The sequence below is a fragment of the Notothenia coriiceps genome, unplaced genomic scaffold, assembly GCF_000735185.1.
Source record: "Notothenia coriiceps isolate Sejong01 unplaced genomic scaffold, NC01 NC01_scaffold00030221, whole genome shotgun sequence".
NCBI classification, from domain to species: Eukaryota; Metazoa; Chordata; class Actinopteri; order Perciformes; family Nototheniidae; genus Notothenia; species Notothenia coriiceps.
Genome location: NW_011362922.1, coordinates 1 through 134,822, shown reverse-complemented (window position 1 = coordinate 134,822; position 134,822 = coordinate 1). Strand labels below are relative to the sequence as shown.

Below are 134,822 nucleotides of genomic sequence, written 5' to 3'. Positions count from 1 at the left end.
TTATTGTAAGTCGCTTTGGATAAAAGCGTCAGCTAAATGCAATGTAATGTAATAATGTAATGATGTCGCTATAACTCCTATGAAAATGTTTAAAAAGTGCTCAAACTTCACATTTGTGCTAACAGTCCAGCCGTGAAGACATCTACGGGACAGTTTTGAGATTTCTTCAAATGCTGTTGCCATGGCAACACAATGCTCGCCTTGAAACACGGTTTTCTCATAACTTCAGTGAAAATGCTTCAAATGGCCCAAAACTTCACAGGTTTGGTAACAATGCAGCCATCAACACATCTAATCGTATTATGGGATGTCATCAAATGCCGTTCGCTATGGCGACAGATCATTCGCCATCAAGTTAGTTCAGAAGTTTGCAGTTAAAATATTCTGCTGCTTTTCCAAGCCTTTTTACTTTCTTTTCTTCTCTCATCACACATTCAAGTCCCCAGTGTACATGTATAATTTCAATCTAAATTGAAGAAAAAAAAATCTTCCTTTTCTTCTTACACATTACATTTCAGCATAGCAGTATAGCGTCAGCTTTTCAGCATAAAGCATTCCCACTAGCAATTTCTTCAGGAATTGCATTCTCTAGTTAACAGTTGAAACAACCTTGAAAGCTGCAGACAACAGTGTGTTAGCAGCATTTGCCCCTTACCTCTCTCATCCCCCCTCTATTTCCTGGTGTATTTGCTATGTGCTATGCTACTTAATTCATTTATTTTGCACTTGAACAACTGTTACTTTATAATTTTTTTCTCTCCAGCTGAAATTAGTTTAAAAGTACCTACCCATCAAACGATTCTGTTGAAAATTGGAAAGGCATAAAGGACAGATAAAAGCACTACATGTTGCCCCTGAAAAAAGCATGTCGTTATGAGGGGTAGGAGACGGAGAGAGAGAGGGAGAGAGAGCAAACGCAGGCTCAGAAAAATGCTCATCACTTTCTAGGATGCTCATAACAATTCTGCTTAATGGGATGACTCATTTATTTACTTGTTATTTCTATGTTGGCATGTCTGTTCGTGGTGTTGCTGTAGGAATTTAATGTCTCTGCTTTCGACTTCTGTTTCGCATGAATCAAAAACAGCAAAAAGGATTTACTCAAAGGGGAGACTCATCAAATTCTGTCAGACTTGAACTCTCTTACCACTGAGCCGCAGGGATCGTGTTTGATTTCCTCTTGATTCAGCTAGGCTGCGATTTTTTTCTGAGGGTAGTTTGGCGTGAGTTGCTGCAGGGGGTCAGGGGCCAATTCAACGTTATTGAATAATAAATAAATAGAAATGTGTTCCGACTGTAGTTGATCCCTGTTGTTTCTTCTGCTCTTACTTTCCCGGGCAGACATGCATCAGCTGGGGCCTTGTATTCGCTTTAATGGCCTGTATATATGCAGGTTTCATATTTCAATCACCGCCACGGCAGCAGAAATTGGTGGTTTAAGATGAAGTTGAAATTGGAAAGTGGCTATCGTGTCTGCATGAGGAAACACATTTGAATCCCGGTGGAGAAGGTGCTTGGCAGCTGCATCTGGAGCGCAGACCGACAAGTCCTTAGGAGTGGAGTTAAAGTAAGAGCCACAAGTGCTCCGGTGCCTTTCAAGCCTTAGCCAAATGATTTTCCAGCCGAGGTCGTATTAGGGACATGAGATTTGAGGAAGTATTTCATAATAGCCCTATAATCAATGATTCATCATTGGAAATATTAATGAGCCATAAATGATGTATTGCATTCTGATGAGGTAGATCTACAATCACATTGTTAAATGTCACAGGACTGCTCATTCATGGTAATAAGGTATTTGTAATAATTAATGTTTCGTGTTATTTGGCTGTGAAGTATATGGGAAATGATATGCCAGTGCACATTCATTCATTTTTTTTGTAGTTGTGCAGTAAGGCCGTTGAAAACCGGTCTGAGAGGTTCATATTTTATTCCTCCCTGTCACTTATTACTGTTACTCACACAGTCTCTCTGCTACATTAACTGAATATTCATTATGCAGCTAATAGTGGTGCCTTTGAAGAGGAATGATCATATTTAATTTTCTTGCCTGAAAAGGAAGAAGTCAGCGAAGGGAGGGTGAAAGAAAGGCTTGTATGGGAAAGATAAAGGGGAGGGAGTGAGAAAAATAGATGAAGCGATGAATGGAGCGGCAGAAGGGCATGGAGTTTGTGGAGGGGAGGTGGTGGGGATCGTCCAGATTACAATATGATTATATCAGTCTACCTGCTGATAGCATTGATTGACCTGCACCTGTGACTCCACATCTCTTTCATTTGTCTACGGCAGTCCAGTGTATCCGAGGGCGCATTGTTCTCTCCCCACATGTTGTGCCTCTCCTAGTTGGAAGAAGAGAGTTTTTCTCCCCCCCCCCCCCCCCACACTTTATTCTTGGCAAGAAGAGGGTTCAGATTATGAGAACTCAACCAGCGGCCACAGCGGTATTTCTTCACCCCAGCAGCTGCAGTCCCTGGCTGCGTTTATCGCTTTTATTGATTACCATCACAAGGCAGTAATTTGCCGGGACTTGCAGGGACATGATTAAAGATCCGCAAGCAATGCATGGTGGGTCAAGTCGGTGCCGGGGTGTCATTTTGATGAACACACGCCGACACACATACACACAGACTCTAACGCTCTGATAAGCAGGGAGTGCTCACAGGAGGGGGACGAGGGGTTCAGTCCTGTCATAGACATCAATGGCTCTAAATCTCCTGAGCTAACCTTTTAATGCTTTCAGATCCTTATGGCTGGCTGGATAATTGATTGTGTTTGGTCTAATGGGATTAAGAGGCAGTAGTGGCCTTGGGCTGGACACAGTGCTGGGGATGGCTGCAGTGGTAGTGAATTGGAAAGAGAGGCAGAAAGAAGCAAGTGAATGGAGTGTGGATTGAAACGAGACATAGATTGTGTGCGGGTGTGTGTGTATGAGTGAAAGAAAGAGGCAGAGAGAATGACAGAAAGAGTGACAGAGACAGTGAAAAGCAGCTGATTTGACAGAGTGAGAGGAAGGAGGATACAAAAATGGTGGATAGATAGCTGCAGGTCTGCTTCTCAGTCTGTCCTTAATTAGCTGTATGATAAAAAAACCAGGGAGTTGATGGTATCCCCAAGTGAAAAGCTTGTTAGCGTAAGAGATGTTATCTGCCGGCTATTGGTTTTGGTTGTGTTTTTCTCGCTGGGTGAGTCACTGGGTCTGCAGTGTGCAGTGAGATGAAAGCCGAGGGGAGCGAGGGAAAATGAGAGCCAAGGTGGTGGGGCCCATCCCCCTCTTATCACCTAGTCTAAAGCCTGTCCCATCCCAACTTATTAAGCTTCATCAATTACACCAGAGCTTGTTTGAATCTATCAGTCTGCTAGCCCCCCTTTCTTCTCTGAATTATTTTTAACATCCCTCCACACTTGGGATGAGATAAAAGCACAAGTTTGTGTGGGAGAGTCGTGAGGGATGAGGCTGTGGTTAGTACATTTTTGCTGGAGTGCTTTTACTCCTTGTCGCCCTGTATATGGCAGCCGTGTGTCTGGAATCCCCAGTCTCTTTGTGTGGCTCATGGCTCGATCAGAAGCTACGCAGAGCTGTCATCGTCAGTGCCAGTTTTTTACTTTTTACGTTTATCCCCTCTAGAACCACACACCAAAACCTCCCTCTCCCTCTATGTTGTATACAGCGAGATAGTTAAATGGTTAACAGGGTCTGCCGTTGCTGAATTGCTGGCTCTATTCATAAGTCCAGCCGGCCAGATCATGCCACAGATCCAGGTTTTGTCTCTAATGAATAGAGAGGCTGCTGCAGCCTACTGGCCCTTTATACTGGGCCACGTTTTCACTTGGGCTCAGAATATGCCAGGTCAGGATAACTGTTGCCATTTTGGTGGGCGGCTGAAGCCATTTTGCTCTAAAAAGTAGTAGTGAAGATTAAATCTGTTATTGTGCTTATGTGTCTGTGTGCATCTGCGAGGGATAATAAATCCTATATGTATACGCAGTAGTACTATGTGTGCCTGCTTATTCTCTGTTGGAAATATAAGAGAGTACCGCGTAGCACATGTGTATTTGTGAGTTAGAGGAAATGTGTCACTCTGACCTGGCTGTCTGCCTATTCTTGTCGAGGAGGCGACAGGTGAGGGGTTGCTATGGTTACCTGGAGTAGGGCCTATGAGTAGGGCTAGGGTTTGGATGAGTGTTTGTGTGGCCTTGCAATTTCACAGTTAGGACTTTTTTTTTATGCCTCGCATGTTTTAGTTTTGTTTAGGTGATGGGTGATATTGTAGTGCCATATGGGTGCAGCAGGTGTTACTAGTAGCTGAGTGCCAGTCTGTGCGCGTAGTGGGTGTTAGAAAGAGCTATCAGTCAGCCCCTTTCTCGCTCCGTAGAGACTTCCCAGAGGGCTGTGTTGTCCCTACAAGGGCCAGATGCTGCCTTGGTTTGCTCTGCTGCCCTCTTTCCTCTCTTCCCCTCTCTTCCCTCATTCCCAGGCCCACATCAAACATGCACAGCCCATTTCCCCCATAGCTCTAAATCTCTTTAATTCCATCATCTGTTGCCCATTGAGGGCAGCAATTTAGTCTTTACGCAGCATTTTAGTGTGCCATTAAAAATTCTCTGAGGTTGGTGGCCAGGCCCTGTAGCAGAGAGGTGGCCAGTCTTCAATCTGTGTCTCTGTGTCTAACCTCTGCATTGCTTTCCCCGGGGACACATCCAACCATAAAGATACTGTTTGAACAGCTCGGCCTGGACACATAGAGTATGCATTACATATTCCCTACACACCAAGCTCAACCACTCCATCATGATGATTGTCTACATCATTCATATATTGTGATAACCGCTGAGGCCACACTACGGTGTTGGGGGCAGCCTGAGTAGTTATCAGGTGGTTGTTTCTTTTTGTATCTCTCATCAACATCTAGAGTTTAGTCACTGTTCAATGTCTGGCAACAGTGTGAGCTCTGACCCTAACCAACATCTGGAGAGGGAGTTATAAGTGCTTCTCCATGGATTTTATAGACAGTAGTTTTATGTAATTTCTAGCAATTTCACCGTTACGTTTACAATGATTGGAAACTGGCTGTGCTCAGTTAATGACTTCCCTATCTCCCAGATGGAGAGCAACACCCACACTCAAAACAATGATAGAACAATGACTTGCTAAAATAATTCTGTCCCTGCAGATTTATACCAGTATGAATTGTTTACATCATTATGGCAACAGCACCGACGGCTAACCTGGAGCTGTTCAAGTTTAATAAGCATCCGGTTCTGCCCTGTAGTGAGTCAGGGGCCTCTTGGGGTTGGGTTGCACTGGTTCACTCCTGCTAATGGGGGGTTGGCTGAACCTGTGTTGGCCCTTTTGCCTTGCTACCCAGCTCCTCTTCTCCTCTAAGGTGAGAGAGGAGCTGCACTGTATGTCCTTAGCAGACCTGACATTGACACTGAGAGTGATTGGCCTGTCTTAATCAGTGAAGTGCCCCGCAGCAGCAGGGAGTCGCTATGCTTTGTAAGGACTTGACCTCACCTACTGCCCTGCTATCCAGACCTCCTTCTGACTCTATTAAGTTGGATAAGGAAGATGTCTTTCTCAGCAAGATCTTTTTCAATAAACATTTAACCACAGGAAATACCTAAACAGACTAATCCGATAAAACACAATCAAGAGAAAATTGTTCAGACTTAGACTGGACATAGCTAGAATACTTAATTTCCCTGAGAGACTTCTTTATTTATTTGATGTTCTTTAGCCGTTAAAGACTTCTGAAAATCTGAAAAGCTATAGTTTTCCAGGACTTGCTTTTCAGGATCACAATGACCATTTGAAAGATCAGTGTCAATTGTCCCTGAAACTATCATGTCGGCCCGAGCACACACAGTGGGTGAGTCATTGCAATAGAAATATATGATTCATTGTTTTATCTATAGCACTATGTAAATCACTATCTCTTGTCCATGCCTGTTTATCAAGCTGTATTTACCTGAATAGATGTTGAATATCTATCTTGTTGCTGAGAAAAAAGAACATTTATTCATTTGTTTGGTGAGATTATTATCAGTAAATATTTCCTGTATATTTTCGTCCTTTTTTGCTTTGGTATCTCATTGGCAGCTGTCTGTACCCATCTGGGAATGTTTTTCACCCGGTATCTCACAGACAAAGATAAACAGTGGTGTTGTTTGCTGGTGAGCCGGTGTCAACACCAGTGATGTCACCGATACCCATTGTAACAAACAAAACCACGAAACAATGACACCGGATTAGCTGCCCGCCGATCAGGGACGGCCCAAGGGTAACCGAGGGATACGGGCCTGCACAGTGCTTTGGTTTAGCACATTTTGCTGACAGCTGTCTTTCCACCATAAGCAACACACCTAATCCGAGGCTGCGTGGCACCTTCGACATACAGCAACAGTGACAGTAAGGAGAGCAACAACATGAGCCCCCTCCCTTTTTACCGTGGAAATACTAGGTGCTGGATTATTCCTGGTGTGGCAGATCATCCTCAGCCCTCTCACCCACCCCGTCAGCCTTAGAGGTGGATTAGGAGGCCTGGTAATCTGACTGTGTGGTGACACATGTCAACCATGCGATGTCTAGAGAGAGGAGTTGTGGTGAATTAGAAAAAAGGTTCGGTAATCCAGGCTATACGGCTTCAAGGTTTTTCCCCTTCATCCACAGACTCCCCCATACAGAAACACATACATGTACAGTTCACACGCACACACGTGTTAGGCACTTACTGCACACACACGCAGACGTTCATGTACATGGGCCTGTGGGCTGCGTTGACATTACCTCCCTGACATTACCTCCTCAGCACAAGCCCGGCCTGGGATCCCTGTCACATCCTTCCATGGGCAAGACTTACATTTTCATTACGGTGGAGCCAGTGGCGCTGCACAACCTTTTTCTCCTTTCTTCCTCTCCTCTTCTCCTCTTCCTCACCGTGTCAATCATCACAATGCTGTCACTCTGGATCTGTCTCTGAACTAAGCTGTCTCTGAGCTAAGATCCAGACACACTTGAGAGACGGAGGCAGACAACTCGCCCAGACGCTTCTCTCTTGAAGTTGTCCCAGCATTTCACTTCTTTCTGCCTCTCGACTCTTCCTTAAGTTTTATTTCCCCAGATTTTTTTCTTACTTTTTTTACCGATCTAATTTGCAACATTTCCACATATTAGATGAAGCCTGCACATGCGGAACAGAGTACACATGGCCAGGGAATTGAGAACTGAAAATAATTCCCTCATGTGGAAAGGCTGCAATTAACTGGGGATGTCAGCCTTTGTAAAATATAATTGAGTTCAGGACGAAATGAACGTCTCTAATCCGGCCGACAGAGCACTGTCAATCAGCGTTTCCCGCATCCCCAAAACCAACTGTCATGCTTGTTTATATAGGTCTCTCTACTGAATTTCTGGACACTAATGCTCAGGCAGCTGCCTGTCTTTAATGCGTGGGTGACTGGGTGACTTTGTGAATACCCGGTGGGAGCGGGATGCTGCAGTAAAGGGAGAAACTGGACATCTGTTTTTTTCTGGTCGCGCTGGAGATAACATTGTGCGCTCAGCCATGGTGTCAAACACCTGTGTGACTGAAATAACATTTGCTCCGTCACTGAGCATGGATCGCCTCTTGTGGCGTGCGGAATGATATCAACAAAGAATGTAGCTATTACCATACCTCAGGTCCAATAACACTTGTTTTTTTGAGTGAATAGTCCTCCTGGTCTCACGTAGATACTGTATGTGAATTACCTTTCCCATCATTGTTGGGCTGTGCAAGGCACCTTCAAGACATCCTCCTGGAAATGTCATCCATTTACAACGCTAAAATACCACCTGTCATGGCAGATAGACAAGTGTTGACCTTAAAAGGGCCTGGATGAATGAGTCCTCTGAGAGAGAGCAATCTTTTTTTGGTCCTCTTTATTTCCTTTCCACCTGTGTCTCCCTCAGTGGGGCTCTGATCTATGGCCTTTCTCTAATCAACCCTCTTAGTGAGAGGAAAACGGCTGGGAACACATCAGATAGCTCGGTGTCACTCAAAACAGGTCTATGTGTCTTTGTTTTAGTGTGTCACACAGTTCGGTTTTTGTGTGTCTAATGATTGCCTTCCAAGGGCCTCCTTAGTGATCCCCACAGAGTCCCACCAGGCTCCCATGGAAATGGATTAATTACAGGGCGCCTGACAAATGACTGCCCACATTTGTGGCGGCTTTGTAAACTCTCTTGACTAATCAGCTGAAGACCGAGCCTGGTCACTCAGCACGACCTCATCACAAGCCTGACCCAGACACTGTAGCTGTGGCTGAAGGGCCTCTAGTCAGAGATTAATTGTATTGCACTCTAAATGCCGTTCCCCGCTAACTGTCATCTCAGTGCTGTCAACGAAAGCAGTGGTTCTTCACCCCAGACACCTGTGGACCTGACGTGATTGAGAACAATCTCTCCAAACCATTTTATCTCTGAGAGTTTTGAACTCTTAGAGAAATAGATTTCGGATTGATTGGCTACTCTGCACCCTGTGCTTGGCGGACTATATACCTTTGTTTGTTATGTGTTTTTCTGCTCTCTGTTCTCTGGGATTGTTGAGCACGTGAAGACGTGGTTTGTTTGGCTCCTTCAAAGTGATCAAAATGAAATGTAATTTGATGTTGCTTTTACTGCAGCCCTCTGATGCCTTCTGCCAAATGAATAATATGTAAAATAGCGTGTAAAATGGGTTTATTATAAATAAATGATGTGCAAATATCCAACCTGATTAAAACCCCCAATCAACACAGTTATTTGTCTTTATTCCTAAAACCCATCGTAAAGAATTTCCGTCTGTAACCTGTTTACTCATCCGCTTACCTACCATATGTTGGTTTTGAAGCAAGTTTCTTACCCAGAATTAGAAGCACAAGACAGAACATTTATTTAATATATTCAGTCAACATTTTCTGAAATACAGCGAAATGCCTGCAGCATTGTTTATGCATTTGAATAATCCCTAAAACAATAGAATACAGCAGGAATACAGAGCAATGCCCTGGTGTACCTCTAAGAACAGAAGTGACTAAATGTGTGTGTGTTCATGCCGGTTTGTGTGTGTTTATGTGTGTGAGGGAAGACGTAGTGGATGAAAGAAGGATAGTGGCATGCGTGATCCCCCTTACTGGGATCCAGATCCACAGGTGGAGAGCACTGAGCCCTCAGTCAGCACATCACATAAAAGCACCAGGTTTTGCAGCATTGCAATCGCAGAGTTCATTTTTTCCTCATTTGTTTACCTTTCTCTCGTTGAGGACAGGTTTTCAACTATTGTGAGGTGTACACAAGAGAATCTACCATTATCACAGCTGTAATCAACCATTACAGTTTCTCTATCATCAGAGTGCTCGTTAACTGCAGGACAAAAAGCCTCCAAAACAGACAGTGTCCTGGTGCAAACAACAGGGCTGTTCATGTGCCAGCTTAAACCAACAGCTTGTAAATTGAATCCTGTGGCATACAGTCAAGTTCTCAGTGTTCAGTGGAGCTTTGCCACTATCAACCAGCAAGCAGAGCCCCAAACTGACCCTGAGGCTCAACAACACCTGGCTCTTCCCTTGTTAATTATGGGCAAAGATCCAATCGAAACAAAAGGGTCTGTGTAGCTATTGCATTTTATGTTGGATGTGAACCATGCTTATAGTAGTATTTTTAGACTTTAAAAACAATGCTTTTGTTTCAAGTCTACGGGTTTATAGTTTATGTCAGCTGTTGTGCAGTGCACCTATTTCAGGATTGGTCTAATTCACTGTGCCTCTCAAAGTGTCTGCATCCATTTGCGGGTTTTTGTTCCCTTTGTCAAAGCGTATTATTGACGCTGATGGGCTTAGATGCTTTTCATGATTGGAACTGTCAGCATCTGGATAAAAATAAAGGCCATGCAGTTAAAGATGGTGTGTGTGTGTGTGTGTGTGTGTGTGTGTGTGTGTGTGTGTGTGTGTGTGTGTGTGTGTGTGTGTGTGTGTGTGTGTGTGTGTGTGTGTGTGTGTGTGTGTGTGTGTGTGTGTGTGTGGAAAAACTATTACCTGCATGCAACTTTATGTGGTTCATTCTGGCGTAAAACAAATATCCAGTCGCATCAGAGAAATTATGTGCGACAGCAATCACTTTACATCCACAGAACTGAGCAGATGGAGCATGTGATACAGTGAAATAAACACACTTGTGAACCTAGCACTGGTAGAGTCAAGCCAGCTCTGAGGGGGGGGTAGTCAGGGAGAAAACAACATTTGGCAGGGCTTTGTTCAGAGCTGATCATTGCGTTGATGGACTTAAAGGTAGATGATTAATCTGTTGATCGGAGCAACATTTGTCCTCAACACCATGTCATCCGTTTATTTCCAACACATCTTTCTATCCCTCAATCTGCCCTCTAGTCCTCAGATGTCTTTGACTTTAAGTGTTTTGTGGTCAAATGGGATTATGAGAGACTGGACCACATATGGCCCGTGCTGGTCCCCATCCCTGTCGGGGGATGTAATCCCAACCCCACACCCTTCTGCCCTGCCTTATTATCAGATGGCCAGCATGTGTAGCAGCATTATGCCACATACCAGCACAATCTCTGACCGATAACTTCTTAAAATTGTTTTCAGTCTCTTTCCTCTTCCTCTGTATCCCCGAAGTGTGGTTGACCGTGATGTTTGATATGCTATATTTGGTAGATCGGGGGGTACAGAATGGACTTGCAAGGAGATTATAGTGAGGGAAGTAGAACAACAACAATGTACGGATTACAGGCAGGATTTGTGTGAGGAACACATGATATCCTCTCTCATCCCTTTATCAGATTGGACGTGATAGAGAGGCAGTAGTGGCTGGGACCAGAGAGTAGTAGGTTTGGATTCATTAGGACAGGGCCATATCAGGACAGAGAGTAATGATAGAAGCTCATAATTCAATAGAAAATCATCTCACAGTCAGATGATGTGGCTCACTGCAAAGTCCATTTTCACAAGTAATGTAAAAATCATCTTTTTCTAAAGTGGGAGAAAACATTTGCCAGTTGGATAAGATAATTGCAACAATCTACTGTTCAGTTTTCTTGTGACTCATTCATTTCGATAATTAAGTCCCATCAGGGTTTTTCAGAGACAATGACACTTGTTACTGAACAAAGAGAAAACATTGAGTTTCCATTGTAATCAAACTTGCCTGCTGGTAGAAGAGGATGAAGTCGTTGAAAATGAAAAGATAAATAGACATGGGACTGTGCAATGGGACACCACTGTTCTTTAGTGGTTTCCTAGACGTTTTCTAGTCAGTTAAACATGGCAAGAAACATCCCCTAACTTTAATGAGGTTACAACTTTAACCCAGACCTAAAATATATTCTAACCATTTTCTTCTCATACAGTAGCTTTGATTTGAGCCCAGACTAGGTTCTCGCCCTTATTTCTTATCTTCCAGGTAGATGCTGGTTTCATTTTATTTCTGATTTTCACACAGTATTGGCACTGAATTGAAAATGTCCTGTATTGAAAACTCTAGGTTACTAAAAGCCCTTTTTTTTTAAACTTGTAATTTAAAGCACAGTTTTCTAAAAGTGCCCCATACAACCAGTAAGGTCCTTTAAGAGAAAACGGGCATTATTCTGCTGTGATGTCTGGCACATAGTTAATGGGAGCCATTTTGAATCTCAGCAGTAAGGGAATTGTAATTTAACCTATACAGACAGAAAATCTATTATTCTCCTCCCATGAAGCTGTATGAAACACAAAGCAATCAACAGCATGCCCTCTACCTATAGTTATCTCTACTGACCTAGGGAGGAATGAATACACTTCCATGTTGTATTTACGGTCTGTGTTCTTAAGAACCCCAACTCCGACAGCATCGAACAGACAAGGCTAGATCCATCACTAGTCAAGCTGACACACCTTCTCACAGTGCTGTCCTCCCACACCTTTCTCTCCACTCCCTCTACTTGTCTCCTCTAAATAGCCCCACTACAGGCTGGCTGCTGACAAAAACTTTCTATGGTGGACTTTCTGCTAGTGTAGTTCTACCAGACATAGGGAGTTAGGGAGGGGATGGACAAATGAAATAGCAAAGAAATGAAATAACTAGAGAAGGAGAAGACCGAGTAAGAAAGGCAAAGGGCTGAAGGAATAATAGACTGAGAGGAATGGGAACTGAAACTGATCGAACAAGAGGATGCCATGACAATTATAGGCAACAGAGCCCCTAACGTCAAAGTGGAACCCTATTTCTGGGAGCTGTCTATTCTTCCGCATGTGAGACAGTAAATACCTTGTTTCTATCTTCCCCAGACGTCATTGTGACCACCAGTTCCACAATGGAAACCCTGATGAGGAGCACATGCAATTGCTCTCTCTTAATAAAATCTCACAGTTCCCATTACAGCCCAGCACAATGGGCCTCTCGCCTGACCGCTGATTGAGTTTTTACTCTCCGGGAGCTATAATAGCAGCCGGGACATTCACTCCCACCACCCTCACCCATTTCACCCCGCTTCCCTCCTCTGTCTTCACCAGCCCTTCTCCGACTCCTCCGGCTAGGATTTTGTCACAAGTAAGATATCTTTATCCAATATTAATACCCCCTACATTTCGTCTCGCACAGGAGTAACGTAATATTGATCCGATCAATGAGTGGATACTTTTAGAGTGTTACCCCATCTTACTTTGTGAGGTTCCCCTTTGTTAGGGCGACCTCAGTATCCCTGAAGACAATCTCTCAAAGAGCAGTGCTGATTATGAGGGATTTTGAGGAGGTTTTCTGAAACAGTCACAAGGTGGGTTTTATTCTTTAGCTGGGGAAAAGGGCAAGATAGTTCTCAAAAGTGGGTTAGCTTCTGAGAAAGAGGATTTATTTGGTGTGATTGCACTTTCTTCTCAAACATTACCACAGCCTCGAGCATAAATACACCTTGAAGGAGAATTCAAGCTAAAGTAACACACCAAACAAATGCAGCAGGGAATGTTAAAACGATACATATTTATCAGTTAAACAATTAGCTTCTAGGTTTTTCTAACTCAATTCAAATGCTGACAACCAGTTAAATCTTATGAAGAGTAAGTTGCATTCCCATATTTAAAGAAATGCATAAATAACATGTTATTTTAATCTAACAGAAGAAGATTAGTCAGTGGTGGAAAGACCATGAACTCATCTGCCCAATTTTGGTTACGGTGTGGTTATGGTGCTGAAAAGCTGCAGTGGTTTGATTGGCTGTGTGGTTCCTACAAATGAAAGGATGAGCATGAAACTCAGACTTGATTTATTCAATTATCCCACCCACTTTGAAGGCCTTTGCAGCACAGCCAACATTTTGTAGTGTGTCAAAGAGGTAATTTTATATTCCTTGTTGACTTGTAGTGATATAATCAAAACATTATGAGCATATGTACACACACACACACACACACACACACACACACACACACACACACATGCATCCCCACATACTGGTCCACTACATAAATACACACATAATTAAACAGGCAAACACACACATAGCTCCTCACAGGTGGCAAGCCATTAGAGACCTTTTGATTAGCTGTTTTCAAGATGTGAGCTGGGTAAACCAAGGCCTTCCCTGCTGCTGTGTGATGCTGGTAAAGGTCAGCAGCTGGTGGCTTCGCTCCGGTCTACACAACACTTACTCCCTGGGTAGAGCTCAGACACCCTGGGAGCAACGGGAAAAAATAAAAGGAGCTTGTTTTCACTTGGTGGCCTCATGTGGAGGCCAAACATGTATGCCCCAGAGAAGACATATTTTTAGATATGAGTAGGGCTTCTAGAGATCTTTTTTTGGCAGGGATTTCTAAACTTGGCAGTGTGAAAGTGAGCAGTAGAGATAGGAAAAAGGAGAGATGATAATTCTGACACTGTCCAGTTTCCTGTTTAATTTCAGTAAAGCTTTTTTCTTGGAGGTCAGAGCTCTTGAATCAGGCTTTCTCTCACTGATACTCTCTGGGCTTGGCATCAGCTGCTCATGTCAGACTAATTTCATATGGACTAGTAGATGGGCTGCATCTGATGTACCGTACTTCATATTGATTTTTTGTTTGTTTGATCCAGTTGGCTGACTTGTTTGAGGGAACTGATACCATGAAGATAAGGGTGTCAGATCAGTCGGGTGCCATGCTTTATTCCCCCCTCGACAAAATCCGCCAAAGTTTTCTCATCTCATCCCCGCAACACAGTGACAGCCCGACAGGAGGGGACCAGCCCGACACACTGCAACGATAGACAGCTCACGCTGACAATAATGCCACCGTTGCTCATGCTGACAAGAACCCATCCCTTCTCATTTCATTGAGAAAGGGAGCAAAGAGAGAGAGATAGAGAGAGATAGAGAGAGACAGACAGAATTGGGGGAAATGGAGTGGAGGGAAAAAAAGAGGGAGGATGACTGGCATCTAGTCAAGAAAAAAAGACAATTTTTTGAGTTCCAGACAGTCTGTCACTGCGATGGTAATCCTTCAGTAACATTTCTGCTGCTGTGTAGGTAGACTGTCAAACTGATAAACACATGCACACACATAAACATCATTATATAAACCTGTTCCGGTCATATGCAAGAAAAATGTTTGCCCCTTAGATGTAGAAATCACTTTTCTCGCTTTCAGCAATAGAAAATACATATCAATACAAGTTAACCGCCACACAACTCAAAAATGTCTATAGAGACAACTGATAGAAAGGGGGATCTAAAATATGACTAAATCTAGTGCAAAACTGCAGTAATAATTTGTATTAAATCCCTTCTGCAAATTTTTCTTCAGCAGTCTCTTTGATAATATAATAACTATTAGAAGCAATTTATATCAGCAAATACAGTTAGTTTTCCACCGGACACTGGCTTGTATAAATGGACTATAACGATGCCACAGTCAGTAACATAACCGTAGCCGTCTTCATAAGTCTTCACATTGAAGTATTATTTGAATTATTTGAAGTATTAAAGTAACGTGTTATGGCAGGAAAGCTCAATCTGGTATATTCATTTTAATGTCACCTTATATAGAATGTGTGTTAAACTTGTGATTTCTGCATTGAGTGACTTCTGCCTAGCAGATACCAAGAAGAGGCCCCTAGGGTCTCTCTGTTAATTATCAATAGTCCTTGCAATTAACAGGGGAATTCCCAGATACATTTTCAGATATAAGGCAGTTAAAGTCTTGTAGAATTAATGATTTATCTCCTACAGACCCCAAAAGAGGCCTTGAGACTTGGGTCACCCAGCAGTAAACGAGATAAAGGTCCTTTTGAGCTTATCAATAAAATGTATTCATTCCTAGTAAGTTGACTTCAAGGTGAAAGGAAATTCACAGAAGCCATTAAGCGACAAGAACAATTAACTTCTGTTAAAGATACATGATAGGATGTTTGTGTGTGTTGAAGATGTTTAGGGGGAATGAGTATGTGTCCTGTCAAAGAGTCCTCTGTCATGGCTCCAAATCGTTGATTGGGGGATCTGCCTAAGGGCAGAGGGACAAACACACACACACACGCGCACAGAAGCAACAGATGGAATCAACAAACTGCTGACTCACTACCTGGGGTTCCGCCCAGAAGGGAAACCGACGAATGGAACACTGCCAACTCACTGGCTAGCTCGCTCAGAAGTGAACTCGCCAATAACAAATAGCTAGGGAAGAGCAAGCGACAAAACTCCTCCCCACCTGTGTATAAATGTTGTGATCATTTTGAAGATCGGCGCTCTTGTTTTTGACTTGCCGTTCCTGAGACGTGTCTCACACGGTGGTNGTGTGCCTTGGCAGTCTCAGGCTAGCTCGCTCAGAAGTGAACTCGCCAATAAACAAATAGCTAGGGAAGAGCAAGCGATAAAACTCCTCCCCACCTGTGTATAAATGTTGTGATCATTTTGAAGATCGGCGCTCTTGTTTTTGACTTGCCGTTCCTGAGACGTTTCTCTCACGGTGGTAGAACCTGAGCCCGGAGTACTCTGCAGAGTGCTTCGTGATTAGGTGATTAGGTGATTGGGTGATGTATTGTATGTTTTTGCCATTAAAGCAGATTATTGTTTAACCATTATCCTGGCTGCTTTGACTTTTCCTTCTTTTAAAACAAACTCATAGAGGAACGGCACGAAGCAGAGATTCTGCCTCAACAACATTGGTCAGCGTTGAGCATCTTGGCGCACGTGCTTGTTTTCTCCCACATTGTAAAACCATTAGACATTTCTTCCCCTGTACAATGTGTGCAGAAAATATGTCTACTCCCTCCAGTTAAAACCTGCCATAATCATGAGTGATATTATTCTCCTCTGAAAAGCAACCAGTCATAAGTTGTTTTAAAGTGTGGGTGTCTGGCTCTTTGAGACTAATGTGATTAAGCGCTGCACTTGACTTTTCTTTTTAGGGGTTGAACCTGTTAATCCAATTTTAAATGCGAGCTTACATCAATGATTTCCATACCAGTAACTATGATTACTTTCACCCTGACTATAAGCCATTTTTTAAATATAAAAATGCCAAAGATTGAGTTGGATGTCAGAATTTCAAGAGATTGTGCTAGACCTGCTCTAAATGAAAAGTTCCTTGCGATAACCTCTGTTAGGATTTTGGGACATATTAATAAAGACCTATAGGAACAATGATACAATTAATATTTATCCTTTGATTGGCTATCAACTTGTCGAGCCTGCCCTATAATACAGGGATGTCATTTTAAGAAGAAACAGTCATGCAAGCAGTGGTTTTGCTGATGCACAAAAAGAACCAAGCAAGGAAAGGATTGATATAATTAATAAATACAACAGTAGCTAGTAATGAGTATTACTTTCGCAGGGATTTCTAACAATGTACATATACTGTCAGACAGCACAGCAGAACCAAAGTACTCAATATATAAACATGGCATTCTCTGGCTGATATGCATTGGATTAGATCAGAGAGGATTAGTGGGATGTGGAGGCAGGTTGGTGAGAACAGATCACCTAGATTGAAGAAGGGATTTCTAACACTTCTAAATGAGATATGGGCACGCTTTCCGAGATAAGAAGCCGCATATGAAAATGGGTCAATTGTTCTGCAGGTTTAGCTTGTGATTAAGAAGATTACGTTCCACCAGTGAACAACAATGGTAAAGTCAGACAGCAGCCCAGTTGTTCTTTGCCACTCCGTCAGCTTGGCTGATCCCTATTCTGTCCTTTCACCAGCTTTCAGACTTTCATGTTTTGAGCGATGGGACTTAAGTACAGAGGCAGTGCATGTCAGGCAGCAGATTTTCTGCAGGAACACAACATAACAAAGCACAGTGTAATTTGACTCATTCCCAGACCAAAGGCTCTTTTGATGAAAGTTTGTGCGGGTATGTTTTGGTCCCACCCCATCATACTCCATTTTTTGGAAAAGAGTGATTACAGCAAGAGCACTTAGGCCAGTGCTAGTGGACTATTGATTGATCAAACCTGGTCGTTCATTCCTGGAGATCAGGGAGGGTTTCTATGCTGTCTTCCATCCCTCCCTAATGAAAGGGAGGCAAAGCTTGCTGCCTCCTTTGATCCAGAAGGGATTAAAACACAGTTTCTTATGGAAGTGGAAAGATCAGCACAGTCTGTTTCTCAGTGTCTCTCTGATGCACTGCTGGGAAAGATATACAGCATTGTGCTTTTGGAGTCTGGACCTGGACCAGTTCATGATGGGGCCAGGAAGTCTGATTCACTATATGGTCAACTAACATAACGGCCCAACAATGGTTTGATCAGCAGCATCATCACTTGCTCCTTAGTATTTATTTGCACCCTTTGTTTTCCCTCTTCTGCAGATTTTTGCAAGATATGGGCTGTGCCTTTTTTCTTGCTTCTGTTTGTTTCTCAATTCATTCCACGATATCTGTGTTTAGAGCTGTTATTATATTTACTCTTTGCCTGCAAAACCGTTTTCTTTGTGATGCTTCATAAGCCCTCCACGAAAGGCAACAGAAATGAGTTTTTTGACAGTCTGCAACAAGGAGAGAAGGTTAAAATCAATAAGATCAATTTGATATGTACAGAGGGGCCTTGGACAACTATTTGAAGGAAGCCCTGAAAAACACTAATAAACTTGAAGCCACGCTCTCAATAATTAAAGCTGATTTTCTCGGAGTGAAAATATTTTCTCGGGAGCCGTTGAGGTTGAAGTCTTTGATTCAGCCCAGAAGCCTTCATAAAAGTTTTAAATGTAGAGAGAGTAATTGAAATTTTTCGCAAGTTAGCAGTCAAAACCACATATGCTTTGCCAAGTGGGCCTTCCGGTTTGTGCGGTCAGTCTCTCTTTGTCTCCCTGCCTCTCGCTCTTAAGCATAACCCGGCACACACACACTTTCTGTCCGATGCACTTTCGGTTTGATCTGTTTTATGGATTTCTCTCACTGCACAGTTGAAAAATTCAATTAATTGAGGCGTGCTGTAAAATATCTATCAGATCAGGATACAGTCGTTTCTCAGAGTGTGGACCATGCAGTATTCATATCTGCATGATGCATTGAGTGCAAAACATAAACCACGGTGAAACAGTTGATTTATGAACATATGTCTGATTTATCTTTACTGTAACACACACTCATTGACACAGGCACTTTAGGTGATGAAGCAGTTGACCAGGTACTTGCGTTTTCACGCCATGGGGCAGTGGAATACACTCTGATGCAGTGCAGTTATGGTGACATTTGGCTCTGCTATTAACCGTACACTTGTTGTTTGCCCTTGTGAAGCCACTGTTTGTATAGCCTAAAAGCCATTTAAAATTGTCTATTTAAGCATAAGCTTCCCACTAGAGGGTTGTTGTGTGTCCATTTAACACACACACACACACACACACACACACACACACCAATTTTCCCACATGTATGTTCCCACTGAGGGAAGGTTGAGTTGTTAAAGAGACACTGATAGCCGCTGGCAGAAGTTGTAGCTCCGTCTGATCGTTCTCCCTGGGAGCGCTGTGCATGTGAGAGCGAAAACACAGCAAGTGGCATCAGAGAGAGAGACGGATTCTACTTCATTCATTCTCTCCCTCCAACTATGCTCATTAGGCTGGAGACCGCTGAGCTGCATGAGGCCTGGTAACTGTGTGCCTACCAGAGAAAAGCCTGATATGATCCCCTATTTATCCGAAACTGCTGAACTCGTCATTGCACTATAGTAGGCATCAATGCATCAATAAATCAGCCATCACTCTGGGCGGTCTCAACTTCTATATCTTCCTGACGCCCTGACACCCTTTTTATATACTCCGTTTTATTCACTTTTTATGTGCCGGTTGATGTATTTTATCGAGCTAGTTACTACAGAACATAAACTAGGGATTACAACCTTCTGCATAAAAAAAAAAATCTGCCCCTAGAGAGAAATGGATGCAATCTGTTTTTAATATACTCTACTTCTTATTCTCTGCACCGCTTCCACGCTTTGCTTTTCCATCACTGAGTCTACCTTCCTTGTTGCCTGCGATTGTATGTGAAAAATGAGAAACATTGTTTTTATATCCTATTATCCAGAGAATTTGCCTGGCCCTCTCACCCCTCCATTTCCCCTTCTACTTTACCTTTCTACCTGTTAAGACTTCCAGAAGCAGATGCTGTTATCTCCCAAGCTTTCAACCACCTGTCACATCCACTAGCTTCTGCCTTCTTCAAAAGCTGTCTCCCACTACCTCGCTGGATGCACTCCCTGCGGTTGCCGATACCTGCTAGGAGGCACAGCCAGGGATGTCAAACTTGGACTGCGGGAAAAAAAGAAGTAACCTAAACTAGGGTTAGAATGATGGAAGGAGGAAAGAAAGACTGAACCACGGTTGTTGTTATATTTTTCCCTTTTATTTCCAAAGCTGACATTATTGATTTGTCTAACCTGAAACACAGCCTCAGTAGAACCTTCCATCGTCCTATAGATTGAAATTGATTGCCTTGAGGCTCTCTTGTCCTGTAAATATTTGCAAGACGTTATTGATTCCATTAGTGGCTGGCTGCTATTTGTAACAATGGTATGGATGGCTGCTGTTGGTAAGAGTAACCAAATGGTGGGCGGCCAGTCCTTTTTCACTGCACATTAAGATCTTGTTTCACACGTGTTTTGTTGTATACGACCTGTCCTTGCAGCCATTATGAGGCAAATGGTCACCTTCTTGATTTGTGTGGCATCTTTTGAAAGCAAGCTATTCAGGCGGATGATATACTAGCTCACAGTCATTCTAATTTGTCCTTTTATTCATCTTCAAAGTAAGGCATTGAACATATTTGCTGCCAGATATTTCTTTCTATAAAGCCAGAGTAATGTTAAAGTGTTTTGTTGTAAGTTGTAAAGAGCCTAACCTTATATATGACCTTCACTTCCCCTAGCTAATTTCAGCATGATGGAAAGTTGGGGAGGAGACCACTTCTTTAAAATAACTCTAGCCCCACACTCGTAAAGCCCGGTAACAATGCTCATATGGGGGCCGATGATGTACAGTGTATATGGACTGTGGGTGTTTCATCTAATCTGAGGAAGCGATGGGCCGGGAGAGTGCTGCTTAAGAGCACAGGGGAGAGCGAGGTGGCCCACGCACGGCTGCTCTGTTAACCCGCATCTCTTCAAACTCCCCCCTCCTGCATATTCTACTGTTGTCTCAGGAACACAAAGACTATTTTCCGGCAGCCAATCCACAGAGGAGTGGGAAACTGCAGCCCTGCATGCCCCTAAAAGCCTTCATGACTTTTTAATCGGTGGCTCAGGGCTCTGCGTCCAGCGGTTGGAGAGTGGACCCCACTGCCAGAGCTCCGCTCCACGGAGGGATCAAATCCCCCCCGCCTGAATCTCGGGCCTGTCAAAGCAGTCAGGCATGGAGGCAGTGGATGGGTGGCGTCTGAAGGTGAGAGAGGGAGGAGGAGGGAAAGAGTTGGCAGTGGAAAAGAGCAGTTTGTCATTGAGAAGGGTGTATGGTAGAAGGCAGCCAGAAGGGAATGTTTGTAAAGGAAGAAAGAATTGATATGAAACTGCTGAGAGAAGGAATAGCCCCTGCACCAAAATAGCCATTTCTAACGTGGGAGAGAGAGTTTGTTCAGTGTTGTGAGAGAAGTTATGTGTGTGTGTGTATGGTATATGCATTTGTAAGTGATGGATTGTTACAGCATACCAAACAGAGTAGGAAAGGTGGGAGGTGGATTTTATTGGAGAGCCAGAAAGGTTTTGTGATGAATAATACTCATGAGTGAATTGGTCATTGTCAGAACCCTCCAGCGCCTATTGAATCAGCAAGGCTAGGGTTTTACTATGAGCTTCAGCCAGGAAGATCAGCCTGTTGGGTCGTAATAGATGGAAAGTGAGTTGATGGAGGCAGGAGGTACAATAGATGAGGCTAACTCTCACCACTGGAGCGGCATTTGTCTGCGGGGAAATGGGCCGCAGGAGAGAGCTGTGTTCCTCCCACACACTGTGCAAAGATCAGAGAGCAATACGGATGCATTTGATGAACGCACAGGCATGCGCACCCACACACATGCACAGGTGCGCGCACTCAGAAAATGCGACTCAGGAAGAGTAAACATGCTGCAGGGGTAGCATGCTGGCTAATGATGCCCCGTTGACCCATCACTAATGATCCCCCTCAACTCAGGCAGGAACATGATGGGCTTTGATCTGTCTGTCATTAGAGAATGTGGAGTACATGCACGTCTCTTTAATCTGATGAAGAATTCAAATATACACAGACCCACTAGAGACGCGCACACACACTTGCATGTACCCTCATGAATAGTTATACATGCACACTCAAATGTGAAGACTAAAGTAAATACCTGCTGTACATTCAGAAAAATCTATATAGAGTATATAAATATATATATACTTTATACTGAATAGTATGCAACCACTTGCATTTTTCACAGACAGACATCGAAACACATTAGGCAGAAAAGCACGACAAGCCCTTACAGTAAATCCATGAGATCAAACATGTCATTTTCCTCGCTATGGTAAAACAGAAGTGATAAATAAAACAGATGATTTATTAATATCCCGAGATGTAATCCACTGCATTATATGTGTATTAAAGCACATTACTTGCCATGGCATGCTAAGCGTTACAGTGCTTCTAATACAATTCTTAAGTGCCTACAGGCATTTCAAAGCAGCAGCAGATCTCTGAGCAGTATCTCCTCAGTGTCTCACTAATGGGACTGATGTAAATATGTTCATTTGTGAGTCTTCCCTTCAATTTAGTGTTGCTCATATTGTAGATGAAGATTATCCAGGGATTATGAGGTTTGAAAAAACGCTATTTGATGTGTATTTACGCATGGCTTATAGATGTAGTAATATGGAATTAGGTCTCATCATGGGTGGAAAATATTAACGTGAAGAAAGTGTCACTCCTACGTCCCCCATCTGGCTCTGTGTCAGGGTGTTCATTTAGTGATATTCGTTTCCAAAAGTGGAAATTTAGCGGACGTTTATGATGCAAATCACAGGCCATAACTCTATGTGGTGTGGAGGACCGCATTAAGCCTTCAAATCACTCATCCCGTTGCCTGGGCGCCTGTTACATTATGCCATATCGGCTTGATCGTTCGCATATTTCAATGTGTGATTGCTGCCAACAACAGTCAATGCCTCGCGTTTTAAGTCCTTAGAGGCGGAGAAAGTTCAGAGAATTACCAAACTTATTTTTTTTCACACTGGTTTGTTAAAAGCAGTGATGGGTGCAATTCAGGAACACAGTGGGGGGGGGGGGATGCTCTCTGAATACATTAACCTGGAGATGGTGTTTTTATTTAAATGTATGTTATTTCCAACTATAACCTCCAGGATATATGTGACATTGTGTGAAAATTGCTGTGGTTGTAATTTCCTATTTTATAAAGAGCTCTTGCATATTTATAAGACTGTCACAATAGAGCTAACCTGGGTTTTTTGCTTTCACACATTCAAATCTTCTTTACACCCTTCTATTCTTGTCTTGCAAATGGATGTGTTGTGGTAGAAAGTTGAAGGTTTGATTCCATGGGACAGGGTGGATTTTCTTTTAAGCAAGGCGCTTAATCTTCATCCTAAACCCAAATGGGAGAAAACAAGCCTACCAACATCACTGCAGCAACACTGAAAGCCATGTTAGCTTGAGTGCAAGCTTATGAATATAATTAGAAAAACATCATCGACCTCATATATTAGATAGCATTGTTGGCACAGAGCTCGAAGCTGCAGCTTGCGGCGGTGTTATAACTATCAAGGGCTATGGTTTGGTTTTCTTGTTAGACAGCCTACAATCATCATGCCAAAATCTTTACAAATGGAGATGTGTGCTTGTTAGACTTTTCTTCATTAGGTGAACAGATGTCAGACATTTTAGAAGAAGTGTGATTAAGAACATTTAGAGTTGAATTGCTTGTTTATAACAGCGATATAGTCAAATGTATTGGACAAATAGTTTACTTTGTTATTCGAGGTTGTGTACTTAAATAATGAAAAGGATTATAGAACACATCTTTAATTTCAGAATTATCGTCTAATCATATTCATACATTTTATTCTCATGCATGCATAATCTCAGAGTATTCACATACAATATTTTCAAGTGCACTAGATTTGAACAAGTTGTGTTTCTTGCACTAAACCCTCTTATCATGTAGAGGAAAAGCTCAACAATTACTATCCCTGACTGAGAATCTTTTTCTGCTTTGTTCAATTTACATGCTTCTCACTCAGCTCCCGTTACTGTATCTGATAATTGAGATGAACAATGTGGTGTGAAGTCGTGTAAGAACCAGCCAAACGCCTCCATTAGCGTAATGTCAGGGCGTTCAGATCTGCTGTCTGCCTGCTGGTGTAGTACTTGCTGCCTGTCTTCACACAATGCCACAGAGCTGTGTTCCTACTCGGTCTTCCCTGCTTCTGGCGGCATGTGCACTTCAGAGACAGGAATCATCAAAGAAGACTAAGATGCCTCAGAGGTCACAGATGTGGCCTGGTGAGATGTGGGATTGATGGCGGGCAGCTTTGAGGTTCCACCTGAAGAAAGGGGTTTTAAGTAGTGATGGCGTAGCTCTCACACCATCACAAAGAAGGACTTGGTGCTCTCGCATTGATGGTCGGAGAAAGTAGTAGACAGAGGGCTACAGTAATGTGGTGCAGAGAGGTGGTGATGTGACGAGCTCCATTCTGTCAGCTCTCACACTCCAGAGGTCTCAATTAGAAACAGGGACTCTGTCTTCCCGCAGGCTTAGCTGCTCACAAAGGTATTAATCCTGCTACACGTGACCTCAGACCTCCACCAAAAACACCAATATAAAAAAGGTGGGGAAAAAAATCCAAAATGCTTTCCCAATGTTTTTCGATCTGTGTGTATAATGGAACAAAATAAGGTGTTTTTGTAAGTATAAAGCATTGCCAACACTGATTGCTCTCTGGGCTCATAGGAACGAAGTCATACAGACAGCCTGGTTTTGTAAATGTAATGAAGGGAGATAATAATTATTTTCTCTGTCAGCTGCTCTCTCCCATTAGCATTTACTGCCATCCTCTGCCACTCACTGCTTGGTGCCCATGCACTCTGCCACACTGATAAGAATCACAATCACAAGCCATTCCTAACGCATATATTAGGTAAGCGCCCTGATACCTCGCACCTAGAAAAACATTATTAGCATGCCAGTGGTATCTCTCCAATTCAGAATTTCAAAGAGGGTCTGCTGGGGAGTAAAGCCTGCATGGGACATGGCAGTTTGAGTCTATGCATTTTACCTGATAATATTCTGGTGTCTGTATCTTAAAGAAACACAGTCACAAACACACAAGAATGAGAACATTCACATACATTTTCATGCACAGTCACACACACACACATACAGTGAGAGGGATACAGGAGAACAAGGAGCAGACAGGTTTTCATAATGTCAAGAGCACAGCTGACTCTCTTTCAGAGTACAACCCTATCTATATGTTAATGGTGGGAGGAAAATAGTCTGTCTGTTGCATCAAGCAATTAAATCAAGACCTGTGTGATATCTTCATGGTCCCAGGATGGACAGGCAACACGGCGTTGCAGGTGCATCTGATCATCTCCATCTCAATGTGTGTGAAATAATGTTTCCCCTCACCATACCGTCGACTAATTAGGATCTAATTATCCAGGCTAGTGTAAACAATCACAGCAGATGGCATAGCGTGCAGTATTAACTCTAATGACCCAAGGCCCTGTGGAATTCACATTTCAGCGCGTTTGTTTATTTTCCTCCATTAGTCTTTGCCCTACTTTCTAAATTCACTTAGGCCTATTTCCAACCTTCTCATGCCTTGAGAAAAAGCTGCCCGCCTCCTATTCCCGATGTAGCTCTCGTTGTTCATTTTATTCACCGTTTCTTCCACTTACTGTCGTTTATCTGTTTTGTGTTACTTTCTCTTGGTTTTTTCCTCTTGTTCTTCAAACAATGTCAATTAGCTCTCACAAAGATCAAGTGAAAATGTGTACTTATTTTCTCCCACACCCGCTACCATCCTCCTTCTCCCTAGTGAAAAGAAAAAAGAGGAAAGTTGGATAGAGAATGTGATGAGTTCTGGTGAACAAAAACCTTACTACTTCTTCCAAATCATAGAAACCGTCTGCTTCCCCGGGGAAATATTACTGTGATGTCAGTCACACACGAGCTACAACGAATTGCAAGCCTGAATCATTTCCCATTGTGTTATACCCATAAAGCTAACCTAACTTCCTTAAAAAAAGAGAAACATTTCATATATCTTTTCCTCAGAAAGTAAAGAATTGCCATACCGCCTGGCTTACAAGTTGATACATTTATCTACTGGTTCCAAGAATATGTTCACAGCTCGCAGCCATAACACATACATCTTATTTAAGTGTCACAGTCAGACAACAATCCCTGCTTTATCTTTGACAAAGCTACGACTATCCCATGTTGATTGAAGACTTAACTTTGCTAGATCCAACTACAGTTGTTCATTTGTGGTTTCCCCACTGTTCTTCGGACAAGGCAGAGCTGACTGGAGACTTGATGCTGCAGAGGGCGTGTAATAGTAGCTGTGGGTGTGCGAGGTCTCATTAATTGACGCCAGGCCTTGTGCCTGTGCTCCTCTGCGTGCCGTGTTCTCTGCCAGGAGCTGGACTTGCTAATTAGGCTCCTGGATATCACAGACACGTCCCTCGGTATGCCATACAATATACTGCTCGTAACTCAGAAAGTGCTGAAGAGAGGGAGAGTGCAGGGCGAGCGGATGGTGGAACTAGGGGACCAAGGAGCGATGCAGAGAGACGTGAAAAAACTGTAGAGACATCTCAACAGAGAGCTCAGAAGGAAGGGACATGGAGAGAAAGTAAGAGAGATGACAACTGATGAGAGGGCAAGGAGAGCGAGTATGAAAACGACTGTATTGGGAGAGATCAAGGCCACCACGAAAGAGAAACTGCCACAACACAAAGGGAGGAAACTGATATTGTTGAGAAGAGAACTTAAGATAGGAAAAGAAAAGAGAGGAGGGAATCAAAAAAGAAAAAAGATATCGAGACATGCAGAGCATAGCAGAGAGGTGGAGTGAGGCACTCAGAGGAGCAGTGAGGCAAACGGGGAAGAATTCCAAACAGAAAGGGGTGTTTGTGTGTGTGTGTGTTGGAGTATGTGTGTGACTGTGAATTTGTCTGCGCTGCCGGCTGGATTGTGTGTCCAGATAATTCAATCTGTTGCCCATTGACTGGCCCCACGCTCCTTCTTCGCTCATAATTAAATCTCCACTCGTTGGCTGGATGCTAGTGCTTCTAATTGTGTTGCTGAAGCATCAGATAGACACACAGGCACACCTAGACGCACACACACACACACACACACACACACACACACACAAGCGTGCACACGCACCCACACGCACCCACACAGGCCCGCAGCGAGTGGGATCCCAGACACGTCACTGTCTGCGGTACATTACACCTCAATTAATCACATCAATTACGCATCAATTAACCCGTGGCGATCCACTAAACACAGCTGGGATGCGGGCTGTTTTTCATCTGCGGCGACCTGAGGACTTTTTCTGCAACATCAAAGCAGATGCATCATCAAAAAGAAAAACATTTCAGACAGCTTAACATCATAAAATCCATATTCTAGCTTCATCTCTGTCCTCTGAGCAGTGAGCATGACCCTATGAGCTTATAAAGGCATGTCACTTGGGCCATCAAAAAACCTATTGCTACAACAAAGAGATTGTATACAGTATATTCCAACAGGATGGGGCACTAACATGTTCAAGGGGCTATAAATACAAAGGGGGGAGGAACATGGAGCTGTGATGGACTGGCAGATGCTGATACATGGGCCATTTCTCTAAATGATTGTAGGGTAAGATGGAGGCTCTCCATCTCCTCTCCCTGTCTTTCAGGCCTGGCCTGCTTGTTTGGCTTCGGCTGTAATGGGTCGCTTCACCTTGCTGCCTAGCGTTGGAGGACACCCCCCCTCTCTCTTTCCATTTCTTCTGTTACCCCTCTCAGTCCCTCACCTCATCCTGCCTCTACATAACTCCTCCATCTCTCTCCTATCATTAAGCTGTGCATTTCTCCCACCATCTGTTTCCCGGTCTCTCTTCCTCCTCTCTGTCTTTTCTCGTTGGCTGCCTTTCTTAATTCCACCCCTCCTTGTCCGCCTTTTTTTCTGACTCACCTAAGTGTTGGAGTGTAAACCGGTGGGGTGCCAGTTGTCACGGTGACAGCAGCTGGTGGCAGAGTGACCGATCAGCCTGACCTCCAGGATGGAGATGGTGTTTTTGCTGGGGGCGGAGGTGTGAATATTTTTGGCTGTTTGTGTGTGTGTGGGTTTATTTGATTGTTAAAAGAGCCAAAACATTCTCATCTCAACCTGTGAAGCCACACATCCCAAGTATGTGTGTGTGTGTGTTGTGTATCCATAAAGGAAATGTTTCATCAGCTTTTAAGATGCTTTTAACCCCCCCCCCCTCCACCAACCCCGCAACCCACACCCTTTCACCAAGCCATTACCTAGGCCAAGGTCAGTGCCATGACTGTTGCATAACCCCCATCAGAGAGGCTAACCATGACCCATCTTGCATGTTAAAGTCCAATTGGAGAGGCTAAATGACAGCAATACATTTTCCTGGATGACAAGATGCACCATGAGGAGGACTGGAGATGGTCTATGTAGCAGGGAAGCATGTACATATGTACGAGAGTGTGTCAAGGTAGAGCAAGAGAGGTGGAGAGAAAGAGACAACAAGGTGGAGTGAATGAATCATGTAGAAAAAGTGAGACGATAACTAGACAGTAGACCTCTAAATGTTTTCTACAGGCAGGGCGTTCCACTTTACAGCTCAGTGAGGCCAGGATGTGGTTACATACAAACGTGCCTGAGGATAACACAGAGGGCAGAAGAGCTCCCTGCTGCTGGAGGGGAGCAGGGGTAAAGAGGTGAGCCACAAAATAAGCAACAGAAATAATACAAGACAAAAGATGAATGTGAACACTGTCTGTGTGATTGGATGCCAGCATGGCGCAATGGGGAGCACAATAGGCCTTGGTTTATAAAGCTGCCCCTGTGCCTGTGGTCTTTGTCTCACAGCCATTACAATTCTGTGTATGCAGCAGGGGACCCTGTTGGAGCCATGCCACCATTCAACCTCAGCTGTCAGGTTAGAATAAGGTGTTTTCATATCTTTGGTGAATGGGCTCTGGTGGTGCATTTTAACTGTTGGGGAGCTGCTCTGCACATCAGCCACATTAAAGCCCTCCTGGTCCTCCCAGGTCTTTGGTCTACCCTAGATCTGCTGAGCCATTTTGGTCGGCTTTAATCTTTGTTCATAGTGCTGCAGGAATTCATGGACCAGAAGGACTGCCCTCTAGCTTTGCATCTGGTAGCCTGCAGCACGCACTGCCTTCACCTGCCAAACCAACCCTTCATTCTTTGCTGGAATGGAGGAAGCGACAGTTCTTCATGGAAAATTATTTAATTTTGTATCCTTCCACCCCCGCACCTTCAAGAAAGGATGTCATCTTTACCTTGACACAGTGCAGCACTCAGCCTCTCTCTGATGGACCATTGTCCTCTAATCATTACGTTGAATGTACAGTGTATTGTACATTCCCATGTTTGTCTATACTGGATTGTGTTTCTGTAACCACGAGACATGTTGTATGTATTTGGTATGTACAGCATGCTTTTGTTACATGAAGCCACACAGCTGTAAGACTAGATGACACCTGAGAGGAATTATGGAACAGCTATGCGATGATGATACAACAGTGGAGGTAAAAACAACTGACACATTATTGACAGCAGCACACTCAGCTCCAGTGAGCCATCTCTAGTGAATGAGAGCTTTGTAGCCTACTGTTATTACATGGGAAAGCTTTCATCTGCATGAGCAAAAAAAAACACAGATGTTCCCACGTTGACATGCAGGAGTATTTATCTGCAGTGGCTGACGTAAGAAACAATAAAAATAAGAAAACACATTCTTAAAACAAATGGATTGTCCACCACAGGCACCAACAAGTATCAGCCTTTTTTGACCTCTGTGGTTCACTGCAGAGATCAAAAGCACAGTGATGAAGAGGAAGAGGAGAATGAGGGTCAGTGGAGAGGTTCTCTGTCGGAAACTCATTAGTTGCAAGAGCCCAGTGTGCGAGGGAATTGTTCCCATCTTCCTTCAGCAGTAAGAAATGTTAGCAGTCAGCAGTCATTTAACTTTTCACAGCATCTTAAAGATCCTAAAGATCACTTCAGATGCATTTGCATGGTGAGCAATCTTTGTTGGACGTCGGACCTGAACAGTATTTGATCTTAAATAGTGACCTTTTCTCTGAGGTTGTACCTGAAAATATAGACTTGTCAAATGTAAAAAAAAAAAAAAAATTTAAAATTGGTAATTGGTGCTACGGATAGCGGCAATATAAACACATGAAAGGAATTAAAACAGGTAACTACAATGGTAATAACTGTGCACTCAGTGCCCCTTTGCCCAATTGTACATCAGTAACTTTGTACGCATATTTCTCGCTTCAGACGATCAATGTGTGATTCTGGGTTTGGCATGTTCAGGTCTCTAATGGAGGCTTGTTGATGGAGAAGCATTGCTAAGTGCATGTAGCCACAAAGCCCCAGAACCAGCTAGAAGTGTGTGTGTGTGTGTGTGTGTGTGTGTGTGTGTGTGTGTGTGTGTGTGTGTGTGTGTGTGTGTGTGTGTGTGTGTGTGTGTGTGTGTGTGTGTGTGTGTGTGTGTGTGTGTGTGTGTGTGTGTGTGTGTGTGTGTGTGTGTGTGTGTGTGTGTGTGTGTGTGTGTGTGTGTGTGTGTGTGTGTGTGTGTGTGTGTGGTATGAATGCATTTACTGGTGGATGGAATTACAGTCAAGCCACCACTCCAGCGGTTACTGTCTGGGGAAAAAAAGGAATGGATTCTACATTTGGGCTCGGACAGATCAGTTTCAAGGGCCTGTTAGGTTTGACAGTGTTTGTTTAGGAAAAGTCCATGCTAGGGTAGGAAGAACAGATTATTTCGGTAGTAGGGAATTCTTTTTACAAAACTGGAAAAAATGTAAGGGCTGGTTTTGGAAGCAGAAAGCGTTGACGTGGCTGCTGTTTGTTTGCCTCCTTTTATGAGTGGTGTCTTTTAGGGTAATAGAAGGGGGAGTAGGCTGCAGCTTCCAGGGGTATTGTGTGTGCTGGTGTGTACAGTATATGTGTGTCTTATTATCTGAGTTTGTTAGTGTGTGTTGTGCGCATGGCCACCTGTGTGAGACACAGAGGTGCACAGTCATTCTTTTATTTACACTTTCAATCAGGTTCAATTTTCTACATCCCCTTTCCTGCTTGGTGAGGCTGCCCTCACATTCACCTGGTTCAACCACACTGTCCCTTGCATTCACCGCCATAAATCTTGGAGAGTTAACCTGGATGTGGAAGAAAATGGCAAATACGGCTCCAGCAATCTGCCGTGAGAGTGAGTCAGCTAGTGTGCTAGACCTACGACCAGGCGTGCTTCAGGCCTTGGCAGCTTACTGCAACTATTAATACAGACTTTAATTAGCCCGCCACAAACACTGGCACAATCGGCTCAGTGTCGCCTGTGGCTTGCAAGGCAGACAGATCAATAGGTCTGATCATGCCTTTTTCATCAGCTCAAATGAAAGCACTTTGTCTCCAAGCCCAGCACTGGACTTTGCGTATCACCTTAAAGGCTTTCTGTGACTGCACTGGCTGTGTGCAGTGTTGCGGACGGGGCCTGTATAATCTGGCTGCATTAGGGAACTATAAAGATAAATGAAGGGAAGCACAGAGCATAACTCATCCTGTCACATAAGGGGGTTTAGGGCTGGGAAACTTTGTGTTTTCTAAAGCAGCCCCTACCACCCCCACCTCCTTTGCTCCCTAGTTTTGCACTTGCTCTTCCTTCTACTTGCTTACTATTTTTTTGTGTACAATCTCGGCTGTATTTCTCTCAATCTGCTTTCTGTATTTTCCTCCTCCCCTCCTCTCTCCACCCCCCGCCTTTCTCCCCATCCTCTTTTACTGATCAAGAGGCATGGAAGAGTTCATTTGCACTTCCTCTGCTGTGCAAAATTGCTCTTCTACCTCTTTGCCAAAGCATTTCAGTTTGAAATAAAAGAGTAGCCTGCTTTCGCTGTAAAAACGTGTTTCATGTGCTTTTTGGCAGGCTTTCCCGTTGACCATCAAGTTCCCAATCAGTGCAGCAGAAACATGTAAATAGCTTGTTCTGAGTCCTTATGTCCTGTGAATTGCTGTAATTGTGTTGTTTCTGCTCACAGGGTTTCTGAATCACAGAAATGCTGCCTTTCTTACAAACTACCATTCCTTTCCTTCCTTTTACAATATTTATTTGTACCTCACTCTCACTTTTCCCCTTCCCTTCTTCTATTTCTTTTTTTCAGTAGATGATGTCCCACCTTATTTTAAGATGGAGCCTCCTCAGACCCAGGTTCACCTGGAGGGGAACCGTCTGGTCCTTACCTGCATGGCAGAGGGCAGCTGGCCCCTGGAATTCAAATGGATCTACAATGGGACTGAGCTCACACGTTTCTCCTTGGAATACAGGTGGGGAATGCAAACTTGCTTGCCCAAGCTGATTCTATCATTTATTTAGCATACTATAATTAGCTTACTACATGTAACATTTTAGTGGGCATTTAATTGTAACTAATAGCTTGATTGCTCATTTTCATTCATATTCAAGACTCATTTCTATGGATTTATTCAAGACTGATTTGGCTGCATGTCTCCCCTGGGACATAACATATTGTTCAGGGGATTGTCAGATTTATTCCGATTTGTATCTCAGAGTGTATTCAACATGCAGAGATGGTGTGAGCAGATAACTCTTCTTTTCTCTCTTGCGGCTTGTTGAAACTATCATTGCTGAAACAAAATCTAACAATGCATATTCTTCATCAGATTGTGCAGTGTGGGGGGGCTACTTTGCTCTGTCAGCAGAACAATGCTGTTTCACTGACCGTGGAGTTCTTCTGGGCACTTTTGTATTACCCTTATATTTCAGCCTCTAAACACATGGCTTAAGAATTCTACTAACAGCACAAAGTGTCCAGACAAAGCTATAGCCTGAGCTAACAAGGCCTTTCTTACCCTTTTCCACTGAAATGAGTTTCGTTCAAGTTCAGTGCTGGGGCTAGTTTGGTTTGCAGTTGGTACAACCATTTAAGAACCAGCGCGCAGTTCCTCGGACCAGAGCCACAGAGGAGCCACATCATGACCTCACTGCTTACGTGGCAGCCATAGACTGGTGGCAGCGTGAAGATCCCTCACAACAACAACAACAACAACAACAACAACAACAACAACAGTTGCAGACTACATTGGAGCTGTGCCCATGTTGCTATTAAAGTTCCAAAGTCAGATGGATTGCAAGCACAACCTCCTCGACTGTATACTCTTCTCCAGAGTAACGTGGCCAATAGTGTGCCAATAGGGTTCAGTAGCATTGGCCAACTGCGGAGTGTTAGACCGATACTGCTACACCTTTGATAGCTTGCCAGTTCTTAAAGCTAGTACTGTCCCCTGATGCATATTTCCCTATAAATGTATATTTGACCATGTTTGGCAACATACTGCAGAAAAAAGAAATAGGAAATAGTATGAATTGTGTATGAGGATCTCTCTTACTCATTACATGGATTATGTTAGCCTAGCCACTGAAGCCATTTTGACAAATCATTATAAGATTAAGAGCCAACATACTAATAAGTACTTTTATTTTTATTTTTATTTCTGTTATGTTTAATGGAGGTATCCAAGCACACATTATATAAAACTCCAAGTCGTGGAACAACAACCGGGCAGACATACAGCATATTAATTATGCATCATAAATACTTTGAATAAGTGCTTTGTTGCTACCACAATGATAGCAGGCATGTTTTTTTGCAAAGTATGGTCTGTAATAAATAATACGTCTCGCGCATGCCTGGTTAATGTTCCTCGGCATTTGTGTGTGTGTTTGCGTTCTAGCCACTTTGGGATCTCTGCACTACTGCTTCTGCAACAATTCTCTACTGTTCCCAGAAACCGTTGTTGCTCCACTGTAGCCTCTGACGTGTGGCAGGCTCTTTGTGGCTCTCGGTTCTCAGTGCTGGCCAAGCAAATATGCCCAATGGTGCCCAAGTTGAACCCGTTTTCAGGGCCAAGAGCAGGTGTCTCTGCAGTTAAAACACTATAAACTGTTTCGCAGCCGGGCACTGGCTACAAACCAACCCTGGAAACGCCTTGGTGGTAAATGTGTGTGTACTGTATGTGGGAATACATCAGTGTTCCCATTTGTCCATTTACGGTATGCCTGTGTGCCAGTGTGGCAGCCTGCATGCATGTTCAGAAGTCACAGTTGCAGTCTGAGGTGAAAGTCAGTTTCTTTCTAATTCTAGACTTGTTTCTTTCACGCTCTACTCACAGTCTGTCTAGCCCCCTAGACATGGACAGACTCTCTCAGGTGGCATTGTCTGATTGCTATCACTAGCTACACCACTCCCCAAACCCCACCACTAGCACACACTTTCCCACCCCTGTATGTCTCTCTCCCTCTCTCACATCCTTTCTCCCCTCTTCTCCACCTCCTCTTCTTTCCTTGACTTTCTTCAGTATTTGGCTGTGCTCTCACGTGGCTTAGTCTCAGGGTCTGCTTTGCAGGCCAGCCCTCTGCTTGTTATTCTTCACCAGCCCTGATCAAAGAGGAGAACTGGAATCCATTTAATCAGACTAGACCCATCCACCCCTTCCCCGAATTGCAGTGCAGGGGGAACATGGCAGGGGTGGATTCCTCACTCCTAAGTGGCTGTAGCAAACCAATTAAAGGGGACTCAGCTCTGGGGTTATCTACCTAGCATTTCACACACACCATTTAACATGAATGCACATCAGGGGACAGACACTGTTATGGCCGCACAGGACTAACAGGTGTGAGTTGCTTGTGTGATTTGATTAAACCCACGGAAGATACAGGATAACTAAAATGGCTCTCAGAAAAAACCTCCACCAAGGAAATGCTGCCTTCACGTGCTCCTCGGATGGCCGCATTTCCCCACTTGAGAAGACGTTTTTCAGACTTTGGTTTGTTTAAGACAAAATAAAAGGTGTTGTATTGTATTGCTCAGTGCCTTTTTAAAAACAAGTTGAAAGCTGTTTCCTGGAATTTTAGGGAAATTATTTTTCTGATTATTCCAACACTAAATGAATGCAGCACAAATACTGAAATGCTAACAAATGTAAATGTCAATGCCCCTTGAATGGAATCCGGTTTCAAAAGGTAGGTATCCTTGAACCATGCTAAACCCGTCTACCTAGTTTAATAAACAATCTGGCCAGTAGTTTTTTTCTATAATCCCACTGACAGCCAGAAAAACAAACAGACAGAAAACCTCCTTGACGGAGATAAGAATGTTTTTTCTTTAGTCCTGCCAGCAAGGAACTCTATGCTGTTTTTCTCCACAGCTGGCCTTAAGAAGAAGAATGTTTTTCTTTGGACCTATGTCCGTCTCTACATTATCACTGAATCACACTTCATCTCTGCTCTGTTATATTCCTGAATTTAGAAACATTTATGTCTCATATATAAGTGGGACCTTAAATGCAATTCAAGCTGTGTTTCAGGTGCCCAATGAAACATCTCGATTAATTTAGCATCTTGAGTGTGAGGGATAAAAGCGAAAAGATGACAAATGCTGCTGCCTGTCATTCTGATGATGACTAATGGATCTTTGTGTTGTGTAAACCCATTAGGTACCTGATGCCCTCGCTGGACCGGTCGCATGCTGGCCACTACCGCTGCATTGTGAGGAATCGAGTGGGAGCTATAATGCAGTGCAATACTGAAGTGCAGGTTGCCTGTAAGTGTTGGTTTATTTCCATACATCCAATAGTGTAAGAGGAGGACACCGTTTTTATTAAAGGGTTGTCAGGCACAGTATGTGGATGAGTCACTGAGTAAAGAAGCTTATTTTTTGAGAAGGTACATAATGTGATAATTATGACAATCTTTTTTTTCCCTTCTGCTGGATTCCTTTCTAAAATGTTCTCTTCTTGTTTTAATTCTCCACTTCTTACACTGTATTCTTTATGCCTGCTAGATATTGGTGGTTTTGTGGAAATGGAGAGGTCTCAAACTGTATCTCAGGGTGAGGGCGCTCTCATCCACTCACCGCGAATACACAGCTTCCCCAGGCCACAGATCACGTGGTTCAGAGATGGGCGTAAGATTCCCTCCAGCAGCCGAATGTAAGTCTACTTTGGTTAGTTTGGTTTGATCTGAGTGTGTGCAATTGACTCTTTTGTGTGTTTCTCTTGTTGTCTCTGCTTGTGTCTGAGCAATAGCATATATATATATATATATATATATTAGTTGTCGATGAACGTGAGCTGCTGTTGAAGCAGAACATATTTCACTTCAGAGAATTCCAAGAAGTTCAATACCGCTCACAGATTTTCTCCAATACCACCAGCTCCATGAGTGAAGTTTAACAGAGAAGTTGATGAACAAATGTTGGCGCGGGCCCAGTGTTCATCATTGAATCACCTCTCAATGATAAAGTGGGTTATTATATCGCCCCTATTGACTTTGCAGGCGGAATGATTGAAGGGAAGAGATAGAGAAGGCAGCAGGGGAACCAATTAGACTAAATTGGACAAAAGGCCTCAATTGATGATATGTTTGACTGACAGCTCTCACCCCTGGGTGGATGTGTGTGTAGGAGGGTTTGTGTGTGCATGTTTGTGGGAAGAGATTGTGTGAGGCTAAATGTGCACAGTGGGAGACTGTATATTTGTATGGGCTTTTCTGCGAGCCTCATTGTGTGTAGTAGCATTTCTTTCTGCTCACTGGATTCTTGCCTGTTCAAATGAGAAATTTCCCCTGAAGAGACATTGTGAAGCATGAAACCTGAAATTAATTTTGATATTCAGACAAATAGAGGTAGGCACTCCACAACTTCTCAAAAAACTATCTTCTCATGCATTATTCAGCAGCTTAGCTCTACCATGCCATAGCTGACATGAAGACTTTCACCCTGAGTTTAATGCTCCTGCTTCAAGAACGGATCGGCGCGTGTTACCTCTGCCTGCAAGGCCAACAAAAAAGGTAGCACAAGCACAGAATAAAAACCTCAATCCCTTCTGTTAATGATTCTGCCCATTCCACAGCCAGTAACTATGCAGCTGACTCTTATCAGAAGTGAAGCGGTGAATCTTTGCTCTGTGACAATGAGAGCCACTGACAGGACACTTTGCATTTACCGCTTGTGTGCCTGCTTTGTGTCAGGCCACATTGATATTCACAGGCGTGTGTGTATGTTGTTGTTTGTGTGTCGGTGCAAGTGTCTATTGACTCTGTGAGCGTCACAGCTCTTAATTGTCCAGGAGTGTGTCTGTTTATCCTGCAGCGATCAGGCAGATGCTGACAGATACGAAGAGCCTAATTTGGCCGTGTGCTTACCGTCAGCTCTCATTTAATGGGCCCCTCTCAAACATTTTGAGCCTAACCAACATTTAGCCATACTCGAGAAGGATCTTAAATGAATAGCTCGGTATTTTTTCAAGCTAATTGCGAGTGTGTAGTTTTTACAATTATCACAAATGTCAAGTCAATCTTGAGCCTAGAATACACTCCTCTGATCAGGCAAGCCAACATGATGCTCACACATTATATCAACTTTACATAATTTACAAGATATAGCTGTGTTTATTGCTAGATCATTGACTTTATGTGCTTACCCTTTTAGCATCTGTCTGTTGCAATTATTCATCTCATTATACACTGGGGTAGGTTGTACACAGATTGGCTTTGACTGTGGCTTTTAGACTTCAAATATGTTGACATCTAAGTTCAAAGCTCATGAAAGACTTATTATTCTATCTAGATATATTAATTTATTTTCAAGACTCGCCTCAATTAGTTTTACTTTCTTTTACTTGTTGTATTTATACCCGAAAACTGTGAGTTTCAAATAAGGAAAAAGATCCAGAACGATTCATTTAAGACACTGCAGTACCTTGAAAATGAAAGTGCTCATAAAAGTTGTTTTTCTGTGCTTCTTTGCAGACATAATTTATGAGTAAGGGTATGTGTGTGTTTCTGTGTGTGTTTCTGTGTGCGTCAGTTTACCCTCAAGATTTATTGACTGCGTGAAACAACTACTCACTGGTTTAATGATAAGAGCGTGTGTGTGTGCTTGTCATATGTGTGAGCGTGTGTGTGTGTGTTGTTTTGCGTAGAACACATCTGTAACGCACACCCGTTGTCTGGGGATGTCTGATTAATAGGGAGCTGGATTGGTGACCCCATTTTGATTGAACTACTTTCAATGCTACCTAAAGTCGTTTGTGTCTTTATTACTGTGAAGCTGAGTTTAAGTGAGTTTCATGGGAATAAATGTAAGGCAATGCAATGTCTATAAAAGGTATCTTGAACTGGTGTGTGCATGAATATTTACTCATACAGTGCCATCACCCTGGACAACACGCTGGTCATCCTGTCCACTGTGGCCCCTGATGCGGGACGCTACTACGCCCAGGCGGTCAACGACAAGAATGGGGAGAACAAAACCAGTCAGCCCATCATGCTGACAGTGGAGAGTGAGTACACATACAGATCCATGTGCGACATAAAAAGGTTTTCTCCCACCCAACAAAACACACCGCACTAGCGGGTCATTAGATCATGTAGAATAAGGCATTAATAAGCGTTTTATAATGACCAATAAAGAGCCAATATACTGCTAATATGCATGTTGATTAACAACTAGTTGATGGTTAATTTGTCTACCTTAATATAAAGTGTTACCAAAAAGTTTTGTTCATCATATTATTTTTTAGCTCAACATCTGTTTATTGAACAGCAGAGATGGCAAAAGTACACACATCCTTTACTCAAGTAGAAGTACAGATACTCATGTTTAAAAATACTCTGGTAAAAGTACTGACTAAAGTTCTTTACTCAAGTAAAAGTAAAGAAGTATGGGCTTTGAAATGTACTTAAAAAAGTACCCATAACTACCAATTGTTTTAAGAGTAACTGACCTCCCTTTATATTAATGGAACAATAATGTCATTGTTAGCTAATGAATGTTTCGATGCTGAACAACGGCAACATGACAACGTTTTCATTGGTCCCTCTTCTTTAGAGAAGACCAGGAAATTATGGATACACGGATCGTGTTAAAATCAAAAGGCACGCAATGACTCTAAATAATAATGATCACGCCACCAAACACAGATTAAAACTAAANCAGTCCAACAAGGGATGGTCGTCTTTGGGATAAATTCTCCACTTTTTCCATATTTCTTCAAATGTGTTTTCCTGAAGCCTCATTGAGAAGGTGATTATTTCCATAACATAGATTTCATGGATTTTGTCGTACCAGTTGTCAAGAGAAGGGATATCCACTTTGAGCCATTTTCTAGTTATTGCTTTTTTTTTGCTGCAACAGTAAGAAGGGTATCTGAGTTTTCACACATGTCAAGACACATTTTGTTCATTTTCAATAGGAGTTACTTTCCTGTTTGCTTCAAACTGTCAAGCCATTTGGGTAAATTTCACTCGCGACAAAAGTAAATTTTGGCAAGTACAACAGGGAAATTCAAGTCTGCAGCAGGCAATCTGATACAGGAAACAAATCCTGTCGTGCTAGCTGACAATACACTGAAATACTATGAGATTAAAAATGGGAGGGATTTCATTGTTCATTGTTCTTTGTCAGATCAAGAATAACATTATGTTTTGTGTCTGTAAAAACAGGTACTGTGGCAAACAGTTCAGATAAATCCAAGAAAAGAAAGAAAGCGTATTGCTATTTTAGCAAATGAGTAACTAAAAGTCAACAATAGTGCACAATCATTCTGCGACCTTGAAAGGGAGCTGTGAGAATGTTGCCTGCTGAACCAACCCAGATCAAGCTAAGAGTCAGGATTTCGGCACAATTCTGCATATAATTCACAAAAGCTTGTGTTGGCTCACTTCCCAGTGCCCTGTGGCGCAGGGAGCCAAAATTCCTGCGTGTGTTTTTAAAGTTCTCAGCACTTTGTAGCCCTCGCCAATGTCACAGCCTTCAAGGGGGCGGAAAAGACAAGAGAAATGTATACTGTAAACCATTTTTGTGCTGAAGCCGCAGAGGAGGGACTCTCACTGGCTGGTAAACACAGACAAATTTGTGCAGTTGCTGCCAAAAAACTAATCTACATGTGTCCCCCGCACTCTATATTCATTGCTCCTCCGCTGTCATTAGGCTTCCACCCTCGTGGCTTGTCCTGGATAAAGGGGCCAAGAAGAAGCTGATCTCTTATGCTATATCTCACAGGAACAAACTAAACTCTTAGTTTTTGGTGAGTGGGTCTTGCTTTCTGTAACCTTATTCCAGTTATGTGTAACACAGTGACTCAAAAATAAAGTACTCATTATCTTTCCTTTTGTCGGCACACTTTGTGACTAAAGAAGAAAACCAACCTTGTAGCAGCATATACAATATGGTTAAATGCTGAGAAGGAGTATCATTGTGCAGACGACAGAGTTAGACAGACAGTGGAAAGGCAGAGGCTTTGAACGATATAAAGAGCTGTGATCTGACACTTGGTGTTGGCATCAGGGCTTAGCTGCATGAAAAATTGCATTTGCTTTTTGAACAATCAATGTAATCTCCTCAACCGCATCTGGATTTATTGCGGCTCACCTGCTTGCTGAGTGCGCCCTCTGGTGGGCAGGGAGCGGGGCCCATCCCCTGCAGCATTGAAAGCTGCCACACTGATCATGTAGGTGGTGTAACCTGTCAGGTTTTTAAGCTTCACCCCGAGCTCCGGCAGGAACAGCGTACGCAGGCGCTCCGTCTCATTCTGAAGCTGAAACTCCCAGAAATAGATCTACAAACAAAAAGAAGAATTCAGAATTTTTCGGGGAAAATATAAAAAATGAAACAGGCATGATGTAACTTTGGCTGATTTTGCAGTAAAACAGGAGAAAAAGACAAGTTATCGATACCTTGTAACCCTGTATGTCCCCATTCTGAGCATCCAGAGGAGGAGGGTCCCATGTGACATCCAGCTGTGTGGCTGTTGAGGACTGGATCACCACATTTTGGGGAGGGGATGTTGGGACTAGAATGGAGCAAAGTGTAAAACATATTCATTTGATATGTTCTATGACTTGGTTCAAGAAATACAGATTAAAAGTTAATTAGCACACACGGCGAGAGATGAAACATACCGGCCTCTCCAACAAACACTTCTTGCGGTGAACTGCTGGGACCCTCCCCCACAGCGTTATACACACTGAGACGGATCTCGTAGCGCTTGTGTTTACTCAGATCTGAAAGAAAAACGAACCCATTGCAGCTTTTTAATGTAAGAGTTAACATAAAATAATAAAAAAAGAAGTTACTCTAGAGAGAGACAGTCTTAGTGAAGCCCGTGGCAAGACAACATCTCAAATTCCCCCAAAAAGGGGGGGTTTGTACGGCAACGTGTTATAAAGATGGGGTTGTTGTGGGGACAAATGGAAAACATGTCATCAAATTAAAAGAAAGAAAACACACTGATATAATGATAGGGCATCTTGGAGAGGATCAGCAGCCGCCCCTTAGCGGATACAGCTGAGTGGGAGTACGGGAAAAAAAGGCAGTTGCTGTAAATTATTATACAAATGACACATTTTTATGTACGAGATGACACACAAGCAGATGGAAGAAATACACAAAGGGAGAAACAAGACTTACTATCCAGTTCATATTGGGTGAGCGAGGATTCACTTAAGTTCCTGATGCTGTAAGGAGCTAGAGTTTGGATAGAGGATGGGAGTTTTTGAGAAAAACGAGGTTGGATCACAGGATTGGGTAGCAATATTATATGACTTATAGGGCCTACGTCTAAACACACCACAGGCCTGAATGATAACATCAAATCAATACTTGGATGTAATATTAAGTGCATTTGAGACTCCAGGTAGCACAACTTTTAGTATATAAGCAGCAGTAATCGATGGATAAGCAGGGAAGAAGTGAACTCACCAGCGAGATCAGCCCATTTGGCAGAAGGACTGTTAACAGTGCGGACAGTGAAGCTGCGTATCCGGTCATAGTGTAACTCCCGGAACCTGACTCTGAAGCCCAACAGGACTCCGTTTATATGATCCTCAGTAGGAGGCTGCAAAGAGAAGAGGTCTGCTTAGTAACCAAAACGTTCAAACATTGATCCATTCTCAAAACACAGTGCCAAGTAATTCAACTGCATACCTGCCAACGAACAAGTACGGACGTGGTGGTGTGAGGTGTAACAGACAGGATCGTTGGGGGTTTATCTGGGGCTACAAAAAAAATAAGGGTGGGAAAAAAAGAGAATTTGTGTTGGCAAATCAACACAGCTGAGCAGAGTGATATATAATTCAAACAGTCTGCTGGAGAACAGCTTGAGAGTAAACACACGCAGTGTTGACGTAAAGCATTTTCTGTGAAAATCCAAAGTCAAAACACTGATGTAAAGTCATGTTCATACAAATATAAAAGTGTTTTTGCACAACCGAACAGAAAGTCGAAAACTAATGAATGTGCTGCATGATCGGGCCAGTCTTCAGATCTTACCATCCTGTAGTGTAGTGATGGCCTCACTCTCCTGGCTGTATTCACTGTCTCCAATGTCATTGGTGGCTTTCACACGGAACTGGTATGAAGTGAAAGGCTTTAACCTTAAGAGAAAGAAAAAGAGTGGTATGTGTGCATCATGTACAGCGTGTTCTGCCTTACTCATTCTTTTTTCTGACTGAGAAATAAAAATGGCTGATGCTGAGGGGGAATATAAGTGGACTAACCTGTCCACTATGTATGAGTTTGTCTCGTGGCTGACTGATGCAGAGTGGACAGTCCAGTTGCTGTCGGGCAGCTCTCTGTACTGAACTGTGTAGTAGCGAACCGGGGAAAGTCCGTCGCTGCCAGGTTCCCATGACAACAGTACTCTGCGAGCCTGCACTTCCTCTTGAGGCACTACGGGACGGCTTGTGGGTTGGGGTCGTGCTGAAGGGCACACACACACGCACATTCATGATCACTTTAAAACTTAAAGGGATAGTGAGTTACTTATTCATAGTCAATTTCTAAAACTGGCTGACTGCCATCTACTGTAGTAATGCACAGACTCTAGATAAGTTATTTATACTACCCCAAGTCAAACAATCCTTCATATTTAGAGGCGATTCATTCAAATAGCTTTAGTATTTTTCACATACCTCTCTTCTCTGTTGTGACCACCAGAGCTTCAGCGGCCTCACCCCAACCCTTTCGTGTTTGAGCGGTGAGACGGTATACATAAACTGCTTCTGGTTTCAGTCCGGACGCTGTGTACTGCCGCGCACTGGGGCTCAGCACGTCTACTGTGGCAGCACTGCTACTCGAAGAGTTTCTTCTGTATGTGATCTGATAGGCTGAAGGACGAAATCATATCAATATAAAGTCATGCAGGAAGGATAATTGAGCAAATAAAACAAATTGGCAGCACAGAAATGGAATAGCAGACAAGCAAAATAGCTTCCCTCTAAGCTCATATGTGAAAGTCTGTGTGCTGCAGACTCACCCAGGATAATGCCGTTGGGCTGTGCAGGAGGCTGCCAGATGAGCCTGACTGAGGAGGTTCTGACTTCTGGGAAGAGAATGCCAACTGGAGGGCCAGGGACTATCACACGCAACATTACCCAAATGACAAATCAGGCAAGAGTATTAGATGTGACGATTCTACTGATTAAATAAGTAAGTTAAAGGAAAATCATCAAGTCCTATTACATTTGTGATTTAGGCTACATTTAAATACAATATTCATTATGTGATTAGCAAATCATGAAATTATAAGCAGAGTGATACATTAGTCTTTTTGTTTTTGTTACCAACAAGATCAAATAGGGTGGTTGTGTTTACCATCATCCAGGGTCCGTTCTAAGATGTATGGCGAGCTGCTCCTTCCGTCTCCTATCCGTGTGAAGGCTAGCACCTGGATCTCAAACAGGACGTATTTTCCCAGGGTGCTCAGCTGGACACTGTGAGTGGTGTTGCCCTCCACCTCCCAGAAATTGGGAGCTGTGTCTGAGTCCTTCTCCTTATATACCACCTGAAATACACAGGGAGTTTCAGACAGTTAGAGGATTTATTCAGGTGATGAGGAACAGGAAGATATTTTTTTACTCTAGTTCCAACTTAACTTTGCTAAATATTGTTGCTCTGATTACATATTGGTCTGAAATATAATTCAGATGAATGCTGTTGATCGCTGACCTTGTACCCCAGAATGAGTCCATTACGGTCTGTCTCTGGGACTTCCCCCCACCGCACCAGGATGCTGCTGGAGGTGATGGCGAAAGCTGAAACGTTGGTGGGGCCACTGGAGGGTACTACAGTCAAAGGTAAAGGACAAAGCTTAGCACAGATCAAGCACATGTGCTCGTATGTGTGTGTCATGTGTAAGCATATATTTCCTTCCTCACCAGACTCCCGCGTCCTGCCGTGGACTGGCTGGCTCCAGGGCCCAGAGCCGATACCATTGATGGACTGAACTCTGACCTCGTACTCCATCCACTCCTCCAGGTCCTCGATAGTGAACTCCCTCTCCAGCCGGTCCATGATGACATGGGAGAGAACTCCCCCTTTAGACCCGGCTTTAGAGTACTGGACCCGGTAGCCAACGAGATCTGGATTCCCATTGTACTCCCACTCCGGAAGAGGCTAGGAGGATTTTTTTTGTGTCTTTATTCCCACAATTCAAGCAAGACCGTTGTAAATGAAATCATAACTGACTGCATAATGAAGCAGTAAGTCGTGAGAGGCCGTACTTCACACTTATTTTACAACAGCTAATAGCCGTTGTCAGGAATGATGAGAAGTAATATAGAAAGAGAAGCTAAACCTTCTTGGCACTTACTGCACTTAGTGGTTTAAAAAATATAGTAATAATCCATTGTCTTCAAAAAAAGCACATCCTGTTGAATCAATAATAATGTAATTCTAATATACAGCTGGCAATAAAGGTCTTGACAGGTTTGAGTATATCATTAATATTGAATTTATATGTGATTTCAGGGTGTTCATAATCCTTTTAAAAGTCACTCAGCCAGAAGGAGTCTAAAACTAGACCTTCTTGATTTTTATGCAGTATGTGTTGACACATGCACATGATTTAGCAGAAACCAACCTAAATATGCACTGGGGCTATTTATATAAAAGTGATGGTGTTCTTGGAAATAACATGGTCTTTTTTTAAAACTTCCAATAACATGTGGCATACACACTTTAACTAAGATGTTAACACACACACACTCTATAATATGCTCGCAATCATTGAGTTCTGTCATTCTTTTGAAGTGTCATATCACACAGCTGACACCCATCTGCTGTTAAATCCAGGTGACATGCTCTCTTTCTAATTCTTCATGAGCTGCTGGAGCATTTTGCCTCTGTCTCTCACTGCCTGGCGCTGCTCAGGCTCTGGCACAGTGATGATAATGGACAGATGTAGCGAAGAATACATTGGCCAAATGCTGACGCAGGAAGCAGCAATAGTCAAGGACACAGTGCGTGCAGCTTTCCAAAAACACTATTAGTGCCTTTACAGTAAGTGTATTCATCAGATCACAACCCAGAGAGTACAAGAATAGATTGATAGAGGAAGGAAAGCGTTTCTTGCACAAAGAAAACCGTACACAATAGTGAAAACGTGCCAAAATTCAATTGAGATTCTCAGACGAGAGATGCTTGTCAGTCAGATGAGGTAAAGCCAACTGTCAAAGGGAAAGTTTTAACCTAATGTCAAACTTTTTAATATATAAGAAAAACATGTTTTGGAATTTAAATGGGAAAAATGAAATTTCCAAAATCTGATTTGACAAAGCTTATCTTATCAATGTTGTATCCAATTAATATCCCAAGGGCATTTTGTCCATTCAGCCCAACATGATTTCACAGCAACGAGAGAACAAAAAATGATAGACATTTTTCAAATAGCTTTTGTGCATGTAAAGGCATACATAATTGAGCGTAGTCTGAACAGAAACAGTCAAGAAATTCATATATAAATCTAATAATAATCTAATAAAACTCCAGTAACTTCATACAAAGTGCATCAGGCCCACTGAACAATGACTTGTTACAACTTACCACCCAGCGAAGCCACAGGCTGGTCTCACTGGCTGTCCGCAGGGTGACATTAGCGGGGGCGATGTCGGGGGCGGCCTGCAGGGTCTCAATCTTCCTGGAGGGCTGACTGGGAGGACTGATGCCCACAATGTTTACCTGACGCATTCGGAACCTGGGGTAAGAGAAACCAGCTGACGGTGAATAAATCATCTAAAGATTGGTGTTTTATCAAGATTTGCTGGTGATATTGAAAAAAGGATTAGATTTATTTTTTAAAACTGGACTAGACGGAACTTTAAAAATGTCCAAAAGGAAACTTGTGTGTGTGCTCACCTGTAGAACGTATAGGGGTTCAAGTCCAGAACTTCCAGTGATCTAGCATCGGGTTCATTAGTCAGCTGATGAACCATCAGCCATTCTTCATTCTCTCCTATTATGCCAATCTGTAATGCACAGAGAGAAGAGGGTGATATCAGCAGCAGAACTCATTAAAATAATGCAATGGCATCGTATAACATGCGTGGCAACATGAAGACATCAAACTGAAATAACAGACCGCTGTCAATGTGTTAAAATAGATGCAGTACGAATCTCACCTGGGCTTCAACATGCCAACGGGAGATGGAAGTCTTGCCATCATAACCAGGTTTGAACTGTATGGTGACGGAGCGAGGGCCGATGTTTGAGATGGCTAGATTAGTTGGAGGACCGGGCAACTCTGTGGAAGAATAAAGAGGAAACACAGATTAAACTACGTTTCACAGTTTTTAGCCATCGTTGAGTAAAAATCAGTCTCGTCACAGTTAAGTGGTTGAAGCCCTTTAATTGGATACTTGAAGTATAGATGCAATGTCAGCTGAAAGTCAAATAGTTAGTTTAGTCATTTGTCACCTGGTGGTACACCGGAGGAAATGGTGGAGGCAGAGAGCTGGCCCTGGCCCTTGGCGGTCATGGCTGCTACCTGGATGGTGTAAGTGGTGAGGGCAGTGAGCCCTGTCACCTTGTACTCCTGAGTTAGGTTGGGTAAATAATGGGTCACTCGAGTATTGGTCCTGTTGAACTCCTCCCAGGAGATACGGTAGCCTGGAAAAAGAGGCCAATCCCAAAGACTGTTACACAGTGTTCACAGCTCTGTGACATAAAGAGGAAGAAGAAGAAGAAGAGACACGTTTACGTTACATAGTTATCTTTAATGGATACCTGTGAGAACTCCATTTTTCTCCTGAGGCTCCTTCCAGCTGACTTTTAGTGAGGTGTCCAAGATATCAGTGAAACTAAGGTGTCCCACAGCGCCAGGGGCTGTACAAAAAAAAGAAATAAAAACAGGCGGTAAATGAACCGAACAACAGCCTGACTTGCAATTATCTGCAAATACTATATAATGTCCTGAATGGGAAAACTTACTGTCCTCATGGGTGCGTGTGCGCTGAGGTGGGCTGCGCGGGCCGTCTCCAGGGGTAGTGAAGCACAATACCGAGGTGTAGTATTCTGTGTACTTTTTCAGACCAGAGATGTGACCAACATGAACACTGTCCTGGAAGTTGGGACGGGCCGTCATCACACTGACCTCCTTTGAACGAGTGAGTTCCCACGCCAAAAGCTGGAAATGATACGGGACAGGGTGTTAATGTGGCACACGACTGGTGGCATCAAAATGTATGAACCAACTTATAAAGTAAAAAGTCGAATAAATAATGTTGACATATTTGAAGCCTATGATTCATGAAAATATAGAGCTTTCAAACGACGTTATGAGATTTTGCCCACAATGCTCCTCTACCTCTGACCACTAGAGTGCACCAGTTGACAGAAAGGGGCTGCTCACCTTGTATCCCTGGTTGATTCCATTGATAAACTGTGGGCTTGGGGCACTCCAGGTAAAACGCACCGTGGTGGAGTTGACAGCCTCGACTTGTACATTTCCTGGTGGTACGGTGGGCACTGATCCAGAGTAAGAAAGAAAACAGAGAGACATAGAGGGGAGGAATAGATGGGGAAGAAGAGAGAATAGTGATGAGATAGTGAAGGAAAACAATAGGGAAGGAGACCACTTTTTCCAAGAGGAACTTTCAGACTAGCCTGGTTTAAAATGTGAGAATCAGACTAAAGATTTTTTTTATTTTGGCCCTTTGGGGGAAGGTAGAACATGCCAATCAAACAGGGTGTGAGAGCACTTGCTTCAGGCCGCTTCCAGGTGAACCCTGCAGCAGTCTGTTTGAAGTGAGCAAGTGATTCTGATGTAAACCTCAGCGAGTCAATTATTAATGAAGCTGATTGGCCAGTATTGCTCCTCATATCTCCATGCAATAATTTGATTCCCTTCATGTGTATTTAAATGCACATCGTGATCCGCTCTCGAGCCTTTAATGGAGCGAGTGATGGAAACAGCCAATTAATGAGAGCCGAGCAAAACAACATAAGTGCCTTGTTCACTGTCGTTCTTCACTGACGTTGACTTGGATGATGAAATTATTATTTATATATTTCAAAAGGATCGTTTTTTCTGGCTAATACAGTACATTTTGAATGCTGATTCACCAGACTCTAATTGGGAGCAGCTCATTTATTCTAATTTTACTCAGATTGATCAGTCATCACTCAGTCAGAGTATGCAGAAGTTTCCAAAGTTTTAACAATAATGTGTGCCAGGTAAAATCCATAATTTCTAAAGCAATTGAAGTATGCTCTAATCCAAGGCCGAATTTACCATATACATTAGGGGGACACACATCCCCCCCAATATTCAGATACGCTCAAAATGTCCCCCCCCCACCAATATATAGCATAACTGATATAAAAAAATTAAAATTAAATGTTTGGTCCCCTCCAATGTTGACTCCATGGTTACAGCCTTGCTCTAATCATCCAGCGAAAACGAAACTAGCATTCATTGAAGCCATATTTGAACACCCACAAACAAACAAACAAATCTTCCCAGCACATAACATAAATTAACTAGAGTAAACAATTAATACTCTACAACGGCAGCATGTATAGGGATGAACAAATTAAACAGTAAGAAAAGACCAGAGAAAGCAACTCAAAAGCAACGATTTTGCAACACAATTATACTAACAACCTAGACAGAATATGTTTGTGTGTGTTTTAATGAGGGTTGTGGGTTGAGGCCTGCTGCGTTCAAGTAAGTACGAGAAATAATTGATGTTTCTGCTTTTCTGTCTTTCTGTTGCTCATTGTTTTGCCTCTGTAAGGTATGTTAGACTTGCTCATGACAAAAAGCTATTGACATAAATTAACCTGGAAAAGACACAGCATCACAAACAGCTGTTAAACTAATGAAATAAAAATATCTGCCGATTCACTCTCTGTAATAAATGCATCTGAGCAGGGAGTGGAACAGATTTCCCAATTTTCTTATGAGTGCTCTTGAGAATATCTAGTGAGTCTGGGGTAGAGGATCTCTCTCTATGGAGTGGATTTAACATGACAGGAATTCAGAGATATGTGATTGCGTTAAGCCTTTCAAAGCTTTATATACAAGTTAAAGGAATTTAAAATCAAACTGAGAGCCAGCTCAGCTCAACTAAACCAAAAGTGATATCCTCTTCCTTGTGTTTGTTTAAGTCTAGCAGCAGAAATTTGAACTTGAAGTGTAATCTATGAATTGACTTTTTCAGGAAAGACAGTAAAGAGAGCATTATTCAATCTTCTTGTAATGAATGGATTAACCTTCTAACACGCTGATGCATTAACTATAGCCTACTTTGGCTATATTTCTCAAAAAGCCTCAGTTTTACGTGCCAAAGATAATCTTAGATTTGGCTTGATACACGTTACAGTGACAAATGTGACTTTCATCCTCTAAAGATCTTGAATGGGCAGGGGGAGGCGAGGAACATAAGGTGCTAAAATCACTGGGCGCGACGGAAATCTCTAGCAGTATGACACCGGGGAAAGTTCACAATGTGTGTTCTAATTATACTACTCAGCATGAAGAATGAGAAAAGAACTCAACCGAGGCAGCTTACTTTGGCACATCGAAAGGTATGTCACAATCCTGACGCACATCATCACCTGGTAATGTCTGTGCAGAATGAATTAAATGTGTGCTCTTGGAGAGGCCGGCTGACGTCTCCAGGTGGTCAATATGAATGAGTTCTTTTCACACCACTACAAAAAAGGTGATGCAATAAAAAATATCTACAAGATGAAAGGGATCTGAAAATAAAGACTAAAGTAAAAGCTTGGCTTAAATAAAAAAAGGCTCTTTTGAAGCAGAAATGAACATGAATACAGACAAACCAATAAGCAGCGCTGAGGTAAAAAAACATTTCTTTAAAAGCCTTGCTGCTTAAGTCTGTACTGCTGATTGAGACTGATTGAGGATTAGTTAAAACTGCTGTAATCTCCTTGACAATGTGTGAGAATCACCTTTTCAAGGTAACCAAAGGTTGTTTTTAAAGTGTGCTGTGGAGAAAATATGGCCATACTGGTCTTAATTTGATCGTTAAATTCACATGATTGGATTAACCATCAGTCGGAAGTTGTATGCCGCAGGCTTAACATTAGCCAAGGGACTAATATGATGAGGCTGCCAAATGACATTTGTAGGACTAAATAAAGCCTCTGGTACTTATAGCAAATAAGCTGCAGGATTTTTATTTTTAAATGTGTAACCTAATGCTTTCTGCCAGGCCTCCTTTTATGCAGTGAGGTATTATGTGGTACCCTCACCCCCTTGCAGTGTCCATTCAGTGACTCTGTGGCTGTAGGTGCCTCGGCCTGCTCCGTTATAGGCCGCCACCTCAATCTCATAGTTGGTCCAGATGATGAGTTCCTCCAGGAGCAGACTGGTCTGGTCTGAGTTGGTGATGTTTTTCATTTGACAATCCACTGGAAGCCCCGACAAACAATACCTGGTAGCACAAGGAGTAATTGTTAGACAAAGCGGGGAAGGAAAAACAGAAGTATAAATCTATTAGAAAGCAGTTTCTTGGGAAAAGAGCGGGAGGGAGAGTAATTGAGGAGAAGCCAGGCGGAAAAGTTTTAAAATCATTACAAAATGAGAGGTGACAACGAATGAATGGAAGGGAAGGTATTTAATTGGCACCAATTACTCTACTGCAGCGGTGAGCATGAATAAAGCGAAATGGAGAGGAAGAAAAGGAGCTGACATAACAGTTATTATCACATCTGAATAGAACTGGCACTGATGGGCACCTATCTCTGGGAAGAAATAATGCAGGCTGTCATGGTCTTCTTACCTGATGATGTAGCCCTGGAGTGGCCCATTCTGATGGCTCTCCGGGGGGGGCTGCCATTGGATCATGATGGACTGATTGGTGCGACCACTTGCGATGACTGTCTGAGGGGGGGCGCTGGGAGGCTCTTCGGGAAGAGTTAGTCTGCAGCAGCAAAAAGTGAAATATTAAAAGGGAGGTGAAAGAAGAGACAGAGTGAAACCAAGCATTAATTATCATGAGTTTCTGCATATTTCTATCCCATTTCATCATAGGCATCAAATCATAGCAAAGCCCGCTTACTGTATTTTTTTAGGAAAACCTTAAAGAAAGTTGGGATGAGTATGTCTATGTCTTTGTCCAACACATTCTCTATAATACTGTCCGCAGAGGGACATCTTGCTACGGCATGACAAGGATCAAAGAGGCCTTGGTGAAAATGGAGCAGCACAATAGAGAGACAGTGCGAGTGAAAGAAAGATATAAAAGAACAAGAAAGAGAGACTCAGGCAGACTTTTCTCCTAAGCCAATTTAAGATGACATCTTGATTTCTCCCCAGTACACCGGAGAGCTGCTCTGGAGGAGAGGAAGCAGAGTGTTTAGGATCAAAGAGGAGTGCCCAAAAGATGCCTTAGAAAAACCCTCCACCCTCACTGACGTTCAGTCTACCTCCTGCGGTGCACATTTGTCTGGGTACATGCACACAGGACCTCAGCTGTGTGAATGAGGAGTGTGAAGGGTAGTGATGGTTATGAGGGAGAATGCAGTGATTGCTATGAGGGAGAGGGTAGTGATGGTTATGAGGGAGCAATGCAGATATAAAATCAGCAAATTGGTTGTGTTCATGCGTACAAGGTCAGACAGCGGTTTGTTTAGGTGAACCATTATGAGGTATGAATGTGCGTGGGGTGTGCCGGTATGATGATGAACGTTACACTCGAGATTGGAGTCTGTGGGAAGCTCTGCCTCTTTCAAGCCTCTCTGCATTTTACTATGCAGTACAGCACCGACAGTTAATAGGAGGCAGAGCGATGAAGCTGGGTCAGCGCTCCCATCAAGTCTTCACAAAGCGCAATTTCAGCCCATTCATAGTTTTATCTTGAAAAGACACGTCCCCAAGCTGGCTCATCTCTCACTCACTCTTACAGGAGAGAAGACAGAAAATAGTGGACTCAAAAGAAATAACCGTTTTCTATTGAAACGCCATGACGAAGGACGAGAACAAGTTGTTCCAGAACTGTGAAAGTCGTCGAAGTGCAATTTTGTTCTCGCCAGTGTTCACATTACACAGCAACATATTTAATATTCAGTAGATGCAGCTAACCCACCGGTCAGTCTCCTTGCTGAACTGGCCTCTGCCCACGTCGTTGACGGCACACAGGCGGAACTGGTACGAGCGCGCCGGGATGAGACCCCCAACAGTGACCCCGGTAGACTCTGGTTCAATATTAGCCAGCAGCACCATCCAAGGGGCATCTGCGGTGGAGAAAACACGCAAATAAACAAAGCTGTAAGCAACAGCAAACGAGTGGTAAATGACCTTGCTTGGGAACATTCTTGAGAAAAATCTATTCGGCAAATATAAATCATTATTATTCTTAGCTATTACACACCATTGTTTCATTTCCAGTAATAATATTGCAGCTACTGATAAAAACGGAGTCATTTATTTTGTATACACTTCCACTAAATATCAGATTGAAATTAAATGATCCGCAAACCAGATCCCCATCTGCATCCTTGGATTTATTTTCCTCTTAATGAGTTGTCACTTTATGAGTAAGCCTGAGCTTCAATGAGAAATAGCTGAACTATGTACTCTCTATGGGTGAGAGCATTCCGACTCCTTTGATTTTATCAAGAGAGAGGAAGACAAGGGCATTAGGCATCAACATGATTTGGTTCCCCTGATCATTGAGAAGGAAGAGAACAGGTGCGGCAATTGAGTTATTCTGATTGCTCAGGGTAAGAGGATGCGACTGCCAATCTTAGGGACACAATGAAAGCGTAATATATATCAAGAGGGGAAGCAAATAAGTGCTTCAAGGCAGAACAAAGACACAATACTGACTTTAATAAGACAAACAAGACATTTTTGCCTTATTGAAGAGAATCTGAGCCACTCACTGTTCTCTGATACCTCCAGGATGTAGCGGATCAAGGGGCTGTTGCCATCGAAGGCCTGGGCCCATGTGAGGTTTATGGCCCTTTTCTCTGTCGTACTCAGAACTGCTATTGGATTTTCTGGAGCATGGGGCAGTTGCCTGTGTGTGTGTGTGTTTTTGTGCGCGTGTGTGTGTGTGTGTGAGAAAGAGAGAGAGAGAGAGAGAGAGAGGGACGAAGTGATAAAGAGAAATTGAATCAGACAAGAGAGGCAGCAAATAACAGCATTAAACAGCCAAACTGAGAGCATTGCATTGTAAATATTAGAGGGTTTGATGGATTAGAGAGGAGAGCAGCGATAAACCACAACAGTGGGGGAAACATCCATCCATCATGTCCCGGAAGGGCGTAAATAAGCCGGAAAAAATACAGACAGCAAGATAAGACAGGGCAGACATAAGGCAAATATGCAGACCTGACTCTGAGGTGGGCATTGTGGGAGTCATTGCCCCCCACTGAGGTCACCCTGCAGGTGTATGTTCCGATGTCACCCGACCACGTTTGGGAGATGTGCAGGGTCCCGTCGGGATCCTGCCTCAGGCGTGGGGACGTGTTCACGTCAATCAACGAGCCGCTCTTCTCCCACACGTACCTGGAGGTACATTCGTATACAAATATAGGAGTAGTACAGACACACACTCGCACTCTGCGTGTGGTGACAGCAAATCTGTTTGCTTTGCGGAAGTTCATACAGCAAAACACAGAAGGCGCTGACACCGATGAAAAGCCTTGTGAGGCTGATGGGAAAGGGATTTCAATCTTAAAGCCATCTTTCTCTGTCACACATACAGTACAAAAACTCTCCTCCATGCATTTTTTCTCTTGTCATAATCCCAACTGCACATATGCCTCCCAGGCCCATCTTTACACTTTACACATGCACAACCCAGGAGCGCCTGTGATTAATTGCGACTGTTCGGGCTTTCCAGCTAATCTCCTCTGCGTTGCGTTTAATTAAAGGGCGCTGTCTGAAGTTATTACTCTGTTTACATATTCATCTGTTTACCCCGAGATCTGATCAATGCCTCGGGCCCACAGGTGACAAGCACTCTAATCACTGGGCTCTACAGACATCATCTCACTCCCTCTGAGACAGATGCATGTGCACACACTCTATCATGATCAAGAATGTCGGAAGAGTTAGGAGAAGCGATGGTCTAATTCCTCAAAATCTTCCCATAGGAGGTCGTATAAGGCTGGATAAACAGTACAAGATCTCTTGCTGATTTTATAAACTAATTAAGTGCAACGTTAAACCCAAGCTTGCTTTCGAAGCTTGGGTTGCATTAAGTATTAGCTGCTAAAAAATGGTTAGGGTTAAATGTGAGGACATTTGTACATGATTTAAAAAAAAAAAAGACAACACATTTGACAATATTCCCACAAATATTTCAATGTGTGTTATCGTTACCTCACAGTGACACTGGGGTCATGGGTCACACCGCAGGTCATAACAGCCTTGGTCCCTTTGATGACACTCTGGTCTTGTGGTGGTTTATTGATGCGGGTACGTGCTGCAAACACACACCGAGGTTGTTATTCAGAGACTATGTTTGAACAGCAGATTGAACAGAGCTTACTGGACTTGGACTCATCTTTCAGTCAATGTCTTTCTGTAACAGAGTGAATCAAACTATACAACCATTGGGCGAAGTATTTTGCAAGGCTTTGCAAGGACTGATAAAACTAATTTAAGCTCAGAAAACGAGTAAAAGCATGAGTCATTTGACTAAACACTCATAATAGCTTGACAATTACCTCCAGCAACCAGGTACTTACTGCATCTAAGTAAACAAGCAATGGATTAAAAAATTAATTTGCTTCTTGAGATTCAGTTTGTAGTCAGACTTTGCAGTATTTCACATCTGTGCCGGACATGATATGAAATGAGGACACAGGGTTGGCAGAAGATGCAAGCAACTAGAATGATGTGCAGAGAAAGAGAGTATCTTCTTACCCCAGACCAGTAGGTCAGATGAAGCCTCATCTATCCCCCTGGAGTTACTGGCCATGCAGGTGTAGGTCCCGGCGTCAGACAGGTGAGAGGGACTGATTAGCAGGCTGCCTGACTCCAGCAGGGTGAACCGAGGCAGCTGGACAGAGCCACTCGCCAAGACACGTTCACCTGCAGGGAAGGGAGGAAGTGATTGATGGTATGGGATAGAAGACAGGGGAAAAATGGGGGAACAGGGAGAAAGAGAGATTAGGGTATTGGAGAAATGTCAGGGAAAACAAACAGGAGGGAAAGCTGTGCAGCAAGTGTGAGGCAATAAAGCTTGTTTGGAGAAATTGCATATTTTCAATCCTTTCCATGGCTTTCATCTGCTTTGACAAGGCCAAACGAGGCATAATAAACCCACCACCGCAACACCTCATGCTGTTAGCCCACGCACCTTTCTGCCATGTGATGGCTGGCCGTGGGGCTCCTGACGTTTCACAATGCAGAATGACTGACATGCTGTCAATCACGGCGCTGTCAGAGGGGCCAGCGGTGATGTTGGGCGCAATACCTGGGAGGGGAGGGGTCAGCCACGCACAGAAACACAAGGAGGAACACAATCAGGTGAGACAGGGCTGATAATGAGATACATAAACAGCTTTCTCCCTAATAAAGCAGGCTCCAGCTGAGAGCTTAATAGACTTGACAAAAGAAGCGGCTGTCAGGTCTCATTCTCAGGGACAGCACTGAGAATCTGACAAGGCCCCTTCATCTCTCTGCTTCTGCCGCACGTTCTATGATTCAAAAATAGCCAATAATTGCCCGAGCATCCAAGGTGACAAATCTGTCAATGTGAAGAGATATATAGATAGATGGGTGTAGGAGGCAAGACAGAGAGAGAGAGGAGAAAAGAGGATTAGAGATGAGAACAGAGGAGCGGATTTAAGAATAAAAAAAGAGAAGGAACAGAAAGGGGAGGATGAGCAGAATTAGGAAGCAGACGTGCAGATAGCTTTGAAATGTTTTCAAGGGGACCTACTAGTAACAGCGAGGTAGGTGTTTGTCTGGATCTCTCCTGCGCGATTGCGGGCAAAGCACTGAAACATCCCAGTGTCGTCTGGCAGGAGACCGTTGATCTGGAGACTGCCTCCCACCAAGACTCTGTATCTGGGGATCTTTACGGGGCTGATGGGCACTGCATCTTTATACCACACTATGTCTGGCTGCGGCGTGCCTGCAGAGGAAGGAAAGGATTATTTTTCTTCTTTTCTCACTGTGACCCCTTTGAGCTCTTTCTTCTGTTTTTGTTTCATACTTTCTTGCATCTTCACACAGGCACTAGCACACAGATAAACAAACAGCACTGACCTCGTGCCTGGCAGGGGATATCCACCACCTTCTCCATCTCTGCACTGATGTGAGTTGGAGGCTCTTTCACAAACAGAGGATATTCTGTTTCAAAGAAGGAAAAAAAAAGCATAAAACATTGCTGCATTAAAGCCTCTTAAAAACAACTCAACATTTGTCTGGCTTTTTATCTCGACCCTTCTCTGGTGAACAAGCATTATGCAACACTCTGGATGACAACATCAACTGAATGATTGAAGTTTCAAATGGTAAGGAAGTGTTCTCTCAGCATGGGGGTTATCATGGTGATGTAATATTTGGATAATTCCCGCTGCTCTGAGCAAGGTTAACATGTAAGCTTGTTGGTTGTTTACCTAGGACGTGCAGGAAGGCCCCGGCAGTGACTGAGGCGACGCTGCTACTTCGGAGTGACGCCTCACATTCATAGAAGCCGCTATCACTGACTGCAGGCAAGCTGATGACCAATCGACGGCCAAAATCTCGGATCCCTGTACTGACCAACACCCCGTCTTTCCTCCAAGTAATACTCATTTTGACGAGGGGTCTGTAGGAGAATAAAGATGAAAAGGAGAGAAAAAGAGCAAGCGATATTAAAAGCGTAGTTTGGGTTTTTAATACAGATTTATATTCTTTTTCAAGGTTACGGAGCACCGGGGGAGCAATGGGATACATCTGTCATCCTGATTAAGTCTTTGAATTGGAGATAATAGTCAGAATTTAGGAGTGAGATTGTGCGAGATAGGGAGAACAGAGCAAAGCCTTGAATCAAAGGGAAGAATGGAGGACAGCCTGAAAAATGAGAGACGTGCAAAATACTCTTCTATCATGTTCAAACATAAGGTTTCAAGATTCATTTGAATGACAACATATTGGATGTGGAGGTGAGAAATGGCAGAGGGGTTTTGATAATGTGCATCTGTCTGTCTGTCTGTCTGTGTGTATATTTTCCTCAGTACTCTGTGTTAGCACTTACCTTGCATTAGCGACACACTCCATGATAGCCTCGTTTCTCCCCATGGTTACACTGGTGTTCTTGGGGGCGATGATGATAGCGGGGGCGATGGGGTCTGCAGGTCCTCCCTCATCTATCACACAGGCACACAGAAGAAGATAGAAAAACGTGAAAAATCTATAAACCATAAGCAGACCTCAGATTACGCATGTGCATCTGCCTGACACGGCCAACTGAGCATGACTACATACTTACATAGAGAAAAATCTGTCACTACCACCAGCAAGTAGCCGGCATGCCACCGCCTAACTATTAACACCCCTGTCTTTACTTTTAAATCCTCTTTCTAGAGCACACAGCATTTCCTGAGCACAGTGTTAGCCCAGGTGTTAGAAGCCATTATGTAGCATAATTGAGACAAACACAAAAGGCGATTAAATGCAGCACCATCACTCACAGGTTTCACAGAGCCTCCAGCCAACCATCGATTCACTGCCCTCAATCAGTGATCTCTCTCTGAATCTGATCTCATTTTCCCCCACCTCCCCAGAGTACGGGTATGGGGCCTGTGTGCTTGTATGTGTTTGAGTGATTGTACATTTACAGCGGATTTATGGTGTGTGTGTGTGTGTGTGTGTGTGTACAGTACACTCGCATGTTTGTTTTCTTGTGCTCATTCTCCAGGTTAATAGGCCCCCTAATCAAGTTTTTTATTAATCACTATTGCTATTTTGAGCAGCGCCTCATTGTAAACTATACCCTTTCAAGTCCCACTTCTGTGGAATCTCAGCGGTGTAATGACAACGCTTCCTGTACAAACACTGCCTGGATGTAGGCGCAGCCCTCCTGATGCTTATTGCTGTTTGGCTCTGCTCTCCTTTTGATTGCTTCACTCTAGTCTCCATGTGTAGCGTGTGAAATCACGATTCCAGTTGCAGCGCATTTTTCCAAAGCCAGTTAAATAAAGTGAATAGGTTGCTGTGAAAATACAATTTACAATGTGAAATTAGATAGTTTGTTGGGCTCCCATATATTTTAAGTGAAATGCCAAAATCTGTTAAGCTGACGGTTGAATGAATGTCTTGGGTGCAAATGTAGACCTAAGATGCTAATTGTATTTAAAGTAGTTATATAAGCTAACTTTTAACCACCCTACAGCTTCAAAACAAGCAGCTACTGTAGGAAGGAAAATAAGACAAAGTTAAATGAAGCCGTTGTTGCCATTTTAGTGACATATACAACAAAAAAAGGATGAAAGTTTACAAAACTATAGCTAAGACGAACTCACAACATACCTCCATTTTTTTATTTTCAAAATAGGGTTTTGAAATGATAAATATGGACTGCTTGAGTGTGTGTGTGTGTTATTCAAAAGAAAATATTTTGAGGCGGATGATTAACCCATTGATTGATGAGTAAATAGATCAATTGTTGCTACGCTGCAGACGAATGAAAGGATTTAGAATTATAGCATTTCATCACGGCGGTGCAAACATCATCTTGAGGGCATTATTGACGTTATCATTTATTTGCGAAGTGAGGACCAATAAATCCATGTAAAACAGCTTGTTGTCAAGTCATCAGAAGAGTCAGGAATTGAAAAAGATCAAATTAAAAAGGATGCAATGATTGACCAAGTCCAAAGGATTTATGAGGAAAAAAATCACTTGGGTTAGAAGTTATTGGCTAAAATGTAAGATTACTAGCAGTTGGCTGATTTATGTCGTTTTTAATTATTCTTAATTAAAGGACAAGATTATGTGGAAACTTTGATTGGTGTGGGTCTTATGGTCTCTGAGCTCCTGACATATAGTGTTGTAGTGGAGAAGAAATAGACGAGAGAGAGGAGAAGGAGAAGAAGAATCGACTGATGGGGAGAAAAAGGGAAAAATGGTGTCAGCGCTAATGTTCATTTTCTACCAAGAAGAGCAAGAGAAGAAGAATAAGGCACAAGTTGGCAGTCCTTTTGGGGCACCACTGTGAAATAATCTCCTTCAAATAGAGTGCTGACATTAGACTTTAATATCTATTAAACGGTTATCCAATGTGTTAAAAATGTGTGTAAATGTACAAATGAAACCAGTTTGTTAAATTAAGTTAAATACCATAATATTTGGCTGAGAATATGGTCCATATTTGCCAATCACACAATGAAAGCTGGAAATCCATTAGACAAGTCAAATAACTCATTTTATTTTCCGGAAGACGTGATTGGTTTCTTGGCAGAGACTAATTAATGTATTGCAGTTCATAAACTCTCAGTGTTGAGAATACCTCAAGTGTGTAATCTTCTAATTAAAAGGGAAAAGTAAACAACGTGGTGACCCGCATAGCAAGTTCCTGATACTAATGTCCACACATTGTTAACATATGTCTGTGTCCTAAGACAATCTTAAACACCAGTCGACCGTAGAGAATTTCACAGTCTAAAGAAGAAATATGAAAGCAAGAAAGCAAAGCAAAATGTCTGCCCACTTTGAGTGTTAGCCAGTGTCAGTTTGCTTTTAAGACTCATCTCTGTCTCATTGGTATGCTCCCTTTGGAACAACTCGCTCCCTCCGCTGCATATTAGTTTTCTTCACAACTGCAACATGAACAAATGCAACAGTAAAAACCTTATTGACTTTCAGATGCAAAATACGGTTGTGTGAGCCGCAAGGTCAGATTCAGTGATATTCAGTGATATCTGGTCCCCACAGATTGCTGTGTCATGCGTATTGAGCACTGAATTACAAACACTGTATTAACAATATGATGAGCAGATGCTGAAGCGAGCGAGAAGCTGTTATTAAAAATATGCAGCTCCACATGGGAGCAGGTTAAATTCTCATTTGATAGTCAAAACCACATTAAATAACTCATTCAAATCACATGGGATCCTCTGATATCTTTTATCAAATATTTGCGTGTGGTTTGAAATATTACCACAAATATCTTCATAGCCTGCTCGGAAATACATTTTGGTGGCTTCTTAAATTGTCTAGTTGTAGTCAGCCAGTCATTTTGTCTAGTTGAAAGTAAGAAACAGTGGGTGGTAGAATATGAATAACTTTGTTCAGATGAACGAAGGTGAGAGTAGGTGGGAGGATGGGGAAACATCAGGTTCAGCTAAACACTAATGATGTAACTATACACATGCAGGAGCATTGCCAAACTTATTTTGAAGTTGTGTGAGCATGTTTAAGTGACATCGACCTTCTCATCTGAGAGAAGTGTGTGTGTGTGTGTGTGTGTCTTTAATCATTCCCTGTGTGCTCAGTGTCATCTTCATAAATCTGCTTTTTGTGGGGTACGATTAAACTGAAGGTCCACTTTATAGGTCTGTACATCGAGACAGTCAGAGAGGTGCTGCAGGAGCTCCACCTCACACACATCGTGACTGTATTTCACTTCTCAAGACAGAGGTCGGAGGAGGACGACTGTCGAATGAGAGGACGACCATTGTAGGAAATGGGTATGATTATATCTGTTTTTCACAAGGGAGGGAAGTTTTGATTGTCTTTGACTGAGCACCTGTTGTGTAGCTGCTCTGCTTTGGGAAGTAGTGGAGTACAAATACTTTGTTACTGTTTTTTCTGGTTTTCAGTAGTTTACTCCACTACTTGTTTTTCTGACGACTTTTTACTTCTTTCATTTTTAACAAAAATACCTGAGACTTTCTACTTCTAACATTTTCAAAACAGGTTCCTTACTTTAGTTTTAATCTGTGTTTGGTGGCGTGATCATTATTATTTAGAGTCATTGCGTGCCTTTTGATTNATCAAAGTAAAATAAAAACGAAAAAGTACACAGGGGTTGTTTGAAATAGCAAATGTCTACACATGTACATGCATATCAACATACACATATACATTCAATACACATACATTATTGAATGTATATGTGTATGTTGATATGCATGTACATGTGTAGACATTTGCTATTTCAAACAACCCCTGTGTACTTTTTCGTTTTTATTTTACTTTGATTAATTTTGTTTGCTATTTCATTTGTCACTTTCGTGTCTCTAAAAATATATGATTTGAACAACTGTACTTGTACTATAATGTGACCCCAAATAAATAAAGAATAAAAAAAAAGAAAACTCAGATATCCACTAAGGAGGACTGTCAAGAATCAATGACGTAAAGATTCCAAATTCTTCTTGATCTATGACAGTTTATGCACCATTCACATCATTTTAACACTGAAAATGTACAAATATTGTCATTGATATATTCTCTAAAGTGGCATATTCAGCAGTTTGAGAGCTGAGTATGCAGTGTATGCAGTGTTTTGTCTCTGCACCGTGAATTGATCCAACTGTCATCACCTCCCTTTCTACATCAAAAGCACCGAGTGTTCCCAGCTTCATCCACTTCAGTGAGTTGACCACCACTTCGGTCAACGTGTCCTGGGGAGAGCCCAAGCAGGCCAACGGCATCATCGAAGGCTACCGACTGGTTTATGAGCCCTGCACTCCAGTGGATGGTGAGAAACTCTGCCTGTAGCCTAATAACTCTGCTCCGTCTCGACATCCCTCAGCTGGCTTTCTCAGACTGTGATTTACCGTCTCTTGCCTAGTTACCATATTCGTTTTAACTCACGCTGCTTAAGCTCATGCTCTAATCTGTTGCAGGTGAGTGCAGGCCCTGCAGTAACATATAGTATATATATGGCATGGGTGATAAAATAAGTTTGAATGATCTGGTGAGACTATGCACAGCTTCCTCTCTCGCTGAAAGGAACATGGCTAATAGCTGGCTAAGTGTGGTTGCCTGGACCAGATTGTCAAGTAATTGGGAGCAGAGGTGGAATGCTGAACTGAGGCCGCTACGGTCCCTCGGCTATCCGCTAATGGACCCAGAGCAAACCGAACATTGCAGTTAAAACAGGGAATATCAATTGGTCTATTATAAAAAAGGTCCCGGTGTCTCTTCCTATCAGGATATCTAGAAAGCTGCCGGATAATATGCAAATATATGCATGTCTCTGATAGTCTGCGAGTCCGGTGTACAGTTGTGAATGTGTCTGTATGTCTTGTTTGTATGCAAAATGCTATGCTATTTGTCGCTTGTAGAACGCAGTATCTAGAGTCTTAGTGTTTCCTGTACAGACTCCTCTCCTCGCACTCCAGGTGTCAGTAAGATTGTGACAGTAGATGTGAAGGGCAGCGCTCCCTTGTGGATGAAGATCAAAGACCTTGCCGATGGCGTCACGTATAACTATCGCATCCGGGCCAAAACACTCACTTATGGTCCGGAGGTGGAGGCCAACATCACGACTGGACCTGGAGAAGGTGGGACTCTCTAAATATGAGATATTTCTGCCCATAATATGTTTTGAGCACTTGCTTCTCTCTCATGTATCCCATTTTTTTCTAACAATCCACCACTTTTGTCTTCCCAAGGAGCGCCAGGCCCTCCAGGAGAACCCTTTATTTCTCGGTATGGCACCGCCCTCACCTTGCATTGGACCAGTGGGGATCAGGGCCGTGCACCAATCACACGTTATGTCATTGAGGCCAGACCCTCCGGTGAGCCACATACATTAAAAACGGTCTGCTGTTCCAACAGCTCATCTATAGTTCCTTTTTCATATCATTTCTTATCTTGCTTTTAGATGAAGGATTGTGGGATATCCTTATCAAAGACATCCCTAAGGAAGTGACATCCTACACTCTTAACCTGGATATGCTGCGAGAAGGGGTCACCTATGACTTTCGAGTAATTGCAGTCAACGACTATGGCTACGGATCACCCAGTGCCCCCTCCCCCTCTATATCAGGTATTTAAATCAGAACAATAATCCCAAAATGTGTTAACATAACAATACTTGTTGATTGTATACTTATTAATCATTCTTATTATGTATTCAGCCCAGAAAGTGTCTCCGTTCTATGAGGAGTGGTGGTTCTTGGTGGTTATCGCCCTGGTGGGCCTCATCTTCATCCTCCTCCTTGTTTTCATCCTCGTCATCCGAGGCCAGAGTAAAAAATACACGAAAAAAACTGATTCAGGTAGGAAACTCAAGAAAATGTGCTGTTCACGTCTTTGTTTTTCTGTCTGCTTCTTTAATCTAAGCTATTGACTGGAATTTGTCTAACCCTTAGACAGCTCAGCTGAGAATTACATTTTAACGATTGCACATCCATAGTCCATTATAGAAAATGGGACTGAAGGCTCTGACAATTAGATGAATTACCAAGGTTTTCTTAACATTGTTTGGCTGACAGGGGAAAGATGGGAGTAAAGGTTACCGGTAAAACAGCTGACATAGGCAGGTGAATAAACATTATTGTTCATGTTTAACTGCACAAGGATCAATACTGAGATAAATGGCTTGGCAGCGGCCTAATGCTCAGGTCATTAGTCAGACTGAGAGTAATTACATAACTACAGCACTAGGCTCTCCCAACACTGCATCAAGGAGCCAATTTTCATGATTTTGAATTACCCCAGGCGACATTGCTGCTCCTATAAACTCTTTATCAGAGTTCAAACACAAAAACACATTGGGAAAGTTAATCAATTATACAGGTAGTAGACTTATTGTTAACACTTCACATTATGGTTGGTGGCAAATGAATCACAGTGAGGGCATCCGGGGATAATCGGTCACATGCTGCATGAAGCTGCTAGTAATGATGAGGGGTGAGATGGGAAGGCGAGACATTTGGGGGGGAGAGAGAAGGGTCCGGTCAAGCCTTCCTAAAGCCTCGTACCAGAGACGTTTAAGCTCGGTCAGCATTTAGCATGGTGCCAGGGTTACCAAGGTCGGTAAACAGGGCTTGGCGAGACCAGTTCAGACAAGCACCACGTTTGTGCGGGGACACAAAGAGGGCTTCTTAACCCCTAAACCCCTCCCCAATTTTCTCAGCCATGAAGCTCATCTGTTTGTTTTAATAGAGGCCATGACCTGACACTGGGTTAACTGACTGTCAAAAGGCACTATTCAATTGTTTTGTGCATGTTAATGTGGAGGATGTATTGAATACAATGTTAAAACGATGTGCAGTAGTTCAAGCATTACCAATAGTTTATTTGGCTTAATTTTGTACTTAAATAATCTTGAAGAATGATTGTATTTTTGACTGAAGATCACAAATCACTCATTTAACTCCACAACCCACACAGTGTCGTCCTCATACCCCTGTCCAGGCAACCACTCCAACTGCACCGCTCTGCCTCTGACCCACGGAGAGATGGTGCGTCTGGACGAGGGGCGCTTCCCCACCCTGGAGCTCAACAACAGACGCCTCTCTGTGAAGAACTCCTTTTGCCGCAAGAACGGCATCTACACACGGTCAGTTCCACAACTTTAACATGTTGTTAGCTAAGTTTCGCCTGAGTTTTGTCTTCCAATGCAGTCTTACATAAGTGTTATTTATGATACAGGCAGCAATCAATATTGTAGTTATCCCTCACGATAATCTGCCAGTCTAGAAAGAACAAACCGCGCCTCAAGGAGCCCAGCTGCTGATTGAGCCTGCTTCTGCTCCCCTAGTTGACATTCAGTGGTTGTGTGAAGCACACATTTATAAGGGGACAGCACAATAACAGCTAATTAGCATTCATGAGCTTCTGCATTGCTCTTTGTCTGTCCATCACAGCTTTAGACAAAGAGTCCTTATGGGTCAGAGCCGGCCATTTTCTTCTGGCCCCCAGCCCAGAGTTTCTTTCGGATGCAGTGCTGTGAGAGCTGTCTCAACACAAAGTACAACACCGTTTGTATGAGAACATGTCCTTCTACCCGACAGCAGGACTTTGGCAGGCTGTCTCTTTGGTAATGTTTAGGTAAATATTAGATAAGAGGAATTTTCACAAACTCTGCTGCATTGAGGCAAAGTGAATGTGTAGAGACATGGGTAGCACATAATTGGTGACTGGGTGGATGGTCACGTGTTGGGTTGGGGGATGTGGGAGTCCAGAGTCTGCTTCCTTTCAAAGCCAAAAAAGAAAAAGATGTTGGTTTTCTCACATTATGATGGAATGTGCATGAAGGGGTGCACTAAAGGCAGGGGAATCTGTGCTTTTTTTTTACTTGACCCACAAGTCCAAGAAGGGGATCAAAGAGTCTTGAGTTTCTACATCTCTTTTGAAGAGCTCCAATATGCTACCGTACTCTCTGCTAATGATCTGTGGACTGAGGAGGAACAGTGGGAGGGCTCCCTGCGGGATATTTGAAAGGGTGAGGGGAAGACGGATGAATTAGACAGATAAGGCAATGGGAGAAATACAGTGCTCCTAAATAATTCATAGCTCACTTGCAGCATTTTGGAGTGTGATCACTGGCAGGATCCACGGCCCCTCCCTTCCACTCACATGGCCGGATGTCTGAATCTCACTCGTCTGACTCCCAAGTAGATTTTTTTTTTTTTGTTCACAGTCCGCCCCTTCATGTCATCCTCTTTAACCCAGAGGAGATATCTCTGTTGTGTCAACCCTTTCATGGCCGTTGTGATGTTGTGTCTTCCTAAGCTTCCTGTTGTTGGCATTCCCAGTGATTTAGCTCCCGCTTATATCTCAGAACATATTTAATTTTTTTTGAGAGGTCGTCAAGGTTGTCTGCTGTTTTCCTTAACCCTTTCACGCATTGAGGCTACTACAGTGGAACATAACACTTGACATCACAGTGGTGTGAGTGTTTCTTTTCTCGCTCCCACACACAAGGCTTTCCATTTCAGATCATTTAAATACATGCCATTCCTACTTTATATAATTCTTCAGTCTATTTCAGAAAACCAACTGAGCAATCTCTTTCCCTAATGCTGTGTTAGCCTGAGATATATACTGAGCCCACTGATGTGGCTCAGTGATGTGAGGGTAGGGGTCCAGTTTCTGCCCTCTGATCATTCAATTCAATCCCAGCAGACCTTGAACACAGCAGCACTCATTACAGCAGAAGAAGAAAAATAATTGCCTGCACAGATGTTTCTTACTGCTTCACTTTATGGACTTAATGACTGGAGATAAAAGAAACCAGGAATCCTTTACTTGACCTGCCCTCATAAAAAAACTCAGGGCAATGCAGCTTTTCTGCAAGAGGTCTTAATCTCTGACTGTACAGCAATTCAGCTATAATCACCACAAAGAATCCTTTCATGAAGATGCTCAAATGTTCTCCTAAAGGATCCTGTTTGTGCATCTCATGATGGTTGTGGTGAGCTGAAGTCAAGCAGAACTCAGCCCAAATGCCTCTCTGACACTTTGCCACGATCAGAAGGAAATGGAATAGAATAGAACCAATTATAATATCCACCCCGCTTTGTGTAACAGTGGCTTTCAGGAATGCAGAAATAGCCCATTCTGTGTTTGTCTGATCCAAGCTATAATTTTTGCTGAATCTCTGCATGTTGATCCCACTGAATTCCCCATGGGATGTGAAGCTTCTGTAAAACAATGTTGCTGGCTAACATAAATCATCCCAGTTAAATGAATGACATGGTGTTTTAAGTTTACTCAAATGTTTCCTCAAAAAAGAGAGCCATTTGACTTTCCCAGAGGGACATTTTTCTTCAGTTCTCTCTCAGTTGTGCTTTCTGTCTCTCACAGACACTCTCTGTCTCATTCTTTCTATTGGTCCAGGTCTCCACCAAGACCCAGCCCTGGAAGCCTGCACTACTCAGATGAGGATGTCAGCACTAAGTACAATGACCTGATCCCTGCAGAGAGCAGCAGTCTGACCGAGAAGCCCTCTGAGATATCTGACTCTCAGGTAAGCACTGTGACCCTGGCTTACAGCCCATGTCTACTTCTTGTCTGGAATAGGAAATGTATTTAAATTACAAAGTCAAATTCAACTGTTTGAATTTTAAATTGAAGTGACCAAACCCTCCAGGGTCATAACCTTTCCAAACTCAAAAAGTACTTTTCTTATTTAATGTTCTACTTTTGTCCCATTCAAGTTCCATCTTAGTTATAACCTCCAATCTTTTTTGATATAATTACTGCTTTTCTAGATGCTAGATGACTAATTATTAGGCATAATTTTTGCAAATCATCAGCAAGACATTTGCCTCGGGTTGATAACCTCGAAATTAAATATCCTCCGTTAGTCATGGCTGAGATATTTGGATCTGCCTTTTAATACTTATTTCTCCCATGGGAAGGAAGTACAGGCCCAATTCTCATGTCTCATGTGTCTTGAAATCTCGTCACAACTAATTAATTTCCCTAACAGGAAATGCTGTATTAATCTGGGCTTCTGGCTCTCAGCTCATCATGTGATGATCCGAAAAGCTCAGTGTGTTTGTGTTTGTGTTGAAATAGGGAGGTCCAGTGAAAGGACAGGGGGGGTTAGAAGTGATGATACAAAGCCAGAGAAGCCGATAGCAGCAGATTGTGAACATCTGTCGGCCCACACCCCTGTGTCTCCCTAGCCAATTTATCTGGTACCTGCACAGTCAAAACATTGTTCACCCCGGTTTGAACAAACACTGCTCTCCTGGGAGACACAAACTACTGTTATTCTTTTCCTCCACAAAGCCTCCCACTGTTTACCTGCCACTTGTGCAAATAAATGGTGCTTTAACATCTGTTAAGCTGCAGTATCTCACCAGAGCAGTAGATAGGCAGGCACTTGTCAGGCACACACATTTACCAAGTCTGAAAAGTTTGCTGTGAGATTAAGTTGCTCTTTTTTCTGGTTAACCGTTTGTGTTCTCTGCAAGGTCAGTGTGCTGAAACAGTGATATAATTCTCCCACACAAACAGTTTGTAACTAAGAACACTGTAAACATTGTCTCTGTCCAATTCCAGGACACTCTTGTGTACGCTTATCACTTCTGTGCTCCACAGAGGTATGGGTGAGCTCCTCAATGTGTTGTGATCATTAGGGTTACACATGCATTGATAGATTTCCAGTTGTCTCTCAGTAGATATATAGTACTCTGTTTTGGCCCAGTAGTGTGCAGTTTGAGAGTTCGGGTGCTGTATTAGAATTAGCTTTGATTTGAGAGCATAGAAATGTAGCTGTGTTTGTAGTAAACATAGCAAACGGTTTAATAATTTCAGTCTTATACTGTTTTCTCTGATTGGCTCACAGGGCAGTGACAGCGAATATGAGATGGATCAAAGCCGGCAGAAGACCCACTCTTTTGTCAACCACTACATCAGCGACCCCACCTACTACAACTCATGGCGACGACAGCCGAAGGGCGTCTCTCGTCCGCCAGCATACGGCTACTCCCAGCCCGAGCCCCTCGTCGAGCAGGAGTCACGACAGCATCCACCCCCCGTGCCCCCGCTGCCACCACTCCTCCCCCCAAGCGCCCCCTCCCCACAGCCCCAGTGCCAGGGCCAGGGCACTCTGTTCAGGTCTAAGGGTAGCCGGACTCCCACCCCCTCCCTGCTGTCCTCCGACCCCCCCAGCCAGCACAGCACCCTCTACCGGCCCCCCAGCAGCCTGGGCTGTGCCGCTCAGGCACCTACCGCGGGCTTCTCCTCTTTTGTTTGACACACAGCTCTCACTCCAATAACAACAAGACCTTGAGGACGAGTCTTTGATTTTGTTGTTGTTGGTTTGTTTGTATTTTGCTCTTTTTCTCTCTTTTTTCTGTCTATTTGGCAGAGTTGTTGCTCAATATTACGCATTGCAGGCATCTTGAATAGCGTTTTCTCCTCTGTGAAGAGTGTGTGTATGATTGTGTGTAGCGCGTGTGATTGGTAAGTCCATGTGATTATGTATTTTATGAAAGACAATCATTTGAACATTTTTATGCGTTGCTTAAGTACATTCATGTGAAGGGTCAACCATGTAAACAAGGGAGAACAGAACCTGAGGTTCTGAAAAAAGTAAAAACCTTGTTTTAAAAACACTGTATTAATGTTTAATATGAGAGCTTTATAGAAAAAGAACCACCTTAGCATCATATAGAATATGGACCACTTTGTTTGCTTAGACTGGTCAGTGGAAACACGAACTCTGATGGAGTATTATCATGTTTGGACAAAGACTGAGCTGATAGTGAGAAATGGACTCTGACTTTGGAGAGAGGCACTAGCGGTCACTGTGGCCCTCTGACCCTCACTCTGCCTGACCATTGTTGGAACTGCATTATGTGTTTATTATGTGTACATGTCTTATATTGTTTACCAGATATTTATATCATATAGCTTCAAGCTAAACATTTTCCGAACACCACTAGTGACAATGTTATGAATCACATTAAAGCATCATGGCACCTTTATAGTAGTCTGGGGAATGTGTTGATTGTGTGCCAGTACTCTTGTCATTAGATATACAAGCTAAGACAACATTCATAATGTGCATCAGTTTGTTTTTAAGTTATCAAAGAATATGACTGAGGACCAAAAGCACAAATCTTGTTGGTTCAAAAGATTTTATCACCATGAAACATTTAGTTATAGAAGTGCAAGAATAACCATCAGATTACTGACACATATAGAACTGTGACCAAACTGAAAACACTGATTTTGTTTTAACGTGTTTTCTTGACAAAATGACAAAAAACAAGACAACATGAAACTTACAGACAGTAAACATTAAAAGTAAAAAAGCTGATATGATGTATTTGTTAATAAGGCGGGAGAAGAGGGCAGCTTTAGGATATCTTGGTTTATTTAAGAAACTTTATTTAATAATTGACAGCAAAAGTACACAACTATTGTACATGAAATGTATCACAAAGGATCCTGATGTGAAATAATGTGTCCTCAACATGTTACAGTGTAACATGCCATTACTATGACGACAGAAAATGTGTTTTATGCTGACTGTATACATATGTTATGATGGGATGTTTTCTACAACTCTTTTGAATATGCTGGTTTACAAAAGTTGAATGGGACATTGCTGTGCCGGAGGAGGACCCTTGGTGTATAAAGTTTGAAAATCGCTCCAAAACACCATCTGTCAAATATCCAATGTTAACATCACTGTATGCATCATGAAGGAACATTATGGACCTATTCATGATAGTTCTAAATAAATTATTCTATTTTGTAACGGCTTTTTCTTTATGGCTCATCTGAATATTTGATAATATAATGCCATGTTATGGAGAATAATATGTACTGGTAAATAAGGCAGGTGACTTCTGACATTGTGGTAAAGCTTTGAAAAACTGTATCAGACCCTGCTGACAACTATTTAAGAGCTGTTTGCATGGTCTGGAAGTCAAAGTGATTAAAGATGAGACATGATCCTACAGAGCTGAAATGACCTGATTCTCTCAGCCACAACAGAGACATAATTAGGATGCATAAGAGCATGATTTACAGGGAAGAATTTGAAGAAGAACCTGATCCGGTGCAAGCATGCTGAAAAGCTGGGGGAGGGTTGGAGTGTGTGCCTGGGTAATCTCCTTATTTCAGGCTGGAAAACATTGATCTTAAGCAAAGCAAAGGACGCTGGAACCAGAGGGTTCCCTAACCAGAGGGTTTTAAGGGAAAATAGAAAGTCAAGTCAAGGATACAGTTTGATAGCGTTGGGATTTTTTTTATTTACCCTCACCGAAAAAAAACCCCCAAAGAATGACAACATAAATGTGCAAAAGCGTATGGAAAATGTATGCAAATTGCTTAACTTCTGTATTATTGAGTGGCATCACAATGAGATGAATCTTAGGTTTTCTCAGACTATTCCCCAGCAAGAAATCAGGAATTCATGTATTTTTTATATCCCAACTTGTTTCTTCAATAAAACTAAAGCTCAGTTTTAAAAACTAAATATAATATATTGCTTTGTACCAGTTTGAATAATTCTGTTTTGTAACTTTAAATTATGGTAATTCTTCACACTCAATGCCACTCAATTCACTGTGAAGAGGCACACAGAATAATCTTCTGTTCATACACAAAGATGCACAGACAAGGCGTCACATCAACAAATCTGTTACATTTTTACATTTCAGTTCAGTATCTTCTCATGGGAGCGACTTACACAGTGCGTCCTCATTCTGACGACGCTTGTTGGAGTTAATCAGAGCACGATTGCGACACAGCTAACTCAGCCTGACTGCTGTTTTCAAAATGAGGACAAAATCATGATGTATGATGGGAAAAGAAATGGGATGTCATAGCTTCTAAAAAGTTTAAGAAGTCCTCTGGTATTATGGCATTACATGCACAAGTCACATATCGCTTAGTATACAGTCAGTATAGGGCTTCTTCACGAAAGTCGGGACAGTTAATGAAATGGAGATTATGCATCATAATCCATTTTGTGAGCATGTGTTGATAATAGGCTTCCCCACTGCCCTCTTCAAGGCACTGGCAGAATTGTGATGTTCATTTTTAACTAACCAGCTGCCTCTGGATCATTGCCATGGTATTTGTCCATAATAAATAGCCACCGCCACCCAAAATGTCATGGGCGGAGTTACAATGCAAAAAGGTTAAAGGACTTGGTCTTTGCTTTCTGATATGCTTTATAGTCTTAACGCTGCAGCATTTTACACTCTCTGCTGTGAAATAACAAAACTGAAAAGATAGACGATGGATCCCCCTACACTGCAGAAAGAAATTGTTCAATCAAGCAGCTCCTTGTCTAATCCTCTGGCATCAACAGCCATACCGAATAGATCCACATCCCCAGACCACATCCACAGACTGCTGGCTTTGGAAATGATTGCCAAACTGATAGTCCTGGAAAGTTAAAAGGGTATGTACAATCTGGGAGGAACGTAAACATCAAAAGGCCAGACAGCTAAAGATTTCCCTGAATGTCCAAAATGCCTCAACTGTGAAAAGACTTTTGGAAAGACTAAACATCAGCATCAGACACATACGTATTAATGGTTGAGGCAAAGGCTGTTACTCCATTGCAAACACCCAGTCCTGAACCGAGCTGTCAAAGCTGACAGTGCAATACACAAAGCTGCAACAAAAGAAGACTGTAGCCGTATTGCTCATGCAGCAACACCTATATGCAGCCTTGATGTTTCCTCTGCAGAAGTTCAAATTCCTTCCATGCTGTGTTTATTTCCAACTTTCTTGCATTGAAGAAATAAATGATCATGTGCTAAATGAATGTGTTCACCCATAACAGCAGTATCAAGGCTTGGGGAACATATATATATATATATATATACAGACCAGCTGCATGTGCAGTAAAAGCAGGCTTTTGTTTTTTTCTGATTACCTTTCTTGCCAGATTCAATAACCAGATTTGGAGATCGAGTGACAGAGCCCTCTTATGGGGAAACATATTAAATAAAATAAATGTTTAATGATCATTTGAGTGGATGTCAGCCAAGAAAGTAGTTAAAGTGATTCATTTTATGTCGTGACTATGTCAACTAATAGTTGAATGCAGCTTGTTCCTGGACAAAAGGCCATTGCAGTCAAATTCTCATCCTAAAGAGTCTTGTTCTCCCATCAGCTGGTGGGACAGACCACACTGGGAACTTAGCCAAAGACAGGAAATAACTTTTGAATGTGGGTTATTGACACTCTACATGCAGATATTTCGGGAACAGCATGAACGGTTGAGTAAAAACTAAAAGAAAACATCTAGTCCTTCTAACTGTGTATGGAAGAAGTGTGACTTTTGCCCTTTGATAATTATCAACCATTCACACATTCCTTTCTCTTGAGCTCAGGGTGAGTATGCACATCCTTGGGGTGTTCCTCGGCTGCTTCCCAGTCATTACCATTGCAAAAATACAAATTAGCGGTCACTGACGGAGAGCAGCTGATCAACCTGGAATACACTATAGGTCAAACAAATGGGTCAATCACTCAAAACAGCCTTCAGTGATTGCAGTATGTGAGAAATAAATCAGCACTTTTTAACATCTAATCTAATCTCTAAACAGTTTGCATAACAAGTGATTCAAATCTGATATCTGTATTTAATAGCCATATACAACAACCCCATGTGCCTTTACTAACTGTGGGTGTCTCTAATTTTGCGTCATTCTCAGCACAAAGAGTGATACTGTGTCCCACATTTTTGCCGTGTTATCTTGTGTATGCTGTTCATCTTGTACAATTAGCTGGGTGTCTCCCTGTATGCACCTTCTAGAACCTTTATTTTAGGATGCAAGAGGATTTTATTTTCTTCAACTTCCTTTGATATGTCTAGGTTTTTCACAAAGGTTTACTAGGCCTCTCACACAGATTTTTATCATCAGCCATGCCACTTTTAATACCACAAAGAAAAAAGAAAATAGTGTTATGGGTTATTCTGCTAATTGCATTATATATACAGTCTTGACAATATTAATATTTTCTGGACTGATGTCAAAGGTGGGTTGAGACCATAGGTTGAGACCATGGTTGAGACCATAGGTAGAGACCAATGCATTCTACATAAATGGTTTCAAGCATTTTAAAATATATGAGCCCATTTAAAAGCACGATTGGTTGTATTACAGTTAATTCTGATGTATTTCTCAGGTTTCTGTTTAATAATAATACTAATGTTTCATTAGTATTCATGACACCGACCCCACCTTTAAGGGAGAAGGAAATTAGACTGAGGCTGTCTGGTGGCCCCATGCTGGCAGCCTGTGTCTTTAAGGAGCCTGTAAAGAGGGCGTGTTCAAACACACTACCGAGGCAGGAGGCATTGTGCTGAGTTATTGGCTTCAGAGCAGCAGCATCGCTTCTGAGGATGCAGTGAGAGCATCAGTAACGTTTCTAAAAATAAAAAAAGAGAGATCTCTCTGTCGATCGGTTCCGTGGATTTCTCCAGTTTGATCCGAGTGGTTTACGTTTGCTTTCGGTTGCTGAACGCGCCCCCTTTGTCAACCTGCTGGGGGCCTGAAAGTGAAGCAGCACCCGGCTTTATGAATGGGGATGCTCGGTAAGTGCATGCGCTTTTATGTTTGTACTTTCACTAACCACATCAAATGCACCTTTTTATTTGTTTATACAGCTCAAATAATATGTATTTAACAGAGCTGCTTTATTTATCGGTTCAGTAGAGCGCACGGTGCGCGAGGCAGCTGATGCTTTTGTGGTCAGCTACTTATTGTTCTCCTGCCATTGACCCACCCCGAATCACAGCTTTATTGTAATGAGAGTGAATGACTAGACTGATAAATGCAAGTGGGCTGTCAAATGGATACTTAAGAAGACTTATTTCTAGTCCATGTAGCAGTTATTTGTGGGTAGAGTCTACCGTGGCCTTTGTGTCTGAAACCCCCTCAACAGTAACATTAATGTCCTTAAAATTAGCTTACCTGAGAATGCTTTGTAGCTATAATTAAAGCATTGGTTTCTTACGTTAGCTTTTCACATTTCACTAAGCTAGAACGCTCTCAAAGGCCTCATATAGACAGAAGTGAGCCTCTAAATACTCGAAACTAGGCCATAAATATATTTGGTGACACTTTGCTTTTAATTCATATTAAGTGTATTAAACGTGTCTTCTTCCCAATACTGACACTACTTGTAAACATATGTTTTTTGTAAACTGAGAATTAGTTTATTTGGCCTTCATGTTTGTTGTTCTTAGTTTACTTGATCAGGTGACTAAAAAACAAAATTTCCCACTGCACACTTTGGCCTGTCAGGCAGTGCACGCATGTCCTGTTTCTCCAGTTCATTACACACATAACCCAAAGCCTGTTTTAGTTGGCAGGGCCTTTCACTTTGCTTAGCAGGGTTTTCAGGATGGCATCTTTTGAGCACATTGACTGGATAATAAGGTGATAGGCCTCAGGTCTGCAGGCCTTGGCCGACATACTGATAAGAGCTCCTCACTCAGCAATTGTTTGAGTAGATAATGTTATCTGATGTCTCTTCTTGTGAGGCCATCTGGGTGGCTTTCTTTGTTTTCACGGGTTAATGTGACATCTGAACCGTCTAATCCCAAACACGCAGAGAGCTTTCGTGAGATGTCAAACATTTCTGCCTGGACGATGATGGATTCAGGTTGATGACACAGCAACAACCCAACCTCCACAGCAAGATTGATGTGTCACAGGGTTAGCAGGTTTAGCTTTTCCCCACATCCAAGTGCTTTTGAAATGCCTTTTTGAGAACAGGCGACACATTTCTTAGCCAGCCTGCACAGGTTCTGCTCCAACAACTTTCCTCTGTTCCTTAAATTACAAAGTGTCTAATTGCCTGCAGGAGACATGTGTTTAGTGCCCGAAGGTGAAAGTTATCCTTCCTCCGTGTGGTGATGGACACGGTGCCAACCACTCTGGTATTGGACACAGCACAGTGTAGACAGCTTTTGCTGGCTCACAGCCCAGAACACAACCTGCTCGGGATGCAGTTTACTAACTTGTTTTTTGAGATAATCACTGTCTCAAAATCCTCTTGCGGTGGGGCTGAAGTGCAACTTCAGTGTGTTATTTGTGGCCACTGAGTGTATGGTCCAGCACCCATGTTTGAACATGTCGTAGTTTGTGTGCTCATTTGTGGCAATGTGTGTGTCCTGTCCAGCCCCTTCACATTCCAGGAAATGCCTATATAAACTTTTTTTTTTTTTTTTCTGGAATGCCTCTGAGGATGGTGATAGTAAACCACAGGATTATTATAGAGGGCATGACAGTTGCTTTTGAAGGATGTGTAGCAGAAGTATCATGTTGGGTGGTTGTCTTTTCTCTTAGGTACTACCTGCCTGCAAATGTTACAGAAAAGCCTTAGTGGGAAATGTACCAGCTGTTGAAAATGTACAGTCTCTCAATACATCATTTATGGTGTGACTTGTGACAAAAAGCAACAGTTCAAAGTTTGCGGCCACCTACCTTTTTTATAACCTAGTATTCAAACATCAAATTCCATGGGCGTCTCATATTTCAGTGTCTGAATGCTGCGTTTGTTCCTGTATCTTTTGTTTAGTGCCATTGTTTTCTGGTCTGTTCCAGCATGCTTTGCTTTGTTTGCTTGGCTGCAGTTGGTACTGTGACCCGGAGGAAATGTTTCTTCTTCTCTGCCATCCTGTTTCATTGTTGTTGGATGTAGATTATATTAGCATAGCGGTAGACAATGTCACTGCACAAAATGTAATGATGATTTTTGTCACTATCTGAACTGCTTTTGATTTGTGTTAATCCAATAATTGTATATTAAACCTTGAAAGGTATCCACTTAACAGTACACTTATTATCCACTCAGAGACAGCCACAATGCAAAAGTCAAGTGGAAACTTGTACTAAAAAAACAAACACCTAAGAGCCCTCCACTTTTTGTTAGCAGCTTCTTTGGCGTACTTTCAGTATGTGCATTTTGTTGCTTTTCTGTTGTCTGACCCCTATAGTTATATAGCACTTTAAAGCAAGATTCTCTGCATCCCATAAGTTCTCTGCATTCTTTCCATAGAGAAGCAAAGGTTTCCACTCGAGCGTTTCAAATTGTAACCTCACTACTTCTCTGCAGCTCTTAATAGACACCTGGTTGGTCGGTGACAGTCTGTCCTGGGTGACGATAGGGACACCTGGGCCTGAGGTCGAATCTGTCATCGACTGTGACTCAGCTTCAATATCTGCTGTAGAGTTAAGATCCGGTGTGTTCAGCATCAGGTCAATAAAGTTGAGGCGCTCCATGATATGATGCATGTTCCATTTAGTTGTTGAACACACATTCCCAGCACTAGCCCACAGCACTGAAGGTTATTACAATTGTGTGTTAATGGAGATATGAGCTGTGTTTGTTTGGTTAGCCCGTCAGTAATACTGCATGATGGAGGACATGGAGGCCTTGTTTACGCTATGAGTGGCCAGGAAGGGCAGGGTGAGTATATTTCCGGAGAGATCGGAGGGTTTGCCGCCTCATTTTCTCCCTTTCCTTCCTGTGGACGTACCCCATGCTAACACATTTTTCTATCATATTAAGCTGTGTTGTACCGGTCTAATCTGTACTTTTGAAAAGCATGCTGCTGTGTCGAGGTTAGTGGTGTTAAGCCACTTATCTCAGTGGTAATTTTGTCAGATTGGTGCAATTCTGTGAATACCCATTTGAAAAGTGCTCAGACGTGTTTTGTAGTGACGGGGGGCAATTACTAATGACCTGGAGCAAGATGTTAACCTTACAGGCTCAGCTGGATGAGAATAATAAAGCTATAGGAAGGTTTTTAGCCATGTGTTATTGCCAAATACATTCAAAACTAGAAGGGCACTCAGAGAGCATAGACACCGCCAAGGCCGTTCCCATAAATAGTAAATTCACTACATTTATAGAAAATGCTTTTGTAGTCTATCCGACCACTACAAAGCGCTTTTACAACAAAAGGCAGCATTGACCTATTCACACACATTTGTACTAAGTGCCCCCTGCTCATCAGGAAAGATTACCATCTACAAGCACTCGCATATCAAGGGGTCAAGGGGTCAAACTACGGATGTTCCATTGGTGGACAACAACGCTGCCTGCTGGGCCGTCCAATAAACAAAATATAATACATAAACCCAGATTCAGATTAAACACTTTTTTCATTCTACTGACAAACAGACTAAGAAAACCAAACTGAAACATAACCTCCTCCAAAGTAATAATATTAAGTGTTTATTTTCTTGTCAATATCGCCAACGTCAACTTCCTCTCTGCTCATTCTCTCTGATTATGTTGAGATATTAACTTCTGGATTGGAAGCCTCCACTTGTATTCAGATGCCACGCCCAGTACACAGATGACGTTGATATCGAGCCATGCTGGCTGCCATTTCAGTCCCATGTTTGGGGACTTTAGTTCTGGTCAGAGACGACAGCACACAGGGAATGGACGATAGTGTTTGTGTAGAAAAAGGCATTGTAGATTTAGGAAAATGATGTGTAGCAGTTTTTTTTTACACCACAACAGAACACTTTACATTCGCCAAGGCACTGATATTGAGTACGGCATTCTTGTCTGTCATCCGCTCTTTGTGTCTGTAATAAAAGCTGTTAGTTTCACCAAAGCTAAGGATGGACAGAAAGAGATGGAGTGTTTCGTCTGGAGGCTGTGTCAGCTGAAACTGTAAAGGAGACGAGTCCTCTCCTCTTCAGTTTCTCAGGTCGGCTAGTACACATTTGAGCTAAACTGCTTAAGGTGTAATCATTGCCAGGAACCCTTTCATCAGTTGTTGGCTCCTTTGAAAGTGTCATCATGTGTCACTTTTCTTCTTTCTTTCTTTCTTTTTGATCTCTTCTGACCTGCTCTTACAGACAGAATTGTATAGTTAACCTATTGATAATTTTAGCTTCAGATCCAACACGGATTATATAAAACTGTTTAGTTGTACATTTATCGACCATATTCAGAATTATATTTTTAAACACTGCTGAGTTCGTATGAGTTTGATCTTCTAGCTCAAGTTGCTTACCTCAAATGCTTTACTCACTGATCTAAGGATAGCAACAGATGTAGTTCTCATTGATATGAATGCTAATTCAAAAATCCTAGGGACACTTTTATTAGCAGGGAAGCTCTAAAGATCTGTTGTGCTTTGATCCTTGCAAAGCAGAGTCTCCTGCTGGGTGATGTGTGCCATTAGCATATCAGACTGCTTCACACTAGCTTGCCAGGTATTATTATGGAGGGCAAAAACACCGATATGTGAGCTTTTTGACGTCTGTGTTTGAGAAATACACACACGGGCTTCTTCATTCTATCTGCAAGTAATATATTGGTGTTTATTTAATCTTCTTATAATTAAGGATGAATCTCTCCTTCCTTATTTGATTATATTTCTATCCAGGGCTGCAACTAAAACTTAAATTCATTATGGATGTCTCTCAGTTATCGAGTCAATTAATTGTTGAGTTGTTTTTTTTTAAATAATTAACTTCTTCCTAGAGCCTTCTGTGGTGCTTCAAATGTCTTATTTTGTTGGATAGAAAAAAAAAATCCCCAAATATTCAGTTTTAAAATTCATTATCCTCTCATACAAACTGGAAAAAACATTTTGATATTTTTGGGTTAAAATGTTGTAAATATTTGATTTGATACATTTATTTTTAAACTGGATTTAAGATTGGTATAAAATATTTGACCACAAAAAAACCCAAAGCCAACCCTCGCAGTCTAAGGGTGGTCTGAATTTCAAAAAATGTACAGATTTTAGATTTGCCTTGCTCTTTAGACCACGGAGGATTTACACTTTGATCAAAATGAGCCCTTGGCTCGCTTGCTGTGTTGGAAGTCCATGGTGGAGAGAGCCAGGGAAATGGGTTGGCGGGGCACGATGCCACTTTTCAGATAGCCTATAGGTCAACGACTTGATATGAATCAAAACAGAGCAAGCAAATGGTATGCCATCTAGAATTCCCTAAAGTGCACCGTTTAAGCAACAGCTAAATTTGGCTTTTATGCAAGCAATAAAGCTTTATTTGTAATGTTTACTCTCATTGCTTTGTTTACCTCGGAGGGCAGCATCAGCTTTATGTCTCTTGTTCCTGGTCTGGATGATTCAGAGATAATGTGATTTCCACTGTTTGTCCTTGGGCTGCTCCTTTTCTAAATGAGACATTCAGCCGCACTAACTGAGTTGCATGGCAGATACCTATCTTCTACAGGCCATTTGTCAACTTAATTACTGGAACATGTGTGTGCGTATGTGTGCTGGCCAATTACTGAACAGTAACTCTTGCTTGTGTTGCTCTTAAACATATGGGAATGAACGAAGGTTTAATGAACAAATGCTAAGGCCATCAGTGTTTTACATGCAGAGCAGTTTAAGAAGTTAGTGAGACGGATCCTCTTCAACCGATTTGGCTGCATGTGGACTCCAACCCCCCCAATGTCTTTTCACCCTCAGGTCATGTGGTTGTCCATCCAGGTCAGTGACTTTAAATGAGGCAGACACAAAGCCCCCATCGCTGTAGCAGCACCCCCCCCCCCCAGACTGTAGAATACACACTGAACAAGTTAAGCACAAAGAAGATGAATCAATACTCAATTAGGGAAACAGTCCATTAGTGGTGTTGGAGTGTATGTCTGAGTGACCTCTTTTGAGGGTGTGAGAGAATTGACAGGAAACTAACATTTGTCTTAAACACAAAGTATCCAGGTTAAACAGGAGTCTGGTGTCTCGCATATCAATTCAATCTTCTGACGAGGTGTGCTGTTAGCTAAGCTGTACAACTTTAATTGATGCATGTAGACGGTAGAAGTGATTTTGTGTCATGGCTTAAGCTTGGTATTTTCACTTCCTGTGATGTAGCATTTCTCTGAAGTGTTTATAAATGACTGCAGCATTTCCCTTGAGATCCAAAACCCAGGTTGCCGTCTGATTTAGTGCTGCCTCTTTTCACCCCCCTCAGTAAAAGAACCCATTTCTGCGTAACGGGTTGGAATATCATTTACTTGAACAGATGTGAAAAGTTGAGAGAAGTGAGGCAGCATTGGCGATGGTTTGGAATCGTTCCCATTGTGCTCAAGTTTATTACAGTGTGTAGACATTCATGCACGGCTGCTTTTTACTCAGAAGTTGAGAAATACCACATCCACACACCAAGACTGCTCAGATTCATTTGTCATCCAAAGGGCTCAAGGTCTGTAGGTCAGTGTGGAGTGTGTTTAAACGTTTTGCTGTCAAAATGAGAAGATGCAGATGTGCCTCTTAGCTCTTCCTGTCTGTTTCTGTCCCACATTCTCTGTCTCCACTGGGTCTTCTGCTGCAGCCAGACCTTCAGTGTTGTGAAAGTCTGTTTATAAAGTCAATCCTCCCGCTGTGACCCCGTAGTTCCCACGCTAACTGCTGCCTTCTCAGGCCCTTTTTCACTTTTTCGTTCACATGTACGCTCACACGTGCATGCACACACACTTTCACAAAGATGCACAAAGCTATGCAGGCTGTGTATCAGATAGATGCTGCTGCTAAAGGCCTGTGCCTGGTTTAGATTTAGCTGATGAACGTTCTGTCTGGTAGTCTGTAACACATGTCCCATGTCCCTGCAATGGGCACTGTTAAAGCTTTCCAGCCTGATCCTGGCCCAAGGGAGTGAGATGGAGGAGTGGGAGTCGGGCTTTCACCGTCATCCTTCGTTTAATCTGCTGGTTGTTTTTGCTTGCCTGTGTATGCCACCCAGAAGCTAACTAGCCAGAAAAAAACGTTGTTTGTTGGCTTGGTGTGAAATATTTCCCTCATTATTCCCCTAAAAACAAATCAGTACAAACAGCTTCAATAATAAACATGTTTCTTCATCTTGTTTGTGTGTTTTGGCACAACCGTTTGAGTTCATAGAAAGTTTTCACATGGTGAGTCAAAAACGCTGTTATCTCAAATGTATATGTTTCTCTAACTATAGATACATTTATTTCCTTGCCCAATGTAGTGTAACATTTATATATTTTTATGAATTCCAATTTTCACTTCTACAAATATATAGAACATGGATGAATGAGTGAAAACATAGCAGACATCCCATTCAAAGGGTGTATTGTACGAGCTCTGGGTTGACACAGAAGGAGGCCATGTGTTGCATGCTTGCATGAAGCCTCAAGCCTTCCGCAGCCCCTGACAGGAAACACTCTGCTTGCAGGAGGGTGTTTCCATGGAAACCAAAGCAGGTGAGGGCATTAACAGGAAGAAGAGTTCGCTCAGCTGGCAAAGACGGGGTTTGGGTGGGGAGTGGAGACTGAAGAACGAGGTCAGCGCACTTAAAAGCCTGTCACATTAAACACCCTAAATCTCCCAACGGCTCTACTACCAAAAACAACTCTTGACTTAAATATATTTTTGAAAGCTTGTCTGTGAGAAATCCAAAGCCAAGGTTAAGGTGCTGACTTTTCATGATATTCCTGCGTGAGCAAACAGAAAAATGCACTGTGTGCGAGCCAGAGAGGTGCACTGCACAGTGCCGATAGCAAGGTAAGCGCTTTCTTTAGGCCTGCTTGCGGTAACCATGGAGACTTTCCACTCACAAATGATATGCATGTGTGTCTGATGTCTGTCAGTATAAACGGCTTGCACGTAATTTTTGCAGACCACCATGACAGTGCTCTTTGTATGTGTGTTTTATGAGCTGGGGATTTATAGCTAATTAGACTTCCTGCTCCTGTCCTCCAGTGCAGCACCTGCGGAAACGGCAGACTGCTGCCAGCCTGCGGTGAGGCTTCTCTGTCTACTCTCCGCTGCATGTTTCAATAATGCAGGGACACGGTTTCTATCAGCTGTCAGTAAGCTAGCTTCATAGGCTTATACACCATTATCTTGGAAGAAGAAAATGGCTAGGGACTCATGTCTCTGATCACAATTTCATCTTTCTTTTGTCAAACAATGACGAATGTTGAATAACATATTCGATTGTGAGGCGTATATTTCTTATTGTATAATTTACTTTATCTGTGACTGCAAGATTAGCTTTTAGTCATACTTTTATTGCCAAAGTTGAGCTTCTTACCAGAAAAATCCCTGGCAGCCCCCAGCTATCCTTTTCTGATCCATCTTGGTCTGTGGCTGGTGTTTTGCTCTCAATTATAATGCAGGCAAAGCATAATCCTGTGGTGCTCCTGATCTCTTTTTCCGAGTGCATTTCCGAGGTCATCTCACAGAGAGTGCTGCTTATCATTATGGACTTGCATAATTGGTAGCTTCAGCTCTTGAATTAGTGGAACATGAGATTCTTAGAAATGTTTATATTTACTTGATGGGATTAAAACGCTTGGTGTGAATATTCTATACAATGTTATGTTGATGATTTTTTATTATTATACATGTAAGCTAACCCATATTTATTTTTTTAAATATATGTTTCTTCTTAATATTCGTAAATATGTTTGTCATGGAGGTGCTACTGAACAGCATGTCCCCCTTTTTAATAGTGCATAACATTTTGGCAGATGTGTTTACTTCAAATGTCTTTTTTTTGTTTAGAATTAAGGACACATTTATTTTTGATACAATTAGCACATTTAATTAATTATATTCTAATCTTTCAGGTTCCCACGCTGACTGCAATTGAGAAGAGTCAACTATCGGCCCAACGTCTCTCATAAGGACTATATCAAAGACTTGGAAGCTTTTTTTCTGACTCCAAAAACAAAACTAATCAGTCACCATGCCGATCCTCAAACAGCTGGTGTCTGGCACCTCCCAGACCAAGCGTCGCATGGACCTGACCCGGGAGATGATCAGTGCCCCGCTGGGAGACTTCCGCCACACCATGCATGTGGGCCGCAGTGGCGATGCGTTCGGAGACACCTCGTTCCTCAGCACCCGCTCAGGAGAACCCCCCCCTGAGAGCAGTTCCCTGCCCCGCTCCCCCCGGCCCAGCCTCCTGTCTCGCACCTTCAGGAGTAGCAAGCGCTCCCAATCTGTAAACAGGGTCGACCAGCAGAGGGACATCCTGGACACTCCTGGAGGGTCACCCACTTATGTGAAGAACGCCATGTCTCTGCCCTTTCTCAACGATGAGGACAGAGGGGACAGTTTGGTGGCAAAGAGTTTGTCCTCAAGTCCTATTAAGCATTACGGGGAGGGGGACGTGAGGGGCGGAGCTGCAGCTTCTCACTTTCTTGAGCTGGAAGAGAAAAGCTTCGGGGAGCTGACTGAGCTACCAGAGAGCCCCTACCACTACAGCGGTGGAATGAAGCACGCTGAGTCGGTGATGTCTTTCCATCTGGACCTGGGACCCTCCATGCTGGGGGACATCCTCGGGGTGATGGAGAAGGAGGATGACGATCTAGGCTACGAGGAAGGCAAGAGCAGCGAGGGCCGCGCCTCACCGCCTCTCAGCATCCACGGTGAGGAGGAAGATAGCGCGGTGGGAGAGAAAGATGGGGATGGGGAAGCAGAGGAGGAGATGGAGGAAGAGGAAATGAAGCAGCAGGCCTCTCTGCAACCAGCCAGCTCTGTAGATCTAGGGCCCGAGCATGGAGGCCCCTACACCCCAGAGTACACCCCCGAAACTCGGCCCAAACACTTGCAGCATCTGGACAGCTGCTCCATGTCCAGCTCTGGCTCTGCGGCCCTGGATGAGAAACCAAACAGCCAGACGTACGCAGGAGATACAGACAGCGCCACCTTCAGTGCCCCGCCAGAGGAGGAGAGCAACTTCTCATCTTTCATGGAGGATGAGGACGATGAGATCCGCTTGTGAGATTCAAGTCCACTGAAAATATAAGGACACGGCTCTGGAAGAGGTTTATCTGAAACTAGCAAGTCCTTCGACAGTGTGGATTTGCACTTGAACAGAAATAAGACACTTTCGTCTGAAGGGTGCTGTGGGAATGGGACTGTGAAAAAGAGGGAGAACTGTTACTTTGTAAGTCCGCAAGGAGAGAGTGACTGCTCCTTTTGAAAGAGCCCATCTGTCAGAGAGCCTTACCCTCCACTGTCAATCCGTCTCTACCTTTTGAACACTGAGGGAACTGACATGGAAGAACAGCCACTCTGAATGGAACATTCCAGAAGTAAGCAGGGAGTGAAAGGAGTTGGAAAGAAACTTTTGGGGAAAACACTTTCCATAACTAAAGCTCAGCTCATGCCTTCTGTCTCTTCCCTCATGTGCTTTTCAAATTTGGTTTGTGTCTCCTCTTCTTCTTCTTCATGTTGTGTTTTCTCTCACTGACTGTGGGACATCATGAGGCCTGAGCTGAACAGAAGGCCTCTGTCACCACAGGATTACTGCTGGTGATCTTGTCACAATAAAGCGGGCTGTGTTTGTCACTGGAGTGTGAAGCCCTGCCTTGAGCCCCTTTCATCTGAAAATATTATAGTAAAGTGCCATAGAGCTTTTTTCCCTTATGTAACTCGGGGTCCTTGTGACACTGCTCAAAGGCTGCTGTAAAGCTGGACCACAAAGACCAGACCCCAAATGATCTTCTGTTTTTAATTCACAGGCTTAGCCTCGGTGTAATTAAAGAAAAGCAGGGTTATAACTGAATTTAGATACATTGGCCTGTATTAACTATAAAGAATTGTGTTACTACAGGAAGCCAAAGGTGTGAAGAGGGATTGTACACTTTGTTGTCCCTTTTCCACTGAGCAGATTCTATCCTGAAGACATCATAATTATGATGTTATAGTTTTCTGATAACTGACACAAATTAGCTTCCTCCTTCTGACTAATGTTTCCTTTCAAGTTGAAACTGAAAAGAGTTTAGTAACCACTTCCTTCCTTGTTTTCATGCGTCCATGCAGCTACAGTGGTTCAACTGAATTGTGTAAATGATCTTGATTAGTTCAGCAGTTGCCTTACTGATCCACTACTACTGATGGATTTAAGGTTTGTTTAAAATCAGTGCATCAGGCACAATTTAACCAGACACTACTAGTATTTGGTGTTTGTTTTATCCTTGAAAAAAATGCTTTGTTATTTACGTTTATATGTGGATGAAAAGGAAAGACACAGCTAGCAATAGATGCAAGGGCATATAAAAAAACTCTATTTTTATGCAAGTTGCATAGTCATTGCAGCTTGACTGTATCTCTTGCGTCATTAAAAGCCACGGCCAGAAGTATCGAGGTTCAGTTGCACTGATTGATTTCACTGCCTTAACTGAAACTGACAGATGTGCCAAATCCCAATTTTCTAGCCAAAAATAATTTTACTTGTGAAGCCCACTTTTGGGAGAGCCTGTCATATCTGTCTGTCTTTCCTTCTCTATGTGGGTAATCACTGTGGACATTTAAGTGGAAGGCAGAGCTCATAGATTGAAAAAATAAAGATGCGTTCCTGGTTGTGTCGAATCATGAAGGGGAACGAGTAAAATAAATAATTTACATAACTGGATATTTATATTTCCAATCACTCAAACACTACATAATATATTCAGGTCATTTCTAGGGTTAACAACCTTGTGCGAATGGGGTGTTGTCTGTGTTGCCCTCTCTGTGTAATGTGTATTATGCCTTCCTTTTGTTTGTTACCTGTTTCTTGTGTGTTATCGAAAATAACCTATATTTTTCAATAAAAGAGATCCTGAACGTCTTTTTTTTCTTGCCACTTCTTTTATAACCAATGTGTCTCAGTGAATCGGAACATAATACAGTTGAAGTGCTACTCATTCAGCAACGTTAACAAAGGAATTCCTTGACTGCCTTCGCCATTTCCTGCTACTATTCGTTGATTCCCCCAGCAGAGGAAGGAAGGAAGCAATCGAAGCCTAGTTGGAAGTGTCTCTGAAGTATTGGCTATACAGGCTGAGAAGCTGTGATGACTCATGAGTAAATGTGTGTGTGTGTGAAATGTAAGTTCAGAGCACATCTGACTGATACCTTCATGGAGCATGGCTACATCAAAGCAGACAATGGAAAGGTGAATTGAGAATGGAGAATATTTTTCATATACAGTGAGGATGGGTGATCCTTCTCTCTATGCTGATTGGAGGACGGAATAGTCTGGCAGTCAGGTAAGATCCCACTTATCATCCCAGACTTAAAACTGTTCTGTCACTTTTGATTTTACTTTTCGCTTTTCACACGCTCGTAAAACCCCTCACGGTAAGGTCAAAGACCAAAGCGCTCTGTTTTGTTAACACTCGCTGCAGACAGTTCAATCTCTCACCCCTGCACCATCCCTCCACATTAAAACTGCTTGCTGCAAACACAGCCTCATTCTTCTTTGGTGTCCTTTTTTTCAATTCAATCTTTCATCTCCACTTCAGGGGATCTTTAATCTCCTTCCACTTTCAGTTTTTCACAGTCACATTACACCATCGTCCAATCTGCCAGGAGCCAAGAAAAAGTCATTATTCTTACACTTGTGGTAAAAACAGGCCATTTATATTGATTGCTGTGGTCAATACAAACCAGTGGGGCTATTGATCCTACTTTTCTCTGTCTGAATGAAGTCATTACTCTTTTTAGAGTTTTTTTCCTGTGTCTTTGAGAGGGAAAGACTTAATTCTAACTAGTCACCACTTTTGTGTTGGTTTCGAAAACTCTTGTTTTTTTTAAATCACCCCTTTAACTGAATTATTCATCTTGTGTTGATGATCCAACATCCAGGCTGTTACTCACTTTGTCTAAATCTTGTTATCTACTGCCACCTAGTGGTTGTATAAGACTCACATCTGGTGATGGGTGTGTCACTGAAATGGCTGTTAGACTGGATTTGTAAATTAATCTTCCCTCTCACATTTTCTATTATCTTGCATTCCAAAAGATCTTTAGAAAAAAAGTTGTTTTAAATTTTATTTGAAAAATGTTTCAGTGCTATGCCCACATTTCAGTGTCTACATAAAAACTCATCACTAAAACTGAAACATTTGATTATTTGTGGCAAGAGACACGGTGTGAACACAACTGTTGACATTGCCCTCCACATTTAAACTTGATACCGGAGACAGCAGATTTGTTCAGGAGGCTCAGCTCCCCCCTCCCCCTATAGAAAGTCATTGTAACTGGATTCTGCCTTGCAGCTGTTTCTCCCTCTCAAACATGCTGGATGTAGTTTCTCATCTGCTTCAGAGGCTGTCAAATGTCATTTCCCTTTGGTTTCCAAATCACTTTGAAAATCATATTTTCTAACTTGAGCCGCCAATGGGAGGCGCTCATTGCCTTTAGGTTTATTAGTCAGAATCCCCTGCCTGGACCCACAACCTTTTCCGCCAAATTCCATCAGCAGACTTGCAGCTCCTCCAGGAGGCCGACGGCATGCTGAAATCTGGAAAGTATTAAACAACCTGCTGGTATAGGGGACTGGGGAAGGGTAGGTGGTGGGGGGGTGGATGAAGGAGGGAGAGAGGGGAAGTAAAAAGTGGGGGATGGGGGAGAAAAGGAACAGAATACAAAATTGTTCATACACCCACCGCCCTTTGCCTGGCTCTGTGCCCTTTCCCCTCCCTCTCTCACACACACACACACACACTAGACTAGCGTGTGAGCTTCCCCCAAAAAAATCCAGACCACTCCCCAAGCAGTTCCAGCATTTTGCAGCAGTATTTTGCTTTTCTCTTTTTTTTTTAAAGGGTCATAAACAAACATGAATTTCTGCTGTTAAGCTCTGCAATGAGAAGAAGAGGAGGGAAGTGTGAGTGTGAGGAGTTGTTTTGCTGGCACAGAACTGGAGAGCGAGTGCCATGGTCCATAGCCCCCAACTGTGTGTTTGTGGTTGGAAGTGAGATTGAAAAAAACTGGATGGCGTCCAGACATCTTTTCCCATGCTTTGATACACATATCTTTGACCAAATGTATGCACACATCTGGGAGGGCAAACTGTACCCCAGTGAGAAGACCCGCCCATAACAAGATGTATAGAATCCGAACTGTGCCAAGTTACCTTTTTAAGAATGGGAAACAATTTATCTTGCAGGGAGTAAGACCTGAAGTGCCTTCATTTATGTTTTTATTTAAGAAGAAAGACGTTTGACATTGATGACCATCGTGTATCGGTGCTAGTTGCTCTGTAAAGACTTCTCTCCTTGGCTGTCTTTTTATTGATTACATCTCAGCACTTATTGCCAGAGTAATTAATCTTTGCCTTTTTTTAAATGCTCTACCTTAACTTAAGTCGGCCAAGTAACCAAACAAATGTTATTATTAGATTTTCCCTTTTGTTTCGTCAAAGACAGGCAGAGGTATTCCTCTAGCAGTGCAGCACTACGGATATTGGTGTTAACAGGAGCAGCGAACATAAACATTCCAGTACCGAGTGTTGACCTCTTGACCTCTAAACCCTGGAACTGCATGGCTGGCAGCAGGAGACCACACACACATGGTGGGAGGAGGAGCGGGAAGGATGCAAAACCTCTCTGGTGTCCTTTCCTTAAAGAGCTTCAGATGCCTGTGCTGAACTGTGAAAAATTAGCCTATCCTCCTAGAATTAGGGCAGTCTTCCCCACACAGAGATTGTTGCAGGTATGTCAGAATGTGGGAATGGCTTACTCAGATGGAGAAGTTATTCTGAGGGAAACAGCTCCTGTATGTCATATCCCTTAAGTTGTTGAGTGCTCTTTTTTTAATATAGAGATTGTGTCATAGCCTCTTTGGGCTGGACTTGTTTAAATATTTCTGTCCTACAACCACAATTGCTAAATCTGCCTTCAGCTCAGCAGGCTGAAACCATGTCTTCATTAAAGTTGTTTTGTTCATTTTGCTATGAACCAACAAACATCCTCTTTCCTTACAAAGTAATGATTTCAAAATGTACTCTGCGATTACAAAATAAACTTTCAATTTGATTCTGCATCGAGCACGTAGCACTAAAATCTGAACATGGAGGAGTCATTTTAACCATAAGCAGAGACAATGATTCATCCCTTCATTTTCCATTCTTCCCTTCTGTCTGTGCAGTGCTCTGCTAACCCTGTCTCAGTCCGCTGAAAAGAAGAACGGTTCCATCAGCCATGTGGATCCCCAGGAGGTCTGGCCTGGCCTGCACTCAGCCATGACCACATCGTATGGGGCTGGGGGCTCTGCTGCGCTCTACTCCCCGAAGTCTGCCAGGGGCCGCTTCCCTTCCAAGGCATGTCCACGGCTGGCTGAAACTGAAGGACGGTGAGCACTCTATATTCCCCCACACATGTTACACTTCTCCAGACACCCACACCTATAATGTGCTGTGAAACCAATACTTTCACACACTTCGTTTTTATCCAATTGTTGATTAAATACAATTTCAAACATCAAGGTTACCTTGGTTGGTGATTGGCTAATGGTTACACAATCCAAAAAATCGTTATGACATCATAAAGTGGCCGACATCTGATCAGATCATTTTCAGACAGGTTTTTATATAAATGGATCAGGACAAAAAGTGAGCAAATCTTTTTTCCTGAAACTTCCAGAATCTCTTTACACAGAGGTGTAACACATGTTTATGTATAAAAGACATGAAAAAGTGGATGTTGCATGATAGGGAACCTGTAGAGGATTTGAAAATGTCACAGTTTGTTTCCGTCCATCCCTGAAATGTACCAGTGAACCCAGGATTGATAAAAAGAGGTTTAAGATGTTGATCACACAGTGGGGCTACATCCTTGCCAACATAGATTTGGCGCCGTCTCAACAGAGGCTGTATGTCCACACAATGCCCTCCTTGTTTAATAGTAGACATAGCATGCCAACTGTGAAGCAAAATACTCTGAAGCTGACCAGGAAGTGAGGGATCAAAAAGTGTCAGTTCATATAGGCCCGCTTTAAACTTTGACCTTCCAGTCCTTCTACAACTTAATCCTCCGTCTATCCCTGACATAATGAGTGATACCAGTGTCACTAATTCATTGCAGAGGCAGAAAGAACTGAAGGACAACCTAACAGATTGATGCTTGACGATAAATAAGAAATACGTGGATTCTTTTGTCCAACTTACTTTCTCTTTAGCGTCTCTTTTCTTCAGCAATCCAAAGTTATTTTTCAATATGTTTTAGCCTTGCATGTAGAAAGTACATGAACTAAACTAATTTCACATTTAAGTTATTTTACATAGTTAAAAAATACTTTAATTGAAAGTGTTAGTGGGCGGATATTAGATTGGGAGTTGAAAGCTTCTTGCTCTTATACGCAAATGACAAAGAGGACACCAAGTTATGCAACCCGATAGCAATGACATCACCTCAAAATACTTCTGACTGTTCCTCCTTCACTGACTTCATACTTGGTTGGGTGTGATGAGGGGCTGTGTTCAGGCCTCTGAGCATTCCTCTGTTAGTTTTATAAAACACAGTCTCCCCTGTTCACATGAGCTTAACCTCAGTGATTTCATAGTGCACCCGTTAATATCAGCTCTGGCAGAGCCAATCAGACGGACTTTCCATTACAGTCTATCACCTTCCTGTTTTCAACTTCATACGCAACCTCCACTGGTGGAAGCACTCCAGTAGTTTAAAGGCGCATTCAATTCCCTCAAATCTCAATAGCATCATAAATCAGGGTGTGTGTGAGAAGATAGAAAACAACACTAGGGAAAGGAATCCCAGCGCTGTGGAGAGATGACTTTAAAACACAGTGTACTGGGTGTTAGTCCTCCGCTTAACAACTTCGTCATTCAGTTAATGCTCCCCTCCCTCTGGCCATGGTTCCCTCTGGACTGAGCTGGAGAGGAGAGGGGGAAAAGTCCGGCCGATGCTGGCGCTCTTCGTCGTCCTGCTGGCCAGGCTCTGTCTCTCCTCCTCCTCCTCCTCCCTCTTTTGTAATCACAGCCAGCAGACCATAAACAGATGTATTGAGTGTGCATGTTTGTCTGTTGGCTTGGGTTGAGTTGTGTTTATTTTATTATCTTTGATTATTCAAAGATTGAATTAGGCTGGGTTTACATTTCGCTTCAGTGAAACAATCAAGCAAGGATGTACTGAGACAAGAGTGATTTATAAAAAAGTGAGTTCTGAAAGAAAATTCAGAATGGACATTGTATACAAGCTGCAATAGTAGGCCAAACATTAGCATTTGACATGTTGCTGCTCCATTCTGAATAACAGAAGTAGAAGATAGGAGTGTCCAGCACTGGTGATCTTTTATAGAGTCGCTGTCCTGCAGGCATGTGTGCTTTAATTCTAAATGTTCGATCAAATACTTGATTATAACCAGTGTCAAATACAGCACAGAACAATTATTTTATCTGTTAAACAACCTTAAAGTTCTCGTATCTGTCATGAGACATTTTTCTTTCTGCGTGGATTCAGGCTTGAAATCGAAATCTATCTGCAGTGTTTATTTTGAATAGAAAACGCTCAAAGTGATGCTTTGCATGTGATGTCTAGGCGTGTCTGGCTCTGAGTTCGGAAGAGCATGAGGCCATCTCCTAGCTTTCCTGGATCAGACAATTGCCTTTTGGCAGTGTACCTAGCAAGGTAAAGCCTGGTTAAAGCCCCCTCCACCCTTTCCATCTGTAGCTGTTTACTTTGAGTGACAGCTCACTGTGATGCTGAAAGAGTCATAGAAAGTTGTAGCAGATTCATTTCAAGCAAAGCACTGCCTCATTCACACCACAATCTCCTGAAAAACGTCATGTTGACAGCAAAAACCTCAAGCTTTATGGGAGGGGGCGTGAATGTGTGTGAGTGTAGAGGAATGCAAGAGTGCTTACGTGGATATTTGACTGACTTGGTGAGCAAGAGTGAGGTCGGACAAAATGTGAATCAGAGCTGGGTGGAACAAATGGAGAGGGAATGGATAAGTAATCATGCAAATCAGGATTTTTTTTCTTCTCAATTCTCCCGGTGCATGCTCCAGCTGTGCTGCTGCTTTGGGCCGGTCAGGAAGTGTTGGAAGGGGAGTGTGTGGGGTGGAGGCAGGGTGAGGTCACCGTGCTGATGGCCCCTGGGATGGGAGGAGAGAGGAGACACACTCAACCCACTGTCCCTGCTCAATCTATTCATTCTTATTCTTATTGTGAACTGAGCCCTTCATCAGCAACATATGGTATACCCCAGCACTGCATCTGGAAAACAGCACAGTGCTGCCATTTTGAACACTATCAAACACTGACCCCCTCTTTCACATGTGTGCCCATACACACACAGACGTGCACAGTGAGAGCGAGTTACCCACAGAGCTGTAGGCATGTTTAGAGACCACTGTGTGAGTGCCGGCCCCCGCGTGCTTGGGATGCCTTGGGTGTGACCAGGGTGGCCTGCAATCTGTGTATGTGAGAGTGTGTGTGAGTGGGTGTGTTATGGTTGCTCCAGCTGCCTGTCGTCTGCAGCTTGTCCCTTCGTTCTTACTAAAGAAATATAGCCAGCCAGACAGTGACTCAAGCACACACACACACACTCTCTCTTTCACACACACACGGACGTTCACACACATTGAGGAAAGGCTACTCAATGGAAAGTACTGCTGATAGAATTTGGAATTTCCTGGTCACCAGCAAGTTTCATTGGCAATAAGGCGCTGGTCATTCGTCAGGGCTTGACTGTGGCACCGAGAATAATTTCTAAGTGGGTGAACCACAGAAAGTCAAATTCAATAACGAAACCGAAAGAGTTGGCATCAAGCCATCCTATCTCAGTCACACAGATCCTTGGATACGATGGCGAGAGGTGAAAAGGTTTTACCGTAACCACAGAATTTCCAGTTCTCTGTAAAGTTTCCAGTTATCCATTGTGCAACAATTGCACTGTAGTTAAGTCTGGTGATTCTCAGGACTTGGCCAGCGCACTGCTCCCTCCTCCCACAACCACGTGTGTAGTTCTTACTGACTGGAGATCTACAAACCTAACCATGACCTCAGAGAATTAAATATTCTCCACGGAAAACCCCCACATCCCCAAAGTGGCATTTTAGGTTGTCAGCTGTATTGTGATTGAGTGTGTCGTTTCTGTGTGTGTAAAAGAGAAACAAGGTGAGGGCTTACTTTTGTGGCTTCACTGTTTTCCATGAGCATGCATTTTCAACTTATGCCTGCGTTTGTTTGTTTAGTCAACACGTGTTTCTACTTGTACTAGTATTTATACTAAACATTAGTTATTAAGCCCAAAATAGTGGCTTTAGATCCTGCAGTGGTGTAGATTTGAACCATTATGTATCCGAATTGTATTCCCATTGTAAACGGAGTCTAGGTAATTGTTTTGAACGGGAATTTTATAATGGAAAATATAAAAACAACTGCTGTTTTCAATTAAGTCTTTCCATCCCATCCCCCACAACTCTGAAAAAGTGGAGAGTTCAATCCAAGCTGCCATGCTATATTTTCTTCTCTGAGTTCACCACTGGCCCACACCATATGGCCAGCAACAGGATGTAATGTACATTCCTTAGGTTGGTCTTGGATAACAACTTTTGTATTTTTTAAAGTATTTTTTCTCCAAACATTTAGTTTTACCAAGAGAAAAATAGAATGAAATGCTACAAAAAACTCAAAAATGTGAAGAAATGTATATATATATATATATTGTGTCTGTTTCCGTTTGCTTGTTGTTTTTGACCACACCCAACTTTTCTTTTGTCACGAAAGAGTGAAATTCATTACATAAAGAAACTTGGCGGAACACATGTTTTGAAACACTCACATGGGTGGGGGAACAGGCTAAGGTCTCATCTGGAATGCATAAAGCATAACAATACATCCCAACGTCTCTCATCGCTCTGGATAAAGAGTGAGGTTAGGCTGGGATATGAGTGGGTGGGATCCGCTATGTCTTAAGTCCTGCTGGAGTAGTATAGTCTGTGTAGATCAAGCTGTTCGTCCTGTGCCCTCCTTCATACATGTGAAAAATGTGCACGTTTAGGTAGGACACTTTTTCATTTGTCTTGTTAGGTTCAAGTGTTAATCGGCAAGATCTGTTTTATGAAGAATTTGTAAACATTGTTCATGATTGAAAAGTGTTCCATTAAAGAAACTCTCATGTATTATTCCTGGAATTTCACTTTTATGAGACATCAGTTTCTGTTGCAACATACTTTCCTTACTGTGCTCAGAGATGGTTAATCACTGTTTGCAATATCCAACTGTTTTCTATTTGTTCAAATCTAATTTTTTTTTTTCTGGACCATTTCTGACTGTTCCTACATTGTTCTTAGAAAAAATGCCTGACATACTTAGCTTGTGCAGAGACATGAAGAGTGCAGATTCAGAAAACCTGGAAACATTGAGAATCCACACATAACAAAGAACCTCTGCTACATGCCAGGTTTTATCGCTGTTCATTTTTATCACCCCACTTCCCAATGGTAACAAAGTTCGACCAGTCATCTTGTTCATAAAACACTACCAGGAAATCAAAACACCATGGGTATTATGGATTCCAATATCAAGTTTGGTTTCATGTGCCAGCAGGAGGCAGGTGACTCATAGATCGAGGTAGAGATAAAACATAAGCTTGTTCAGCTGCATGCTTTATGACTGTCCTATCATGTTTATTCCTTTGACTCTTTTCTTTTTTACGATACAACAGCTAGCATTTTTATATCTGTCCTGCAGCTAATACTCTTTCCGACTCACCACTCCGCTGATTTATACAGACTTTAAAATAGTAGGTGTAAAACCTCCTAATGACCCCAGTGTATCAGAGCTGCACTCACCCGTTTTAATCCTCTTACCTCAGAGAGCAAATTAGATAATTGCTAGGTGTTTACATTGGCCTATCGTGACCTTTGACATTATAAGCAGCTCTGAATATTAGTTCTACAACAAATACAAGCTTTAGATAATGCACTTAATTTTCAGATTCAGCTTCTTATTCTCCATGTATACACTATGTACACAAGTTTCAATGTGCTGGCAACACAATACAAAGACAATTATTGCTGGCACACACCTTTCTCTACATACAGTTGGAATTGGAAGCCTGCAGAGTAAGGGCTGCACTGTTAGCTGTCAAAGGAGCACAGATACACTGCTTGGAAAAGATAGCAGAGCAGCAGGAATGAACGAACCACTGATAGCAAGAGGACAAGAACTACTTTCTTCTCTGGCAGTTGAAGGGAATTTTAGCTGCAGATCACCAAATGAATCATATGACCAGGAGTGTTAATTCAAAGACATTTGATTGGAATTACAATTAACTATCAGTGAAGTGTGTCTGATGCAGCTGAGATATTCATCCGTGGATAACAGAGCAGGGAGAACTGTGTAAAAAGGCGATTCAAATTATTTCATAGCTTTTACAGCTTCATTCCAAACCCCTGAGGCGTATATCGCTGCAATTCGAAACAACAGTTTGTATGCTGGTTTTGCCTGTTGGGATATGTGTGCTGATGACATCGACTCCAACAGGAAGCCAGGGGCTAATGATTAGCACATGTTTAAGATCACTAGGGTGCCACAATCTGGAGATCGTCATGCCGTATGTCTCTGATTTATTTGGTTGTTGTTCCTTCACTAGGAGGGACAAGCACATTTCTGAAGTGAAAGAAACAAAGTCCTCTCCCCTCTAAAACATCTTTGCCTATTTAATCTGATTTAGTTTTCAACCAATGGAGATCTTCAGCTCGGTCACGGTCCATTCTGGAGCTTCAGAGTTTTAAATGGGAGAGGCACAGATGCTCCGAATGTGACCCTGCTTCACACTTGCACACAGGCCGGTCTATTATGTTGCTTTCACACCCAGCACAGATTTCTGATAGTACAGCCTCTCATAGATAAGCTGCAGACATTGCATATTATAGTCTGCGGCCTGGTCTGATTCCAGTGGAAGAATCAGTGAGCTTGTCTTTTTTTCTGAAGGCAATTTTTGTCCATGTTTATGGACTGTGTAAACATGCAATCTAGTATCAGTGTCACTGTGTGTGAACAGTTTGACATGGCCTTGCTAAGTGTGCAATCTTTTAACGCAGGTCTGTGTCTGGAGGGCTCCTCTCCTGCGTGGTCTGTGGGATGTTATCTGATAGTCACTAAGTGGTGAAACACAAACACCAAGAGCGACAGAGGGGGACGGTTCAGCCCTGAGGAACAGGCACAAGGAAAAAGACCTACACACATCCTGGAGAGTCAAATGCATCAAGAGGAATGTCCTTGTCTATGGTTGCAAAGGGAACTTAGTGATGTGTTTGATACTGTATTTTGATTTCGGGCAGTTGTAAGCTGCAACAAATACATGATGTTCGGTAAACAGCTGTACATTCCAACGTTTTCCAGCTGTGATGATTCAGAGATGTCCAGTGAGATATTTTACGGACAAGCGTTTTCAGCTATTCCTGATGACATTTGACCAGACTGACCTCAGAGCTTTAGTGGTTCCTCTTGTTTTGGCAGTGGCTTCCAAAGGTGAAGGAGCACTGAGGCGTTTCACCATTCCTTCATATTCCCACAAGTAAAATTGACTGTCCAGCTGTCCCACTAAGACGTCCTCCAAGCAGCCAAGACAGGGTTGTGTCCAAATCTAATCCCTAATTGTCTCACCCTTCCCTCAGCCCTGTGTTTGCTATTGGAGCTGGAGAAGTCTAAAAGTGTAATTTGGCCCCTCCTGCAGCCCGGGCTATATATCAGGGCTGGGCTAAAATTGAGGCGGACTCAGTCTCTCACAAAACAGCGGATGATTCCAGTAATACACCTCAACTGTAATACAAGTCTTGACTTGACTTTTGATATGAGCACTGGAGGGGCTGGGCTGCTGTGGTTTTGAATAAACAAACGTACACCTGAGATAATTTCCAGTGAAAGCAAAAAGAAAACGAAAGTTAATACTTTACTCACCTTGAATCGCGGCCCTCCACACAGAAATACAATCCAGAAATATTGGAGTTTTTATAGATTCACATATAAGGAAACAGCCATATCAAGCCTCCAACAAAACAACATATTATCATTGCAAGAATAGAGGATCAAACTAGAGTCAACAACATTGTGGATCCCTTCTCTCCTTGGGGTTGTTGTACTTTAAGTAAAAAAAGATTTTCTTCTAATTTACACAACCCAATGTTTCATAGCATTTCAATTTGTATTTTTACTCAACAACAGTTAAATCACTATGTGGTTTTGTTTTGGGGCAGGTGTTTAGCTTGAGGTTCTTCTTGAAAGCAGTGCAGCTCTTCCTCACTAACCTGTGATGCCTTTTTGGGAAATTTAAAATACTCAAGTTTAAAATTACTAACTTTTTACTTTCTAAATAGTTACCTTTCAAATATAGCTCACATGGTGAATCCCTGAATGAAACTGGGTGTGTTGGTTTTAAGTTTCAACTGCAGCTTCGCAACAATGGCCGTAACTATAGTAACTGGTGGTGAGCTGCTTCTGCCTGTTTGCTTTGTAATCCCACACTTTCAAAAGAAGAACAGGGGGACGGGTCAATGGTTTTGGATGGCTTCCAGTGCTTTCAGTGAGAAAGATCATAACCCCTCAGAGTTATGGTTGATCCATCACTAAGGCACCAAGAAATCAGTCAAAGGGATTGGCATATTATGCAGAATAAAGAAAAAACATCTTTTGATATTCTGACAGAAACTGGGAAACGGTTTTCACAGTGAAATAATTACCACAACACTTCAAACAATAGCCGTATGGAGGATTCATTTAATTGGGAATATGTGCTCGTCTTTTAATAAAAAAATATTTAATATCCAACTGCTTCATAATAGTATGATCTCACAGCTTGTCGTATCAAATATCTGCAGCACAGAAAGGGTGGGGCACGTTGTTGCTCACTGCAGTGAAGCTTCATTAACAGAGGAATGTATCACAGATGCTGTATTATGAGAACTCGTATCAAAAACAAAGAGTAGCTTTAAAATGTTAATGCCCACTTTGTGTGTAACAGTGCAGAAAACAATGCAGAAACAGTGTGGAAATCCTCTGAATAGAGACGAGTGATGAACCACTGGGGCAATTATAGTCTCCGCTCACTCCGCAGCCAGATTTGACTCCTCTCCCTGCTGTTGGTGCTGGAGCTGCCTTCCACCTGACCACTGCACCAATTACATCTTCATAACAGAATCCCCTCCAGCTGAGTGGTCGGCAGATAGTCAAAGATCTCTCTCTCTCTCTACCCCCTTCACCTCTGCCAGGGCTCACATCACTGCCTCACCCAGCATCCCACAGAGAGACTGGGCAGCAGCCTACAGTTCCTCCCCTCGAGTGTTTACAAACACAAACCACAGGAATCCACCTGATGTGCCAAAAAAAAAAGAGAGAAGGGAGAGAGCGGCATGGGCTGTGCTCTCCGACTGCAGCAGCTGATCACAATCACGTTTGGAATGGGCTGCTTTCAAAACATAAATGTGTGTCACTCTTGTCATTTGCATTCTGGTTCGCCAAACATCTTTGTCACTTGTAAGGAAATGGCCTGAGACCACAGTGTAATGATGGATGCTGAACCACGTCGGGCTGTGGCGAGCTCATCTCTGTCACTCATCTTTGAATCATGTGCGCGTGGAGATCCAAGCAGTTCCATCAATTTAGCATGACCGAAACATTGAACCGTGTTAGCTCCCCTTGGCACTGGACAGACTCTCCCTTCTCTCTGCAGGCGCAGGAGTAAACAGGAGGCCTGCTTCACACACAGAGGCATTCTGGGCATACCGCAGGGCCTCCAGAGAGCTGGTCTGTTCACACACACACACACACACACACACACACACACACACACACACACACACACACACACACACACACACACACACACACACCATCTGGACGGTACACTGTTGGACACGTGTGGTTTACGAAGCTCTGTGTGCACTGTTGGAGTTCAGCCAGTGGGGGGGGGGAGGTATGGGCAGAGGGCTGTCCAGCCACCTCCAACCATCTGGAACAAGGTCATCAGGAGTCATCCTAACTGTGCTGGTAGTTATTTAGGTCGCCAACATTGTGTGTCCGGTACAGAAAAGAAAATGAATAGAGATGTATCAGGCAGGATAAGGCCTTACATAGAGAAACATGACATCTATACAATCAAAAATAATACTAATAGAATTAACACGTGAATCATGAAACACAACATGCCATCATTGTGTTTTAATTATTATGTCATATTGATGTTTTATTACTAGTGAAATAATGTATGCTTTTGGGCTTACATGCAGAGGGAGTCTTACTTACATTTTTCAGGGCTTTGCACTATAATAGCATAGGATTCTACAAACAATCCTGTGGATTTAAGGGAAATCCAAGGGATAGGCTACTACGGAAAGGGAAAAAAAAGAAAAAAAGTGTTTTAGGACGGGCCTCTGGTGACGTGCAGGGCCTGCAGGGCGGTGTTTCTCAGGCGGAGAAAGAGACTGACTGGGGTGTGTTAGCCACATCTGGAATAGTAGCTACAGATAAAGAAGTCGAGAGACGCAGAACCTCGCTGAGACTTTCCCCAACTCTTCACTTCAGCACTCCCTTTTCCACGGAAACAAGCTTCTTGCTCTGCCTAGCCACTTGTAAGTTGGAGTAATGTGCCGGAGTTCCTTTTGTTTTAACTTTTTTCATTGACTTTTTATTTTTTGCCATTTAACAAGACGTCACCCCTGGACTTTAAATCGACTTTGGATTTACTTACACAGCACGCAAATTCAATATAGCCTATGTCTCATATGTTGTGGCTTTAACCGACTAACTCTTTTGTTATTCACCATTTTAAAGTTAGACTTACACCTAACGTTCAGGCGCACGCATGGCGCCACTACGCTGGAATGTTTCTCCTGCAGATGGGTTGCGTTTGTTTTCCAGCAGCATGCATTGATTAGTCGTGGATCAACCCTTTCTCACTCATATCGACCTTTCTTCACACAGTTCCAAGGTGGAGGTCTTTAACTTAGTTTGCAAACGCGCAGTCCTTAACAAAATGACTTTTAATTAAATCATTTGGAACTCTAAAATGGATAAAAAAGTTCAACATCTTGTTATCAACTTGAGAATCGATTTAGCTGCATTACTTCAGCTTCACTTTAAACTCAGCATTGACTGTTTTATTGCCATCAGGAAGGAATTAAAGTTCTCCCTTCTGTTCTTTCTACGTTTGAGTGTAAGGTGATACTTTCACATTGAGGTAAACATTGCGGTTAGTGCAGAAGTGAGGGAACAGCGCCACCTGACGTCGAGATGAGTTTGATCTGCACGCCTTTTTTTGGAGGGATTGTTAACCCATGTGGATTGACTTATTTTATGTACTGTATCCCTCTAGATCTACTTGAATCATGCTGCTCATCCTGCTCGGAGTGCTTGTTATGCACCTCATCATTCTCATTCTTCTCATCGTGTCGACGGCAGCAAGTGTAAGTATTTCCTGTTTATCAAATCATTTTAAATTGTAAAAAAAAACAAACAGAATAGGCTCATGATGTGAGTAGGTTAGACAACTATTTCAATGTAATGATCATTTTTGGTCCCGTTTATAATAGTTCTAGGCTATGCTGTGGATGATGCAGTGTGTTTAAATGTCTCTGTGTTGTTGTGTTTACCAGACCTGGTCTGTAGGTGGGGATAGAACCACAGATCTGTGGTACACCTGCACAAACTCTAATGGAGGCTACCACTGCAAGCCAGCCATCAGTGAAGGTTTGTCAGCTTTCTGGAAAAAACAAACTACATTTTGTGTTGTGCCTTCATTGGAGAATTGAATGTGTTTCTAAACCCATGCTCTTCATCTGTTTCCAGACTGGCTCCAAGCAGTGCAAGCCCTCATGATCCTGTCCCTGCTATTCTGCTTCTTCTCCCTCATTGCGTTCCTGTTTCAGCTGTTCAAATTGGTCAAGGGCGGACGCTTCTTCTTCACCGCCATCTTCCAGATCTTGGCAAGTGAGTATGACTTCATCACTGACGGGTCACACCCTGAGCAGATGCTGGTGGAGTCATGAGATCATCAGCTTTCAGATCCTCCTCACCTCTTTCTTCATTTGTCCTAGGTGTGTTCGTGATGTGTGCGGCGATCATCTACACCGTGATGAGCCCAGATGATGGATCCGTAAAATTCGGCTACGCCTATGTGCTGGCCTGGGTGTCTTTCCCTCTCACTCTCATCAGCGGTCTCATTTATATCGTCCTGAGGAAGAAAGAATGAGGAGAGCAGAGGAGAAAGGAGGAGGGGTTGTTAGGATACCCCTTACAAGAAACATCGCACTGTGCCTACTGCCCACAGACCATAGACTGACATCCAACCATTACAACAAAAGTGGATGTGTCACTAATCATTTCAAACAAAAAATCTAGACAACACGGCTGGGGATCTATTTTTTGCTGTATTTCAGTATCCACTACATTCCCTTCACATTGAAAAGTATCACATCTGTTTTCATCGTGAATCTTACCACAAGCTGAGCGTCACTACAAGTGTTTCCCGCGGTGACAGATTATCTTTAAAACGTGTTTGTAAATGTGTTGGAGACATATTGACTTGTGTTGCATCCTGGCACCTGACTTCCACAAATCCATCATGTGTGATAACAAAGATGAGTAATCCTGCCTTCAGTACAAATATGTACATAGTGTCTGTGGTTTTTAGACATATTTATAACATTTTTACATACATTTTGTACATAGTGTTGTCAAGTTAACATTGTCATGCTCATTTATGTGATAGAGTTTATTTGTCTCTCACAAATCATGCAGCTGTGCCAAAGAGATGTCGCTTAAACCGCCAGAGTATCAAGCTTTTAAAATGTTTTGTCTTTGAGTGTCAAATGCTTTGAACCACGTGCCTTACTTAGAATATCTGTTCTTGAAGGAAATGAGAAACTCCTCATAAATAAATAAAAATAACACTAAGAAGTAAACTTATGAAGTTTTTATGAATTATCATTTTACTTGATATACCAAATATAAAAATGTTTTGGATTTTTGTTATGTAGTTTTAAAAAATGGTGCTTTTGTATCTACTATTCTTGAAATGTATAGCCTACCTTGTGTTGCAAGTGTGTCCTGTGCTGTGATTAATTTGCTTTGTACAAACAAACAGTTTGCATTTTTGTCAGTATTCTTCTTAATAAACCCTTTTGAAATTAATGATTTGTACTGTTCATATATATGGAGTTTGCAAAAGTTTGATAAATTAGCTGTGTGAATACTTTTGGGGCTCACAAAACGCAATCACATTTTACCCTGATATGTCTTGTTAATTGACTGTTTGTTTGAATACTATCTGATTAAATAACTGTATGTGGGTAATGGCAAATTACAAAAGTGTTTAAGACTGACGTTCAGTCACACAGCTCCTTGCAGTAGCTTCATTTTAACACTTGGTGGAGCTTTGACACACAAAACACTCCCAGGACATTCACCCCAGGGGAACTCGGATGCTGGTGAATATCACCACATAGACACACAGTGCATTTATATATTATAAATATATTGAGTTGAAATAGACAATCAATTCTTAGAGAGGGACATCAATGCTTTTGCAAAGTTAAAAACTTGTTTGTTGAACACAGTTGCTCGTAATAAAAATGATTGCTCAGTAAAACTGCTGATCAAATAGCTTTTTTATGTTCAGACTATAAACAGACAAACTTTGAAAATACAAATAGCACCATCTGGCTGCAGTTTGAGGACATGGTTAACACTTGCTGGAAACTTGGCACATTATTTCAGCAAAACAACATAAATCAAAGAACACAGTTAAATGTTACTCAAGAAAAATGCCGCAACAGCATCTTTGTGAGGAAAAGTTGTTAAACATCAGACCTTTTTTAGACCATTGGCTGCTACCCCGTAAAGCTTCTCATAAAAAACACAGATCTGCTTTCATGCCTGACAAATTTCCCTGACAGATTATCCCCTCTCTTTCACATTTATAAAATGTTTAACCACCAATACAAAATCTATTACTCAGGTTATACCTACACTGCAGACACAACACAGGCTTCTTCTGTTCTGTATCGCCAGCACAATAATTCCCTATTAGCAAAACTATCTGTATTACATGTTGTTCTAAAATAATTTTCAGACAGTTTCAGGGATCAACATTAAATGTCATAGTAGGATTAATTAATGTGTACTAGTAAAGTGTTATATATTTTACTAAATAAAAAGTAATGGCAGAGTGTAACTGCATTGCATAATTACTAATGCTGCAGCTGAACTTTTGAACTTCTTTATAAGATATTATTATATATTATGAGTTGCTATTTGATGTGTATTTATCATCGGGAACAAGGCAAAGGAAATAATTATTAAATAAAGCTGTAAAATTAATGCAGAAAATATTTCCCTTTATATAGTTGTGGAGTTGAAGTATAAAGAGACATACACTTTCACAATTAAACAGTCCAGTACTTGAGTAAATATCCTTGGTTATATTCAAATGTTCTTCTTTTGTTCTACGGGTACAGGGAATAATCCGTATCCAACAAATTAGTGTTGACACTCATCGCAAATATGACAAGCACTTTGCTTATAATTCCACTAGGTGGTGACTGCAACACACTTTTCTTGTAATTCATTTTCACAAAAGATGTTTTTTAAAGTTTTTTATGATTTTGAAAGGAATAATTAAAACTCTGTTGAAGTCATATAGCATTATATATATATATATATATATACTGTATATATATATCTGTTCTCACTAAAGAAGATACATTTACAGCTCTGTTTGTGGAACAATACTGGAGTAACATGACACTAATCTTCTCTCATGCTCCCTCTCAGAAGTTGTCACCGCAGTGGATTATTGAAACAGGATTCTGCTCTTTGATCAAAACCAGTTTATATATGTCTTACTTAACATCAGAAGTAAAGTTTATGGGTGCCAGCTCTCAAATGTACAAAAATAGTGTTGTTTGCTTGGGGATAATATATATTTTTTTAATTAGTTGGAAAACAGGTGATTACATGTATTTATATTAGATATCATACCGAAAGAAATTAATTTACTTACGTAACCACACGATAATCGGATGATGAACTTTTAAATGTGTTGTACTGAAATGTAGATGTTCCTAAAGTTTCATGTAAGATTCATGTTACTGCTATATGACAAGAATCCAAACATCTCAGACTCCAGTGATGTTCACAGAAAACACCAGCAGCCATGGAAGACAAACACCAACCTTTTCTTCAGACCCCAAGGTGCAATTACCATTAGTTTGAATACTACCCAAAGCCATCTGTGCACACACATATATGAACGCCTGCTGTGTGATTTTCAGGCAAGCAAAATTCCCTAGGAACACATACACACCTACAAACATGTGTTAAATCCTAATGTATAAATTATATACCTTTATTATGCCCGTTGAACATGCCGAAGGTGGATTGCATTCACATTCACAGGTTTGTTGGTTCATCAGTTGTGACACAAAAGAGAGGCCAGTTAATGCTGCTCTGGTTTAAGTCCCTGGGCATACTGATAACATATTGAAGATGTCAAGAAAACTCCTGAGGCCTCACAGCTCTTTTTCAACCCTAAGGGTTATTTATCACTGGGAGGGTCATCAGGGGGCACTTAGTATTTACTGCAGGACATGCAGGAAGGGGGAGAGGGGATTCAGAGGAAGCCACCCTCATCACCACTGGGCCCTTACCTTCGTAGCTGTTTAGATACATCAACACTGTTTAACTACCTGATACAGACCAGGATATTTCACTGACATGTCTGACTCTCTCAAGTGTTAAACTGTTGCAGAAAAACAGCCGAGGACATTTACACGTTTGCAGCCGAGTGTTTTCTTGGTATCCCAGGAACGCATCAGGATCATTTCCATAAGTCCACGGTTGGAAATGTCTCTGGTGGGGCAGTAATGGTCGTGAAGCAGCACATACAATAGGACTGCAGCCAGCTGATGGGTCCCTGAATGGGACATGTGAGTACTTCAGAGGAAGCTGTAGCCCTCCTCTCTTCTTTCTCTTTAGATTTGTTGCCTTTTTCTTCCAGGCTGTCTGTCTCCAAGAACAAACCCCGGAGCCTTCAGATGTAGCTAAATGATAGAGAAAATGGGCAAGCCCAGTTTATTCAAAGCTGATTTCATCACGCCCATAAATCTCTGAGAAATCAAAGCCCATCTTATTCCCGCCCCTCTCCTCTCCCATTGTCTTGCTAATACCCATTAGAGTGCGGCTGGCTGCCCACTTTGACAGGATCTGGGCAAAGTTGCACATTTGGAACCTGGAGGCACCTTTGACCCATGACCCCTGGCGTTAAATCTTGCCACTAGCATCCGCCTAAGTCCCCCGCCATGTAGAGGAATCCCCCTGTCCCATTTCCTGCCTGAAACTGCCTAAAACTCACAGGGAGACTTGAAGATATAGGAGGAAGATGACAAGAGCGTGAGAAACAAGAATTCTGTTTTTTCTTCGTTTGACTTAAACACGTGCACATCACTTCACATATGCCTACGCAAAGAGAAAACAACATCTTCACTGCTATTCATTTGCACATTCAGGCAATATCCATAAAAATAGCATGGAGGGATTTGGGAAGCAGCGCTAACTTGTTGTACATCTCACACACATACTTCAGACACACTGAAAAGCTGTGTAGCCACTAACCAGCAACAAAGACCTTCTAATCTAACACTGGTGGCAAACAAGGGTTACTATACTGGTGTGACGAGGCTACTGAGGCATACATTTCTCCTTTAATTATACAACATTGAGTTGGAGAGTGTCTTGCCCCTCTCTGGTGTTTCAGGCCTGAGCAGGGCTCCTCCAAATTAGAGAGCAGTGTGACAGTGCTGAGATGCATCACGATGGGGAAACATGGAGCAGCGCGGTTGCACGGCTGCTGATCCATTTATGGGCTTCAAATACATTTCCCACATTTAAGCTGGAGATGAAAATATGCAGATAATTTGAGAGAGCTTGTGAGAGCTTGCACATCCAGGCACGTGAGGATGATTACACACAGAGTGGCACAAAATTGGTTTGAAAACATGATACAGTTGAGAGCAAAAGGGATTATCTTCTCTTAACGCATAACTGAAAAGGTGATCACCCCGAAATGAAAATATTAAATGTATTTGATCGTTTTGTCTATGAAAGTGTTTCTTCGCTAAGACATCATTCTCTTATTTAGTGCCAGGAAACTGCTTTTGGAGTCAGAGGCTGACGGTACTGAAAAACTCCCTTTGTATAGGACTCAAAGGAATTAGTTTCTAAAACTTCTGCACATGAATAATTCCTTGCTAATTCCGCCATCTTGTGAACATTTGTGTTAACTTTCTTGTAGTTATTTTTATAATCTATAATGTTTCTTTACCACGTTGTTGGATTTCCTAGTAACAGAGCACCACTGAAATAGATATACACTTATACATACATACATGCATATAAAAAGGCATTCATCTGTCAGTGGGCTAAATAAGCCTGAGAGGCGGATGTGATATCTGCTGGCAGATCAAATGAAGGATGGCGGTCGTGGCCTAATTGAGGGGTCAAACTGAAGTAGCTGTGTTATTTCAACCTCACTGACCCTGGTCGGTGGCCCCAGTCTCCCTGGTGGATTTTAGAGTGGATGGGGATTCGAGACCAGCCGAGCAGTAGGTGCTTGTGCTGGGTGTCTTTGTTTGTCTTCCCAGCCTCAATACCCTTCTCTGGTGACTGATGATCAGAGTCCTGGTGGCTGCTGGAGTCTGGAAGGAGGGAAGCTAGAGTTACACCTTTAGCAAACACTCTGCTGCTGAAAAAAAGATGGATAAGATTGTTGCTTACACCAGCTAAAAAAGTTCACGTACACAAACCCACACACAAACACACACAGGTAGATCGAGAAGTTGCCAGTTCCCAGACTCTATCTGCTCAAACAGATTGCCAGACTCTTTGCCAGGATACTTTTCTTATCTTTCTGCTTCGTCAGCAGAAAAATCCCATGGATCGCCTGCATCCTCTGATTGGATGTAATGGCCTATTTCCTCCTTCTTCCTCTCCAGCTCAGGATCACTACAAGCCAGGTTACGTTTACGGCAATTTATCCTCATTAGTCCTCAATTGAGAAATGGTTGTGCCCAATATACTTTGCTGCAAGAGAGACCTACAGCTTTTTGTAAAAAGTCTGTTTCTGTGGTGCAACTTCGAATATGTTAATGGTCAGGTCCACTCACCTTATTAGGACCACCCCAAAATATATGATCTTTGTTACTGTCTGTTTAAATTGCTTCTGTGTGTTCTATCTAGTCTTAGAGTGAATTACATAGATTTAGATACAATGGCTGACAGCGCAACAGCTAAAAAGCTAATCATGTGTAAATGAACTTATTCACAATATGGTCAAAATGTGCCTTTATTTTGCGGGGATTTAGAGTAGCAAAGAGATAACTTCCTATCGTCAAATAGAATGTATGAGTAAGAATTCCCAATAAGAGCTCTGAAGAGTGTTGATGTGATAGTGACTGGGCAATGTAAGCAGCACGAAGGCCAGGAACCCTTTTTAAAGCTGCTGACATAAACCTCTAAACACTGAGGAACCCCAGCTGTAAGCAGCTAGTCTAAATCTTGTTATCACATAGTTAACCCTGTCAGGGAGAATGGTCGGTCACCCAAATATTAAGACAGAGTGAGAGCAGATTGAGGAAGATCTGCTCAGAGTACAGACTCCTGAGTTCAGATAGGGTTAATAGGTTCCCCTAAACGTCTGTGTTGTGCAAATATTGACAGTGACTCCAACGTCTCATCTAATGACTGTGTCCATGTGTCCTCTGGTCATGTTGTCTGCAGACTGAAGAGCCCAAACATCTGCTCTGCGATCACTCCTCTGCAGTAAAACAGTCTGGATGAACTAGCACCCACATCGCTAATGATTACCCAGACTGCCTGCAGCTGAGATGGGACATTTCGAAAGGTACAATTGCAAGAGTAAAGCTACGAAAGGATGGTTGCACACACTAGTGGTTCATCATGAATCAAACAATTTGGCTTTAATGAGAAGTGTGTAACAATATCTTCCCTTATCAGTTTTTTCAAAATATAATGATATTATTTTGTCTGAAAAGGAACATTATTTAATTACCTGAATAATGTAGTCTCAATTCAATCACTATATTATATTATTATTTTAATTTGAGCGAGTCAACATGAAATATGAGCAATACAATGACACATGAGACTATTGTGTAACTTAATCAGTTTCACATTCCAATAAGAGCAATTCAAATCTGCTATTGAAGTTATTAAAAGTCATGAAAGTTTTGATCCACACATTCTTCTGAGATCTTCCGAGATATAATTTGTTCAAAACCACCCCTTTACTCTAGTGTCTTTCTGCAAAAACACATTTTTTAATATGCGTACCGAAATAACAGTTTACTGAGACAAGTCAGGTTAATTAAAATGTCTCTTAAGAGCCTCCTATTCCTCATTGATGGTGTCAGGCAGAGAAATTGCCCCAGGCCCACACAAGGTTGTGAACTCTATAAATGTGTTTTGGAAAAGTCTGAACTGGTGAGTGAATTGTTGTTAAGACAGAAAACACTTAAACCCAGTCGCACCCTATGCACAGCTGGCATGTACCTTATTTCTGCCAGCTATATATCTAGCTTCTAGAATATCACGTATTTCTTTACTGCATATCCTCAAAAATGATTTCCTTAACAAAAGCATGCCAAGCTGGATTGCACATTCATCAAAAAATTTGGAGCTTCAAAAGAAATGTGCATTCTTTGGATATCTTTGAAAGACGTGTCAAGTGGCAAAGGCAAACAAAGGTGATCATTAGCCATATCAAAAAGAGCATCAACAAATGAGCCAGTTAACCTTTCAACCTGCAGACACAGCGCTCTTATTGGTCAGTGAAGTGAAGCATGAAGCATTGTGTCACCCCCATCAGACCAGGATAGCAAAGCTTTTTTGGACAATAATCTTTCTTCTTTTTTGTTAAAAAAACAGACTTTCATGTTGCCTGAGGCTTACCTATTTAGTTCAAAAATTAAAACATAACATTGATATAGTTATATCACTCCAATAGTGAGGACAGTGATCAAAAGAAAAGGTAGTTAATACATTATGGACAGAAACCGCACATTTTTAGATCCCTTTTTTTCCTCCCTTGAACTCTCAACATGGTGTGAAGCATTTTTTTTCAGGTCTTTAAACTTGGCTGGAGATAAACTTTGTAATAGCTTACTCCTCAGCTAGTTGCAGAAATTGATGGCTGTCAGAGAAGAGCCTTGACCCTTTGATAGCTGCATTTAAATGAAAAATAACCTGCAAACCTTCACATGATTCATCCAAGAAGTCTTTCAATGTGAAGTGCACAGACAGTGGTTGGTATATGACTCAGTGTCCACAATGTACTGTATCAATAATATCCCTCATTAAGCATTGTTACTTACAAACTCCCTGCATTCATTTATCTGCTGAAAAGAAAGAGTTTCTGACAAAAGTAATGAGCTGTTACATCTTCATTGGCACCTCAAATGTGTTAATGCGCTTTAATAAGACATATTTCTATCTGTGGTTGTCAAGAAGCCTTTTTTCAGCACCAAAGTTCACACTATGTTCCTTTTGTAAACACTAAACTTCTGGCTCATGATGAAAAGCAGGATTCTTCGGAAGAAGCTCTAGGTTAGCAGAGGGTAACATGAGGATTTGTTTGCTGTAAGCCCATGGCAGAGCACAGCGGTCAAATACTGACTTGCTATATCCTTAAAGCTGTACATCATCTGACTGAATCACCACATAAGTCAACAGAAGAAATCATTATACAGGATACACTTAAAAATAATATGACGTGTAAAAGTATACACTTAACACACACACATAAAAAACCCCAGTGCTGTGAAACATAGCGATGAGAGCAGTAATTTGTTTACTCAGTGCCATCTCAATTAGAAAGGTCCATTAATTCTGGATGTGTGATAGGACTATGCAAGGACAGGACTGTATGTCACACGTTCCTCTGCCCCCCTACCTCCAACAGAGCACAACAAGCAACATAAATCTGGTATGGCCATAAAACCCTGCCCTCCACTGAGATAAACACTCAAAGGTAAACACAGTCACTAGCAGATTCCTTTACACACAGACTATTTAAAACCCATGTTTTCTGCATGTGTTAGCTATAACCTTATATGTACACGCAAATACACCAAGGCCAGTTGTAGGTGGCTACTGCACAGCCAGATGTACGGAGCCTAGCGGCCTGATGCGAAGCCTGTGAGCGTTCACATTATAAACCGCCGCTAAAGACGAGTGGTGAGTGTCGTTGACCAACCCTGACGGCTGAGGCTCACCAAAGTCTGTTTGATCTTGGAGCAGCCTGCTCAAAAACACAGCGAGGCAGGATGTTGCAGGATGTCTGTTGTAGGCAACATGAAGACCATTTTTGACATATTATGGTGACATAGTGCAGCAGAAATGTTCTCATCAAAATTGTTTACTGCGAGCACACCTGCAAAGTAAGTTGTTGCCACTCCCGCTGGGTTTATCCCAACGTTTTAAAAATGTGTTATCAGTCAAAGCTTGGTTGGTGATTGGCTAATGGTTACACAAGCCAAAAAATCGTTGTGAAATCATAAAGTGGCCAAAATCTGATCAGCTCATTTTCAGACAGGATTTTATATAAATGGATCAGGACAAAAAGTGAGCAAATATTTGTTCCTGAAACTTTCAGAATCTCTTTACACAGAAGATACACATGTTTATGTACAAAGACATGAAAAAGTGGATTTTGCATAATACTGTAGGTGACCTTTAAACCAAACTCAGTTTACAACTTTTAGAAAAGAAGATGAGGAAATCATAAATCCATGTAGGCTTAAATGTAAAAGGCCATTCACTCTCATAGGAAATAATATGAAGAATGTTGTTTGTATGACAAAATTAGACAACTTTCTAGTTCACACCCCATAAATGATCTGACATGATGTTCTTGTCGAAACCTGAGGCTGTTGCTGAACTTTGACAAGGATTTGTATTAGACACTGAGTGAGAGGCAAGGACGAGGACGAGAGCAGCAAAGTCATGTCAGCTATTAAACTGCCTTCAATATAAATTAAGTAATCTGTGGTGTGCACTTGCTTCCTGTATTAAGAAGCTTTTCTAAAGATGAATTGCTTCAGACCATGTTCTTACAATGTAGGTCAGATATTGAGCTTTATTTTAGTCTGTTCATTATTTGCAGGAGGAAAGAGAGAAGAGGGAAAGGGAAAAGATAGGGAGAGAGCCTTTTGAGCGCTGAGTCTTCTGAGCTGTACTCATGCTGTCTCCGGGTGGATGTTGAGTTCTAGATGAGCTAAAAGCGATTCTCAAAGTGTGTTGGGCATAAAGCCATCTTTAGAGCCGACAGGTCCTTTGATCCTGTGGCTTGCAATGATTTGTTGCTGATTTATGTGGAATTTGGTCTTTTTTAATTCAAGTGTCCCCTTCACACACACACACACACACACACACACACACACACACACACACACACACACACACACACACACACACACACACACACACACACACACATACTGTACACACACACATAAACATACTCCTACTAAGCCCTATCTCTGCTTTATTCAGTCACTCAGCGCCAACAGACCAAATGCGAAGACGCCAAGACACAGCTAACTCAAAAAACTGCTTGGAAAACAAGGAAAGAAAACATGCCACAAAAGACAAAAAAACATGGGAAATAATTTGTAAAATAACACATTTCAAATACTGTTGGAAATTGGTTACACTGATAATTTACTGCATAGTGTACAACACATTGCAGTAAAGGCCACTCCAAAGTAAACAGAGGATGTTCCAGGTGAAAAAAGAGAATGTAACCTTCTTTTTACTTTTAGAAAATATGTGCTTACAGGACCAAAACTTCCTGCTCCACTCTGGCTCGATAAAGAACTGGAAACTTTTTCAGCATCCATCATTGTTTCCGACTGCTTGTTCGGGTAGAAGAGCAGCTTATGTGGTACAGTATTTCATTATTTATTCTACTTTAATTATATTTCCCACAGCTACGTTGTACATTCTTTAAATCAAATCAAACACTATGTCGTTTCATTATTCTGAGAAAAGTGACAGTAAAAAACACCTTTATGAAGATACTGATACTTTTTTAGCTGAACTCAGTAGCAAAGTATTTTTGTAGGAGATTACACAATCAATATGCGGGTGATTTTTGGTTATAATTATTTCAGTCGCAACCCAAATCTGGCTGTAAAGTCTATCTTATCAACAACCCCCTCAACTACTTGCTCTACTTTCCACACCACAATACCTGGGTCTGCTGCAATGCACATCTAAGGATGCGATCAAACCAAAATGACATTATAACCAAACATACGTTTTTTCCGGTTTAGCTGTAGAAGCTTACTGTAATATGTGACGTGTAAAGGACATCTTCTCTTACAAAACTGCTTAAATTAGGAAATTAGTGAAAATTGATGGCAAAATGATTAGACAATAATCATAAAAGAACACTATTATAAGAATTGTGTGTAATGAGTCAAAATGGCCGCATGCAGCTTATTCTTTGAAAATAAGAAAGTCATTACAATGATAATAGTAGCTGTGTTACTGGAGAAATAATTGAATTAGTCTGTCCTGTCTCTCCGAATATAGAGCATACCCAGTCCTCTGAGTAATGGGTCACTGGTTGGTGGAAATGCTCCAGTACGTGACCTGAGAAGAACACAAACTGTTTAACTGGGCGAAGTTAATAACTGGATGTAGCAGGGACCATTTAACAGTGCTGTTAATGTGGGATGACATCTAGTGTGTGTGTGTGTGTGTGTGTGTGTGTGTGTGTGTGTGTGTGTGTGTGTGTGTGTGTGTGGTTGAAGCAATGAGGACATGAGTTACAAAGCCGAACCAGCCGCCCACCCACCACATTATTACCCCTCCCACCCTTTTCTCTCTTTACTGTTGAAGGTTGCAGCAACAGCCAAGTCAGAAGAGCCGGAGCTGAACAGGATTGAGCGGGTGGTCATCTGCGAGCCCTCTCAATAAAACATCTCTGTACATCAGGTTAGGAAGTATATTTGGCCTTGTGCTAAAAGGGATACTGTTTTTCTTTTAATTCCACATGTGTCATAGCATTGAGTCAACAGAAACACTTATTTACGGAAAAACTAGTACACACTTTTTTGAACCTGTGAAGACCTGTTCTATATGATATCAAAATAATGAAACCCTGACTAACCCTTAATCAATATACTAACCCTGACTGACTGCCATTGTCGAAAAGCCCTAAATTCTTCTCTTTGAGGATATGCTACCTATTTATATTCCTAATTTACGTTCTGACAGGTGAGAAGATATGTTTTAAAGTGTGTGACTATTAAAGATTGGAGCTGTTTGATAGAAACCCTGATGGGTCTGGAGCTACACTTCTCAAACTAGCATAGCGGCACTCAACCCCCCTGCCAACGTGCATGTAACACTCACTCACTGAACAGTTGAATGGAAGGTGACACATGAAGGAAAACAACAGAACTAAGACTATAGATAGGATGGATGACCTAGATAAGGATCTCTCTTGTGGTAATGACTGAAATTAATTTCCATACTACGACTACCTTACTGTACCAATTTCCACGAATTGGTTGAAACGTAGGCAGATAGAATGGGAGATGCACCTTGTTAATCCCAAGGCTTTGAGCCATCATCAAGGGAAACCCAGTGAACAATAGATACTGGAGATGTTAATGATACTGGGAACCACTTCTAGCAGCACCCACGTTTTGAGATAGCACATGTTTCGATACGCTGTGCGCCAGTGGCTGTGTTGGGAAGCTGGGAGAAAGGAGATCAGAGGAGGTTCTATAATAGGTCCTCTGTATAACTTCGACCAGCTGGTGTTCACCCACAGAATGGAAAAACTGAGCTTTGGGGTTCTGCATGTTGTCTCACAATGTGACTTAATGGAAGTCATCAAAGGGAAAAGCAGAAGAGAGTAAGGTTTTGAATGAATTACAAGATAATTGCTGAGGCTTTTAGATGTGGGATGAAGCAGCACTGGCTTGAATATGGAAGGAAAGAGGAATACGGGTGGGAGGATTCCTGGTGAGAGGAAAGCTTCATTTGGGATTCATTATTTGGCATTTCCGCTGTTTTGCTAAATTAATCATAAGAGTTTGGTATCATGCAGATAAAACTTGACAATCTGTTTTTCTCTCATATCAAGTTTCTACTTGTTTCGAGTTTGAGCATCAACAACATTTACAAAAGGGCAAATATAGTAGCAAAGAAGGAAATGAGAGCTTGTCATCTCAGTGACAATGAGTGACAGCACTCCCCTGATACCATGGCAACACAAGGAATTCTACTCAATAGAGCCCATGGCGAATCGAGACCTTGATGTATGCTGCTTTTCGACTGAGGACAGCATGGAGAGGGAGAAGGACAGGACTCTTTAAGATAAGGAAAAGTTAGCAGGCTCTATAAAGATATGAAATGTAATCGTGAGAGTGAATTGCATTCTCATTGGGAATCAATTTGAGGCTCACTATGAATCATTGCCACACTTTAAAAGTTGGAGTACGAGGAGTTCACAAGGCTAAGTAAGAGGTTTCACGAAGGGATCTAAGTTGCCGCAAATGTTCATTTATCCCTTTGTGGCGTTCAATGCCCTTTTTCATTTGCAGTATATTGGCCCAATGTGAAACCTACTAGACATGAGTGAATACATGATGATAAAATAAAATCCAGTTTGAAGAGTTATCTTTTCTCTTATTTCAACTTTTGTCAAACTACTGAATTATTTAAATGTTACATTGTACATCCTCTGTGTACACAAACACACATTTGATTGGCCAATGTAGTCTTCTGCAAGATAATGTTACATGGCAGTACAACTAACGTTAACCTGAACGCAGCCTGAAGCAACTGACAGCTAAAAATAACACAATCACATGTTGAATGGTACATTTATTTATCCTATTGGTCCCCCCATAATCACCAAAAATATATTAAGATATATATAAGGGTTTTTTTGCAAGGCACAATCTTGAGGTGTATTGAAAATGAGCACCAAATACATCAAAATACTAAAGGAGAGATAAGTGATACATTTTGAGAGATAAACAGAGCCTGGTGCAGGGGTTTTCTTGGGAAATTCCCTTCTCCATTCTGGCACTGCTTTAATTTCCGTTTAATCCCAGGAGCAGGAGTTTAACGAACCATTTAATTGCAAAATCAGATTAAATCCCTGAAAGCCTTGAAATTACCTCTGTGTGAAGTGTTCCTCCGATGCTCAAGGCACACATATTACTGTCCCTAGTTACTTTTTATTGTAAGATCTCTGTTAGAAGAGAACAAGTCCTTGAGTCGTGAAATCCCACATCTTACATCTTTTATTCTTGTACACAGCCATAATCAAATGTGTTCCGCAACATAATTTGATTAAATAAATATGCCGGGCGGGCTTGTCTGTGCCATGCTATGTAATCAGGGGCGCTAGTTTAAAAGAGCATCCCTATAGGACACACATACAGTATGTTTAGATGTCACTGTCTGGTCCTGAGGCCAGCTTAGACAGTAAAATATGCCTTCCACTCAAGATTAGCACCGGCTAAAGGGCAGAAATCCTCCTAGTTGGCCTTTCTGGAGGTTGCAGACAGACAACAGACCATGCCCCAGTCAGTCCAGCCAATAATCCCACTGAGAGTCCCACAAAACCCTTACCCCTCAAGGTTCACATCTTGGATTATGAAGGTGACATTGGTCCATATAGAACAGGGGGCTGTACACGCCTCATTACAGAGAAAGCAGGATAAGACTAGATAGCTTTTAAATGTCTGAGCTGGGTGGCCTCACAGGTGCAGTCTGAGCATATAATGCTGATTTTCAAATGCAGCCTCCATGTGATTGATGTAAATAAAAGAAAATTAAAGACATCAGATAAGAACAGCAACCAACATTCCTGCAACAGTTCAACAGCCCAAATAGTTTTGCTATCTAGGACTCGGGATGAATAAGGTGGAGTGATAAAGTCATTAGAATGGCATGCCGCTGGGATTGGAGGACTGGTCTGGCCTAATGGGCAGTCTAAAGTGGTACCAGGCAGGCGGGCGACTGCAACAATGATTGCTGAGAGACCACAGACTGAGCATTAATGACAGAACTGCCTGTATTGGTTAGATGGCACTTCTTCCTTCATCCCTTTTCTCCAGGGAAACTCTGGTTACACCGCAGATGATGATGCAATATTCAGTCTTCACAACATCACAGGATCTGTTTGTTCTCTAAAAAACATGTGATATTAACAAGTGCTGATCAAAATGGAGCATATGAGACATTGTTTGCTTATTGGAATGCTTTGCACGATAATGAAAGAAACATTTCCAAGAAACTTCAAAGCTCACAAATGAACAGCCATGTTGAGTGCCATATGTGAAGTCTAATAATCTCCTGGGACAAAGCCTGAAGCCCCGACTATTGGAGGTTAATAAGGTTGATGGTTTAAAGACAAAAGACATAGAAAAAAATGGTTTTGTCTTCTGGACATTTGAACCACAACATTATCCGGAGAAAACAGTGTTGCTCTAAGGTCAAGATGAGAGCATACAGTAAGTGGCATTTTAATACCAACAGCTCACCCATGAAGCTATGCTAATGCTTGAAGGCTAATTAGTGTCAAAGCAATTACTGAATACAAAATGTGATTGAAAAGATGACTCACAACTCTTCACCTATCCTATTCAGCAAATGATGTGCTAAAATATAAGTCTAAGTAAGTGATAATAAGAAGTGTGAAAATAGAGGTCTTGACACATTCACAGCTGAAATGTGAAGTATGTCAAAGGTTTTTTCACAAATCCTAAACTATAACCACAATAATGTGAAAGTGAAAATCTGTTATATGATTTTTATATATTTTCTCTATCTAGAATGAACAGTAAATACTTTTATGGCATTATCACAAAGGTTTTCTCCACCCAATTCTCAAATGTTTAATGAACTGTTGAAGCTTACACAATGATGAAAATGAGGTTTTACACAGAATTATCCATTTATATACTTGGCCCTGGAGCAATAATATCCACTAGACAGAATTAATTGTACTTAACCACAGTTCCTTTGCATTTCAACAGATGTCTTAGAAACCTGTCTTGTTAAAGGAACAACATGTTGAGAAATGTTTAGTTACACAAATGTGTTATGACAAGTTGCTTTCAGATGCAATAGAGCATTTACCGTATCCTGCCAATGTAGAGCTGATGTATTAGCAGCACCTCTAGATTTGACCTAACAAGCCCGGGGTGTGGTTGTGTGGCACATAAATCTGTAATTTAGAAAAACATCTTCCTCATTTTGAAATATTATTTCCCACCCATGTTTTATTTGAAGTTTCACACATCAAGTTGGTCCCACACATTGCTAAGAAGCCATTTTGGAAGAGGAATTAGATGTGGATTAGCTACGTCAGCACATATACTGTATGTCAACTCTAAATCTACTGTCTCAGATTATTGCTTGCCCTTCCTATTGGATTAGGATTAAGGGTTTGGACAATGCAGAACAGAAGATTAAGGGACAGAAAGGAAGACAATTGTCGTGATAACTACTGAGACAAAGTTTACTACAGTAGGAAACACTATCTCCCTGTTCTCTGTGCTATGTTACAGAGTTGTCAGTTCTGTCCTATAGATAAGAGTAGTTTAGAGCTTTTTTGCTTTTTTAATGCTATTTTAAACCTTACTGGGGGGACAATAGTTTCATGATCATATAACAGGCTTGATGCATAGGACGTTGTTTGAAGAAACACACCTATTTAAAGATACACACGTCTGGTATTTAAAGAAGCTTCAGCTATCTGAACTATACTTGCTGTCAATGTTAAACATCTGCTGCCCTTTAACCTTTTCAACTTTCATTATCTTCTGTAGATTCTCAAAGAAAAGCTTGTGCAGATAAACAACATAAAGTATTCTCACCTTTTTCCAAAAGAAAAGTGGAGGCGCATTAGCAAACATGTCATATTCTCCGCAGAACTCAACACATTGCAGGTTTGAAGTCAGTGAGAGAACAAAATAAGTACAATCAGACATTACAGTATATAAGACAGGATTACACCTCTTGTTTTCTCATTAAGGCTACATTTTGAAGCATATGCCTTTATATATATCTGCACTACAGTAAGCTGAGGCATGTACCATGTCCTTGAGACATTTCCCTATAGAGGCACCTATGTCCCCCCCTCTCTCTCACTCTGTCGATTTCTCTCTTTCTTTCTGCATATCTTGCTAATGTCACATAAAGGCTAAACGATTAACCTCACAGAGTGATTTTGGAGAACTTGACTAAATGTTCATGTTAGAGTGGATGAATAAATTGCAACTTCTCGGCAGGAACAGGTCAAACATGTCAAACTCACATTTTGCATGAGTGACACTTTGTAACATAAAGGCTTTTCGTTGACATCATAATGAGGTGACATGTTCATCCCGCTGCCAGCACCCAATCTCCACGTTTCTGTACATCTGTTCTCCAAACCAAACACTGAGCTGCTGTATGATGTTTTATTTTCCTTCGCTCATATTCAGCGGCTCTGATTCTATTCCTGAGCGGTAGCTGCCAAGTGAATGTGTAAAGTCGCTTGATGCTGAGGGCTGCCAGGTGTCTTATTTTCATGTCTTGCCAACCTTCAAACAACAGCAGCCTCCTTTACAACAGCCTGGAGGGATGTGTGCTAACAGTAATTCCCCAGTTGGAAGCATAGCAATTACAGCACCCCTCCTCTATCCCTGTAATTGCAAAGGGAGCTGCTTCCTCAGTGATCAGACTAGCAGGCTGCCACCAGGGAGACTGGTTCATCACCTCTGGCAGCCCCAGGAAGATGAGGGTGTTTTGCTGGAGAGTTAAATAAAGGTTGTTTCGTTAATAGAGCGGGGTGATTCATATCTAGCTTGAACCGTAACCTTTTGCTCTTGATGATAGATGGGACAGGTTGCTTAGGGCAAGTACATAGACAACCTGTGGTGCTTCTCTTAAAAAATGACAGAACATTTTAACAGAAGATTAGCGAATGCTTCGGGGAACAAAAGCGAATGTGCATACGACTGTGAGTCTGTGACAGAATATTGCAGCAGCAGCATGTCATGGATCAAACACACGGACAGGGAAAATAGATCCCTGTTTACATGCACATAAACACAATTAAACAGCGGCTTGAAATCTGACCTCACTTCATATTATCGGCTGTGGAGTGTCAAGTGTCACCCAGTATTTTTCATATGCCTCACCATATGAGTAACCTGAATCTTGTGTTTTTCTTGGGGTCATGGCAACAAAAGCCGGGGGGGGGTGAATTAGACTCAGCAGTGCACCTTTGCCTGCAGGGATGCAGAACAGTATACAGGTAAGGTGGGGGTTGTTTATTTAATAAAGCCAAAGATAACTGTTAATGCTTTTGGTAACACATGTTTATTTCTTACTTCATAAAAATGACATCACCGCACCTATTAATCAATTTCTCAATCAAACCTGCTTCATTTAAAGTTTGTATACTGTAGCAATGCATACAGCGAAGTAATGCAGCGGGGTTACAGTACATCATTACACAGATGACGTCTGTTAAAATGCTTACAAATGTATTTCGGTAAAGATTGAATAAAACTCAACCATACATGACATTTAAGCGAGGACTTTGGCCCAAGGTAGGTTATTTTATTCTTCTTTAGCGACTGAAAGTAAAATACAGAGATGCTTATTTCAGCTGGTGAATCATGGGTAAGGGCATCATTAACACATCAATTATTACCTGTGGTAAAAAAAAAAAAAAAAGTCTCTGCAGGATGATCCATTAGAGCCATTTCAGTACAGATCAATGAATGTGATCAAATCATATTAATCATTTTCTTTTATAAAAAAATCAATAAATGACTAGGCATAATGAATCCTACGCAAGAGACTTTTGGATTAAACCTCTCAAAACATTCCTCTGTAGGAACCATATAGAGTCAAAACATTGCATTGGAATTATATGTTATTATATTTATTTGAAGTTGGCTCAAGGGTCAACCATAAACTTATTATCATTAATGGATCCATGTCTTATTGCGTTGTGGAGAAATCAAGCCAATGCCATCACTCAGGTCTAATTGACATGATGAGGAGCTATTACTGTATTGATCCACCTGGCAAGTGGCACTGGATCAGCTGAGGCCTGTATCGACCTGACTAAGTGGGTCCACAGACCTCTGAGGGTCAGGCAAATGTTAAGGGGATATTACCAGTTGTTTGTAAAGTTAGATCTCGTTCATCTTAAGGAAAAGCAAAAGCAGCATTTGGAAAAGTAAAAAATAGGGGGGTTTGAAGCCAAGAAAAAGAGTCATTCTGTAAAAAGAAAGGATACCACCCTTACGCATAATACCCGTAAAAACATTGTGCTTTTAGAATAATGTTAATGTACTCAAATAATAATTAAAACTTGATCATGAAATGTTGGGTGGGTCATGAATAAACCTGGTTAGGCAGCTAAGTGAGTTAATATCATAACAATAAATTATCATAAAATAGACTTCTGAACTTTTTACACATCCACCAAATACTGTACACACACTGTATAACAATTTCTCCAGAATGAAACACAGACAAGGGACCAGCAGCAGTTATTCATCATAGTTTCCCTCTCAGTCCCAGCCGAAATCATGGCCGGTCATTCGGTAAAACTGTCTGTTGTAGGGTTTATAAAAGTCTCTTAGCCTCTGGACCACCTCTGAGTCAATATTAGGATGGGTCCTGCCTTTGGTTTTCCCCAGGCAGTGCGGCTTGCTGTTCCCCTCTGGTCTCTTAAGGCAGGGGAAGCCCTTTGCTGGGTTAAAGTGGAAATGCTTCTCTGTTACCACCCTCCTGAGCCCAAGAAAGTCCTGGACGCGAGCGATCTCACCTGCGGGGTCGCTGATCAGACGCTCTCCGCTGACAAACAGCAGCTGCTCTGTGGGGAAGTACTGGAGCCAGCGCTCGAGGTGCTTTGCATACATGCCAATTTGAACGGCGCTCCATGTGGTGTCGATCAGACCCGCTGAGATGTTCTTAAAGGTCAGGCTCTCGAAAGACGGGATGTCCGGCTTCTTGGAGCGAGTCTGGGTGTAGTCTGAGATAGCCCGGGTGACAGGATCCCGGACCACCACAATAAGCTTTGTGTCTTTAGACATGGTGTAGATTCTTTCGGGGACCTCCTTGGTGACATAGTAGCTGGGGGTCTTCTCCATGGTCAACTGGCCTTCTGATGACTTTGGCATTAATTCCCTGCAAAAGAACACAAACAAACTTATTTAAAATGTGTGTTGCAGGTATTCTATGGCATGCAAAACCAACTCTGTACACTGTCTTCTTTCCACTTACATTTCCCAAAGATATTGAAGTGACTGCCATTTTGTATATATTGATTGTTGTGCTTTTATTTATGTCTTAATGTCTGCATATGTATAAATGTGTCTGTTGATTGTGTGTAGCTATATACATATTTGTATACACATGTTTATATATATATTAGTATTTTTGTATTCGGGATTGTGGGAAACGGTATTTCGATCCCTCTGTCTGTACACACAAACGGAAAGATTGACAATAAAGTTGACTCTGACTTAATTTTGACTTGACAATTCAAAAAAGGTACCAACCCACAAAAGACACATAGAGGGAGATGAGATAAACTTTGATGCAGTAGCTCCATGGCAGGTTTAAAGTACTGTCAGGCTGAAGCAAGTCAATCATCATCATCAAGAAGACACTTGAAGACATCATGAGCAACATTAACAGCCCGTGAGTGTACTAAAAGTGACAGGGCCTGGTAGGTAAATCTGGGGTGCTATCAATCACTGGTGACAATGCACAGTTCATGCCTTATTCCAAAAAAGAAACCCTGAAGGAATACATTCATCTCCTGCTGCTGAATTTAATCTACCTTAAGACCTCAAGCCTCTTCAAACCCCACAATCCTCACATTGAAATATTCCACACCTTCATTACATTATACAAAGGGCGGTTTAACTGTGAATAGGCAGAATTATGCTTCTTAACGTCATGCCAAGACATATGACAGCGACTGCACCTTTCTCTTCATACTTGTCTGTAATGTTTTGTGAAATGTGAAGATTTGGAGGATTTGGAGCATTTCTCAGGAGAAAATGCAAAGCTTGGGAGCTGTCTATCCCCATAACTGCATATTCTTCTTGACCCTGGACGTCTCTGGTTGATCATAATATAGCTTGTTAACTGCAGCCCTGACTGGATAATGGCTAAAGTGAGCCAAGGGGGATTAGGACTAAGCCAAACACGCTGGAGCATTAGAGGCTGGTTGACTGTCTTGTTGGCTGGCTGGGTGGCTTGTCTCGGGAGAGAGAACGAGAGAGATAGATATGTGGCCACGATGATGAGACTCAATGGTAAGAAGTTAATCCATGAAGAAATACATGTGATCACACAAACTCCTGTACAGCTGCATGAAACCCAAATGTTGTTTTTTCAAGACTGTGTCGGAGCGGCCCGCCTCTACGCAAACTGCATTTTATATGAAATGGTTTCACATCCATTCCAACAATATAACAATGTTATTCAATCCACCACAGACTGCATACTAAAAAATTAGACTAACCGAGTATTGACCTATTTACAGTGTAAACCGGGTAAAATGAAATAATAAACTCATCACCAGCTGAGAACACTTCCGCATGTTACTACTCTTGTTGGGGACGGATGCTTGTGAACACAACATCCCTCATACATGTTTTATTGCCTTGCATAGAAGAAAAATATGAGATTCACGCACTCAGGAGATTCAAGAGATTTATTTATTATCTGCATCAAACTCACATTTCAGTCCCTGCAGTTCTTATCTCTTACAAATTCAACCAAAGCCTTAAAAGTAAAAGTAGTGTGCAGAAATATTGCTTCCTGCTAAAGATGGAAATTAAATATACGCCATTATTCAGAAGCATCAGCCTCCCAAACATACCTCATTATAGTGTAAATCAGTCAACTGTAAATCTTAAATAATGAAAGAATTTGGTAATATTCTCATGTTTTGATGGTAAGCTTTTCATCTAAATCGAACAACGGGAAGCGGAGGAGTCATTAAAGTTATTAGAATCATTTTCAACCATATGTTGGTACACTCACAAGGAGCATTAATATCTCTCCCCGAACCCAGCAGCTTTCATCTTACAAATGCATGTGGTGAAAACAAGCAGAAAATGGTCTTTGCTGAGCAGAGCACTGGGAAAGAGCTAATCATTATGGGGAAATTATGCATCACCCATCGCTCATTAGTGCACACAAGAGGTTCCCTTACTTATGCAATTTCACCACCTTCTGCTCTTTCCCATCTTTGGAGGCCTGAGGCTCTACACATGTATTCTTCTCCCTGAGTGTCTTAGTCACCATTGTATGTGGTGGAAAAAACACACACCTCGTCAATGTAATAGGTGTGTGAGACACAAACAAATCCATCAGAACCCACTTCAATTATCCTCAGCATCTCTTGGATACACACAAGTGCAGCACTGTAGGCCTGTCCTCAAGGGACATACAAACTTACTACCAATCAAACGTTCCACTTAGTCCCCGAGCAAAACAATCTGTGTAAGAAGAACATGTATTATTCATCTTACCAGAGATAGAGCAGGGGAGGACATCTCTTACTGAACGAGGAGGGAGAGAGTTGCCTTAGGGGGGCAGATGTAGCAAGCTTTCACCATTTGTTCTGCTTAATAAACAATGTCGCCTGGAACCAATAGGTTTCAGTGCATCCTCATCTATCAATCAGCCATGGAAACGCGTCATCATTCAGCTTTAAGGTAGTACAAAAAAAGCAGTCCTTTATCTAGAATTAAACCACAGCGAGCTGACTTTTACCCCTTCACAGATGAAGCATGTTTGTATTGGACTTCATAATGCTGAAAACACATAACATCTAATTGAGCTCTAAAGTCATAAAGCCAGGAAGCTTCTTGAGTGTGTACCTATACTTAGTGCACTAAAATGAATCTATATTGATGCTTGGGCATACAGATAACCCTCCTCTGCTCTAACATGTCGTGTTAAACTCACATGAGAACAGCAGGGTCTGAGGAGATAACAGAGGGAGGCTGAGAGGAAGACTGCTATTAGAATTAGATAAAGCAAGAGAGGAAGGACTGGAATGAGCAAAGAGAGGATTAGATGGAATCAGGTGCACTGTTGGAGGATGGAGACAGCATGGTCGACCCCCCTGACCCAGAAGCCTAAGTCGAAGTTTTAAGTCGCTGGCCACTTTGGATGCTGTGTCAGCAGTTTCCTGCAGCGGAAGCACAATAATATCACCCTCACTGCAGATATAAATCCAGGAGCAGTTTGTTGCGTAATCTTTCTCTGTTTTGTCTGCTGGGCAGTCAGGTGTGTTCATTAAACTGGCTGCTGGGGAGACAGCGTTTGAAATCTGTTGCCTTGTTTACATTTACCGTTATCAGGAAACAGGTTCAAAGGTAAGGAATTTACAACGTTGCTGCGTGTGGATTTGTGCTCGACTGATGGATGATGCCCTCAATGATGAGTTCACCGGAGTAAGTAAGGTGAAGAAAACTCCCCAAAACTTTTTGTATCCTGCAGAATTCGGCCTGACTGACTCTAATTGGCATCTATATTTCAGCTTTTCAGACCACTGTGACAAGGGACTGCTCCGGATAAAAACTCAGCATTATCTAATGTCATGATGAGTCCTAATCTCACACTGCAGCTTTAAGAGGGGTTGAGCTACTGTGGGAAACATTTTCAAAGACAGGATGAGAGGTGGTGGTATGCAGCCACTTGTACTAATCAGACAGTATACTGTGGGATGAGTTCCAGACAGAAATAAAATAAAGAATGTATCTTTAGTGGAGGCGTTTGTGGTCCTCGCAGCTCATCTTATCATGCGTGTGAAAGTCATCACCATCTCGCCTTGAACTCAGGAACTTCTCATATGAGGTCCAACAGCGCTCAGTATCTCAACAGCATTCCTGAACAACAATGATTATTACCGTCAGTATGCAGAACTCAAGGCCACCTGGCTGCATGGGGAAACAGGCCCAGTTTGAAGAGAGGAAGAGGAGGAGGAGAAGGAAGAGGATAAAAAACAGTGTGTGGGAAATTCCGGCTTCCCCCACACAACTGTCAGACTAACATTGACACATAACTATTTGGAAAGTCGCATTAAGTTGTGTATGGAACCTATTTTTCAGGGTTGTATGGCTGAACAACATAAACTGAAAATGCCAAACCACTAACATTGGATTTGTGATGACGATCCATATTGAATGGAATCAATATCAGCATGTATGGATGTTTGAGGCTATTGAATTAAAAACTGTGTTAAAAGACATATTTAGTGAATTTAAGAGAAGCTTAGCCAAATGGTGCAAAAAAAGTGTCATTACAATGAGTTTCCCTGTAAACAGTTTGTTTATGTCTGCTTCCTTTCCGAAAGACAACTCAGGGGGGGAAATTACCAGGTGTGACTCTGACTTTAAAGATGAGGACAAATATTTGCACTATTTTTATACACTCCAGATGAAGCTGATACATTGCGTCATATAGTCTAATTATATCAATTGAGTCTGAATACAAGATTAAATGGAAAAAATCTGAAAGTTAGTAGTGAGGGAGAATCAGTTTGCCTGACCTTTTCATTCCAGCAGCACTATCACCAGAAACCTCAAAATTGGCATTAAGAATGCCACAAAGTACAAAGGAAAACTGAATAAGTGACTTCAGCAAAATGCTGAAAGACATCAGCCTTGTCGAACAATGACTAACCAATGTAATTGTGTGAGCTTAACTACAGTTTCTTGGAATAAAGTGTTGGACAAGTTCTGAACGAACAAAGGAACGAAAACTGCCTTCTGAGAAAAAGTGAAAGAAACAGCTAGCCTAGAAAGAAAAGAGAGCAGGTGACTAACGCAAATGTATTCCTTTGACCAAATATGGTTATATATATATAAAAAAAACAATGTAAAGTAATAATGTAATTTTCGACTACATTCTGGTACTAATACAACAAATAATGTTGTTGTTATACAGTTAAGAGCAAAGTGATGCTAGTCAAAACATTTGGTCGACTACAGACGGTAATTTTTCGAACACATGTATTTCACTTTAATATAAACATTGGCATTAATTACTTTGTCAAAACATCCGCAATTATAATGTTAGAGTTTTATTAAAATAGAATTAGATGATCAATTCTTTGCATGAAATGTGTCTTTCCAACATATAGAATGATTGGTACGGTTGGGTAATTCCCAACAGATGCATGCTGGTCTCTTAAGGGAACTGCAAACGCAAACAAGACTTCAAAGAAGTAAACCAAAGATGGCTGAGGCAGATTGCTGCTAAAGTTGCTCTGACATGCTGTCAGTGAGTCTCTGCTGTGAAGAGAAAGATGGAAGCAGGAAACACATTCTCTCCGAAGATACTACAAAAGGGAGAGATGAGGAAGTCAACAACTCAAGGGGATATTATGGAGTGAACTTGTTTTGTTTCAGCATTTCCAAAGTGCTGTAATAAGTGCTGTGGTTTGACAAATTGCTTCAAGCTAAAGCCCAGGGGGTTGTTGCAGCAAATTAAACCTTCAATCTTCAGAATAGGGAGGGGAGATGCACATTAACAGTATAACAGTATTGACAATCGAGTGGATTAATTCTAGAAGTGCTAGCATCATTTAAGTCTATCAGTGGAGTCTGAAATTGCAAGGTTTTACGGCTTTTAGAAATGTTTTAGGAATGTTTGAAACAACAGCTAGCATATGTGAATGGTTTCTTTGAAGCATCTCATTATTGACGCACATTTCCCTTCTTTTCCTGTCAGTGTGCTGACACATTAGTTTAAGCTGGGGTTTATACGTATATCTAGAGCTCTCTCACTTACATCGATCCCCCTGTGTTCTCGCAAAGGGCTAAAAGTGTTGAGTAAGCAATATTCCACCAGTGGACTTAATTGAACCTTCTCTTGGGAAAGACACAACTTTCCACACAGAGATCTGTGAAAAGTCAACTTTCAGGATAGAAAACTGAAGCGTTTGAGTCTTTTCTTGGGCAGGTTCCAATGAATGCTCTTTCTGATGAACTCCTGCTGGGCATCGTCAAAGGGCACTTTCACCCTTCTGAGCACATTTGCATACAAAGTGAAGGCAGAGAAAACATGTTTCACACTAATTGTCTGCTCCTTTATTGTCAGGGTTAATACAGACCTCAGGGGTTCTCCAGCATCCCCTTTCATTGAGCTCCATAATACTGTTGCGCTTTCTAAAGACTCACTTTAAATTTACTGCCCTCTATCTGCCACTGGCCGGCAGTAAGCTTCCCTGGGGCTTTGAGGAGGATTAAGGCCTTCTTCTCTGACACCCTCAGTGAGTTAAGAAGGCTGTTCTTTGTTCTATATACGAAGCCTCAAGAGGAAAAACACAATCTCTGCAATAAAGTCACATCTAGTGTATATAACACAGAGGACCTTGATTTGAGCATGCATTCAGCAAATGAGCATTAACCTGCCAAAATAAGACCTACGGGAGGAAGTTATTAGAGAAAAGGCAGGGCCAAGGAGTTGCTGCCTTCTGTGTGAGCGAGCACAATTGTCTGCCTGCTTCTCCGTTTCTGCTGATGGCTGACAACGTGCTGTATTGTGGTGGGGGTCCCGCTGTGCAGGGGCCTCTCCGCTATGTGGGGCCTCCAGCAGGATGGACACAGCAAACCTCCAGCAGGACGGACACACCACTCACAGGAGATAAATAGCATGGACACAACTCAATGCCACCACAGGAACTGATAAGCCCACCCAGCGGACTGCTCCTCCCCCCCAGCTTCTGCACACCATTGGTCTGGGGGCAATGATGTGAAACATATGGGAAAACAAATCCACACACACCTTCAACTGGCTTTATGCCCTTAGCTTATCTTCAAGAGTGACTACTGTGCTGACAGGTTGCAGGACTAGGATTTCAACAGGCTTCAGAAAGATGCGCCATACTGCAAAAATACCATTTTATAAATGTTTACTTAGTAAGCCAACAAGTAGGTACAAACAAAATCTCCACTATCCACCACAAAACCCAGGTGAGGGATTCTTTCTGAGCTTCACTAAATGATCATTAAAGAGATGACTCGTTTCGTGGTGCTCTGCAGAATGGGGTCAATCTTTGGCACAGTGCTCTCACTGTGACAACTCAAGCCAAGTTGTTTTAATTAGCCAGATCACTTCTCTGGGAGAGGAAGTCTTCATTATACATGTCTCAAGATTAAATCGTTTCCATTATTCACAAGCTGCCACTGTGAACAAGTCACTAGCATGTCTCAATTATATACAACCGCTTCTTTGATTGTTATATAACATTTCATTGCATCTTTAATGATAGCTTCTCCTCCTTCTCGGACATTACTCATTGTTAACTTGCATCGCTTACTCGTGCATCACATGTATTGTACAAACAGCATGAGACTTTGTGTGATAAGTAAAACATCTTTATGGAAAGGACAGTTTTAATGGGTTCATCTTGCTCAGTCTGTAGGGATGGACACAAAGACCTCTCTCCACACACTGATCATCCAAAAATGTCCTAAACCTGTCCGGAAATTCTTAAAGGGGCTTAAGCGAGAAGTCCTTTGAACAATGCTTCACTTCCCCTATTGTAGCTTTATGAAGCCTGCTTTGAAACAGTGTCTAGATCCTTTGACATAGCCTGTTAATCCCTCGGCTCAGTCTAATGGACGCAGCATATCTTATTAACAATGTGGACGCTCTGATGTAAAACAATTATTGCAAAACCTTTTTCTGGGAACATCATAGGTACATATAAAGATCAATAATTTCTGTGAACTTAGTGAGTTTGTGATTTATTTCCACTAAGAGCAGCAAGTTGTGTAACTGTGCAGCTGAGTCAATAGTAAAGAGCTTTCTTATTGAGATAGTGAGGCGTGTATGGCACAAGGACAACAGTTGCCATGGCAGGGAAAACAATAAAAATGTTACGTCACACAATGTTGAATGTGTAAGCCGTCTCAGGTGCTAGATCTCTCCCTTTGACATTGACGTATATTTGATTTGAAGATCAAAACAAATTACTGCTACTGAATCAATACACAATAACTCTTAATCTTGAATAACGCTCCTGGCTGCTCTAGGGTGACGGCATGATGCAACTTGCTGAGTCTTAACCACAAACCAGGGGTTGTTTTTCTTTCTTTAACTACATCAATAATTCAGGTCAAATCTAAATGGAATCTCCGCTTAACCTTTTTCTACCTGGTGCCTCCTACTTGTCAAAAAGCAACAGCAACTCCACATCCAAGGACGGATTTAGAAACATTCCAGGAACTTTGAGTGAAGGCCATGCAAACAAGCAGAAAATCAATTGTGCTTTGCATGTAAACATGACTGATAAGAGTTGCATAAAATGCCAAACTTTATACAATTGTTGTCAGGTAGTGTTGACACCTATGTCAAGTATGCTGACATTCTATGGTTGATTGCACCTGCAGATGTCAAACTGTATTATTAACATGCAAACTGTGAACATCCTAAATTGGAGTTTAAAGTCACCTTTAGTTTACTGTCCTTTTTTTAATTGACATAAAATACAGTATACATTACACTTTACTACAAAACCGTAATATACTATTAGATGAGCATTCTTTAAAGTCTTATGAGGTTTTACTTATCTACCATAATATTTGCATTTGTCAGTATTAGGAAATGTCTTTAATTGCATTGCAAAGTTTCATTAATGTCTCACTTTTTAAAGCTTTTATTAACTTATGTTATCACCTTGCAGTAGTCTTGAAAATTGACTACAATATGATCCTATTCACCACCGGATTAACACATGTATGTTCTTACATTTAATTCATACTTATATCATTGTAGTTGAGAACATGTTACAAGACATATCAAGGTAATGCAATGCTGTGCTATGGTATAATAAGGGAAAACATGACTTTATAGGAGCAATGACACATTTATTTTAATTATTTGACTTCTTATTCATCTTTTTGTATTCTGACATACTGTTTTGTGGTTTCATAAGGTTACATCATACAAATAATAAGTAGATTAAAGTTGGATTTAGATTCCAGAGGAAGAGTAAAGATGTTTGTGTTTTCATTTTGTAAAATAGTTATGTTCCCAAATAGCCTATGTGGCACAAGATGCAGAAGTCCTTTTATTTAAACGGGTAAATTATGCAAAGTAGAGTTTACTCGGCCATCTATATCTGGATTAGTATACATAAACAATGTTATACCTGTACCACTCCAGTCCCTTGTCGTAGTTGCGGTCGAAGAAGTGCGGCTCTGCTCCCACCGCTCGGATGTCTGGATGAAGGCGCAGAAACTCCAGCAGCGCCCGGGTCCCTCCTTTCTTCACCCCGATGATGATCGCCTGGGGCAACTTTTTACTTTCCGACTCATTGAGGAAACCTGACATGGCATTATCGTCCAACGCCTTCGCCTCGCCTCTAATTTCATCCCACTCATCTCCTCTGCTGTCCAAATCATTTTCGTTGTTCAGTAGGTCCCTGGAAGCCCCGACAGAGGAGTCCTGATTGTCAATTTCTGAATCGTTCTCGTGTCTGTTTACCGAGCGGTACGTCAGGTTAGGCACAGTTGAGCAGTAGCCAACACAACAATAAATCATATACACCCAGAGGGACAGCATTATGCAGAACACAAATAGTTTGTTTTTCACGTGGGATGATGGCACAACATGTAGATTGTGTAAAATCGGACTATATTCCATAGGACCACCGAGACAAAGTTATATTCCAGTTAACAGGCATTTTGACAAAGGTGCCTCACTCCTCGGATCCTGGACAAGCGGTGCACAATTTCCCAAAACACAAACTATAGCCAACATTCAAATTGAAATTGAAATGTAGGTTACGCCGGACGTTCAGCCCCTGCATTGGCTTCAGTTCTGTTTGGAGAATATTGAATGTTCAAATTCTTCATAGAAACGGGAAAATAAATCACAAAACAGGTAATAAAGATATCGCCAGGTGAGCAATGCGCGCGTCAGGGACGAAGTTTGCCTCCCATCACTTGCTCTCAGTGTGTGTGCACTCTCAGAGGAGCACCAAGTTATCTACACCGGGCAACAGCATCAAGTGTGCCAGATTATGAAACACTACTTCCGGTATGGTCCTTCGAAGTAAATCTGGTGAAAACGTACGAAAGGCTCTGCGAACAAAAAAAATTCATCCAAGTCCTACGAAAATAAGCATATGGGCCTTACAAAACTTGTATGTTTAAAGTTATTTCGTATGTTCATATACTCCATGGCCGAAATGTACTGACATGATGTAGTCTGTTCTGTACAAAATACTTACTAACATCATTTTTATTTTGAAAGCAGCAAAGCTTCCGGTAATGTCTCTGTTTGCATACACAGATGTTAAAATCTGAGACCAAAGGGCGAATTACAGTGGAGATACTATTCCTCCAATTTGAGCATGATTACAGTCTTTTTTATGACTGTAATACAAACATTGTATGACTTTACAAACAAAGAGGTACAAATGTAAAATATATATTTTTATATTTAAATATGATTGAATAACCAATACATCAGAAAGTCAAGGGAAGAGAAAACGTCTATTTTATAACAGGAAAATAAAGCATTTTGAGTTTTAAAACTTGAAATCGATCATCCAAAAAGTCTCCATTTATTTGATACAAGGCTGGACGGAATTCCTGTGTTTTGAATGTTGGTTACAAATTGGAAATCAAATAATTTTCGAACTATAAACAAAATAGAGAAAAGAGAATGTCTTTGCCCAGACTCTTGAACTTTTGAAAAAGAACAAAAAAGTATCCCCAAACAACTGACATATACTTGTGTTGAATCAGTTAACAGCACCCAAACATCAGCTACAGCAGACAAATAAATGACATGACTTGTAAATATCTGTCACGGATCAGCTGTTTCCTTTAACAGCTTCACACTTTTTCCTGTTGCTACAGGCTGAATGGTTGAGTGGGTCCAGGCTAATTGGCATCATAATCCTTCGTAATTGCCCTTGTTATCATTCCAAACAAAGTGAACATACCGTTCCACATAAACAAATGTTTTCAGTGCATTTTGGGGAATCTATAAAAGTTAATAATTTACTCTTGAGGGGGTGGTGATGAAGATTTGTCACCAGGACTTTTGAAATGCCACCAAAGGTTTGCTCTGAGGGTGTGTGTGTGTGTGTGTGTGTGTGTGTGTGTGTGTGTGTGTGTGTGTGTGTGTGTGTGTGTGTGTGTGTGTGTGTGTGTGTGTTGGCACCTCCTCCCGATGCAGGGTCAAAGGCCTTTAGTCCCACTGCACCCCTGAGCTAGCAGAGGATTAGCAGGATTACCCCAGAGCTGCCATGTCAGTCAGAGTTTCACCAGAGACAACCCTGCCCCCTTCATCTAATCCCCTTATCTCATCTCTCAGACACCACTATGTATGATATATATGTAGTGTGTGTGTGATTTCTAATCCTAATAGTTGCTTTTCCACAGTGCACGAGCACAAGATAACCTGTTAGAGAAAATGTGCGGATGCCAAGGGGTTTGGTTTTTGCTAACCTGTCGTGGTATGCCCTTTCTGCTATGTATACAGACAATATTTGTCTTTGCAATGTGTACTTGTCACTCTCTGGGTGGAGGTTGAATGTTTGAGTTCAAGTCTTATTAGAGAAAAAAATAGCGTTTCCAGCGTTTACAGGAAGTAGTCATTTATATGTGGCCATGTTTCCACAACACTTTATCCTAGAGCTCATAGTATAAGAACACTTGCAGTAAATAAAATCAGGGCCGTTTCTAGCTTTTTGGGGGCCCTATGCAAGATGCTGTTTGGGGGCCCTAGTTTTTACAGTTTTTTAACTACAATGGGGGGGATTCCGAAGCCTTTAAGATGATCTGTGGAGATGCATCAATCTGTTACACTTTAATAGGAAAACAGACTAATTTCACGAGAACCAAGCAATTGAAAATTACAAAAAATGATATTAAAAAGGTTAACAATAAGGCTCCTCTATGTCAATAAATGCAAGAGATGCAGCATTTTCTCAACAATGTTTAATTTACATTTTTCATCTTCCTCAAACGTCACTCATTGGCTGACAGCCCAACAATGATTTGGACTTTATTACCCCAAAAACACAAGCCACAGCTTTGCTATCATTGCAGTTTAGTCGTTTTTATGTACACATTGGATTTTTAAGCATATAATGCTTCACCAAACACAGGAGGGGGCTTGGCTGTCTACAAATAAAGACGGCTCATTTGAATTCTCCCCAAATATATTGAGGCTGAACCTGAACTTTGAATTCTCTGCTCCCATCATAATCTTGGCGATCTTGTTAAAATTGTGAATGCAGAATTAGAAATACTATGTAACTGGTTTGCAGTTAATAAATTATCCCTTAATGTGGCCAAAACTAATTACATGTTATTCAATACAAAGTCTGAGAGTAGAAATGACTGCATTATACGGATTTGCAATACGGAGATAGAAAAAGTTGGTGCATGTATTTTTAGGACTGCTTGTTGACGAAAAACTCAATTGGAAGCACCATATAAATTATGTACAGACAAAAAAAAGTATTACGAATAGTCTGTGGTGTTGGTAAATATGAACACACAACTCCCATATTTAAAAAAACTCAATCTATTAAATGTGTTGACATAGTACAGCTTAAAACAGTACTGGTTATGCACAACATTTTCCATAACAAAATGCCTAATAATATTCAAAAGCAGTTCCAAACCACTCATCACTGAGCGATAAGAACTTGCGACATGGGAAACAAACAGACATCACACAACGTAGCATTACGGAGCAAACACGGGAGAAATTCTTACCTCTGCAGTTGTTCTGATCAAAGGTTGTGTTCAATGGCATTAAAATGATAAAAACGCTGCTGAAGGTTAATCCATAGGTTAATCCAATGTGTCTGTGTCACTTTGAAATTATTTCTGATAATCAATCTTCCTATTTACGTATGTCAATAACGGAGATTTCATAATAGGCTTGTTTGAGACAAGCGAGACCTGCGCAGACCTGCGCAGTTGCGATCAACGTCTTGCTAGTGCATTGCATGATGGTTAGTCATTCTGTCCGACTTGCTCTGGAGGCTCGCCTACATGAGACGTTGAAATCTTGCGGGACAAAGACGCCCGCAGCCTTGAGAGCGAGGCGCGGCGGCGCAGTTCTTCTCCACGGGATGCGGAAGCGAAATGCTTGATGGGAAACGACTCGCTGGTATCTCGAGCTGAGCGCTCATTGGTGGTTTTTACCACGAGCTGCTGATGAAACTCTCCAATTGGCTTGGCAAAAGTTTGTTGTTGTTTTGTCTCAGTTTTACGTCGCCCCTTCCATTAACATTTTTCATCATTGTTCCACAATGTTTATCATCATGAAGTTAACATCCATATATTTTATACTATACTTGCACTGCTTACCGTTTCCATACTTTATATATCTTAGCATATTCATACACACTGTTCATACTGCTCACAGGCTGCTGTGTATATCTAGTGTATTCATACCCCTCACTGTTTATTCATCATTCAATTCATTCTATATTTTATTCTGTAGATTGTGTACATTACTTTTCACTTTACTGCTTGTTGCACTCCTGGTTAGAAGCTAAACTGCATTTCGTTGTCTCAGTACCTGTAATATGTGCAATAACA

At 41.9% G+C, this 134,822-nt stretch overlaps 6 protein-coding genes across 6 annotated transcripts; 4 read left to right on the top strand and 2 right to left on the bottom strand.

Annotated features, from left to right (window-relative positions):
• Positions 1-31,888: 31,888 nt before the first annotated feature.
• Positions 31,889-38,151, top strand: LOC104959455 (protein sidekick-2-like). The gene is made up of 4 exons (XM_010787352.1): positions 31,889-32,044; positions 35,234-35,340; positions 35,581-35,728; positions 37,947-38,151. Exons 1-4 carry the CDS (start codon positions 31,908-31,910, stop codon positions 38,149-38,151), a joined length of 597 nt encoding a protein of 198 aa, XP_010785654.1. The 5' UTR covers positions 31,889-31,907.
• A 625-nt stretch (positions 38,152-38,776) lies between these two features.
• Positions 38,777-57,709, bottom strand: LOC104959454 (protein sidekick-2-like). The gene is made up of 34 exons (XM_010787351.1): positions 57,682-57,709; positions 57,246-57,357; positions 56,626-56,816; positions 56,273-56,356; positions 55,944-56,138; positions 55,359-55,475; positions 54,923-55,090; positions 54,377-54,479; positions 53,381-53,557; positions 52,930-53,066; positions 52,131-52,278; positions 50,826-50,966; positions 50,296-50,477; positions 47,426-47,541; positions 47,005-47,200; positions 46,801-46,899; positions 46,492-46,683; positions 46,197-46,318; positions 45,934-46,043; positions 45,622-45,772; positions 43,956-44,193; positions 43,747-43,862; positions 43,393-43,582; positions 43,055-43,153; positions 42,711-42,905; positions 42,297-42,498; positions 42,070-42,173; positions 41,725-41,795; positions 41,500-41,635; positions 41,209-41,265; positions 40,701-40,802; positions 40,476-40,591; positions 40,171-40,357; positions 38,777-38,925 (listed from the first exon to the last, which is right to left on the bottom strand). Exons 1-34 carry the CDS (start codon positions 57,707-57,709, stop codon positions 38,909-38,911), a joined length of 4,599 nt encoding a protein of 1,532 aa, XP_010785653.1. The 3' UTR covers positions 38,777-38,908.
• A 2,556-nt stretch (positions 57,710-60,265) lies between these two features.
• On the top strand, positions 60,266-70,247 carry LOC104959453 (protein sidekick-2-like). Its single transcript, XM_010787350.1, has 9 exons — positions 60,266-60,293; positions 61,557-61,694; positions 62,341-62,502; positions 62,614-62,739; positions 62,826-62,990; positions 63,082-63,222; positions 64,340-64,508; positions 66,791-66,920; positions 68,250-70,247. Exons 1-9 carry the CDS (start codon positions 60,266-60,268, stop codon positions 68,658-68,660), a joined length of 1,470 nt encoding a protein of 489 aa, XP_010785652.1. The 3' UTR covers positions 68,661-70,247.
• A 3,472-nt stretch (positions 70,248-73,719) lies between these two features.
• LOC104959452 (cdc42 effector protein 4-like) lies at positions 73,720-85,977 on the top strand. The gene is made up of 2 exons (XM_010787349.1): positions 73,720-73,976; positions 82,985-85,977. Exon 2 carries the CDS (start codon positions 83,104-83,106, stop codon positions 84,142-84,144), a length of 1,041 nt encoding a protein of 346 aa, XP_010785651.1. The 5' UTR covers positions 73,720-73,976; positions 82,985-83,103; the 3' UTR covers positions 84,145-85,977.
• A 13,616-nt stretch (positions 85,978-99,593) lies between these two features.
• LOC104959451 (peripheral myelin protein 22-like) lies at positions 99,594-102,288 on the top strand. Its single transcript, XM_010787347.1, has 5 exons — positions 99,594-99,728; positions 100,472-100,562; positions 100,752-100,845; positions 100,945-101,085; positions 101,193-102,288. Exons 2-5 carry the CDS (start codon positions 100,485-100,487, stop codon positions 101,345-101,347), a joined length of 468 nt encoding a protein of 155 aa, XP_010785649.1. The 5' UTR covers positions 99,594-99,728; positions 100,472-100,484; the 3' UTR covers positions 101,348-102,288.
• Positions 102,289-119,891: 17,603 nt separating this feature from the next.
• On the bottom strand, positions 119,892-131,049 carry hs3st3b1a (heparan sulfate (glucosamine) 3-O-sulfotransferase 3B1a). Its single transcript, XM_010787346.1, has 2 exons — positions 130,400-131,049; positions 119,892-121,398 (listed from the first exon to the last, which is right to left on the bottom strand). The coding sequence occupies exons 1-2, from the start codon at positions 130,891-130,893 to the stop codon at positions 120,780-120,782; spliced, it is 1,113 nt and encodes a 370-aa protein (XP_010785648.1). The 5' UTR covers positions 130,894-131,049; the 3' UTR covers positions 119,892-120,779.
• Between the last annotated feature and the right edge of the window lie 3,773 nt (positions 131,050-134,822).

Coding starts and splice junctions, on each gene's coding strand:
- LOC104959455 (XM_010787352.1), top strand. CDS start 31,908: ATGGAGCCTCCTCAGACCCAGGTTCACCTGGAGGGGAACCGTCTGGTC. Junction 32,045..35,233: donor CGTTTCTCCTTGGAATACAG/GTGGGGAATGCA, acceptor TAAACCCATTAG/GTACCTGATGCCCTCGCTGG. Junction 35,341..35,580: donor TACTGAAGTGCAGGTTGCCT/GTAAGTGTTGGT, acceptor TATGCCTGCTAG/ATATTGGTGGTTTTGTGGAA.
- LOC104959454 (XM_010787351.1), bottom strand. CDS start 57,709: ATGGTTGGCTGGAGGCTCTGTGAAACCT. Junction 57,358..57,681: donor CTGGAGGCTCTGTGAAACCT/GTGAGTGATGGT, acceptor CCTGTGTGATAG/ATGAGGGAGGACCTGCAGAC. Junction 43,583..43,746: donor GACTCATTCTGGGGTACAAG/GTCAGCGATCAA, acceptor TGTGTATTTCAG/GTGGTATATAAGGAGAAGGA.
- LOC104959453 (XM_010787350.1), top strand. CDS start 60,266: ATGAATAACTTTGTTCAGATGAACGAAG. Junction 62,503..62,613: donor CACGACTGGACCTGGAGAAG/GTGGGACTCTCT, acceptor TGTCTTCCCAAG/GAGCGCCAGGCCCTCCAGGA. Junction 62,740..62,825: donor CATTGAGGCCAGACCCTCCG/GTGAGCCACATA, acceptor TCTTGCTTTTAG/ATGAAGGATTGTGGGATATC.
- LOC104959452 (XM_010787349.1), top strand. CDS start 83,104: ATGCCGATCCTCAAACAGCTGGTGTCTGGCACCTCCCAGACCAAGCGT.
- LOC104959451 (XM_010787347.1), top strand. CDS start 100,485: ATGCTGCTCATCCTGCTCGGAGTGCTTGTTATGCACCTCATCATTCTC. Junction 100,846..100,944: donor CAAGCCAGCCATCAGTGAAG/GTTTGTCAGCTT, acceptor ATCTGTTTCCAG/ACTGGCTCCAAGCAGTGCAA. Junction 101,086..101,192: donor CATCTTCCAGATCTTGGCAA/GTGAGTATGACT, acceptor CATTTGTCCTAG/GTGTGTTCGTGATGTGTGCG.
- hs3st3b1a (XM_010787346.1), bottom strand. CDS start 130,893: ATGGAATATAGTCCGATTTTACACAATCTACATGTTGTGCCATCATCC. Junction 121,399..130,399: donor AAGGGACTGGAGTGGTACAG/GTATAACATTGT, acceptor GTTCTTTTGCAG/GGAATTAATGCCAAAGTCAT.